Source organism: Ranitomeya imitator, chromosome 6, assembly GCF_032444005.1.
Source record: "Ranitomeya imitator isolate aRanImi1 chromosome 6, aRanImi1.pri, whole genome shotgun sequence".
Taxonomy (NCBI): domain Eukaryota; kingdom Metazoa; phylum Chordata; class Amphibia; order Anura; family Dendrobatidae; genus Ranitomeya; species Ranitomeya imitator.
This window is the reverse complement of record NC_091287.1, coordinates 222,356,970-222,501,148: the sequence shown is the minus strand read 5'-3', so window position 1 is coordinate 222,501,148 and position 144,179 is coordinate 222,356,970. Positions and strand designations below refer to the sequence as shown.

At 44.0% G+C, this 144,179-nt stretch overlaps 1 pseudogene; it reads right to left on the bottom strand.

Annotated features, from left to right (window-relative positions):
* Positions 1-31,947: 31,947 nt before the first annotated feature.
* On the bottom strand, positions 31,948-107,742 carry LOC138643345 (piwi-like protein 1 pseudogene; annotated as a pseudogene).
* Between the last annotated feature and the right edge of the window lie 36,437 nt (positions 107,743-144,179).

Here is a 144,179-nt window from a genome sequence, read left to right as displayed (position 1 = left end):
TAAAGAATAAAAATAAAAAATATTGATATACTCACCCTCGGACGCGCCCTGGTTGTAACCGCTGCAACCGCCATGCTTCCCTTCCTAAGAATAAGCGCGTGAAGGACCTTCGATGACATCGCAGCTTGTGATTGGTCATGTGGCCGCTCATGTGACCGCTCACGCGACCAATCACAAGCCGCGACGTCATCGCAGGTCCTTCACGCGCTCATTCTTAGGAAGAGAAGCATGGCGGTTGCAGCGGTCACAACCAGGGAGCGTCTGAGGGTGAGTATATCAATATTTTTTATTTTTATTCTTTATTTTACACATGATTCTTCTTCCCGATACCGATTCCCGATATCGCAAAAATATCGGAACTCGGTATCGGAATTCCGATACCACAAATATTGGCCGATACCCGATACTTGCGGTATCGGAATGCTCAACACTAATTACCAGCAAATGCTTTGCAGACAGCTGCGGGATGATATTAATACCTTTACAGTATATTGTCAGGTGACATAAAGCCCCGAGGTTGGTAATAAAGAGGCTACAAGAAGACACCCCCATTACTAACCCCATTGTCACATTGTATGAAAATGCAGACACCCAGAATAAAGTCCTTTATTGAAAGGATGGCACAGACTCCTTTAATAAGTTTTAATTAAACCATGCTTAACAACCTCACCCATTCCACTGGCACCCTTGTCATCTGCAAAAGAGTTAAAAATAAAAAACAACTACATGGCAGGCTGCATGGTTGCATGATGCGACCATACAACCTGTCATCTAGTAGAGACACTGAGCACAGTGTGCTCAGTGTCTCCCTGTGAACTCTTATTTCCTGTTTGAGGGTGCCACGAGCGTGAGGAAGTTCTCCTCGCCGTGCCGTCAGACAGGTCTTGTGAGTTCACAGCCAATGAACTCACTTCACCTTTTGTGACGTCAGCGCTAGCACAGTGGGACATTTTCAGTGTCCCTGCTGAATGACAGGCTGTTATTAATAGCATGGGAAGCTCCATGGGTACTACCCCCTTCCCAGGCTATAAATATCGGGCCCCAGCCACCGGCTTTCCCTATGCTGGCTACGAAAATTATGTAGAAGCCCATTTTTTTTAAAAAAACTTATCATTTATGAATTAAATACATGTAGATGAATTAAATAAATATACATATATTTTTACTGCATGTACTTTACCTTATACAAAGTGTTTTATCCAGGGCTGTATGAAAATGTTGTGGTGGAATCAGAGAGCTGTGCAGGCATAGGCATGAGACATCAGGCATTATGTGAATCATAGAGCGACGTCATCCTCTGACATGCAGTTAGAAGAGGTGGCATTTGAAGAAGAATGAGGGAGTGGGGAGGGACAATGAGGGTGTAGGGGAGAACTATGAGAGATGTGGGGGACAATTATAGATGTCGGGGTGAGGACAATGAAGGGGGTGAGGAGAGGACAATGAGGGATGTGAGGAGCAGAACAATGAGTGGACTGTACGATAATGTGGCATGGAGGTTAAATGACAATTATGGATGAAGGGTAGGACAATGGGGGGTGTGGGGGAGAGTACAAGGAGGGATATGGGGGGACAATGAGGGATATGGGGAAAATGAGTGATGTGGAGGAGAGGACAATGAGGGATGTGGGGGAGATGACAATGAGGGAAGCGGGGGAGAAGACAATGAGGAATGTCAGGGGAAACAATGAGGGGTGTGTGGGAGAACAATGAGATATGTGGGGGAGAACAAGGAGTGTGGGTAGGGGATAACAATAAGGGATGTGGGGAAGAGAACAATGAAGAATGTGAGGGAAACATTGAGGGATGTGAGAGCAGTAAAATGAGTGACGTTGGGGAGAGGACAATTAGGGATGTGGGGAGAGAATAAGAGGGATATAGGGGGAGAACAATGAGTGATATAGGGAAGAGGACAATGAGGGATGTGGGATAGAGGATAAAAAGAGAAGTGGGGCACAGGAAATTGAGGGATGAGGGTGAGAGGACAGTGATGGATGGGGAGACAGGACAATGATAGATGTGGGGGAGAGGACAATTATGGATGGCGAGGAGAGGAGAATGATGGATGTGGGGGAGAAGACAATGATTGATGTGGGGGAGATGACAAGGGATGTGGGGGAGAGGTAAATGAGAAGTGTGAGGGAGAGGACAATGATGTGCGTGAGGATTGGGATGGGAGTAAGGAGGATTTATAATGGATTTATGAACAGGAGGACAGGAAGGAGGATATTAGATATGGATGTAAAATGAATTGGGTGGTGGAAGATGGTGCTAAGTCCCTGATAGTATCCTTCCCTATCACACAAGTCATTATGACAATATCAGGAACTTAAAATTTATTAGGAAGTGAGAGAGGATGGGGTAAGGTAGATAGGACACTTTGCAAGGAATTGAAAGGTGGGAGAAGACGTTATCAGGAACTTGTAATGCCTTATCCGTCCAAAAAAGGGAGATGTTAGTGGTAAGTACCTGGATTTAAATATTCTTCTGTATCTATAATGTAGGACATGAAGTGATAATGTTGTGTGTAATATCTATTAAAGGGAACCTGTCACCCCCAAAATCGATGGTGAGGTAAGCTCACCGTCATCAGGGTCTTATCTACAGCATTCTGTAATGCTGTAGATAAGCCCCCGATGTAACCTGAAAGAGGAGAAAAAGAGGTTAGATTATACTCACCCAGGGGCGGTCCCGCTGCGGTCCGGTCAAATGGGTGTCTCAGGTCCGCTCCGGCGCCTCCTATCTTCATTCCATTATGTCCTCTTCTGGTCTTCACGCCGCGGCTCTGGCGCAGGCGTACTTTGTCTGCCCTGTTGAGGGTAGAGCAAAGTACTGCAGTGCGCAGGCGCCGGACCTCTCTGACCTTTCCGGCTCCTGCGCACTGCATTACTTTGCTCTGCCCTCAACATGGCAGACAAAGTACGCCTGCACCGGAGCCGCGGCGTGAAGTCCAGAAGAGGACGTCATGGAATGAAGATGGGAGGCGCTGTTCCGGACCTGAGACACCCATCGGAGCAGGACCACCCCTGGGTGAGTATAATCTAACGTCTTTTTCTCCTCTTTCAGGTAAGATCGGCAGCTTATCTACAGCATTACAGAATGCTGCAGATAAGCCCCTGATGACGGTGAGCTTACCTCATCATCGATTTTGGGGGTGACAGGTTCCCTTTAAGCTACATTCTCACATTGACATGTTTGTGTGCTAACAGATTTTTTTTTGTTTGACAGCACACAGACTCGTAGAGTTCTATAGACCCATTAACATATCCATGAAAATCAAGTATCAGAGAATGAGATCCGTGATGATCAGAAAATGTCCTGTTTTGATGTGATTTTGAGGATCAGAATAAGACATGCTCAATGCATCTGTAAAAACAGGAATTACACAGAAACTGCACACAGCTACAGGGATGCAGCATTATTTTGTATTGTACAGTCCCTTAGTATATAGTACACACCCTTATTATGTATAGAGCGGTTATTAGTTACATAGTTAATAATTAGTTTCCTCTTTTATTATATACTAGACGGAGGCCTGATGCTATCGCATTGGAAGGGTGGTAATGTCACGATGGGGGCAGCCTTTGCAGCGTTGAAAATCTAATTAAAAGATTAACAACTTTGATATAAATGGTTCATGGGACTGCAGCCATTTTCGTGAATTGTGTTTTCATCATGGGTTACAATTTTTGCTGTAGTTGAAGTTCATGTCTTTGTTTTTGCATATGACTTATTTGTCGACGGATGTTAATTTGTCATAGCTGTTACAGTCACACTTCTCTCTGGATTTGTGTTTCAGCTTGTTGCTGTACAGTAGATGGTGCGATTCTGCATCTTGTGACAGTATTCTTGTTGTGGCCAATGGACATTGTTCCTGAAGTAGCTTGCGTTGGGAAAATACCTTCTTAGTTATCTGCAGCGCCCCAGGGTCCTGATCATTGCAGAAATATCATTCTCCTCTAGGTGGGAGTGATGCTACGTTTGGAGGCAATGAAGGAGATCTCTTTACCAGGTATCACAAACATACAACACATTTCATACTCCAGTCCACCAGGGGGAGCTTTGCTCCTATTTATTAGGGCACTCTTCACACTTAGGTAAAACTGGTGGCCTGGAGAGTAAGTTAGGCAGTTGCTGTCTGAGATTTGCTCAGGTAGTTGGTCCCTGACAGGGGTGGGAGTCTGTCAGAGATCTAGACAGAAGGACACGGAGCTGTGCCTGCCCTAAGTGCGGCAGTTCCTAAGAACGGACACCAAAGCGAACTGTATTGTAGAGGGGGTGAGAAGAAGTCATAGCAAAGGAGTGAATATCAGAAGGAGTTTTGCCCTACACAGGCTGCCTCCTTCTGAGGTGCAGGATCCCGGTAGCCAGAACACCAAGGGAGCCACAGTCCTTTATGCCTTGCTCCAGAGACTGGCAAGACAGCTAATTTCACGTTACTTATCCTCCCTATACCCAAGAGGCAAGGTGGCACCCACAAGAGGCTGGGGCATGATAGAGTCCCAGTAAAATGCCTCAAGCCACCGGTCATACGGGTTTGTCCAATCCATCTGGGGGACAGAGAGATAGACATAACCTCTATAACATCTACAACATCTGTGAGGACCTTATGGGACGCTTAGCAATAAGGTGCTACAACACACGGTGCTAGAGGAAGGCTACTGATTTCCACCTGGATAAGGGGACTCTGGACTTGCCTCCAAACCGGCCGGACTCTGCCTACCCTGTCGTCTGGTGCTCTGGACTGTGGATGCTGAAGTCTACAGTAAAAGGTAAAGAGACTGCAACCTAGTGTCCTCGCTCTTCAATGCGCCTCTCACCATTCACCAGCTACACACTGGGAAGCCCTGGGGATACACTTCACCTGTGGGAAGGAATACCATCTAGCTGCCATTACATCACCCCAGAGGACCCCTTAAAGCAGCGTCGTTCACCCTGACTGAATACCACAGGTGGCGTCAGAAACATTCCCCTTTAAAGACCTTTCCCTTTTATATGGACGTCCCTAGGGTCACGGACCGGGTCAGCCACCGTGACATCCCCCTGCAAACCGAAGGACCCAATGCCGAGTACCCCTAGCCTTTGGAGGCGCTCCATATCCTCATACAATTTGAAGTTGGTTGTAGACTCGGCAGTGTGGTGTGCTGGTTCCAATGGATCATCTTGTGAGCATGGTATTGCTGTTAAGACTGCAGATTTCTGTTTGTGGCGCTGTTTTTGCATAATGGCATCCTGTGATAATCTAATGACTATTGCATCAGGGGACTCATGCTTGACGCCTACGCTTATATGCATTGTTTTTGTCCCATCGATGCTGTTACTCTTCAAGAGTCTCATTTGCCCGTTGTAGTCTTCGACGTTGTGCCTTTGCTGCATTCCTTTCATTGTCATTGGCGTACTTTTTAGGAGCAACCATGTTGGCATTGATATTTGCTTTTTAAAGGGGCTTTCCCATGAATGAAAGTTCATTTTAAAAATTGTCTGTGTCTGACCGTGTACAGAACATACCACAGCTCCTGAGCAGGGGATGAAGCAAAAGACAATACTGACATTACAGCAGGAGATGGCAGAGGATACATTTTGTGAGGTAAAATGTTGTTTAAAAACAGTCAGTGAAATATTTTACCTGATAAAATGAATCCTCTGTGATACCCTGCTGTACTGTCAGTATTGTCTTTTGCTTCCTCCCCTGCCAAGGAGATTTGGTATGCTCTGTACACAGTCAGACACAGTCAATTTTTAAAATGAACTTTCATTCGTGGGAAATCCCCTTTAATGTGACCGGCTTCCTCTGCCTGTAGACATGTCGCGCATCTGCCGCCGGGATCAGCCAAATGATTCACTACACCTGCGTGGAATTCGTGAAGGTGCAGTAAATCAGATCATCGCCATCTTTGTGCAGACCGATAGCCGCGGTCACATTAAAACTGCGCATGCGCTTCTCCTGTACAAAGATGAAGGTGGTCAGTGAATCATTCATCTGGTCCCAGCGGAGGTATGTTCACGATGGTGTTCCAATGGTGGTACCATGCAAGAGGCTGCATACGTCGTATGCAGTGTGTGTGTGTGTGCGTGTGTGGTGCGAATGGCATACACAGTGTGTTTTTATGTGTATGGTGTATACAGTGTGTATGTGTGTGGTGCGATCGTGTTCTGCTGGTGGTACCGCGCAAGAGGCTGGTACCACCAGCAGTTTCCATATTGAGACACGCATCACTTGGGTGTCCCAGTATGGTGAACGTCCGCCGCTTGGAATTCTGGGATCCAGACACATCTGGACAGAACAGGATGTGAAGACATTACAAGGTAAGTATATATTATGATACCATGTTCCCTTATTATGTACCATCCTCTCTAGTTATGTATGGGATGATTTCTTACTATATAGCTTACTCTTCTCTTATGTACAATGCTGTTCCTTACATAGTGTACTCTTGTTTTTTATGTTGTTCACAGCGCCCTCTTTTTATTACATAGATGTCTCTTGTTAGGTAGAGTTGAGCGACTTTTACTTTTTTAGGATTGAGTCGGGTTTCGTGAAACCCGTGAAATCGGCCGATTATTTCGAAAAGTCGGTGGCCGACCGAAACACGAAACCCAATGCAAGTCAATGGGGAATCAAAGTCGGCAGTGAGTGGAGGACAGGAAAACACCTAAAGTGCCCATTTTAATGCCAAAAACATAAATTCTTATTTCTTAAGCTTGTCAATCTTAATTTACTTTATAATAATAGTTAGTCATTGAAAACAGGGGGTCATTTGGCTAAAGTTGTGGGGGGGGTAGGGCTGACTCAAGATTTTCAGAGTACTATGACTCCTTCATCAGGAAACCACAAAAGAATATCATCTGAATATCCATTTGGACTTCTGTCTTTCAAGCAGCGTGGAGTTAATCCACCTTTTTATCCCATTTTTTTTTTTTTACTCTGGCTGGTCACGAAGAGACCGGTGGACCTGCAACAGCTAACATTTCTATGAGCCTGTGTTTGGGCTCTATCTGGTGAGTAAAATCTGATTAGAGGTATCTCTTAATACTCAGATAAGACCCTACTGTGCTTTTGCTTTCCTTCCAGATTTTTATTGAAATATGCAAGGAGGGGACACGAGCTCCCGCCGAGCAACCCCGGAAATACTCGGCGAACTCCAAGCATCTCGAGCAGTAAGATGCTCGGGTGAGTACAGAGTAGTGGCGAACATGCTCGCTCATCACTAATGTTTACGATAGAAGAATGTAATGAAAAGCATAATAAAGGAGGTTAACAAATAATTACATGATTTACAATACCCTTGTACCTAAAGAGCTTTTGCCTTTCACCTCACTTCAGCAAATTTTGTTCCAGTTTTGGTTCCATCACTCAAAATATGAAAATATTGCAGTTTGCTCTTTTCATGGTTGGCTTCAGCTATTCTATTTTTTAGGATGCTGGAGTTGGGAAAATAGCTGCACTAGAGAACTTCAAAGAAGAACTCTGTGTAAATATTTTTTCTTGCAGCTATGGAAATCATAAGGTACTCTTTCATGGAGCTGCACAAAAGTGAATGGATCCCTCACCTTCCCTGACCTAATATGACATATGATTTTCTAATGGTCTTGTGATAATCCTATGAAATAACATGAAACTTGTTTGATTAGCATATTACTGTGTAACTGTAAAGTTTATATTTAGTTTTGTTTTATGAGACTAGTTTGTATTAATCTCTGTCCAAACTTATCTTTTTCTGAAAATGAACTTCACGCTCCCATATTAGGGCAGAGTTGTTATTTTTGTGCTCTTTTGGATTAAATTAATGTTTTATAACTTTTTTTCAGTTATTTTGGTTTTGGATCCAGTCAAGTGAATTTTTAGGCACTGCTGTGTCAATTTTTCTTTCTTTCACCGTTATTAAAAAGTATTTACATATCTTGTTTCTCTTTTACTCTTACCTTCTAGTTACAAATACTTTTACGCAATATAGAACTTACAGAAAGCATTTCAGATTACTTTATTGAGCTTTTTAAATTTACTGACGTTCAGCAGAAGCCAATACCTTGATCCACACCAGAAAAAGGAAGAAATTATTTTTTTTTATTTCATATACTGAACCTTCTATTCAGCTGTGAAAAAGATCATTTCCAAACGCTTGTTCATCGAGTGATTGGCAGCCTGTTTACACAGCAAGATAATCATGAAAAAAAGCATTTTTACCGGGAACCTGTCAACACTGTGAGCAGAGCATAAAACATCACTGTGCAAGCGCAGGCAGAGTATGATACATACAGCGCAGGAACAAATAAAATGGTATTTTTGGGGTTATAAATGTGGAGCTAGTGGATGATAGATGTTTGTTGAATGCAGTGTATGAGCAGATAAAGGTGGTGGCATTTGTGCTTAGATTCAAAAACTGGTGACAGGTTCCTTTAACATCACTCACTCGCTATTATCTTGCAATGTAAATGCAACTTAAGAAACTAAAAATTTATAATCACATTCAATTCACATGTGCAGTCTGTGGCAAATCATGACACGACACCACAAGACAATGTCTGACCCTTTATCAAGTCTTTCAAAGTGATCAGAGTGTGACAGTTGTATTGGTGCTTGCCTTTTCTGTCTCTGCTTCTGTCTCTGGGCAGCACTGTGCTCTCATTTCTGGCGAAAGGGAGGCAACAACTCTGCTACGTGTTCTCTGGGAATAGGAGTCCCATCTGGGCTGGGAGATTGGAAATTAACTTCAGTCAATGTTTCTCTCTGCTGTGTGGCATGGGTCCACTGCCATGTATAATCTGACCAGCTTCAGTGAACATCTGTGAGCCCTTCTAATACCACAAACGCAAGCTCTTACTTCCTCCACCTCAAAAACAATTCTCTAATCTGCTCTTTCCTCGCCTTTGAATCAACAAAAATATGAATGCTTGTCCTTATTATCTCCGGCCTGCAATATCGTTTTATGTAGTCTTTCATCTTGCATTTTTGTTCCCTTCCAATCTGGCCCACTCCAGTGAATGAGAAGAGAACGGCATCTTGGCTCAGGTGATGGTTTAAGGTGATTCTCAAAGACATTTTCCCCACCCTGGGAGCACAGCCGAACTACAAGCCGATTTAGTGGTTTAGTTCGACAGTGTGCCGCGTCAGCTTGCATTACTTTTAACAGTATCCTCTCATTGCATCACCACTTACACCAGCAGGATGTTGGTCCACTGCGAAACAACCTGGAATAGAAGACAAAGCTGGATGAGGAGCCTTTATTAGATGAATATACTTTTTTGTTTGAATTTTTTTCCATTATGTGACCCGGGAGTAAGGAGTGGACTGTGGTGGTATCATGTACAATGGGGAAAATAAGTTTTTGATACCCTGCAGATTTTGCAAGTTTTCCCACCTACAAAAATGGAGAGATCTGTAATTGTTATCATAGGTATACTTCAACTGTGAGACAGAATCTAAAAATAAAATGCATTTGCATTTTTCCCATGAGGGATGGGAGCAGTGTTCTGGATCACTGCGTTGAGAAACACGTGATGGTGTCTCCGCAGTGTTGGATGTTTTGATCTCCCCGAGGTCATTCATCCTTATGTTTATAGTCCTTTTACTAGGCACTGCTCCTAATGGCCAGTTTCCTACTCCACACTGATGAGGGGCAAATACCCCGAAACAGCTGTCTGTGGATGGATACCATGTTTTGGCATAGGTGGTTTTCCTTTTTGGATGCTGCCCTTCCCGTGGTTGTTCCTTCCCGGTGAAAGACCTGGCTATTTATTACTTGCATTGAGAAACACGTGATGGTGTCTCCGCGGCTTTTCTACATGCATTTGCATATTTCCCATAAGGGATGGGGGCAGTGTTCTGGATCACTGCATTGAGAAACACGTGATGGTGTCTCCGCGGTGTTGGATGTTTTGATCTCCCCGAGGTCATTCATCCTTATGTTTATAGTCCTTTTACTAGGCACTGCTCCTAATAGCCAGTTTCCCACTCCACACTGATGAGGGGCAAATACCCCGAAACAGCTGTCTGTGGATGGATACCATGTTTTGGCATAGGTGGTTTTCCTTTTTGGATGCTGCCCTTCCCGTGTCATCATGAGTGCATTACCTGTATTAATTGCAGCTGTTTGAACTTGTTACTTGTATAAAAGACACCTGTCCACAAACTCATTCACACTCCAACCTCTTTAACATGGCTAAGACCAAAACATTGTCTAAGGACACCAGGGACAAAATTGTAGACCTGAACAAGTCTGTATTGTCTGGAGACTACAGTTCATAAAAGTGGTCAGTGTGATGTGTATAGATCGTATGGTGTGATGGTCTCTTACAGTCCATAAGGGCAAATAGTCTGTAGGTTATAGTTCATAAAAGGCGATGATTTCTTATGGTTCATAAGGGCGAATGGTGTAGAGGCAGTATTTTATAGGAGAGAACAGTGTGGAGGTTTTGTATCATAAGATGGCCAGTGTGGGAGTCATATTTTATGCAGGAAGCACAGCCAAGGACAATTGCTATTCAAGGACATAGTATCGGCAGATATTTTTATTCTGTAGCCTTAAAATGGCACTATTATTTTTAAAGCTACCATGTTGAAGTGTTCTGTAGAAGAACAGAGAAGAGGAACATTTACAGAGATGAGTTGTGGATGGCCAAAGTATTCATGGTGTCTGGGCCAGATAGATACAAATGGTATAAAAATTAATTTAATCAGAGATGATGTCACATACAAGGTACTGGAGTATCAATATTTATTTGTTATACTGTTTGCGTGTAATCATAGCTGTGGTTCATGTATGGCCCATAGTCTGATGATGACTATCAACAATAACTGCCAGTATATTCTTTCCATTTTTTAAGGCATACTGGTAGTTGTAGATTCATGTGATACCAGTGTAAATTGTGTGGGGTTTACATGACATTGCAATTGATTGCTGTACTAGGCTTGTGCTGTAGACATATAATTATGTGGGTGCTGGTTATGTATTTATGTACTAATGGTGCTTCTGGTCCTCTATTTCTGTACTGATTGTGGTTCTGGTGGTGTGTTCAAGTACAGAAGTACAGATGATAGTTTTGGTGCTGCATTTATGTATTGATTGTTCTGGTGATGTGATGTTTTCATGTATTAATTTTTGTTACGTATTTATGTATCATTGGCAGTTTTGGTGCTGTATGGAAGTGCTGATATGATTCCAGTGCTGTACTCCTGTGCTGATGTTGGTTCAGATGCAGTATTCTTTCATAAGAGACTGTGAATTGTTCTATATACTGCAATACTGTGGCATTTTAATACAGTGCTTTGCGAAAGTATTCGGCCCCCTGGAACTTTTCAACCTTTTCCCACATATCATTCTTCAAACATAAAGATACCAAATCTAAATTTTCAGTGAAGAATCAGCAACAAGTGGAACACAATTGTGAAGTTGAACGAAATTTATTGCTTATTTTAAATTTTTGTAGAGATTCAAAAACTGAAAAGTGGGGCGTGCAATATTATTCGGCCCCTTTACTTTCAGTGCAGCAAACTCACTCCAGAAGATTATTGTGGATCTCTGAGTGATCCAATATTGTCCTAAATGCCTAGTGATAATAAATATAATCCACCTGTGTGTTATCAAGTCTCCATATAAATGCACCTGCTCTGTGATAGTCTCAGAGTTCTGTTTGAAGCACAGAGAGCATCATGAAGACCAAGGAACACAACAGACAGGTCCGTGATACTGTTGTGGAGAAGTTTAAAGCTGGATTTGGATGCAAAATGATTTCCAAAAAACTTTAAACATCCCAAGGAGCATTGTGCAAGTGATCATATTGAAATGGAAGGAGCATCATACCACTGCAAATCTACCAAGACCTGGCCGTCCCTCTAAACTTTCATCTCAAATAAGGAGAAGACTGATCAGAGATGCAGCCAAGAGACCCATGATCATTCTGGATGAACTGCAGAGATCTACAGCTGAGGTGGGACAGTCTGTCTATAGGACAACAATCAGTCGTACACTACACTGATCTGGCCTTTATGGAAGGGTGGCAAGAAGAAAGCCATTTCTCAAAGATCTCCATAAAAGGTGTTGTTTAAAGTTTGCAACAAGCCACCTGGGAGACAAACCAAACATGTGGAAGAAGGTGCTCTGGTCAAATGAAACCAAAATCAAACTTTTTGACAACAATGCCAAACGATATGTTTGGCATAAAGGCAACACAGCTCATCACCCTGAACACACCATCCCCACTGTCAAACATGGTGGCAGCATCATGGTTTGGGGCCTACTTTTCTTCAGCAGGGACAGGGAAGATGGTTAAAATTGATGGGAAAATGGATAGAGCCAAATACAGGACCATTCTTGAAGAAAACCAGTTGGAGTATGCAAAAGACCTGAGACTGGGACGGAGATTTGTCTACAACAAGACAATGATCCCAAGCATAAAGCAAAATCTACAATGGAATGGTTCACAAATAAACATATCCAGGTGTTAGAATGGCCAAGTCCAAGTCCAGACCTTAATCCAATCGAGAATCGGTGGAAAGAGCTGAAAACTGCTGTTCACAAACGATCTCCATCAAATCTCACTGAGCTCGAACTGTTTGCCAAGGAAGAATGGGCAAGAATTTCAGTCTCTTGATGTACAAAACTGATAGAGACATACCCCAAGCGACTTGCAGCTGTAATCGCAGCAAAAGCTGGCACAACAAAGTATTAAGTTAAAGGGGCCGAATATTATTGCACGCCCCACTTTTCAGTTTTTGAATTTCCACAAAAATTTAAAATAACCAATAAATTTCATTCAACTTTACAATTGTGTTCTACTTATTGTTGATTTTTCACCAAAAAATTACGTTTGGTATCTTTATGTTTGAAGCATGATATGTGGGAAAAGGTTGAAAAGTTCCAGGGGGCCGAATACTTTCCCAAGGCAATGTATATAGTATAAGCAATTAGATGATCACAGGTTCAAGTCCTCTAAGGGGACTAAATAATAATGAATGAATACCGTAAAAGCAAAACTCCAAAACAGTGATGTAATTGTGTTTCTTCACTGCAGGTTTAAATTGCACTGTAGGGAGGGGGCCATTTTAATTTTTTCCTCAGGCATCAGAAAACTTAGATTAAACCCTGCGTCCAATCCATGCTTAACTTAGCTATTATTTAATTTTAAAAGCAATCTTACTTTGCAGCCTTTTTTCCACACCTGCAGAAAACATTTACATAGTGCTGTATTCTCAGTATATCTATCTAAACAATATCTTATCGTACTGGATCATAATTCATGCCTAATATAAAATATTAATGCTTATACCATTGAGATATAGAAAACATACAGGTAATTGTTTGTCCATCTGTAATTAAACTGGATTGTATAACTATAATTCTGGAAATAAGATACAATTTCTATACACCACATCGCCATGAGTGTGCTTGTACAGCATATACAGCATTTGGCAATAAAGAACCAATACATTTACAGTAAGTAAATTATGAAAGGCACAGCAAAACTAAGTGCTGAAGAGTGATTCTGTTACTTGCTGTAAATCTCATAGACGAGTATGGATAATGCTTATACTTCAAAATTCATTTTATTTCTTAAGAGGAAAATGTGAATCTACCTACAGGGAATTCTGTTCACTGCAAATGCACATGATGTAAGCCTTGCAAATATCAAAAGATTCCTTTCAGACAATCTACATTTACTATTCGGCGCCTTCAGCAATGAGCTAACTCCCTCTATTCTGCTGCTATTTAAAGGTGTAATTACTTTTCAAAGCAACAATAATCATTTCAAAGTGTCCTAGCAATCGCACTATTTCTACTGGGACAGCTCAAAATGGATTCAATTAAACGTCCTGATCCTCCATTCTGTTGGCAGTAGGAAATTTTCAGCACCATATCTTAGAGTCTAACTTCAACAAATTGTGGAAATGCCGAATTTATATAAGCTTTAGAAGCTTTACTTAAGGTACTGTCACACTAGACGATATCGCTAGTGATCCGTGACGTTGCAGCGTCCTCGCTAGCGATATCGTCCAGTGTGACAGGCAGCAGCGATCAGGCCCCTGCTGTGCTGTCGCTGGTCGGGGAAGAAAGTCCAGAACTTTATTTCGTCGCTGGACTCCCCGCAGACATCGCTGAATCGGTGTGTGTGACACCGATTCAGCGATGTCTTCACTGGTAACCAGGGTAAACATCGGGTAACTAAGCGCAGGGCCGCGCTTAGTAACCCGATGTTTACCCTGGTTACCATCGTAAAAAACAAACAGTACATACTTACATTCAGCTGTCTGTCCCTTGCCGTCTATTTCCTGCACTGACTGCTGGCCGCAAAGTGAAAGTGAAAGCACAGCACAGCGGTGAGTCACACAGCGGTGACTCACCGCTGTGGCTGTGCTCTGCTTTCACTTTGCGGCCAGCAGTCAGTGCAGCAAACAGACGGCAAGGGACAGACAGCTGAATGTAAGTATGTACTGTTTGTTTTTTACGATGGTAACCAGGGTAAACATCGGGTTACTAAGCGCGGCCCTGCGCTTAGTTACCCGATGTTTACCCTGGTTACCGGGGACCTCGGGATCGTTGGTCGCTGGAGAGCGGTCTGTGTGACAGCTCTCCAGCGACCAAACAGCGACGCTGCAGCGATCCGGATCGTTGTCGGTATCGCTGCAGCGTCGCTAAGTGTGACGGTACCTTTAGTAACGTGACTGAATTGTAAAATGAGTTACAGATAAAAGGATTATGAAGACAATGTAAATTATTAGGCTAAGCCTGAATTCATCCCTCAGCAAAAGGTGCGAGACAGCACGTTGACACTTTAACTGCATATAAGGATAGCATTTGTCTGAAGTTAAAATCTCTATTTTGGAGATTGATGTCATAATTGTGATATTTTAATTCAGGTAACATTTTTACTTGGATTTACTTTACTTATTTTTCTTGAATGTCATTATTTTTTACTTTTTCAATATTTTCTCAGCTTTTACTTTTCTATAATATGCATTTTATCATTAGTTAATAGTGAATGGATAAAACATTAACCCCTGAATGACAGCCGATACGCTTTTTAACGGCAGTAGTTAAGGGTACTTAAACCACAGCACCGTTAACCCCTTCATGACCCAGCCTATTTTGACCTTAAAGACCTTGCCGTTTTTTGCAATTCTGACCAGTGTCCCTTTATGAGGTAATAACTCAGGAACGCTTCAACGGATCCTAGCGGTTCTGAGATTGTTTTTTCGTGACATATTGGGCTTCATGATAGTCGTAAATTTAGGTCAATAAATTCTGCGTTTATTTGTGATAAAAATGGAAATTTGGCAAAAATTTTGAAAATTTCGCAATTTTCACATTTTGAATTGTTATTCTGTTAAACCAGAGAGATATGTGACACAAAATAGTTAATAAATAACATTTCCCACATGTTTACTTTACATCAGCACAATTTTGGAAACAAAATTTTTTTTTGTTAGGAAGTTATAAGGGTTAAAATTTGACCAGCGATTTGTCATTTTTACAACGAAATTTACAAAACCATTTTTTTTAGGGACCACCTCACATTTGAAGTCAGTTTGAGGGGTCTATATGGCTGAAAATACCCAAAAGTGACACCATTCTAAAAACTGCACCCCTCAAGGTACTCAAAACCACATTCAAGAAGTTTATTAACCCTTCAGGTGCTTCACAGCAGCAGAAGCAACAAGGAAGGAAAAAATGAACATTTAACTTTTTAGTCACAAAAATTATCTTTTAGCAACAATTTTTTTATTTTCCCAATGGTAAAACGAGAAACTGAACCACGAAAGTTGTTGTCCAATTTGTCCTGAGTACGCTGATACCTCATATGTGGGGGTAAACCACTGTTTGGGCGCACGGCAGGGCTTGGAAGGGAAGGAGCGCCATTTGACTTTTTGAATCAAAAATTGGCTCCACTCTTTAGCGGACACCATGTCACGTTTGGAGAGCACCCGTGTGCCTAAAAATTGGAGCTCCCCCACAAGTGACCCCATTTTGGAAACTAGACGCCCCAAGGAACTTATCTAGATGCATAGTGAGCACTTTGAACCCCCAGGTGCTTCACAAATTGATCCGTAAAAATGAAAAAGTACTTTTTTTTCACAAACAAATTCTTTTAGCCTCAATTTTTTCATTTTCACATGGGCAACAGGATAAAATGGATCCTAAAATGTGTTGGGCAATTTCTCCTGAGTACACCAATACCTCACATGTGGGGGTAAACCACTGTTTGGGCACATGGTAAGGCTCGGAAGGGAAGGAGCGCCATTTGACTTTTTGAATGAAAAATTATTTCCATCGTTAGCGGACACCATGTCGCGTTTGGATAGCTCCTGTGTGCCTAAACATTGGCGCTCCCCCACAAGTGACCCCATTTTGGAAACTAGACCCCCCAAGGAACTTATTTAGATGCCTAGTGAGCACTTTAAACCCTCAGATGCTTCACAAATTGATCTGTAAAAATGAAAAAGTACTTTTTTTTCACAAAAAAATTCTTTTCACCTCAATTTTTTCATTTTCACATGGGCAGTAGGATAAAATGGATCATAAACTTTGTTGGGCAATTTCTCCCGAGTACGCCGATACCTCATATGTGGGGGTAAACCACTGTTTGGGCACACGGCAGGGCTCGGAAGGGAAGGCGCGCCATTTGACCTTTTGAATGGAAAATTAGCTCCAATTGTTAGCGGACACCATGTCGCGTTTGGAGAGCCCCTGTGTGCCTAAACATTGGAGCTCCCCCACAAGTGACCCCATTTTGGAAACTAGACCCCCCAAGGAACTTATCTAGATGCACATTGAGCACTTTAAACCCCCAGGTGCTTCACAGAAGTTTATAACGCAGAGCCATGAAAATAAAAAATAATTTTTCTTTCCTCAAAAATGATTTTTTAGCCTGGAATTTCCTATTTTGCCAAGGATAATAGGAGAAATTGGACCCCAAATATTGTTGTCCAGTTTGTCCTGAGTACGCTGATACCCCATATGTGGGGGTAAACCACTGTTTGGGCGCACGGCAGGGCTCGGAAGGGATGGCATGCCATTTGGCTTTTTAAATGGAAAATTAGCTCCAATCATTAGCGGACACTATGTCACGTTTGGAGAGCCCCTGTGTGCCTAAACATTGGAGATCCCCCAGAAATGACCCAATTTTGGAAACTAGACCCCCAAAGGAACTAATCTAGATGTGTGGTGAGGACTTTGAACCTCCAAGTGCTTCACAGAAGTTTATAACGCAGAGCCATGAAAAAAAAAAAAAAATTATTTTCTCAAAAATGATCTTTTAGCCTGCAATTTTTTATTTTCCCAAGGGTAACAGGAGAAATTTGACCCCAAAAGTTGTTGTCCAGTTTCTTCTGAGTATGCTGATACCCCATATGTGGGGGTAAATCACTGTTTGGGCACATGCCGGGGCTCGGAAGTGAAGTAGTGACGTTTTGAAATGCAGACTTTGATGGAATGCTCTGTGGGCGTCACGTTGCGTTTGCAGAGCCCCTGATGTGGCTTAACAGTAGAAACCCCCCACAAGTGACCCCATTTTGGAAACTAGACCCCCAAAGGAACTTATCTAGATGTGTGGTGAGCACTTTGAACCCCCAAGTGCTTCATAGAAGTTTATAATGCAGAGCCGTGAAAATAATAAATACGTTTTCTTTCCTCAAAAATAATTATTTAGCCCAGAATTTTTTATTTTCCCAAGGGTAACAGGAGAAATTGGACCCAATAGTTGTTGTCCAGTTTCTCCTGAGTACGCTGATACCCCATGTGTGGGGGTAAACCACTGTTTGGGCACACGTCGGGGCTCAGAAGGGAAGTAGTGACTTTTGAAATGCAGACTTTGATGGAATGGTCTGCGGGCGTCACATTGCGTTTGCAGAGCCCCTGGTGTGCCTAAACAGTAGAAACCCCCCACAAGTGACCCCATTTTAGAAACTAGACCCCCCAAGGAACTTATCTAGAAATGTGGTGAGCACTTTGAACCCCCAAGTGCTTCACAGACGTTTACAACGCAGAGCCGTGAAAATAAAAAATCAGTTTTCTTTCCTCAAAAATGATGTTTTAGCAAGCATTTTTTTAGATTCACAAGGGTAACAGGAGAAATTGGACCCCAGTAATTGTTGCGCAGTTTATCCTGAGTACACTGATACCCCATATGTGGGGGTAAACCACTGTTTGGGCACACTTCAGGGCTCGGAAGTGAGGGAGCACCATTTGACTTTTTGAATACGAGATTGGCTGGAATCAATGGTGGCGCCATGTTGCGTTTGGAGACCCCCTGATGTGCCTAAACAGTGGTAACCCCTCAATTCTACCTCCAACACTAACCCCCCCACACCCCTAACCCTAATCCCAACTGTAGCCATAACCCTAATCACAACCCTAACCACAACCCAAATTCCAACCCTAACCCTAAGGCTATGTGCCCACATTGCGGATTCGTGTGAGATATTTCCGGACCATTTTTGAAAAATCCGCGGGTAAAAGGCACTGCGTTTTACCTGCGGATTTTCCGCGGATTTCCAGTGGTTTTTGTGCGGATTTCACCTGCGGATTCCTATTGAGGAACAGGTGTAAAAAGCGGCGGAATCCACACAAAGAATTGACATGCTGCGGAAAATACATCGCAGCGTTTCCGCGCGGTATTTTCTGCACCATGGGCACAGCGGATTTGGTTTTTCATATGTTTACATGGTACTGTAAACCTGATGGAACACTGCTGCGAATCCGCAGCGGCCAATCCGCAGCCAAATCCGCACCGTGTGAACATAGCCTAATTCTAAAGGTATGTGCACACGCTGCGGAAAACGCTGCAGATCCGCAGCAGTTTCCCATGAGTTTACAGTTCAATGTAAACCTACGGGAAACAAAAATCGCTGTACACATGCTGCGGAAAAACTGCACGGAAACGCAGCGGTTTACATTCCGCAGCATGTCACTTCTTTGTGCGGATTCCGCAGCGGTTTTACAACTGCTCAAATAGAAAATCGCAATTGTAAAACCGCAGTGAAATGCGCAGAAAAAAACGCGGTAAATCCGCCATAAATCCGCAGCGGTTTAGCACTGCGGATTTATCAAATCCACAGCGGAAAAATCCGCAGAGGACCAGAATACGTGTGCACATACCGAAACCCTAACCCTAGCCCTAACCCTACCCCTAACCCTAGCCCTACCCCTAACCCTAGCCCTAACCCTAGCCCTAACCCTAACCCTAACCCTAGCCCTAACCCTAGCCTTACCCCTAACCCTACCCCTAGCCCTAACCCTAGTCCTAACCCTAGCCCTAACCCTAACCCTACCCCTAACCCTAGCCCTAACCCTATTCTAACATTAGTGGAAAAAAAACATTTTCTTTATTTTTTTATTGTCCCTACCTATGGGGGTGACAAAGGGGGGGTCATGTATTATTTTTTTTATTTTGATCACTGAGATATAATCTATCTCAGTGATCAAAATGCACTTTGGAACGAATCTGCCGGCCGGCAGATTCGGCGGGCGCACTGCGCATGCGCCCGCCATTTTGGAAGATGGCGGCGCCCAGGGAGAAGACGGACGGGACCCCGGCTGGATCGGTAAGTTTGATGGGGTGGGGGGGTCTACGGGGGGGGGATCGGAGCACGGGGGGGATCGGAGCACGGGGGGGGAATCGGAGCGCGGCAGGCGTGGAACGGAGCACGGGGGGCGTGGAACGGAGCACGGGGGCGTGGAACGGAGCACGGGGGGGCTGGAACGGAGCATGGGGGGGTGGAACGGAGCACGGGGGGGTGGATCTGAATGCAGGGGGGGTGATTGGAGCACGGGGGGGTGATTGGAGCACGGGGGGAGCGGACAAGAGCACGGGGGGAGCGGAGCACTGGATGGAGGGGAGCCGGAGCAGTGTACCGGCCAGATCGGGGGGCTGGGGGGGCGATCGGTGGGGTGGGGTGGGGGCACACTAGTATTTCCAGCCATGGCCGATGGTATTGCAGCATCGGCCATGGCTGGATTGTAATATTTCACCCGTTATAATGGGTGAAATATTACAAATCGCTCTGATTGGCAGTTTCACTTTCAACAGCCAATCAGAGCGATCGTAGCCACGGGGGGGGTGAAGCCACCCCCCCTGGGCTAAACTACCACTCCCCCTGTCCCTGCAGATCGGGTGAAATGGGAGTTAACCCTTTCACCCGATCTGCAGGGACGCGATCTTTCTGTGACACAGCATATGCGTCACAGGTCGGATTGGCACCGACTTTCATGACGCATACGCTGTGTCACAGGTCGGGAAGGGGTTAATTAAAAGCGCTGTGAAAAAAGTGTATAGCGCCCCCCTGGAGTCAGATTTTCTCCAGGGTCTCGGCTGCTGGGGGTAGCCGAGACCCCAGTGAAAACAATTTGGGTCTTTACCGACCCCAGGGTTGCGATCACCACTACTAACCGTATAACAGCGACCGCAAAATTAAGCATGATTTGCCATTTAATTTCTCTGTCCTCTGATGTGATCGCACATCAGAGGACAGAGAAAGAGGGTCCCCAATCCCCCCTGATATTTACCAGTGACTCCAGGTATCCCTGTGTCCTCCTGCTTCCATCTACAGCCACTGTCATCTTCTTCCGGTAAGAAAATGGCAGGTGCATACGCAGTGCGCCTGCCAAAATCTGCCGTCCAGTACCCGGCAACAATAGGAAGATTTTTCCTATTGTTTCATTTTGGTCACTGTGATAGACCCTATCACAGTGATCAAAATACAAAATAGTAAATAAACCCCCCTTTATCACCCCCTTAGCTATGGAAAAATAATAAAATAAAGAAAATGTATTTGTTTCCATTTTCCCATTAGTGTTAGAGTTGGGCTAAAGTGAGTTGAGCTAAAGTTAGGGTTAGTGTTGGGGCTAAAATTAGGGTTAGGACTGGGGCTAAAGTTAGGGTTAGAGTTGGTATTAGGGTTAGGGTTGGGATTAGGGTTAGGGGTGTGTTGGGATTAGGGTTGTGATTGGAGTTATGGTTAGGGTTGGGATTAGGGTTAGGGGTGTGTTGGGGTTAGGGTTGGAGTTAGAATTGGGGGGTTTCCACTGTTTAGGTACATCAGGGGGTCTGCAAACGCGACATGGCACCACCATTGATTCCAGCTAATTTTTTGTTCAAAAAGACAAATGGTGCTCCCTCCCTTCTGAGCTCTGCCGTGTGCCCAAACAGTTTTTTACCCCCACACATGGGGCATCAGAGTACTCCGGACAAATTGGACAACTTTTGAGGTCCAATTACTCTTGTTACCCTTGGGAAAATAAGGAATTTGGGGCTATAAAATAATTTTATCTTTTCACGGCTCTGCGTTATAAACTTTAGTGAAAGACTTAGGCATTCAAAGTGCTCACCACTAGTGATGAGCGAAAGTGCTCACCACTACTCGGTACTCTCTGTGCTCGGTGTGCTCAGCAAGCACCGAAAATTTCCGGGATTATTCGGCGGGAGCTCGGGTCCCCGCCCTGAAATTCTGGCACTCATGGCTTGTCTGCCATGCACTGTAATGCCGCAGCCATCTTTTTTGAGGTATTACAGTGATTTGCTGGCCTGCAGCGCTAGGTAGGCAGGGGAGTCTATGTGCACATATCCATATCAGTGCAAGGCCTGCAGCCACTCTATGTGAGTACATAGCTCTCACTGCATACCTCCAAAAGCTCCTTACTGTCTGTTGCTGCTTATTTGCTTATCTGTGGCATTTTTTTTTCTTCACCTTATGCCTGCTCCTTTTATTCTAAAGCAATCCATAGCCCCCTTATTTCTACATTTATTTGCTTGGTCACGCTGCAGACTACAGCCGGGTCATTCTAATCGAAAAGCATGCAAATCTAATAATTTTTTTTGTCCCAAGCATCATATGTGAGTGGCCCCAATTTTTTTTTTCTGTCATAGCCAACTTATTAACACAATTTAGCTGTGCCCAAAAAAACCAAGGCCACATTTAGCTGAGTCTGTTATGTCAGGCTGAAGCCTAGTGTATCTGTGGAGGAAAAATCGTAGCTTTGCAGGCATATGTACCATAGTTCTGTGTGCTAGCCTTTTTCTACTTTTTTTTTTCAAAAATTCACCAAAAGCCCCAAAAAAATATTTAAGACAGTCTATTATGTGATGCTGAATCGTAGTCTCGCCGGCATATGTAGCATAGTTCTTTGTGCTAGCTTTGTTCTACACTTTTTATTCATTTTTTTTAAATTTCACATACAACAGAATAAATAATTATACAGTGTTATCTGTGGCTGCGACCTGTAATTTCTGGAGTGGAAAAATCATAGCTTTAAGTCATACTGATCAGATATTATTTTGCTCCAAATAAATACATTTGTGTTGAGCTTATGAAATAGATCAGTAGTCCATTTAAAATGGGCAAGGCAGGGGCAAGGGACGGGCAAGTGGACGTGATGCTGATGGTGCATGCAGAGGATGAGGCCATGGCCAAGCTGAAAGTGGTCCACAACAAAGACCCACATCTTTTTGCTCGACCTTCCTGTCCCAGTTTCTAGGGGCTCGCAGCAAACCACTATTTAAGCCAGAGCAGTGTGAAACGGTTGTTGGTTAGATAGTGGATAATGCTTCCAGTCACTTAGCCACCACCACCACCACCACCACATCTTCCACACGGTCAAGTCTGAGTAGCCGTGAGTGTGGACCGGATATTCCTCACCCTGATCCTCCTTCCTCCCACCATGCCGAATGCCATGAGACAACTGATCCCACACTTGGATGCTCCAAAGATTTGTTCAGTTTTCTCTTTCAAGATCCCGGACTCTCGGCTGGTCAACTTGAAGTGGTGCCAGATGAGATTGCATGTAGTGATGCCCAATGCTCTGACCAGCCACGGTCACATCAAGGCGATAGTAGGAATGTGTCACAAGAGGTGGACAATGATGAGACACAATTGCCAGAAAGTCAGGAGGCGGAGCAGGGTGCGGATGTGGAAGACGAGGTGGTGGATGACACAACCTGGCAGGAGTACATGCAGAGCAAGGACAGCAGCACACATGGGGATGGAGGCATAGCACCCCAACAGGCAGGAAGAATCAGTGTGGTGGCCACAGGCAGAAGGCATGCATCCATTCTCCGTAACACCAACATGAGGGAAGTTGCCATTCCAACTGTTAAATCTTCCGGCGTCTGGTTATTTTTTAAAGATTCTGCCGATAACCCCAAACAGGCCATTTACAGCACCTGCTATGCCGTGCAATGCCATGCATAGCAAGACTACCAGCCTGACCACCACCAGCATGATCAGGCACATGGCAGCAAAGCACCCGACTTTGTGGGCCGAACCCCAGGCTCCAGGAACACTGTCTGCAGGTGACACCACTGCTTCTTATACTGTTTGGAGTAGAAGCCAATCCCCAGTCCACTGTGAATGCGAAGATGTCTCTACCCCTGCACCTGTTGTTGCCCACAGTCAAGCAGCACCATCATCAAGCTCGTCCACGTCCTTGTTCCAGCACAGCCTTCAGTTTTCTATAGCCCAGTCATTGGAATGCAAGCGGAAATACCCAGCCAATGCCCCACGGGCCACAGTACTAAATTCTAACATTTCTCTTCTGCTTGCACTCAAAATGTTGCCTTTTAGGCACGTTGAGATGGAACCTTTCCGCAACCTGATGGCAGCAGCCTCCCAAGGTACTTGGTCCCCAGTCACCACTATTTCTCCCGGTGTGCTGTCCCGGTATTACACCAGCATGTGTCCCACAACATTACCCATGCCCTCAACAATGCTGTTACTGGGAAAGTCCACCTAACCACGGACATGTGCAGTTGGACAGGGATGGTAAATCTCACTGACGGCAGACTGGGTTAACATAGTGGAAGCAGGGACCCAGTGGGACCTTGGGATGGAACTCATCCTCCCCACACCGAGGATTGCGGGCACTACGTCAATCAAAGATGACCCCATGGTCTACAGCTCCTGCACCTCCTCCTCTTCTTCAGCCTCCATCTCTGAAATCAACACATCAATCAGAAGCTGAAAGCACTGCAGCACTGCCTGAGCCAAGTGGCAACAGGCTGTGCTGAAGCTAATCTTCCTAGGTGACAAACCGCACAATGCAGAAGAGTTGTGGACAGTGCTGAAAGAGCAGTCAAACATTTGGATGACACCGCTGAACCTACAGCCAGGCATGGTCGTGTGTGACAATGGCTGGAGCCTGGTGGCGACACTGAGGCAAGGTGAGCTCACAAACGTACCTTGCCTGGCCCATGTGCTTAACCTCGTGGTTCAATGTTTTCTGAAAAGCTACCCGGAGCTGCCGGATCTGCTAGTGAAAGTACGCCATCTGTCGGCCCATTTTAGAAAGTCAGCTACAGCTTCAGCTGCCCTTGCCGTGCTTCAGCAGCATTTACAGCTTCTGGCTCACTGACTGGTGTGTGATGTCCCCATGCATTGGAACTCTACACTGCATATGTTGGAAAGGATTTGTGAGCAGAAGAGGGCAGTTGTTGACTACCAACATCAACAAGGCCATTGATATTCAGTTCAGACACCACACATAAGACCTCAGGAGTGGACATGGCTGTCAGACATATGTACCATACTCCAAAACTTTAAGGACTGCACCAAGATGGTAAGCGGCAATGACGCTATAATTAGCGTCACCATCCCGCTTCTCTGCATTCTGAAAACCTCTCTGCTCACAAAGAGAACGCATTGCAGACAGAGCACGAGGACGTGGAACAAGGAATCAAACAGGGGGATTACACTCAGCCCAGCCTCATGTTTTCCCAACATGGATTGGTAGGCAATGAGGAGGAGGAGGAAGAACAGGAGCTACTTTCATGTGCGGTACTACAAGCACAGCTGTCATACCGTCTGTTCAGCGGGGATGGCCTGAGGACAGGGGGGAGGAGGAGGATGAAGAGGAGGAGTATAGCATGGTCAGTAATCCTGTTGGTGAGGAAGTCTTGCCTGTTAGCGGTTTGGCACGCATGGCTGACTTTATGTTGCACTGCTTTTCATGTGACCCTCGCATTATAAAATTTTTTGGTGGCACTCATTATTGGTTTGTGACATTTCTAGACCCACGCTACAAGGAGAACTTTCAGTCTCTTCTGCCAGAGGCAGAGAGGTGTACTAAAATGTTTCAGTACCAGAGGGCCTTTGCAGCAGAATTACTTAGAAAATTCCCATGTGAGATCGCTGGCAGCAGACGTCAGAGTTTGTTGTACATCCAAGGAGTCCAAACAAGAGAGACAGAAGTACAATCCAACTCAGGCAGGTGAACAATGGAAAAGTTCTAGGACAGTTTTCTCAGACCCTACAATCGTGCCGACATAGTGGCAAGGGGTGCTGTCACTAGAAGTGCAATGTTTGGGAAGATGCTGAGGGAGTACCTTGCCGATCGTACAAACATCCTCCGTGATTCCTCTGTGTCTTTTAATTATTGGGTATCCAAGCTGGACACATGGAATGAACTGGCTCTCTATGCCTTGGAGGTCCTGGCCTGCCCTGCTGCTAGTGTTCTGCCATTGCAGGTTTTTAGTGCTGCTGGTGGAATTATAGCAGATAAGCACATCCACCTGTGAACTGAAAATGCTGACAGGCTGACTCTTATAAAAATGAACAAGGGTTGGATTGAGCAAGATTTCTGTACACCACCAAGTGAAAACAGTGAAACATAACCTGTAATACATTGTCTTTTTTGTGGAGGTGTATTGCCATGCACCTCTCCCCAACCACACATGGCTATCCGCTTCCTGATATTGTCTGTTCGGTATTATCCTCCTCCTAAGGCCAGGATCACACATACGTGAGATACGGTCGAGTCTCGCAAGTGAAATCCCTCCTCTGGTGCCGGCACTCCAGAGCGGAGCATGCAGCCGCACAGCAACACATGGAGCTGCACGCTCCGCTCCCAAGTGCCGGCGCCAGAGGAGGGATTTCACCTGCGAGACTCGGCCTTATCTCGCGTATGTGTGATCCCGGCCTTATCCTCATCTTCATCATCCACAACCAGCACAACACCAGGGTGAATGTATTCTGTGATGGAAAACTCACTCAATTTTTGTGCAAGGGTGTTTTTCAGATGCCCGTTACTAATTAGAAACCAAATTAAACTCCCCCGGGGGAACTGTCATCAAAATGAGATGTACGTATATATTTTTCCCATTTATTCATATATATTCCAGTTTTAATATCTCTGCACCGTCCGTTTATGACCCAGTGTATACGTCTACAATATGAAAATATCGAAATACTATTATATATATTTTTTTTATATCCCTGTTTCTGAGCTGTTGCTAAGGACAAACATATCTCGTTGGACACAATCTGGCATCATATATATGAACCTGTGTTCGCCCCTTCTTTTTGTTATTTACTTTCATCTGTGGATTCACATCCTTTTTTTTTATTTTCAGTATGATTTATCTTTACGTCTCCTCATTCTCAACTACTAGATCATCATGCTTAACGTCTTCTGTGCTGCTACAGGCAGTCCAATTTTTGGAAAGGTTGTCTATGATGCCCATAGTATATTTCATGGGCGGACATACCGCCTGTTCAACCTGTGCAACCGCACAGGGGCCCAGAGCGGGAGGGGGCCCCCAACGGGCATACAAAGCAGTGAATGTGAATGACAGCCGGCGGTAGTATTACTGCTAACAGGAGAAGCAGGGGGGCCTGCTCTGCTGCACGCATGTGATATGACAGTTAAACGGGCCCCCCTCCTTACCTGCTAGCATATATTATGCTGCTGTCCAGCCGGCTGTCACTGCTGTGGTCTGCGGTGAGGTGACGGGTAGCAGACGCTGGACCAGAAAGAGAGGAGTCACTGAAGCTTGCTCAGGACCTGTGATGAGGTATAGCCGTGTGTTTGTGTGTACGAGGTGTACAGAGTGGAGCCGTGTGTGTATCAGGTGTACAGAGCGGAGCCATGTGTGTGCATGAGGTGTACGGAGCGGAGCCGTGTGTGTGTGTGAGGTATACGGAGCGTAGCCATGTGTGTATGAGGTGTACGGAGTGGAGCCGTGTGTTTATGAGGTGTACGGAGCAGAGCCGTGTGTGTATATGAGGTGTACGGTGCAGAGCCGTGTGTGTATATGAGGTGTACGGAGTGGAGCCACGTGTGTGTATGAGGTGTGTGGAGCGGAACCGTGTGTGTATGAGGTGTACAGAGCGGAGCTGTGTATGCAAGGTGTACAGAGCAGAGCCGCATGTGTAGGAGTAAATATGTGTGCTGGCAATTATACAGTATGTAGCATCATGTGTGGCCATCATACAGTATGTAGCATCATGTGTGGCCATTATACAGTATGGAGCATCATGTGTGGCCATTATACAGTATGGAGCATCATGTGTGGCCATTATACAGTATGGAGCATCATGTGTGGCCATTATACAGTATGTAGCATCATGTGTGGTCATTAAACAGTATGCAGCATCATGTGTGGCCACTATACAGTGTGGAGCACTGTGTGGCCATTATACAGTATGGAGCATCATGTGTGGCCATTATACAGTATGGAGCATGATGTGTGGCCATTATACAGTACGGAGCATCATGTAGGTCCATTATACAGTATGGAGCATCATGTAGGGCCATTATACAATATGGAGCATCATATGTGGTCATTATACAGTATGGAGCATCATGTGTGGCCATTATACAGTTTGGAGCATCATGTGAGTGTGGCCATTATGCAGTATGGAGCACTGTGTGGCCATTATACAGTATGGAGCATCATGTGTGGCCATTATACAGTATGGAGCATCATGTGTGGCCATTATACAATATGGAGCACTGTGTGGCCATATTTTTTGTTTATAATTACTGTTTATGAAACAGTGTGATCAGCAATGCTAAATGGCTGTGGTTCGGATGTGGATATGGGTGTGACTAGTTGTGAAATGGGTGTGGTCAGAGGCGTGGCTTTAAATTTGCCGATGCACGCGCCGCAAACTTTATCCCTCTTTCCCCTCTTCAAAAGTTGGGAGGTATGGTTTAACTGCGCCCCTACTTGTATATGTTTGAGGAAAAGGTGTGTGTAAATGGGTGTGGCTTACAAAATGGGTGTGGTTTTCCTACACACAAACACAGAACCTGTTGTTAAAAATTTAAAGTCCACCCCTGCCTATATGTTTACATAACTTTGTTGCGCTACGGGGGGAAGGGGCCCGGGAAGATTTCTTGCACAGGGGCCCTCAACAGTCTGTGTCCGCCCCTGGTATATTTTTAGAAAATGTATCTCCCTTGGGGAAATATTTGTCAGCACATGCACTGCGTGTATGGGCATTACAAGTCTAGGAGACACACTCCTTTACATTGGGCCTAGTTTGTAATGAGGCCTTCAGAAATGTCTCCTCATTATCCAAAGCTAGATAACCAGGCTTAACGTATTCTGTGTCGCCACAGGCAGCCAAATTTGGGAAAGGGTGTCTATGATGCCCATAGTATATTTTTAAAAAATGTATCCCCCTTGGGGAAATTTTTGTCAGCCCATGCACTGCGTGTATGGGCATTACAAGTCTAGGAGACACACTCCTTTACATTGTCTATTTATCATGAGGCCCTCAGCAATGTCTCCTCATTCTCCACCAATAGATCTCCATGCTTAACGTATTCTGTGATGCTAAAGGCAGTCCAATTTTTGACTTGCCTGTCTATGAGGTCCATAAAAGATTTTGTAAAAAGGTACCACCCATGGTGAAATGTTTCTCACCCCATGCACTTTGTGTATGTTCGTTACAAGCCTAGTAGACCAGCTCCTTATCATTGGGCCTAGTTTTTAATTGTGCTAGTTGGCCAGGGGAGTCTATGTGTACATATCCACATACAGTTAAGTCCATATATATTTGGACAGAGACAACATTTTTGTAATTTTGGTTATAGACATTACCACAATGAATTTTAAACAAAACAATTCGGATGCAGCTGAAGATCAGACTTTCAGCTTTCATTTGAGGGTATCCACATTAAAATTGGACGAAGGGTTTAGGAATTTCAGCTCCTTAACATGTGCTACCCTGTTTTTAAAGAGACCAAAAGCAATTGGACAGATTAAATAATTTTAAATAAAATGTTCATTTCTAGTACTTGGTTGAAAACCCTTTGTTGGCAATGACTGCCTGAAGTCTTGAACGCATGGACATCATCAGACGCTGTGTTTCCTCCTTTTTGATGCTCTGCCAGGCCTTCACTGCGGTGGTTTTCAATTGCTGTTTGTGTGTGGCCTTTCTGTCTGAAGTTTAGTCTTTAACAAGTGAAATGCATGCTCAATTGGGTTGAGATCAGGTGACTGACTTGGCCATTCAAGAATATTCCACTTCTTTACTTTAATAAACTTCTGGGTTGCTTTGGCTTTATGTTTTAGGCCATTGTCCATCTGTATTATGAAACGACGAACAGTTTGGCTGCATTTGGCTGGATCTGAGCACACAGTATTTCTCTGAATTAGGGTTGAGCGACCTTTACTTTTATAGGATCGGGTCGGGTTTCACAAAACCCGACTTTTTCAAAAGTCGGGTCGAGTGAAATCGGCCTTTCCTATAAAAAAGTCGGGGTCGGGGTCGGCCGAAACTCGAAACCCAATGCAGTGCATTGGGTTTCCATGGTTCCCAGGGTCTGAAGGAGCGGAAACTCTCCTTCAGGCCCTGCGATCCATATTTTAGTGTAAAATAAAGAATTAAAATAAAAAATATCGCAATACTTACCCTCTGACGCGCCCTGCTTCTTTCCGGCAGCCTTCCTTCCTAAGAATCAGCCCTTCCAGGACCTTCGGTGACGTCGCGGTGACGTCGCGGCTTGTGATTGGTCGCGCGAGCGGTAACATGGGCGGCCGCGCAGCCAATCACAAGCCGCGACGTCACCGCGACGTCACCGCAAGGTCCTGGAAGGCTGATTCTAAGGAAGGAAGGTTCCCGGTTAGTACCAGGGCGCGTCAGAGGGTAAGTATTGCGATATTTTTTATTTTAATTCTTTATTTTACACTTAAATCTGAATTCCGATACCAATTCCCGATATCTTAAACATATCGGGAATCGGTATCGGAATTCCGATTCTAGATTCAAAAGATCGCCGACTTCATGGCCGACCCCACACAGGGGTCGGGTTTCATGAAACCCGACCTTACCAAAAGTCGGCGACTTTTGAATATTTTCGACCCGTTTCGCTCAACCCTACTCTGAATACCTCAGAATTCATTTGGCTGCTTCTGTCCTGTGTCACATCATAAATAAACATTAATGACCCAGTGCCACTGGCAGCCATGCATGCCTAAGCTATCACACTGCCTCCGCCGTGTTTTACACATGATGTGGTATGCTTTGGATCATGAGCTGTACCACGCCTTCGCCATACTTTTCTCTTTCCATCATTCCGGTAGAGGTTGATCTTGGTTTCATCTTTCCAAAGAATGTTCTTCCAGAACTGTGCTGGCTTTGTTAGGTGTTTTTTAGCAAAGTCCAGTCTAGCCTTTTTATTCTTGATGCTTATGAGTGGCTTGCACTGTGCAGTGAACCCTCTGTATTTACTTTCATGCAGTTTTCTCTTTATGGTAGATTTGGATATTGATACGCCTACCTCCTGGAGAGTGTTGGTCACTTGGTTGGCTGTTGTGAAGGGGTTTCTCTTCACCATGGAGATTATTCTGCGATCATCCACAACTGTTGTCACCAGTGCTTTCTTTCTTTCCCAGGATGTACCAAACTGTAGATTTTGCCACTCTTAATATTGTAGCAATTTCTCGAATGTTTTTTTCTTTTTTCGCAGCTTAAGGATGGCTTGTTTCACCTGCATCGAAAGCTCCTTTGACCGCATGTTTACTTCACAGAAAAACCCTCCAAATGCAAGCACCACACCTCAAATCAACTCCAGGCCTTTTATCTGCTTAATTGAGAATGACATAACGAAGGGATTGCCAACACCTGTCCATGAAATAGCCTTGGAATCAAATGTCCAATTACTTTTGGTTCCTTTACAAATAGGGTGGCACATGTTAAGGAGCTGAAACTCCTAAACCCTTCATCCAATTTTGATGTGTATATCCTCAAATGAAAGCTGAAAGTCTGAACTTTAACTGCAACTGAATTGTTTTGTTTAAAATTTATTGTGGTAATGTCTATTACCAAAATTAGAAAAATGTTGTCTCTGTCCAAATATATATAGACTTAACTGTAACTGCAAGGCTTGCAGGCACTGTATGTGAGTGTATAGATCTCCCTGCATACATCAAAAGGCTCCATTACTGTCACCTGCTGCATATTTTATATATACCTAGCTGCAGTTATCCATGGCAATTTTTTTTTTAAATTATACCTGCTCATTTTATTATAAAGCAATCCATAGCCCCCTTTTTGAAATGTATTTGCTTGGTCACACTGCAGACTACAGCCAGGTCATTGCAATACAAGAACGTGAAAATATGTCCTTTTTCTGGGAGTACTATCTAATATTTTGTAGTGTCATAACATTTTTGGACACCATTTTGTTGCCACCAAAAACTTTAGCTGGCCCCCCAAAAATTAGCTACAGTTGTTATATTTATCACTGTGTGTTGTACGCCACACGCATAGCATATCATTGCCCTAAATATCTTAAAATTTTAGTACTCCACTTTTATTTTTGGATGTCATAGCCAACTTTTTGACAAAATTTTGATGTGCAAAAAAAACAAACACTTTTTGATCAGTCTGTTATCTCTGGCTGATGCCTGGTGTATCAATGGTGTCACAATCCGTGCTTTGCAGGCATACGTTGTATTCTTCTGTCTCCGTCTCCGTCTGGTGTATCTGTGGTATAAAAATCTTCTGTTTGCAGGCATACATTGCATTGTTCTGTCTGCTAGCCTTGATGTAGTCAGTATTTATTGTTTTGCAAACATAAATAAATAAATAAATAAAAATAAAGAAAATTTATACAGCCTGTTATGTCAGGCTGAGGCCTGGTGTATCTGTGGTGGAAAAATCATAGCTTCACAGGCATAAGTTGCATAGTTCTGTCTGCTAGCCTTGTTCCACTCTTTTTTTTCTTTTTTTCAAAAATACACCAAACCCCCCCCAAAATACTCGACTTCAACCAACACTGCCCGGATCATCTTGATGTGCATTTGCTGTGTGGCCTTCGAAATGTTCTGCAGAAGAGCATTGGCCGCGTCCTAATTTCTCTCGATGTAAAAGAGCAGCCAATTATTCATATCTCGGGGGCTGATCAGGAGGAGACCCCTCTGTTCGCGCAACCAATCAGCAAACTGTGGATTATATTCAGCAGATTTGTCTTTTTGCATGATTTACTTCTGGAGGTGCGATTCTCCCTTCGAACTGTAGCAGTTTAGTATCGAAATTCAGCCCCCAGTCACGTAGCTCTTTCTGAACGCTCTCATCCTTGTGTATGTAGTTCATGAACTTCCCAACTTGCCGCTCCCTCTGTTCTGGTGGTAAGCGGGTGAGAACGGCCAGGTCTTTCATGACGTTGAAGTTGTTTCTCATTCTGTCAGTCCGTCTGTCTGTGTCTTCCGGCTTGGGCCTCCGGGAAATGTTCACGATTAGTGGCTGGATCATGTCTTTCACTTGTTCATTGCATTGGTTCTTATAGTAGTCCACAAAGCTGATCTCGCTTCCGTGTGCCTTCTTGAAGGTGGACGCTGTAGTCATGCTCCAGGCGATCTCGTCTATACAGTAGGTTTTAGTGTTGGACTTGGTGAGGACAAACTGTCCAATCAGCTCCTTGCAGCAGGCATCCTGGAAGCTCTGTGGGCCCCACGAGGAGTAGAGGTTGCTCATGATTTTGTGCACAGTCTCGTTCCTGAGGACTTTATGGCTGACAATGCTCAACATGACGCTGGACTTGTACTGGAGGATGGAGGTGGAAAACCCCTGGCAGATGGCGAGTCGGTGAGCTCTGACTTCGGTGGCATCGCTCGTGTTGTAATAATTACGTCCTATATGCTTGATATCCATTATCTTCAGGAGTCTTCAGGAAATTATGATATAGAAATGGAAGCAGATGGGCGAGGTTGGTGGAAGCTCATTGGTCAGGGTGATTGTTATCCACACGTTCTCTCCATTTCGAGTTTGGCTGAACACCTCGGTGACCTTATTCAGTCTTTTTGGTAAAAACAACACGGTTCCATCAAATGCTCGCGCCTTCCTGATGGTTCCTTCATGCTGGTACAGGAGGCCATACTGCAATCGCTTGGACTCCATGGTGGGGTTGAAGTCAAGGTGATACTGGTACAGGGCCCGCTGTGGTCGGGACACCAGCTTCATGTGGTTGGTCACAAGAGCAATCCTGGTTCCAGAGGTGCCAGCTTTCGATTTTTGGACCTGTTCGATAGTCTGCAGGGTGTTCATCCCGACATCATGGAAGTCACGCCTACTGCCACCCCATTCCCCGATAGACAATACTGAAAGTCCGGCTGACACCTGCAGAACCTCGGGCGATGGTCTCTCTGCGGCACACCTCCCTGGCACACTCTTCTGGCACACTCTTCTGACTAGCAAAGGCTCAGGCTCTTGCTGCTGAGATCTGACTGCTGACCGGGGTCCTTGGGTCTGCTATACCTGTCCAGGTGATCTTTGCGGGGCCTGCTCCTGCACACGAGCTCGGCCGTGGGCCCAGGATCTGCTCATCAACTCATATTTACTTCATACACAAACCACGCACTAGGGTTTACTGTGCCTAGTTTTTAATGAGACCTTCATCAATGTTTCCATTCTCCACCACTAGATCACCATGGTGAACATGTTGTATAATGCTACAGCCATTCAATTTTTGGGCAAGGGTATCTATGATACTACCCATAAATAATTTTTTTAAGCTGTAACCCCCAAGCATAGGAGACCGGCTCCTTTAAATTGGGCCTAGTTTTTAATGAGGCCTTCCTCCACCTGTCATCATTTTCCTCCACTAGATCACCAGGGTTCACGTGTTCCATGCTGCTACAGACAGTCAATTTTTTGGCAAGGGTGTCTGTGATCCCAATTAAATATTTTTTAAAAATGTATTCCCCACGGGGAAAGGTTTGTCAGCCCATATACTTAGTGTAGGGGCATTACAAGTATAGGAGACCCACTCCTTTAAATTGGGCCTAGTTTTTAATGAGGCCTTCCTCCACCTATCATCATTTTTCACCACTAGATCACCAGGGTTCAAGCGTTCCGTGCAGCTACAGACAGTCAATTTTTTGGCAAGGGTGTCTGTGATCCCAATTAAATATTTTTTAAAACTGTATTCCCCATGGGGAAATGTTTGTCAGCCCATACACTTAGTGTATGGGCATTACGAGTCTAGGAGACCAGCTCCTTTGTAATGCGACAGTTTTTTACGAGGCCCTGCTCCTTGTTTCTTCCAAGGGGGATTGGGGTGCGTGCAAATTTGGGTCAAGGCGGCCCTTCAATGCATAAGGAAATGGTATGGCAGGACCAACTGATGAATGTGAAGTGGGTTTTCCTGTGGCCACCCATTACCTGGATTCAAAGGCTTATTGGGGTGCATATGACTTGGTAGCAGGGCAGGCCTTGCAGTTAATACATAAGAATACAGTATGGCAGGACCAACTGAAGAATGTGAAGTAGGTGTTCCTGTGGCCATCCAGTATCTGGGTTCAAAGGATTCTTGGGGTGCATATGACTTGATAGCAGGGCAGGCCTTGCATTCAATGCAACATTTTTTCAGGAAGTCCTCCTATACCTCTCGTGAAAGGGTCACGGCATTGGCAATAACAGCATAGGAGACCCACTGTTTAATAATAGCCCTTTAAGAATATTAATGCCGAATGATGCCCCTCTAAAAATAGGCTTTGTGAATTTAAGAGTCCCTCCTTCATAAATGAAACAACATGTGCCTCCTAATGTGTCACACACCACATGACCAGCTAGTGTTGTTAAATGTTACAATGACATTTCCCAGTGAATGCATTTGTATTGTTGAAAGCAATGTTAAAGTTGAAAAACGCATCAAAAATGCTGCGTGTGAACATAGCCCAAGTGGTGGAGGAACATTTTGGTCTGGGGTTAATTATTTTGCCTTATATACAAGTCATTAACCAGGAAAGGATGTACAGTTAGGGCCAGAAATATTTGGACAGTGACACAAGTTTTGTTATTTTAGCTGTTTACAAAAACATGTTCAGAAATACAATTATATATATAATATGGGCTGAAAGTGCACACTCCCAGCTGCAATATGATAGTTTCCACATCCAAATCGGAGAAAGGGTTTAGGAATCATAGCTCTGTAATGCATAGCGTCCTCTTTTTCAAGGGACCAAAAGTAATTGGACAATGGACTCTAAGGGCTGCAATTAACTCTGAAGGCGTCTCCCTCGTTAACCTGTAATCAGTGAAGTAGTTAAAAGGTCAGGGGTGGATTCCAGGTGTGTGGTTTTGCATTTGGAAGCTGTTGCTGTGAGCAGACAACATGCGGTCAAAGGAACTCTCAATTGAGGTGAAGCAGAACATCCTGAGGCTGAAAAAAAAGAAAAAATCCATCAGAGAGATAGCAGACATGCTTGGAGTAGCAAAATCAACAGTTGGGTACATTCTGAGAAAAAAGGAATTGACTGGTGAGCTTGGGAACTCAAAAAGGCCTGGGCGTCCACGGATGACAACAGTGGTGGATGATCGCCGCATACTTAATTTGGTGAAGAAGAAACCGTTCACAACATCAACTGAAGTCCAGAACACTCTCAGTGAAGTAGGTGTATCTGTCTCTAAGTCAACAGTAAAGAGAAGACTCCATGACAGTAAATACAAAGGGTTCACATCTAGATGCAAACCATTCATCAATACCAAAAATAGACAGGCCAGAGTTAAATTTGCAGAAAAACACCTCAAGAAGCCAGCTCAGTTCTGGAAAAGTATTCTATGGACAGATGAGACAAAGATCAACCTGTACCAGAATGATGGGAAGAAAAAAGTTTGGAGAAGAAAGGGAACGGCACATGATCCAAGGCACACCACATCCTCTGTAAAACATGGTGGAGGCAACGTGATGGCATGGGCATGCATGGCTTTCAATGGCACTGGGTCACTTGTGTTTATTGATGACATAAGAGCAGACAAGAGTAGCCGGATGAATTCTGAAGTGTACCGGGATATACTTTCAGCCCAGATTCAGCCAAATGCTGCAAAGTTGATTGGACGGCGCTTCATAGTACAGATGGACAATGACCCCAAGCATACAGCCAAAGCTACCCAGGAGTTCATGAGTGCCAAAAAGTGGAACATTCTGCAATGGCCAAGTCAATCTCCAGATCTAAACCCAATTGAGCATGCATTTCACTTGCTGAAATCCAGACTTAAGACGGAAAGACCCACAAACAAGCAAGACCTGAAGGCTGCGGCTGTAAAGGCCTGGCAAAGCATTAAGAAGGAGGAAACCCAGCGTTTGGTGATGTCCATGGGTTCCAGACTTAAGGCAGTGATTGCCTCCAAAGGATTTGCAACAAAATATTGAAATTAAAAATATTTTGTTTGGGTTATGTTTATTTGTCCAATTACTTTTGACCTCCTAAAATGTGGAGTGTTTGTAAAGAAATGTGTACAATTCCTACATTTTCTATCAGATATTTTTGTTCAACCCTTCAAATTAAACGTTACAATCTGCACTTGAATTCTGTTGTAGAGGTTTCATTTCAAATCCAATGTGGTGGCATGCAGAGCCCAACTCGCGAAAATTGTGTCACTGTCCAAATATTTCTGGCCCTAACTGTACCTTAACATATTTTCCAGCAAAATCCAGTCTGGTTTAATTTTTGTATGTTTTTTTGTGCACCTGTAAAAATGGCGTGAAACTCTGACAACAGCTCTGACAGCTGTGACATTGGAGCCAGAAATGCTTCCAGGGGCGATCCCCATGATATTGCCATGTCATTTGAGCAGTGTTTCCATCATTTTCCAATGTTTTTAGAACTTAAAAGAACCCCGGGGGCAGATCGCGGTAAAAATACTTTGGTTTCCCATAGACTTACATTTGGGCTCGCTGCTCGGGTCGAGTACCCGAGTATTCCACTTTGCTTGACCCGAGCAACGAGCACCCGACCATTTTAGTGCTCACTCATCATTACTCACCACACATCTAGATAAGTTCCTCCGGAGGGGGGGTCTAGTTTCCTAAATAGGGTTACTTGTGGAGGATTTCTACTGTTTAGGCACATCAAGGGCTCTGCAAATGCAACATGATGCCCGCAGACCATTCCATCAAAGTCTGCATTCCAAAACATCACTACTTCCCTTCCGAGCCCCGACGTGTGCCCAAAAAGTAGTTTTCTCCCACATATGGGGTTTCAGCGTACTCATGACAAATTGGAAATCAACATTTGCTGTCCAATTTCTCCTGTTACCCTTGGAAAAATAAAAAATTGCGGGCTTAAAAAAATCATTTTTTTGGAAAAAAAAATATTTTCTATTTTCACGGCTCTGCGTTATAAACTTTAGTGAAACACTTGGGGGTTAAAAGTTCACACAACATATCTGGTAAGCTCCTTGGGGGGTCTAGTTTCCAAAATGGGGTCACTTGTGGGGGGTTTCTACTGTTTAGGCACATCAGGTGCTCTATAAATACAACATGACGCCTGCAGACCATTCTATCAAAGTCTGCATTCCAAAACGGCGTTCCTTACCTTCCGAGCTTTGCCATACACCAAAACAGTGGTCCCCTTTCACATATGGGGTATCATAGTACTCAGGACAAATTGCACAACTTTTAAGGTCCAATTTCTCCTGTTACCATTGGGAAAATAAAAATTTGGGGGTGAAAAGGTCATTTTTGTGGAAAAAATATGTTTTATTTTCAACGGCTCTAGGTTATTAACTTCTGTGAAGCACTTGTGGGTTCATAATGCTCACCACACATCTAGATAAACTCCTTGGGAGGGTCTAGTTTCCAAAATGGGGTTACTTGTAGGGGGTTTCTACTGTTTAGGTACATCAGTGGCTCTGCAAACACAACATGATGCCCGCAGGACATTCCATCAAAGTCTGCATTTTAAAACATCACTACTTCCCTTCCGAGCACCGATGTGTGCACAAACGTTGGTTCCCCCCTCCACATATTGGGTATTGGTGTACTCAGGACAAACTGGACAACAACTTTTGGAGTCCAATTTCTCCTGTTACCCTTGTGAAAATAAAAAATTGCAGGCTGAAAAAATCATTTTTGAGGAAAAAAAGATTTTTTATTTTCAAGGCTCTGCGTTATAAACTCCTGTGAAGTACTTGGGGGTTAAAAATACTCACCACACATCTACATAAGTTCCTTAATGGGTCTAGTTTCCAAACCGGTGTCACTTGTGGGGGGGGTTTCCACTGTTTAGGCACATCAGGGGCTCTCCAAAGGCGACATGGCGTCCAATCTCAATTCCAGCCAATTCAGCTTTGAAAAGTCAAATGGCACTCCTTGCCTTCTGAGCTCTGCCGTGTGCCCAAACAGTGGTTTACCCTGTTATGGACCTGGTGGTTAGGAGCACCCGGCACGACCTGATAGTTAAACTCACACAGGACAAGCTCTGGGATGTGGGAGCTCTGCTGCCGCAACCCCTAATCCTATCACACAACTAGAAATAGCCGTGGAGCGTTCCTGACTCTCCCTAGACGCCTCTTCACAGCCTAAGAGCTAGCTAGCCCTAGAGATAGAAAATAAAGCCTACCTTGCCTCAGAGAAATTCCCCAAAGGAAAAGGCAGCCCCCCACATATATTGACTGTGAGTAAAGATGAAAGTCACAAACGCAGAAATGAAACAGGTTTCAGCAAAGGGAGGCCAGACTTACTAAACAGACAGAGGATAGGAAAGGTAACTTTGCGGTCAGCACAAAAAACTACAAAAGACCACGCAGAGTGTGCAAAAAGACCTCCGCACCGACTAAAGGTGTGGAGATGCCACTCTGCATCCCAGAGATTCCAGCTAGCAAGACAAACTCATGATAACCAGCTGGACATGGAAACAATTAACAAATAATATCAGGAACTTAGCTTCTGCTGGAGAAGACAGGTCACCAGAAAGATCCAAGAGCGAACTGAACCAATGCGGGAACATTGACAGCTGGCATGGAGTAACGATCTGAGTGGAGTTAAATAGAGCAGCCAACCAAAGGATAAACCACGTCACCTGTGTAAGGAACCTCAGAAGCAGCAGCTCCACTCACAGCCACCAGAGGGAGTCCATGGACAGAACTCGCCGAAGTACCATTCACAACCACAGGAGGGAGTTCGACAACAGAATTCACAACAGTACCCCCCACCCTGAGGAGGGGTCACCGAACCCTCACCAGAGCCCCCAGGCCGATCAGGATGGGCCAAATGAAAGGCACGAACTAGATCGGCAGCATGAACATCAGAGGCAAAAACCCAGGAATTATCTTCCTGACCATAACCCTTCCACTTGACCAGGTACTGGAGTTTCCGTCTTGAAACACGAGAATCCAAAATCTTCTCCACCACATACTCCAACTCCCCCTCGACCAACACCGGGGCAGGAGGATCAACGGAGGGAACCATTGGCGCCACGTATCTCCGCAACAACGACCTATGGAACACATTATGGATGGCAAAAGAAGCTGGAAGGTCCAAACGAAATGACACAGGATTAAGAACTTCAGAAATCTTATATGGCCCAATGAAACGAGGCTTAAACTTAGGAGAGGAAACCTTCATAGGAACATGACGAGATGACAACCAAACCAAATCCCCAACACGAAGTCGGGGACCAACACAGCGCCGGCGGTTAGTGAAACATTGAGACTTCTCCTGGGACAATGTCAAATTGTCCACCACATGAGTCCAAATCTGCTGCAACCTGTCCACCACCGTATCCACACCAGGACAGTCCGAAGGCTCAACCTGCCCTGAAGAGAAACGAGGATGGAAACCAGAATTACAGAAAAAAGGAGAAACTAAAGTAGCCGAGCTGGCCCGATTATTAAGGGCGAACTCAGCCAAAGTCAAGAAGGACACCCAATCATCCTGATCAGCAGAAACAAAGCATCTCAGATATGTTTCCAAAGTCTGATTAGTTCGTTCGGTTTGGCTATTAGTCTGAGGATGGAAAACCGAAGAAAAAGACAAATCAATGCCCATCTTAGCACAAAAGGACCACCAAAACCTCGAAACAAACTGGGAACCTCTGTCCGAGACGATGTTCTCCGGAATGCCATGCAAACGAACCACATGCTGGAAAAACAATGGCACCAAATCAGAGGAGGAAGGCAATTTAGACAAGGGTACCAAATGGACCATCTTAGAGAAACGATCACAAACCACCCAAATGACCGACATCCTTTGAGAAACAGGGAGATCAGAAATAAAATCCATGGAAATATGCGTCCAGGGCCTCTTCGGGACCGGCAAGGGCAAAAGCAACCCACTGGCACGAGAACAGCAGGGCTTAGCCCGAGCACAAGTCCCACAGGACTGCACAAAAGAACGCAAATCCCGTGACAAAGAAGGCCACCAAAAGGATCTAGCCACCAAATCTCTGGTACCAAAGATTCCAGGATGACCAGCCAACACCGAACAATGAACCTCAGAGATAACTCTACTAGTCCATCTATCAGGGACAAACAGTTTCTCCGATGGACAACGGTCAGGTCTATCAGCCTGAAACTTCTGCAGCACGCGCCACAAATCAGGGGAGATGGCAGACAAAATTACCCCCTCTTTAAGAATACCCGCCGGCTCCGGAACACCCGGAGAGTCAGGCACAAAACTCCTTGACAGGGCATCAGCCTTCACATTCTTAGATCCCGGAAGGTATGAAACCACAAAATCAAAACGGGAGAAAAATAGCGACCATCGAGTCTGTCTAGGATTCAACCGTTTGGCAGACTCGATATAAGTCAAATTCTTGTTATCCGTCAAGACCACCACGCGATGTTTAGCTCCTTCAAGCCAATGTCGCCATTCCTCGAATGCCCACTTCATGGCCAACAACTCTCGATTGCCAACATCATAATTGCGCTCAGCAGGCGAGAATTTTCTAGAAAAGAAGGCACATGGTTTCATCACCGAGCCATCAGAACTTCTTTGCGACAAAACAACCCCTGCTCCAATCTCAAAAGCATCAACCTCGACCTAAAACGGGAGCGAAACATCTGGCTGGCACAACACAGGGGCATAAGCAAAACGACGCTTCAACTCCTGAAATGCCTCTACAGCCGCAGAGGACCAATTGACCACATCAGCACCTTTCTTGGTCAAATCAGTCAACGGTTTAGCAATACTAGAAAAATTAGCGATGAAGCGACGGTAAAAATTAGCAAAGCCCAGGAACTTCTGCAGGCTCTTCACAGATGTCGGCTGAGTCCAATCACAAATGGCCTGAACTTTAACAGGGTCCATCTCGATAGTAGAAGGGGAAAAAATGAAACCCAAAAATGAAACCTTCTGAACTCCAAAGAGACACTTTGACCCCTTCACAAACAAGGAATTCGCACGAAGGACCTGGAACACCATTCTGACCTGCTTCACATGAGCCTCCAAATCATCCGAAAAGACCAAAATGTTATCCAAATATACAATCATGAATCTATCCAGGTACTCTCGGAAGATGTCATGCATAAAGGACTGAAACACAGATGGAGCATTAGAAAGCCCGAATGGCATAACCAGGTACTCAAAATGACCCTCGGGCGTATTAAATGCTGTTTTCCATTCATCGCCCTATTTAATTCGCACAAGATTATACGCCCCTCGAAGATCTATCTTGGTGAACCAACTAGCCCCCTTAATCCGAGCAAACAAATCAGACAGCAGCAGCAAAGGATACTGAAATTTGACTGTGATCTTATTAAGAAAGCGGTAATCAATACAAGGTCTCAAAGAGCCATCCTTTTTGGCCACAAAAAAGAACCCTGCTCCCAATGGTGACGACGACGGGCGAATATGACCCTTCTCCAAGGATTCCTTTATATAACTCCGCATAGCGGCGTGCTCTGGTACAGATAAATTAAACAGTCGGCCTTTAGGAAACTTACTACCAGGAATCAAATTAATAGCACAATCGCAATCCCTATGAGGAGGTAGGGCACCTGATTTGGGCTCTTCAAATACATCCCGGTAATCTGACAAAAACTCAGGGACCTCAGAAGGAGTGGAAGGTGAAATTGACAACAATGGAACATCACCATGTACCCCCTGACAACCCCAGCCGGACACACATAGATTTCCAATCCAACGCTGGATTATGGACCTGTAGCCATGGCAACCCCAAAACGGCCACATCATGCAGATTATGCAACACCAAAAAGCGAATATCCTCCTGATGTGCAGGAGCCATGCACATGGTCAATTGAGTCCAGTACTGAGGCTTATTCTTGGCCAAATGCATAGCATCAATTCCTCTCAATGGAATAGGATACTGCAAGGGCTCCAAGAAAAAACCACAGCGCCTGGCAAACTCCAAGTCCATCAAATTCAGGGCAGCGCCTGAATCCACAAATGCCATAACAGAATAGGACGACAGAGAGCAAATCAGAGTAACGGACAAAAGAAATTTAGACTGTACCGTACCAATGGTGGCAGACCTAGCGAACCGCTTAGTGCGCTTAGGACAATCGGAGATAGCATGAGTGGATTCACCACAGTAAAAACACAGCCCATTCCAACGTCTGTGTTCTTGCCGTTCAGCTCTGGTCAAAGTCCTATCACATTGCATAAGCTCAGGCCTATGCTCAGGGAATACCGCCAAATGGTGCACAGCTTTGCGCTCACGCAAGCGCCGATCGATCTGAATGGCCAAGGACATAGACTCATTCAGACCAGCAGGCGTGGGAAATACCACCATGACATCCTTAAGGGCTTCAGAAAGACCCTTTCTGAAAATTGCCGCCAGGGCACACTCATTCCACTGAGTAAGCACAGACCACTTTCTAAATTTCTGACAGTACACCTCCGCTTCATCCTGACTCTGACACAAAGCCAGCAAGCAATCCAAGCGCCAGAAAAAACGCATCAACATCACGCAATGCAGGATCTCCTGGCGCAAGGGAAAATGCCCAGTCTTGAGGGTCACCACTCAACAAAGAAATAATGATTTTTACTTGTTGAACGGGGTCACCAGAGGAGCGGGGTTTCAAAGCTAGAAACAGTTTACAATTATTTTTGAAATTCAAGAACTAAGATCGATCCCCAGAAAATAAATCAGGAATAGGAATTCTAGGCTCTAACATCGGATTCTGAACCACAAAATCTTGAATGTTTTGTACCCTTGCAGTGAGACGATCCACACAAGAGGACAGACCTTGAATGTCCATATCTACACCTGTGTCCTGAACCACCCAAAGGTTTAGGGGAGAAGAAAGACAAAACACAGTGTTAGGAGTCGAGTTTCCTCTGCTGCACAGGGGGAATCTCGATCCGTGTCTGCTACGGTCTCCCATTCGGTATCGGCCGCAGTGGGCTCTGCTCAGCGGAGACGTCGCTCCCAGTATCTCGCTGGGGCTGATTCGGTGCATAGGGTCACTACTGCCTTTTCTGGCTTTCCTATGGTACCCTGCACTGATCTGCGGCAAGCGAGCCTCTCTGGGACTAAGTCCTTGTTTACTCACACTGAGCATGCCCAGGGCAGGGTCTCCCATTGGAGGTCGAGGGCCACATGTTTGGTCACATGCTCAGGTGCTGCAGTACATTCCATTGGTCCTTCTGGAAGGTCCTGAAAGGGCAAAACATGCTCAGGTACTGCAGCACTTTCCATTGGTCCTTCTGGAAGGTCCTGAAAGGGCAAAAACTTCAGTAGCAGCTTCCTGTGCTGCAACTATATAAACTGCGCACGACCGCACGGCCATGCGCTAGTATCGTCTTATGCTATATGCTTTGCGCCAATGTGGTCATGTGTTTGAATGTGTTCAGGGACCCGGCTGAAATAAGCCCCTAGAATGCTGGCACCTCCGGCGAGGAGATTGTGTTTAAGTGTGTTCAGGGACCCGGCTGAAATAAGCCCTTAGAATGCTGGCATCTCCGGCGAGGAGTTTTGTATGCATGCATGACCACTCACTGCTCACATCTGGGCAGTTGGCCTGTGCCTCTGTGAAAGTCTAACAGGGCACAGAGCTTTCCTCTCGCGGTTACTCTGTGAAGCTAACAGAGTTGGTATATACCGCCATATAGAACCGCCATTATTTAGCAGCAGGTGCTTTCCTGCACGGTGGATCCCGGGTTGCGAACGCACCAATTCCATTTAATAAATTATATATTTGGTGCGTTCCGCCAACCCTAACACACAGTGCAAAGAAAAAAAAATGGTCTCAGAACTTCTCTTATCCCTCTATTGAGATGCATTAATACTTTGGGCCAGCTGTACTGTTATGGACCTGGTGGTTAGGAGCACCCGGCATGACCTGATAGTTAAACTCACACAGGACAAGCTCTGGGATGTGGGAGCTCTACTGACCGCAACCCCTAATCCTATCACACAACTAGAAATAGCCGTGGAGCGTTCCTGACTCTCCCTAGACGCCTCTTCACAGCCTAAGAGCTAGCTAGCCCTAGAGATAGAAAATAAAGCCTACCTTGCCTCAGAGAAATTCCCCAAAGGAAAAGGCAGCCCCCCACATATATTGACTGTGAGTAAAGATGAAAGTCACAAACGCAGAAATGAAACAGGTTTCAGCAAAGGGAGGCCAGACTTACTAAACAGACAGAGGATAGGAAAGGTAACTTTGCGGTCAGCACAAAAAACTACAAAAGACCACGCAGAGTGTGCAAAAAGACCTCCGCACCGACTAACGGTGCGGAGATGCCACTCTGCATCCCAGAGCTTCCAGCTAGCAAGACAAAATCATGATAACCATCTGGACAAAGAAACAATGAACAAATAATAACTATCAGGAACTTAGCTTCTGCTGGAGAAGACAGGTCACCAGAAAGATCCAAGCGCGAACTGAACCAATGCAGGAACATTGACAGCTGGCATGGAGTAACAATCTGAGTGGAGTTAAATAGAGCAGCCAACCAAAGGATAAACCACGTCACCTGTGTAAGGAACCTCAGAAGCAGCAGCTCCACTCACAGCCACCAGAGGGAGTCCATGGACAGAACTCGCCGAAGTACCATTCACAACCACAGGAGGGAGTTCGACAACAGAATTCACAACACTACCCCCACATATGGGGTATCAGGGTACTCAGGACAAATTGCACAACAATATTGGTGGTCTAATTTCTCCTGTTATCCTTGTGAAAATAAAAATTTGGGGGCAAAAAAAATCATTTTGTGGAAAAATTATGATTTTTTATTTTCACGGCTCTACGTTATAAACGTCTGTGAAGCACTTGGGGGTTTATAGTGTTCACCAAACATCTGTTAAGCCCTTCGGGGGTCTAGTTTCCAAAATGGGGTCACTTGTGGGGGGTTTCTACAAATCAGGGGCTCTCCAAATGCGACATGGCATCCGATCTCAATTCCAGCCAATTCTGCATTGGAAAAGTCAAGCGGTGCTCATTCCCTTCCGAGCTCTGCCGTGCACCCAAACAGTAATTTACTGCCACATACCAGGTATCAGCGTATTCAGGAGAAATTGCACAACAAACATTGTGGTTCACTTTCCCTTTTTACACTTGTGAAAATAAAAAAAATGCTTCTGAAATAAAATGTTTGTAAAAAAAAAGTTACATGTTAATTTTTTCCTTCCACATTGCTTCAGTTCCTGTGAAGCACGTAAAGGGTTAATAAACTTCTTGAATAATGTTTTGAGCACCTTGAGGGGTGCAGTTTTTACACTGGTTTCACTTTTGGGTATTTTCTGTCATGTACACCCCTCAAAGTGACTTTAAATGTGAGATGGTCCCCAAAAAAATGGTTTTGTAAATTTTGTTGTAAAAATGAGAAATCACTGGTCAAATTTTAACCCTTATAGATTCCTAACAAATGAAAATTGTTTCCAAAATTGTGCTGATGTAAAGTACACATGTTGGAAATGTTATTTATTAACTATATTGTGTGACATATCTCTATGATTTAAGGGCATACAAATTCAAAGTTTGAAAATTGCAAAATTTTTAAAATTTACGCCATATTTCCGTTTCTTTCATAAATTTAACACAAGTAATATCGAATAAATTTTACCACTGACATAAAGTACATTATGTCATAAAAAAACATTCTCAGAATCAGTGGGATCCGTTAAAGCGTTCCAGAGTTATAACCTCATAAATGGACAGTCGTCAGAATTGTAAAAATTGGCCTGGTCATTAGGCTGCAAATTGGCTCCTTGATTAAGGGGTTAATAGACAAAGTAAAGCATTCCAAAGCAGGGGTGCTCAAGTAGGTTCCAACCCTAGTACTGTAGAAAACAGACTTGGCATTCTCTTTGTTGCAGTGAAACTGTGGAATGTCTAATCCAAGTAATTACACATTATGTTTTTGTCCTGTAATTGATGTGTCGCAGATAAACACTGTGTGCAGAATTATTAAGCAAGTTGTATTTTGATCACATGATACTTTTATACATATTGTCCTACTCCAAGCTGTTCAGAATTGAGAACCAACTACCAATTAAGTAAATCAGGCAATGTGCATCTCTGTAATGAGGAGGGGTGTTGTCTAATGACATCAAAACCCTATATAAAGTGTGCTCAATTATTAGGCAACTTCCTTTCCTTTGGCAAAATGCGTCAGAAGAGAGATTTGACGGGCTCTGAAAAGTCCAAAATTGTGAGATGTCTTGCAGAGAGATGCAGCAGTCTTGAAATTGCCAAACTTTTGAAGCGTGATCCCCGAACAATCAAGCGTTTCATGACAAATAGCCAACAGGGTCACAAGAAGCGTGTTGGGCAAAAAAGGCACAAAATAACTGCCCTTGAATTGAGGAAAATCAAGCGTGAAGCTGCCAAGATGCCATTTGCCACCACTTTTGCCATATTTCAGGGCTGCAATGTTACTGTAGTAACAAAAAGCACAAGGTATGCAATATTCAGGGACATGACCAAGGTAAGGAAGGCTGAAAAACGACCACCACCTTTGAACAAGAAACACAAGATAAAACATCAAGACTGGGCCAAGAAATATCTTAAGACTGACTTTTCAAAGGTTTTATAGACTGATAAAATGAGAGTGACTCTTGATCGGCCAGATGGATGGGCCAGAGGCTGGATCAGTAAAGGGCAGAGACCTCCACTCGTATGGGCTGGTTTCATCAAAGACGAACTTGTGGGACCATTTCGGGTTGAGGATGGAGTGAAGCTCAACTCCCAGACCTACTGCCAGTTGCAGGAAGACAACTTTTTCAAGCAGTGGTACAGGAAGAAGTCGGTATCGTTCAAGAAAAACATGATTTTCATGCAGGACAATGCTCCATCACATGTCTCCAACTACTCCACAGCGTGGCTGGCCAGTAAAGGTCTCAAAGAAGAAAAAATAATGACATGGCCCCTTGTTCTCCTGATCTGAACCCGTTAGAGAACCTGTGGTACCTCATAAAATGTGAAATCTACAGGGAGGGAAAATAGTACACATCTCGGAACAGTGTCTGGGAGGCTGTGGTGGCTGCTGCATGCAATGTTGATTGTAAACAGATCAAGCAACTGACAGAATCTATGGATGGAAGGCTGTTGAGTATCATCATAAAGAAAGGTGGCTATATTGGTCACTAATTTTGGGGGGGTTGTTTTTGCATGTCAGAAATGTTTATTTCTAAATTTTGTGCAGTTATATTGGTTTACCTGGTGAAAATAAACAAGTGATATGGGAATATATTTGGTTTTTATTAAGTTGCCTAATAATTTTGCACAGTAATAGTTACCTGCACAGACATATATCCTCCTAAGATAGCCAAATCTAAAAAAAAAACACTCTAACTTCCAAAAATATTAAACTTTGATATGAGTCTTTTGGGTTGATAGAGAACATAGTTGCTGATCAATAATAAAAATAATCCTCTAAAATACAACTTGCCTAATAATTCTGCACACAGTGACAGAGAAAAAATATATAGACAGATGAATAACAAATGTCTGTATTTCATTTATATATTGTCTATCGGATGGTGTAACAGACTAGAAAAGAATTTATGATTTATGACCACTTAGTACAGATGACAATCAATACATTATAAAATTCCTTAAAACAAAAAAATAAATGAAAGAAATGGTTGGATCATTAGATAATCTGATATTCAAAGATTGTAATAAGTAGAAATTGACATCCATGCACTAAAGTAATAACCATATAGCCTTATCGGTAAGGTACATTAAGACTGCAGCCTCAAGAATAAAAAATTGTGGAACTATGAAAATTGCATGATCAATAAACATGTTAATTAGAATTGAGTGAATTTATTTGAGTGGAATTGAACTGTACTTGAATTTTAGAAAAATAGGGTAAGTATTCTCCAGAATGTGGAGTAAGCTCGGACTTCTCTCCACAGCCATGTCTGGGGTGACCCTGTTCATGCTTAGTCATCCTGGACCTACCGTAGTGGCAGCTGGAAGTCTCAACCTAAACTTCTCATCTTAAGATCACAGTGCACTTCATGATGTAACCATGTTGCAACAACCTTATCAGACACAAGCGCAGTGATGTACCTGACATAGCAGAACTTTTTAGGCCTGGAATTCTTGTGTCAGCTGTTGGGCAGCACGGTGGCTCAGCGGAGCAGCCAGTGGAGGTGGCTCAGTGCTGCAGCCTTGCAGCATTAGAGTCCTGGGTTCTAATCCCACCTTGGACAACATCTGCAAGGAGTTTGTATGTTCTCCACGTGTTTGTGTGAGATTCCTCCGGGCACTCTGGTTTCTTCCCACACTCCAAGAACATACTGATAGGGAATTTAGATTGTGAGCCCCATCCGGGACAGTGATGATAATGTGTGCAAACTGTAAAGCGCTGTGGAATATGTTAGCGCTATATAAAAATAAAGATTATTATAAGAAGATGCGCCAAGAATCTTACAGAGGAGAGACAGCAGCAGAGGTGATCAGTGGGGTGAAGGTTTTCATTTATATACAGTGGGTACGGAAAGTATTCAGACCCTTTTGAATTTTTAACTCTTTGCTTCATTGCAGCCATTTGGTAAATTCAAAAAAGTTCATTTTTTCACACTAATGTACACTCTGCACACCCCATCTAGAATGAAAGAAAACAGAAATGTAGTAATTTTTGCTAGTTTAATAAAAAAGAAAAACATCACATCACCATATTTTTTCTCTGGCATATTCTATGTGTGTAAAATCGCAGCATGCGATTGTCACCGAGACACGCCAATGCAAGCCTATGGGTGCGAGAAAAAAAATCGGACAGCACTCGGACCATGCGAGTGCTGCCCAATATTTACGCACAGGTGTCCTTTGAAAAGACAGCAATTCATGTGCATAAAGTAAAATCACACTGACAGGTTAGAATAGGATAGAATAAATATATATACACATAGAATACATGTATACAGTGGCTACAGAATGTATTCAGACCCCTTTAAATTTTTCACTCTTGGTTTCATTGCAAACATTAGGTAAATTCAAAAACGGTCATTTTTTTTCTCATTAATGTACACTCTGCACCCCATCTTGACTGAAAAAAAACAAATGTAGAAATTTTTGCAAATTCAATAAAAAAGAAAATCTGAAATATCACATGGTCATAAGTATTCAGACCCTTTGCTCAGACACTCATATTAAAGTCACATGCTGTCCATTTCCTTGTGGTCCTCCTTGAGATGGTTCTACTCCTTCATTGGAGTCCATTGGACTTGATTTGGAACGGCACGCACCTGTCTATATAAGACCTCAAAGCTCACAGTGCATGTCAGACCAAATGATAATCATGAGGCTAAAGGAACTGGCCAAGGAGCTCAGAAACAGAATTGTGTCAAGGAACAGATCTGACCAAGGTTACAACAGAATTTCTGCAGTACTCAAGGTTCCTAAGAGCACAATGGTCTCCATAATCATTAAATAGAAGAAGTTTGGGACCACCAAAAGTCTTCCTAGACCTGGCCGTCCAGCCAAACTGAGCAATCGTGGGAGAAGAGCCTTGGTGAGAGAAGTAAAGAAGAATCTCAAGATCACTGTGGTTGAGTTCCAGAGTTTCAGTAGGGAGATGAGAGAAAGCTTCACAAAGTCAACTATCACTGCAGCCCTCCATCAGTCCGACGGAAGCCTCTCCTTAGTGCAAGACATATGAAAGCCAGCATAGAGTTTGCTAAAAAACACATGAAGGACTCAGAGACTATGAGAAATAAGATTCTCTGTTCTGAGAAGATAGACCTTTATGGTGATAATTCTAAGCGGTATGTGTGGAGAATACCAGGCACTGCTCATCACCTGCCCAATACAATCCCAACAGTGAAACATGGTGGTGGCAGCATCATGCTATAGGGGTGTTTTTCAGCTGCAGGGACAGGACAACTAGAGGTCATTGAAGGAAACAGGAATGCGCCCAAGTATAGAGATATCTTGGATGAAAAACTCTTCCAGAGTGCTCTGGACCTCAGACTTGGCCGAAGGTTCACCTTCCAACAAGACACTGACCCTAAGCACACAACTAAAATAACCAAAGAGTGGCTTCAGAACAACTTTGTGACCATTCTTTACTGGCCCAGCAAGAGCCCTGACCGAAAGCCAATTGAGCATCTCTGGAGAGGTCTGAAATTGGCTGTCCACCAACGTTCACCATCCAACCTGACGGCACTGGAGAGGATCTGCAAGGAAGAATGGCACAGGATCCCCAAATCCAGATGTAAAAAACTTGTTGCATCATTTCCAAGATGAATCATGGCTGTAATAGCTCAAAAGGGTGCTTCTACTCAATACAGCGCAAAAGAGTCTGAATACTTATGACTAGGGTTGAGCGAAACGGATCGGACAATTTCAGAAATCGCCGACTTTTGGCAAAGTCGGGTTTCGTGAAATCTGACCCGATCCCACTGTGGGATCGGCCATGAGGTCGTCAATCTGCGCGACAAAGTCATGTTTCATATGACGCTTTAAGCGCCATTTCTCAGCTAATGAAGGTGCACGCAGAGTGTGGGCAGCGTGATGACATAGGTCTCGGTCCCCACCTTCTTAGAGAAGGGCATTACAGTGATTGGCTTGCTTTCTGCGGTGTCACAGGGGCTATAAAGGGGCGTGCACGCTGACCGCCATCTTACCTCTGCCGATCTGAGCATAGGGAGAGGTTGCTGCAGCGTCGTCAGAAGTAGGGATATAGTTAGGGAGGGAAGATTAACCCCCAAACTTGTGCTGTAGCGATTTCCACTGTCCAACACCACCTTTTCTTTGCAGGGACAGTGGTTTTTTTTTTTGGTGCATCAGATCTGTAGCTTTTTAGGCTGCATTCTAAGGCTCCCTGATAGCTGCATTGCTGTGTGTACGTCGCTGTGCAAACCAACTGCTTTTTTCAAAGCAAAAATCCTGTTGCTTCTTTCTGCACAGTTCTCTTGTTTCTTTGCACACACTTTTGTGAGCAGCAGTCCTTTTTATTGCTGCCATACTTGTCCTTTGATCATTGTAGGGAGATTGAAATTCTACTACAGCCCTTGGATTTTTTGATATATCTGCCAGCCACGTTCTGCCTTGTCCATTGTGTGGTGTAATACACTGGGCCTGTTTTTTCCTGCAGTCTCCCCCCCAAAAAAGGGAGCTTTAAATTGCCACTAAGTGGATCTACGTGAGTTCTGTTTGGCGTATATCTGCCAGCCACGTTCTGCCTTGTCCATTGTGTGGTGTAATACACAGGGCCTGTTTTTTCCTGCAGTCTCCCCCCCAAAAAAATAAGGGAGCTTTAAATTGCCACTTAGTGGATCTATGTAAGTTCTGTTTGGCGTATATCTGCCAGCCACGTTCTGCCTTGTCCATTGTGTGGTGTAATACACAGTGCCTGTTTTGTCCTGTAGTCTTCCCCCTAAAAAAAAGGGAGCTTTAAATTGCCACTAAGTGGATCTACATGAGCTCTGTTTGGCATATACAGTTATATGAAAAAGTTTGGGCACCCCTATTAATCTTAAGCTTAATGTTTTCTAAAAAACTTTTTTTTGCAACAGCTATTTCAGTTTCATATATCTAATAACTGTTGGACACAGTAATGTTTCTGCCTTGAAATTAGGTTTATTGTACTAACAGAAAATGCGCAATCTGCATTCAAACAAAATTTGACAGGTGCATAAGTATGGGCACCCCACCAGAAAAGTGACATTAATATTTAGTAGATCCTCCTTTTGCAAAAATAACAGCCTCTAGTCGCTTCCTGTAGCTTTTAATGAGTTCCTGGATCCTGGATGAAGGTATTTTTAACCATTCCTCTTTATAAAACAATTCCAGTTCAGTTAAGTTTGATGGTTGCCGAGCATGGACAGCCCTCTTCAAATGATCCCACAGATGTTCAATGATATTCAGGTCTGGGGACTGGGATGGCCATTCCAGAACAGTGTAATTGTTCCTCTGCATAAATGCCTGAGTAGATTTGGAGCGGTGTTTTGGATCATTGTCTTGCTGAAAGATCCATCCCCTGCGTAACTTCAACTTTGTCACTGATTCATGAACATTATTTTCAAGAATCTGCTGATACTGAGAGGAATCCATGCGTCCCTCAACTTTAACAAGATTGCCGGTGCCGGCATTGGTCACACAGCCCCAAAGCATGATGGAACCTCCACCAAATTTTACTGTGGGTAGCAAGTGTTTTTCTTGGAATGCTGTGTTTTTTGGCCGCCATGCTTAACGCCTTTTTGTATGACCAAACAACTCAATCTTGGTTTCATTAGTCCACAGGACCTTCTTCCAAAAAGAAATTGGCTTCTCCACATGTGCTTTTGCATACCTCAGCCGACTCTGTTTGTGGCGTACTTGCAGAAACGGCTTCTTTCGCATCACTCTCCCATACAGCTTCTCCTTGTGCAAAGTGCGTTGTATAGTTGACCGATGCACAGTGACACCATCTGCAGCAAGTTGATGCTGCAGCTCTCTGGAGGTGGTCTGAGGATTGTCCTTGACTGATCTCACCATTCTTCTTCTCTGCCTTTCTGATGTTTTTCTTGGCCTGCCACTTCTGGCCTTAACAAGAACTGTACCTGTGTTCTTCCATTTCCTTACTATGTTCCTCACAGTGGAAATTGACAGGTTAAATCTCTGAGATAGCTTTTTGTATCCTTCCCCTGAACAACTATGTTGAATAATCTTTGTTTTCAGATCATTTGACAGTTGTTTTGAGGAGCCCATGATGCCACTCTTCAGAGGAGATTCAAACAGGAGAACAACTTGCAAGTGGCCACTTTAAGTAGCTTTTCTCATGATTGCATACACCTGGCTATGAAGTTCAAAGCTCAATGAGGTTAGAAAACCAAAAAAAGTGCTTTAGTAAGTCAGTAAAAAGTAGGTAGGAGTATTTAAAACAAGAAAATGATAAGGGTGCCCATACTTATGCACCTGTCAAATTTTGTATGAATGCAGATTGCACATTTTCTGTTAGTACAATAAACCTCATTTCAAGGCAGAAACATTACTGTGTCCAACAGTTATTAGATATATGAAACTGAAATAGCTGTTGCACAAAAAACAATTTTTTAGAAAACATTAAGCTTAAGATTAATAGGGGTGCCCAAACTTTTTCATGTAACTGTATCTACCAGCCACATTCTGCCTTGTGCATTGTGTGGTGTAATACACAGGGCTTTTTTTTTCCTGCAGTCTCCCCCCCCCAAAAAAAAGGGAGCTTTAAATTGCCACTTAGTGGTTCTACGTGAGTTCTGCTTAGCGTATATCTGCCAGCCACGTTCTGCCTTGTCCATTGCGTGGTGTAATTGGTGTAATACACAGGGCCTGTTTTGTCCTGCAGTCTCCCTTCCCCACAAGAAAAAGGGAGCTTTAAATTGCCACTAAGTGGATCTACGTTAGTTCTGTTTGGTGTATATCTGCCAGCCACGTTCTGCCTTGTCCATTGTGTGGTGTAATACACAGGGCCTGTTTTGTCCTGCAGTCCCCCCCCCCCCCCCAAAAAAAGGGATCTTTAAATTGCCACTAAGTGGATCTACGTTAGTTCTGTTTGGTGTATATCTGCCAGCCACGTTCTGCCTTGTCCATTGTGTGGTGTAATACACAGGGCCTGTTTTTTCCTGCAGTCTCCCCCCCCCCCCCCAAAAAAAAAAGGGAGCTTTAACCCCTTTCTGACCTTGGACGGGATAGTACGTCCGAGGTCAGATCCCCTGCTTTGATGCAGGGCTCCGCGGTGAGCCCGCATCAAAGCCGGGACATGTCAGCTATTTTGAACAGCTGACATGTGCCCGTAATAGGCGCGGGCAGAATCGGACAGCGGCATTTAACTACCACTTCCGGCCGGGCGGCCGGAAATGATCGCATCGCCGACCCCCATCACATGATCGGAGGTCGGCGATGCTTCAGAATAGTAACCACAGAGGTCCTTGAGACCTCTATGGTTACTGATCCCCGGCAACTGTGAGCGCCACCCTGTGGTCGGCGCTCACAGCACACCTGCAATTCTGCTACATAGCAGCGATCTGATGATCGCTGCTATGTAGCAGAGCCGATCGTGCTGTGCCTGCTTCTAGCCTCCCATGGAGGCTATTGAAGCATGGCAAAAGTAAAAAAAAAGTTAAAAAAAATGTGAAAAAAATAAAAAAATATAAAAGTTTAAATCACCCCCCTTTCGCCCCAATCAAAATAAATGAATTAAAAAAAATCAAATCTACACATATTTGGTATGGCCGCGCTCAGAATCGCCCGATCTATCAATTAAAAAAAAGCATTAACCTGATCACTAAACGGCGTAGTGAGAAAAAAATGCGAAACGCCAGAATTACGTTTTTTTGGTCGCTGCGACATTGCATTAAGATGCAATAATGGGCGATCAAAAAAACGTATCTGCACCAAAATGCTATCATTAAAAATGACATCTCGGCACGCAAAAAATAAGCCCTCAACCGACCCCAGATCATGAAAAATAGAGACGCTACGAGTATCAGAAAATGGCGCAATTTTTTTTTTTTTTTTAGCAAAGTTTGGAATTTTTTTTCACCACTTAGGTAAACAATAACCTAGTCATGTTAGGTGTCTATGAACTCGTACTGACCAGGAGAATCATAATGTCAGTCAGTTTTAGCATTTAGTGAACCTAGCAAAAAAGCCAAACAGAAAACAAGTGTGGGATTGCACTTTTTTTACAATTTCACCGCACTTGGAATTTTTATTCCCATTTTCTAGTACACGACATGCTAAAACCAATGATGTCGTTCAAAAGTACAACTCGTCCCACAAAAAATAAGCCCTCACATGGCCAAAAAAATCCCAAGGTCAAGAAGGGGTTAAAGTGACACTAAGTGGATCGACGTGAGTTCTGTTTGGTGTATATCTGCCAGCCATGTTCTGCCTTGTCCATTGTGTGGTGTAATACACAGGGCCTGTTTTTTCCTGCAGTCTCCCTCCCCCAAAAAAGGAGCTTTAAATTGCCACTAAGGGGATCTACGTGAGTTCTGTTTGGCATATATCTGCCAGCCACGTTCTGCCTTGTCCATTGTGTGGTGTAATGCACAGGGCCTGTTTTTTCCTGCAGTCTCCCCCCCAAAAAAAGGGATCTTTAAATTGCAACTAAGTGGATCTACATGAGTTCTGTTTGGCGTATATCTGCCAGCCACGTTCTGCCTTGTCCATTGTGTGGTGTAATACACAGGGCCTGTTTTGTCCTGCAGTCTCCCCACCCAAAAAAAAGGGAGCTTTAAATTGCCACTAAGTGGATCTACGTGAGTTCTGTTTGGCGTGTATATCTGCCAGCCATGTTCTGCCTTGTACATTGTGTTGTTTAATACATAGGGCCTGTTTTTTCCTGCAGTCTTCCCGCCAAAAAAAGGAGATATCAATTCTCCAATAGTTAATATACACCTTCTACCTTGTTTAACAGTAGCATATAACGGTTGTAATTTTGGTAACATTTCCGCAAAAATGAGGAAGTCTGGTGGAAGAGGCCGTGGGCAGTCGTTGCCAGCTGGTACTGATGGTGGTGGTGGTAGTGGAGCATCTGGTGGTACTGGGAAAAGCAAGATAGCACCAAAGGCTCGAGGTGTTGAGGCAGTGTCATCGTCTGGCTACACAAGGCCTCGAAGGCTCCCTTATCTGGGAGTAGGAAAACAGCTTTTAAAGCCGGAGGAGCAGGAACAAGTTTTGGCTTTCCTTGCTGACTCAGCCTCTAGCTCTTTCACCTCCTCTTCAGAAGCTTCGAAATCTAAAACCAGCGAGTCGTCAGTGGCTGCTCCAGGTCCGGAAAAAGTTGCTTCCTTGTGTCCTTCACCCAAAACAAAAGTGAAGGATGCGGCAGGCAACACTACACTATACTCCATGGAGCTCCTTACACATATCGTGCCTTGGTTAGAGAGGGAAATTGTTAAAAGCCCATTACAGGATGAATCGGACCTGGAGTGCACAGATGCACAGCCACAGCTTGATTATTATGCTGTTCCATTGACTCAGATCACTACTTTGCCCTCGCAGTGTACTGAGCCCGAATCTGACCCTGATGAGACTATGGTGCCCAGTCCCAAACCTTACACGGTGACACAGAGGACGGTGCACATGACATTGAAGAGGAGGTGATAGATGACCCAGTTGTTGACCCAGATTGGCAGCCATTGGGGGAAGAGGGTGCCGCTGCCTGTAGCTCAGAAGCAGAGGAGGATGATCTGCAGCAGCCATCTACATCACAAACGCTGTCATCTGGCAGGCCAGCATCAGGCCCAAAACATGTGTCAAAAACCACAACAGGTGTAGGACAGCATTGCAATCCGGTGACAGTAGCACGGCGTGCAAAGCCTGAAAAGGTATTCCATAGTAGGACGAGTGCAGTGTGGCAATTTTTTAACCAAGATCCGAATGATCAGTCCAAAGTTATATGTAAGAAATGCTCCAAGACCTTTAACAGAGGGAAGAATGTTCAAAATTTAAATACAACATGCATGCGTAGACATCTAACCAGCAGGCACTTGGAAGCATGGACTAACTACCAAACGTCCCGTACCGTTGGTGCACCTGCTCATATTGAAGCTAGTCAGCAACGCAACATTGCTTCCCTCACTGGAAGCCCACCGGTTATGACACCACCAGTACCAAATGTGGAGGTATTGTCGCAAGGCCAAAGCAGTCAGGGAATCGCAAGGTTCTTGGTTGAAAACACTGTAGGTAGGCCCCTCTTCAAGAATACCATCACCAAGCCTCTCTCAATCTGCCATGTCCACCACCACCCCCGCTAGTTCCACTATATGCAGCTCTCCAGTCCAGCTCTGCCTAAAAGAGACTCTCGATAGGAAAAGAAAGTGCTCTTCCTCTCATCCGCGTACACAGGGTTTGAACGGCTACATTGCTCGACTAATCTCGTTAGAGATGATGCTCTACCGTTTGGTTGAAAGAGAAGCTTTCAAAGCCCTGATGGCCTACGCAGTACCACGCTATGACCTACCCAGTCAACACTTCTTTGCGAGAAAAGCCATCCCAGCACTCCACCAACATGTCAAAGAACGCATTGTCCATGCACTCAGGCAATCGGTCAGTAGAAAGGGACACCTCACAACACATGCATGGACCAGTAGGCATGGCCAGGGACGTTACGTGTCCATTACGGCACACTGGGTTAATGTGGTGGATTTAGGGTCCATAGGGGACAGCCATAGTGGCACAGTTCTGCCTAGCCCACGGTCTAGGAAACAGTTGGCTGTAGGCGTTTGCCCCTCCTCCTCCTCCTCCAGAAGCGAAAGCTCGTCCACAGAGCGCAGTCACACGACCACTCCATCCGCAGCTGCCAGTGTTGCACCCGTGGTGTCCCATTATGGAACAGCTAGTGGGAAGCGTCAGCAGGCTGTGCTGCAAATGAAGTGTTTGGGTGACAACAGACACACCGCGGAAGTACTGGCCGAGTACTTGCAGCAAGAAACTCAGTCATGGCAGGGCAGTGTACATCTTGAGGCAGGCAAGGTAGTCAGTGATAACGGAAGGAATTTTATGGCTGCCATAGCCCTTTCAGAACTGAAGCACATACCTTGCCTTGCTCACACCTTGAACCTGGTGGTGCAGTGCTTCCTCAAAAATTATCCGGAGTTACCAGCCCTGCTCCTGAAGGTGCGCAGACTTTGCTCGTACATCCGCCAGTCGCCCGTACACTCCAGCCGTATGCTGAAACATCAGCGATTGCTGAATCTTCCCCAGCACCGCCTAATAATCGACGTTACAACAAGGTGGAACTCTACACTGCACATGCTTCAGAGGCTGTGCGAACAGAGGCGTGCTGTCATGTATTTGTGGAGGATACCAATACACGGGCAGGAAGTTGGATGGCAGACATGGAGTTGTCTGTTGTGCAGTGGTCGAAGCTCCAAGACCTCTGTCAAGTCCTTCAGTGTTTTGAGGAATGCACACGGCTGGTCAGTGCAGACGACGCCATCATAAGCATGAGCATCCCACTAATGCATCTGCTGATGCAAAGTTTGATGCACATCAAGGAGCAGGCGTCTGTGGCCGAGGAGGAGGGAAGCCTTGATGACAGTCAGCCATTGTCTGCTCAGGGAACTTTCCTGGACGAGGTGACGGACGAAGAGGAGGAGGAGGAGGAGGATGATGGGGCTGAATATTTATGGGAGACGGATGCTTCTCAGGGGGCAATAGAAACTGGTGGCATTGCAAGGTCAGGTACAGGTTTTTTGCGGGCCACAAGTGATGTAGATTTTCAAGAAAGTGCTCCTCAACCCAGCACAAGCAGTGAATTGACACCTGGAACTTTGGCCCACTCGGCAGAGTATGCCTTGCGTATCCTAAAACGGGACCCCCGCATTATAAAAATGATGACCGATGACATTACTGGTTGGCCTGCCTCCTGGATCCACGATAAAAAGGCAAATTACAAAGTATCATGCCACACGAGAACCGAAGGGATTTATGACCAGGTTGTGGAGTGATTTCGCAATGACCGCAGACACGACAGGTACTGCTGCAGCGATTCAAAGTGACAGGAGACAGCATTTGTCCAGTATGGTTACCAACTATTTTTCCGTGATTATTGATGTTCTCCCTCACAGGTCATTCCCCTTTGATTACTGGGCATCTAAACTAGACACCTGGCACGAATTGGCAGAATATGCATTACAGGAGCTCGCTTGCCCAGCTGCTAGTGTGCTCTCAGAAAGAGTCTTCAGTGCTGCTGGTTCAATACTGACCGAAAAAAGGACACGTCTGGCTCCCCGAAGTGTTGATGATCTAACCTTCATTAAAATGAACCAATCATGGATTTCGAATTAATTTGCCCCACCTTCCTCTGCTGACACGTAGCTTGCCAGAAAAATTTCTTGCATTTGGCCTCCTCTTACTGACTGCTCCAATTCCGCCATTTGCTGGTGCCGAATGTCCACCATATGCCATTTGCATACCTCCCTAAATGGGCTGACTCCCCCCACAGGGCCATGGTCACAACTTGGCGCAAGCACCCGTGCGAGTGCCGTTTGCCTGGACAGGTGTGTGTGCCCACTCTTGGGCGACGGCACTGGCACAGGGTCCCACATAGTACAATGAAGTGTCTCTGATGGTGGTGGTGCACAACCAACGTCAGACACACCGTCGTAATATGAGGGGCCCTGTGCCAGTACCGCCGCCCACGAGAGAGTGTTCCCCCCAGCTCGAACAGTGCTCTACCACTTGCAATACTTACCTCTCCCTGCTCCACCACTGTGTAGTCTGTGCTGTTAAATCCTTAAATGGCACTGCCATTACAAATTTGTTGCACTGATAGATGATAGTAAAAATATACAGGGGCCCTGGCCTCCATTTAGACCTCTTAATACTTTGCAGTTTGCGCTAAATACCACTGTCTGCAACTCTGCAGAGGAGCCCACCCCTGTACCTCACTATGCCACCAGTTTATTTATGAACAATTCCTTGGCAGACATTTAGCCCAATTTAGTTTTTTGGCCTACTAACTGTGTCAGCCATTTTTAACAGCTGTCCTCCGCTGAACAAAGCTATGCCACCTGAGTAATCCTGTTACCAATTGTGAACTACATGTAGCCTGCTTACTTATTTGTGCCTAGTAACTGTGTCAGCCTCTCATAACAGTTGTCCTCCCACGCAGAACCAAGCTAGGCCGCCTGGTTAGTCCTGGTAGCAGTTTCGAACTGCATGAAGCCACCTTTTTTAGTTTAGGCCTCTGTCTGTCTGTATGTCTGACTGTCTGTGCCACTTATTACAGTTGTCCTCCGCTGAACCAAGCTATGCCGCCTGTGTACTCCTGTTACCAATTTGGAACTGCATTCAGCCAACTGTTTTATTTTAGGACTACTCAGTCTGTCTGAGCCACTTATTACAGTTGTCCTCCTCTGCTGAACCAAGCTATGCCATCTGTGTATTCCTCTTACCAATTTGGAACAGCATTTAACCTACTTACTTATTTGGGTCTAGTAACTGTGTCAGACTCTCACAACAGTTGTCCTCCACCGCTGAACCCAGCAATGCCGCCTCTGTAGTCCTCTTACCAATTGTGAACTGAATATAGCCTTCTTTTTTTTTAGGCCTACTCAGTGTGTCAGAGCCACTAATTACACTTGTCCTCCTCCGCTTAACCATGTTATGCCACCTGTGTACTCCTCTTACCAACTTTGAACTGCAATTAGCCACCTTTTTTAATTGTCGGCCTACTATGTCTGTCTGAGCCACTTATTACAGTTGTCCTCCGCTGAACAAAGCTATGCCGCCTGTGTACTCCACTTACCAATTTTGAACTGCATTTTGCCTGCTTACTTATTAAGGCCTACTAACTGTGCCTGCCTCCCATTACAGTTGTCCTCCACTGAACAAAGCTGAGCCTCAATTTTCATCCGGTGTCAGATATGCAAACTGCATTTGGCCTACTTCTTTGGTTGGGCCTACAAATGGTGTGTGCCGCAGCTTGGCGTTCTCCACTGAATAAAGCTGAGCTTAAATTTAGAGGCTTTCAGCCTATATCAAATATTAAACTGCATTTGGCCTACTTGTTTGGTTGGACCTACTAACGGTGTCTGCCGCTGTTTGATGTCCTGCACTGAAGAAATCTGAGCTTTAATCTTCAGGCTTTCGGGCTATATCAGATATTAAACTGCATTAGAACTACTTGTTTGGTTGGGCCTAATAACGGTGTCTGCTGCTGCTTGGTGTTCTCCACTGAAGAAATCTGAGCTTCAATCTTCAGGCTTTCGGCCTATATCAGATATTAAACTGCATTAGAAGTACTTGTTTGGTTGGGCCTAATAAGGGTGTCTGCCGCTGCTTGGTGTTCTCCACTGAACAAATCTGAGCTTCAATCTTCAGGTTTTCGGCCTATATCAGATATTAAACTGCATTAGAACTACTTGTTTGGTTGGGCCTAATAAGGGTGTCTGCCACTGCTTGGTGTTCTCCACTGAACAAATATGAGCTTCAATCTTCAGGCTTTCGGCCTATATCAGATATTACACTGCATTTGGGCTACTGGTTTGGTTGGGCGTACTAACGGTGTCTGCCGCTGCTTGGTATTCTCCTTCAACTGTACAAAGCTGGGCTTCAATCTTCAGGCTTTCGGCCTATATCAGATATAACCCCGAAACAGCTGTCTGTGGATGGATACCATGCTTGGCATAGGTGGTTTTCCTTTATTGGATGTTTTCCGTTATTGGATGCTGCCCTTCCCTTGGTTGTTCCTTCCCGGGGAAAGGCCTGGCTTTTCACTGCCTGCATTGAGAAACACGTGATGGTGTCTCCACAGCTCCTCTACATGCATTTGCATATTTGGGGGCAGTGTTCTGGATCACTGCGTTGAGAAACACGTGATGGTGTCTCCGCGGTGTTGGATGTTTTGGTCTCCACGAGGTCAATTATCCGTGCCTTTATAGACTTTCTACTAGGCACTGTTCCTGATAGCCAGTTTCCAACTCCACACTGATGAGGGGCAAAAACCCTGAAACAGCTGTCTGTGGATGGATACCATGCTTGGCATAGGTGGTTTTCCTTTATTGGATGTTGCCTGTTATGAACTGGTGATTTAGAACTACAATGGACCTGGTGGTTAAGAGCACTGAAAATGACCTGATAGTTACTAATAACATAGGACGAGCTCTGAGACGTGGGAACTCTGCTGACCGCAATCCCTACTCCTATCACACCACACTAGAGGTAGTCGTGGAGCGCTCCTGACCAGACCTAGGCCCTCGGGCACAGCCTGAGAAACTAGCTAGCCCTGAAGATAGAAAAATAAGCCTACCTTGCCTCAGAGAAATTCCCCAAAGGAAAAGGCAGCCCCCCACATATAATGACTGTGAGTAAAGATGAAAATACAAACACAGAGATGAAATAGATTTTAGCAAAGTGAGGCCCGACTTACTGAATAGACCGAGGATAGGAAAGATAGCTTTGCGGTCAGCACAAAACCCTACAAACAACCACGCAGAGGGCGCAAAAAGACCCTCCACACCGACTAACGGTACAGAGGTGCTCCCTCTGCGTCCCAGAGCTTCCAGCAAGCAAAACAAGCCAATATAGCAAGCTGGACAGAAAAAATAGCAAACAAAAGTAACACAAGCAGAACTTAGCTTATGCAGGGCAGACAGGCCACAAGAACGATCCAGGAGAGAGCAAGACCAATACTGGAACATTGACTGGAGGCCAGGAACAAAGAACTAGGTGGAGTTAAATAGAGCAGCACCTAACGACTTAACCTCGTCACCTGAGGAAGGAAACTCAGAAGCTGCAGCCCCACTCACAACCACCAAAGGAACAGAACCAGCCGAAGTACCGCTCATGACCACAGGAGGGAGCCTGACCACAGAATTCACAACAGCTGCCCTTCTTTTGGTTGTTCCTTCCCGGGGAAAGGCCTGGCTATTCACTGCCTGCGTTGAGAATCACGTGATAGTGTCTCCGCAGCTCCTCTACATGCATTTGCATATTTGGGGGTAGTGTTCTGGATTACTGCGTTGAGAAACACGTGATGGTGTCTCCCCGGTGTTGGATGTTTTGGTCTCCATGAGGTCAATCATCCGTGCCTTTATATCAGATATTAAACTGCATTTCGGCTACTGGTTTGGTTGGGCGTACTAACGGTGTCTGCCGCTGCTTGGTGTTCTCCTCCACTGTACAAAGCTGAGCTTCAATCTTCAGGCTTTTGGCCTATATCAGATATTACACTGCATTTGGGCTACTGGTTTGGTTGGGCCTAATAGCGGTGTCTGCCGCTGCTTGGTGTTCTCCACTGAACAAATCTGAGCTTCAATCTTCAGGCTTTCGGCCTATATCAGATATTAAACTGCATTAGAACTACTTGTTTGGTTGAGCCTAATAGCGGTGTCTGCCACTGCTTGGTGTTCTCCACTGAACAAATCTGAGCTTCAATCTTCAGGCTTTCGGGCTATATCAGATATTAAACTGCATTAGAACTACTTGTGTGGTTGGGCCTAATAGCGGTGTCTGTTGCTGCTTGGTGTTCTCCACTGAACAAATCTGAGCTTCAATCTTCAGGCTTTCGGCCTAAATCAGATATTCCACTGCATTTGGGCTACTGATTTGGTTGGGTGTACTAACGGTGTCTGCCGCTGCTTGGTGTTCTCCTTCAACTGTACAAAGCTGAGCTTCAATCTTCAGGCTTTTGGCCTATATCAGATATTAAACTGCATTAGAACTACTTGTTTGGTTGGGACTAATAGCGGTGTCTGCCGCTGCTTGGTGCTCTCCACTGAAAAAGTCTGAGCTTCAATCTTCAGGCTTTCGGCCTATATCAGATATTACACTGCATTTGGGCTACTGGTTTGGTTGGGCGTACTAACGGTGTCTTCCGCTGCTTGGTGTTCTCCTCCAATGTACAAAGCTGAGCTTCCATCTTCAGGCTTTCGGCCTATATCAGATATTAAACTGCATTTAGCCTACTGGTTTGGTTAGGCGTACTAACGGTGTCTGCGGCTGCTTGCTTTTCTCAACTGTACAAAGCTGAGCTTCAATCTTCAGGCTTTCGGCCTATATCAGATATTACACTGCATTAGGGCTACTGGTTTGGTTGGGCATACTAACGGTGTCTGCAGCTGCTTGGTGTTCTCCTCCACTTTACAAAGCTGAGCTTCAATCTTCAGGCTTTCGGCCTATGTCAGATATTACACTGCATTTGGGCTACTGGTTTGGTTGGGCGTACTAATGGTGTCTGCGGCTGCTCGCTTTTCTCCACTTTACAAAGCTGAGCTTCAATCTTCAGGCTTTCTGCCTATATCAGATATTAAACTGCATTTGGGCTACTGGTTTGGTTGGGCGTACTAACGGTGTCTGCGGCTGCTTGGTGTTCTCCTCTTTACAAAGCTGACCTCCAATCTTCAGGCTTTCGGCCTATATCAGATATTACACTGCATTTGGGCTACTGGTTTGGTTGGGCGTACTAATGGTGTTTGCGGCTGCTTGCTTTTCTCCACTTTACAAAGCTGAGTTTCAATCTTCAGGCTTTCGGCCTATATAAGATATTAAACTGCGTTTGGGCTACTGGTTTGGTTGGGCGTACTAACGGTGTCTGCCGCTGCTTGGTGTTCTCCTCCACTGTACAAAGCTGAGCTCCAATCTTCAGGCTTTCGGCCTATATCAGATATTACACTGCATTTGGGCTACTGGTTTGGTTGGGCGTACTAATGGCGTCTGCGGCTGCTTGCTTTTCTCCACTTTACAAAGCTGAGCTTCAATCTTCAGGCTTTCGGCCTATATCAGATATTAAACTGAATTTGACCTACTGGTTTGGTTGGGTGTACTAACGGTGTCTTCGGCTGCTTGCTTTTCTCAACTGTGCAAAGCTGAGCTTCAATCTTCAGGCTTTCGGCCTATATCAGATATAAAACTGCATTTGGCCTACTAGTTTGGTTGAGCGTACTAATGGCGTCTGCGGCTGCTTGCTTTTCTCAACTCTACAAAGCTGAGCTTCAATCTTCAGGCTTTCGGGCTATATCAGATATTAAACTGCATTAGAACTACTTGTTTGGTTGGGCCTGATAGAGGTGTCTGCCGCTGCTTGGTGTTCTCCACTGAACAAATCTGAGCTTCAATCTTCAGGCTTTTGGCCTATATCAGATATTACACTGCATTTGGGCTACTGGTTTAGTTGGGCGTACTAATGGTGTCTGCGGCTGCTTGCTTTTCTCCACTTTACAAAGCTGAGCTTCAATCTTCAGGCTTTCGGGCTATATCAGATATTAAACTGCATTAGAACTACTTGTTTGGTTGGACCTAATAGCGGTGTCTGCCGCTGCTTGGTGATCTCCACTGAACAAATCTGAGCTTCAATCTTCAGGCTTTCGGCCTATATCAGATATTACACTGCATTTGGGCTACTGGTTTGGTTGGGCATACTAATGGTGTCTGCGGCTGCTTGCTTTTCTCCACTTTACAAAGCTGAGCTTCAATCTTCATGCTTTCGGCCTATATCAGATATTAAACTGCATTAGAACTACTTGTTTGGTTGGGCCTAATAACGGTGTCTGCTGCTGCTTGGTGTTCTCCACTGAACAAATCTGAGCTTCAATCTTCAGGTTTTCGGCCTATATAAGATATTAAACTGCATTAGAACTACTTGTTTGGTTGGGCCTAATAAGGGTGTCTGCCGCTGCTTGGTGTTCTCCACTGAACAAATCTGAGCTTCAATCTTCAGGCTTTCGGCCTATATCAGATATTACACTGCATTTGGGCTACTGGTTTGGTTGGGCGTACTAACGGTGTCTGCCGCTGCTTGGTGTTCTCCTCCACTTTACAAAGCTGAGTTTCAATCTTCAGCCTTTCGGCCTATATCAGATATTACACTGCATTTGGGCTACTGGTTTGGTTAGGCGTACTAATGGTGTCTGTCGCTGCTTGTTGTTCTCCTCCACTGAACAAAGCAGTGTCGTCTGTTTATTCCTGTTACCAATTTTGAACTTCATTTGGCCCACTTTATTACTTGGGCCTACTAACTGTGTCTGCCACTCATTACAGTTTTTCGCCACTGAACAAAGCTATGCCGCTTGTTTAGTCCTGTTACCAATTTTGAACTGCATTTAGCCTACTTTATTCTTTGGGACTATATCTGTGTTTCCTCCTCATCCTGCCCATTGGCCAGCCACTGCTACATGAGTCTGCTGGTACATTGACCCAGACCACTACATTACCCTTGCACTCTACACAGCCAGAATCTGACCCTGCTGAAAGTCAGGTTACCCTTCCCGCATACTATACCACCTTACATGGGGACAAAGAGGAAGGTGCAGATGAAAGTGCAGGTTCCTTCATCAGGTGGGGGGGCATACTCGTTGGCGACATCACTGGCACAGGGCCCCTCATAGTACGCAAAAGTGTCTCTGCCGGTGGGAGGCACCCCCGCTGTCAAAAACACCGCCGCACTTTGAGGGGCCCTGTGCCAGTGCCAATGCGAACAAGTGGGCCCCCCCTACTTGCTCGGGATCACAGCACTTGCAAAGTTTTAATACTTACCTCTCCCTGCTCCACTGCCGTGACGTAGTCTGCGTTTTCTGGGCCCACGAAGAACTTGAACCAGCCCTACCCCCCCCCCCCCCACAACTTTAGCCAAATGACCCCCAATTTTCAATGCCTAACTATTATTATAAGGTAAATTAAGATTCACAAGCTTAACCCCTTAATGACAGCCAATACGTCTTTTAACTGACCTGAGATATAAGAGACTAGCCTCTCCATACAGGTGACAATCCTGCAGCTGAGCTGTCGGTTGTGCACTATAGCTGACAACTTGCTGTATCAGCCACGATCAGCGTTTGCACCATCCAAAACTGTTTAACCCCTTAGATGCTGCTGTCAATAGTGACTACATCATTATATATGGTTAACAGAGTGTGGGGGCTTCCTCTTTATCCAAACTGGTGCCCTCAGGCCATGATTTTGTGGTCCTGATGTTTGCCACAGCAATTCACGTCCAAATAGCGGCCTTACAGTCTGACAGCTCTAGTTATCTGTTCAGAAGTTAGAGGCATTTAGGTGGCAAAAATACACATTTTCATTTCTGTCATACCACTTTGCATTAATTCCTGTAAAGCACCTGAAGGGTTAAACTACCTGACAGCAGTTTCCAATATGTCTAGGGGTGCTGTTTTTAAAATGGTATCATGTTTGTGGGTTTCCCAATATTTGGGACCCCTAAAGTCACTTCAAACATGGATAAGTCCCTAAAAAAATAAATTTTGTAAATTTCCTTGAAAAAATGGAAAATTGCTGCTACATTTTTAAACCTCCTAAAATGCTAACAAAATAAAAGAACATTTTACAAATGGTGCTGATGTAAAGCAGACATGAGGGAAATGTTATTTATTAATGGTTTACTGTGGTATGACCATCTGGATTAAAGGGATAATCATTCAAATTTAGAAAATTGCTAATTTTTTAACATTTTTCTCAAATTTTTGATATTTTTTATAAATAAACAAAACATATTGACCTAAATTTACCATTATCATAAAGCATAATGTGTCACGAAAAAACAATCTCAAAATCACTGGGATTTGTTGAAGCATTGCAGAGTTATTACCACATAAAGTGACACTGGTCAGATTTCAAAAATTTGGCTCTGTCACTGAGGGGTTAAGTGACAAAAATTGATGTTTTTGATATTACAATGGGCACTGTAGGTGTTTTCCTGTCCTTCACTCACTGCCGACTTTGATTCCCCATTGACTTACATTGGGTTTCGTGTTTCGGTCGATCCACGCCTTTTCGCGACAATCGGCCGATTTCACCCGATCCGACTTTTGACAAAGTTGGGTTTCGCGAAACCCAACTCGATCCTAAAAAAGTAAAAGTCGCTCAACCCTACTCCTCACATATAAAGTGCCATGGAATAAATGGCGCTTTAATAATAAATAATAATAATGATATATCCTATCCACTTTGCTGGATCTGTAAGACGCTGACTTTTTTGATGCAGTGAAAATATGCAGCATAAAAAAATCATCAAAACCTTATCATGGACACACAGCCTTATACTTACCTTAACCCCTTCCCGACCTTTGACGCCACGTAGGCGTCATGAAAGTCAGTGCCAATCCGACCTGTGACGCCTATGTGGCGTCATGGAAAGATCGCGTCCCTGCAGATCGGGTGAAAGGGTTAACTCCCATTTCACCCGATCTGCAGGGACAGGGGGAGTGGTAGTTTAGCCCAGGGGGGGTGGCTTCACCCCCCCGTGGCTACGATCGCTCTGATTGGCTGCTGAAAGTGAAACTGCCAATCAGAGCGATTTGTAATATTTCACCTATTATAACTGGTGAAATATTACAATCCAGCCAAGGCCGATGCTGCAATATCATCGGCCATGGCTGGAAACACTAATGTGCCCCCACCCCACCGATCGCCCCCCCAGCCCTCCGATCTGTCCGGTACACTGCTCCGGCTCCCCTCTGTCCTGTGCTCCGCTCCCCCCGTGCTCTTGTCACCCCCCCCCCCCGTGCTCCAATCACCCCCCCTGCACTCCGATTATATCTCAGTGATCAAAATAAAAAAAATAATAAATGACCCCCCCCCCCTTTGTCACCCCCATAGGTAGGGACAATAAAAAAATAAAGATTTTTTTTTCCACTAATGTTAGAATAGGGTTAGGGGTAGGGTTAGGGTTAGGGGTAGGGGTAGGGTTAGGGTTAGGGGTAGGGTTAGGGTTAGGGTTAGGGGTAGGGTTAGGGGTAGGGGTAGGGTTAGGGTTAGGGTTAGGGCTAGGGGTAGGGTTAGGGGTAGGGTTAGGGCTAGGGTTAGGGTTAGGGTTTCGGTATGTGCACACGTATTCTGGTCCTCTGCGGATTTTTCCGCAGCGGATTTGATAAATCTTCAGTGCTAAACCGCTGCGGATTTATGGCGGATTTACCACGTTTTTTCTGCGCATTTCACTGCGGTTTTACAACTGCGATTTTCTATTTGAGCAGTTGTAAAACCGCTGCAGAATCCGCACAAAGAAGAGACATACTCGGAATGTAAACCGCTGCGTTTCCGTGCAGTTTTTCCGCAGCATGTGTACAGCGATTTTTGTTTCCCATAGGTTTACATTGAACTGTAAACTCATGGGAAACTGCTGCGGATCCGCAGCGTTTTCCGCAGTGTGTGCACATACCTTTAGAATTAGGCTATGTGCACACGGTGCGGATTTGGCTGCGGATCCGCAGCGGATTGGCCGCTGTGGATTCGCAGCAGTGTTCCATCAGGTTTACAGTACCATGTAAACCTATGGAAAACCAAATCCGCTGTGCCCATGGTGCGGAAAATACCGCGCGGAAACGCTGCGTTGTATTTTCCGCAGCATGTCAATTCTTTGTGCGGATTCCACAGCGTTTTAAACCTATTCCTCAATAGGAATCCGCAGGTGAAATCTGCACAAAAAACACTGGAAATCCGCGGAAAATCCGCAGGTAAAACGCAGTGCCTTTTACCCGCGGATTTTTCAAAAATGATGCTGAAAAATCTCACACGAATCCGCAACGTGGGCACATAGCCTTAGGGTTAGGGTTGGAATTAGGGTTGTGGTTAGGGTTGTGATTAGGGTTATGGCTACAGTTGGGATTAGGGTTAGGGGTGTGGGGGGGTTAGTGTTGGAGGTAGAATTGAGGGGTTTCCACTGTTTAGGCACATCAGGGGTCTCCAAACGCAACATGGCGCCACCATTGATTCCAGCCAATCTCGTATTCAAAAAGTCAAATGGTGCTCCCTCAATTCCGAGCCCCGACGTGTGCCCAAACAGTGGTTTACCCCCACATATGGGGTACCAGCATACTCAGGATAAACTGCACAACAATTATTGGGGTCCAATTTCTCCTGTTACCCTTGTGAAAATAAAAAAATGCTTGCTAAAACATCATTTTTGAGGAAAGAAAAATGATTTTTTATTTTCACGGCTCTGCGTTGTAAACGTCTGTGAAGCACTTGGAGGTTCAAAGTGCTCACCACATATCTAGATAAGTTCCTGGGGGGGTCTAGTTTCTAAAATGGGGTCACTTGTGGGGGGTTTCTACTGTTTAGGAACACCAGGGGCTCTGCAAACGCAATGTGACGCCCGCAGGGCATTCCATCAAAGTCTGCATTTCAAAAGTCACTACTTCCCTTCTGAGCCCCGACGTGTGCCCAAACAGTGGTTTACCTCCACACATGGGGTATCAGCGTACTCAGGAGAAACTGGACAACAACTTTTGGGGTCCAATTTCTCCTGTAACCCTTGGGAAAATAAAAAATTCTGGGCTAAATAATTATTTTTGAGGAAAGAAAACGTATTTATTGTTTTCACGGCTCTACATTATAAACTTCTATGAAGCACTTGGGGGTTCAAAGTGCTCACCACACATCTAGATAAGTTCCGTTCGGGGTCTAGTTTCCAAAATGGGGTCACTTGTGGGGGGTTTCTACTGTTTAGCCACATCAGGGGCTCTGCAAACGCAACGTGACGCCCACAGAGCATTCCATCAAAGTCTGCATTTCAAAACGTCACTACTTCAATTCCGAGCCCCGGCATGTGCCCAAACAGTAGTTTACCCCCACATATTGGGTATCACCGTACTCAGGAGAAACTGGACAACAAATATTGGGGTCAAATTTCTCCTGTTACCCTTGGGAAAATTAAAAAATTCTGGGCTAAATAATTATTTTTGAGGAAAGAAAACGTATTTATTATTTTCACGGCTCTGCATTATAAACTTCTGTGAAGCACTTGGGGGTTCAAAGTGCTCACCACACATCTAGATAAGTTCCTTTCGGGGTCTAGTTTCCAAAATGGGGTCACTTGTGGGGGGTTTCTACTGTTTAGCCACATCAGGGGCTCTGCAAACGCAACGTGATGCCCACAGAGCATTCCATCAAAGTCTGCATTTCAAAACGTCACTACTTCACTTCCGAGCCCCGGCATGTGCCCAAACAGTAGTTTACCCCCACATATGGGGTATCAGCGTACTCAGGAGAAACTGGACAACAACTTTTTGGGTCAAATTTCTCCTGTTACCCTTGGGAAAATAAAAAATTGCAGGCTAAAATATCATTTTTGAGAAAATAATTTTTTTTTTTTTTTTCATGGCTCTGCGTTATAAACTTCTGTGAAGCACTTGGGGGTTCAAAGTCCTCACCACACATCTAGATTAGTTCCTTTGGGGGTCTAGTTTCCAAAATGGGGTCATTTCTGGGGGATCTCCAATGTTTAGGCACACAGGGGCTCTCCAAACGTGACATGGTGTCCGCTAATGATTGGAGCTAATTTTCCATTTAAAAAGCCAAATGGCGTGCCTTCCTTTCCGAGTCCTGCCGTGCGCCCAAACAGTGGTTTACCCCCACATATGGGGTATCAGCGTACTCAGGATAAACTGGACAACAACAATTGGGGTCCAATTTCTCCTATTACTCTTGGCAAAATAGGAAATTCCAGGCTAAAAAATCATTTTTGAGGAAAGAAAAATTATTTTTTATTTTCATGGCTCTGCGTTATAAACTTCTGTGAAGCACCTGGGGGTTTAAAGTGCTCAATATGCATCTAGATAAGTTCCTTGGGGGGTCTAGTTTCCAAAATGGGGTCATTTGTGGGGGAGCGCCAATGTTTAGGCACACAGGGGCTCTCCAAACGCGACATGGTGTCCGCTAACGATGGAGATAATTTTTCATTCAAAAAGTCAAATGGCGCTCCTTCCCTTCCGAGCCTTACCATGTGCCCTAACAGTGGTTTACCCCCACATGTGAGGTATTGCTGTACTCAGGAGAAATTGTCCAACAAATTTTAGGATCCATTTTATCCTGTTGCCCATGTGAAAATGAAAAAATTGAGGCTAAAAGAATTTTTTTGTGAAAAAAAAGTACTTTTTAATTTTACGGATCAATTTGTGAAGCACCTGGGGGTTCAAAGTGCTCACTATGCATCTAGATAAGTTCCTTGGGGCGTCTAGTTTCCAAAATGGGGTCACTTGTGGGGGAGCTCCAATGTTTAGGCACACGGGGGCTCTCCAAACGTGACATGGTGTCCGCTAAAGAGTGGAGCCAATTTTTCATTCAAAAGGTCAAATGGCGCTCCTTCCCTTCCAAGCCCTGCCGTGCGCCCAAACAGTGGTTTACCCCCACATATGAGGTATCAGCGTACTCAGGACAAATTGGACAACAACTTTCGTGGTTCAGTTTCTCCTTTTACCATTGGGAAAATAAAAAAATTGTTGCTAAAAGATAATTTTTGTGACTAAAAACTTAAATGTTCATTTTTTCCTTCCATGTTGCTTCTGCTGCTGTGAAGCACCTGAAGGGTTAATAAACTTCTGGAATGTGGTTTTGAGTACCTTGAGGGGTGCAGTTTTTAGAATGGTGTCACTTTTGGGTATTTTCAGCCATATAGACCCCTTAAACTGACTTCAAACATGAGGTGGTCCCTAAAAAAAATGGTTTTGTAAATTTCGTTGTAAAAATGAGAAATCGTTGGTCAAATTTTAACCCTTATAACTTCCTAGCAAAAAAAAATTTTGTTTCCAAAATTGTGCTGATGTAAAGTATACATGTGGGAAATTTTATTTATTAACTATTTTGTGTCACATAACTCTCTGGTTTAACAGAATAAAAATTCAAAATGTGAAAATTGCGAAATATTCAAAATTTTCGCCAAATTTCCGTTTTTATCACAAATAAATGCAGAATTTATTGACCTAAATTTACCACTAACATGAAGCCCAATATGTCACGAAAAAACAATCTCAGAACCGCTAGGATCCGTTGAAGCGTTCCTGAGTTATTACCTCATAAAGGGACACTGGTCAGAATTGCAAAAAACGGCAAGGTCTTTAAGGTCAAAATAGGCTGGGTCATGAAGGGGTTAATGCTCACTTCTCCATGTGGACCTCGCCACATCTTCTGATCACCACCTCTCAGACTAGGCTTGTACTTCCTGCTCTGATGAGGGTTTGTGCATGTGAGCATAAGATCACAGTGCAGGTTGTGATGTCATGAGGTTGTGAGTGGTGATGATCAGAAGATGGGTATCGGTGAGGAAGAGAGTGAGGTAAGGTGAGTATAACAATTTTTATTTATTTTTTACATCTAACATATATTATGCTCTACTGAACCATAAAAAAGACCTGAAATTAATGGAGAACAACGCTGTGAATCAAACTAATCCGCGAGAACAGGTGAATTTGAGTTTTGTCTAATTGACTGATCTCTACACGTCACCGCTGTGCTCTGCTTTACGGCCTGCGCTCAATCAGTGCGGGAAGCTGAAGGAGAGGGACCTGACCAGACACCGGGAATGTAAGTTTGCAGTGTTTTTTTTTTACATTTACAATGGTAACCAGGGTAAACATCGGGTTACTAAGCGCGGCCCTGCGCTTAGTAACCCGATGCTTACCCTGGTTACCCGGGGACTTCGGGATCGTTGATCGCTGGAGAGCTGTCTGTGTGACAGCTCTCCAGCGACCAAACAGCGACGCTGCAGCGATCGACATCGTTGTCTATAGCGCTGCAGCGTCGCTTAATGTGACGGTACCTTAAGATGCAAAATATATGGGATTTTACTATCTCTTTATCTGTATCTATCCATCCCATATCTATAATCTATCTCCTATCTATCTATCTATCTATCTATCTATCTATCTATGTATCATCTATCTATCTCCTATCTATGTATCTCCTATCTATCTATTACCTATCCATCTATCTATTATCTGTATCTCCTATCTATCTCATATCTATTATCTATCTATCTATTATCTATCTATCTATCTTCTATCTATCATCTATCTATCCATCTTTCTCTCTATTATCTATCTATTATCTATCTATCATCTATCTACTAGCTATTACCTATCATCTGTCTATATCTATTATCTATCATCTGTCTATCTATATCTATCTGTCCATCTATCTCATGTCTATCTACCCCCAACAATGGCAGCTCCTGGTGTATTTGGGAACTTGGGCAATGGAGACTCAATGGACCAGCTATGCGATTAACACTAAAGGCCTCTGTGCACATTAAAGAGCTCAACACAATTTGATCATTCTTGCAGGTCCAAGAGAGCAATTAATGTATAATCGGACCCCCCGAATCTCCCCAAAGGTGGAGAAAAGATTCAGGCTCTTTGAACGTTAACTACTGATCCTCTTCCTCCTGTGAGATAATCCACCATCAGTGTCTGGTAATGGCTTACTCCCCACTCCTGTTGGAAGCACCTACATCTTGCCTTGCGCAGGCGTGTACTATGGAGGACAGAGAATGAACTTCAATCCAATATTGCAGCCAGCATGCAGCCAGCGGGTAAGGAAAGGGTGAATCAAACACCCGATAACCCTGCCTCTATGGCTGAAAATTGTTCCCTCCAAATTCAGGTGACAGAGTCCCTTTAACAGAATGTCCTTTCTACATATACTTCACCAGTTGTGGGGAAAAGGCAATGATGGTGGTGGTGGAAAGGACAATAATGGGGGTGGTGGAGGAGAAAGCAATGATGGAGGTGGTGAAGAGGGCAATGATGGGAGTGGTGGGGAAGGCAATGATGGAGCTGGTGAAAAGGGCAATGATTGGGGTGGGGGAGAGGACAATAATGGGATGCGGGGGGAAGAGGACAAGATGGGTGTGGGGGATTGGGATGGGAAGAAGGGGGATTTATAATGAATTTAGGAACAGGGAAGGTGGAGGAAGTATATAGCACAGTCCCTTAGTATATAGCGTACTCGCTTATTATTTTATGATGCCGTCCCATATTTTATAGCTTCCTCTGCTGTTATGTACAGTGCTGTCTCTTACATAGTGTATTCTTGTTATTTTTGTTATTCACAGCGCCCTCTTTTATTACATAGTCCCCTCTCTTGTTAGATGTAAAATGACTGCTGATGGAGGAGCCAGTGACCAGACGACCAGTCCATCAGCTCCTCCATTAGAAAAGAAGCATTCCCATGCTCCATCAGCCATAATTGCATTATACAGCTATCAAGACAGGACAGTATGTAATAAAAAATCAGGGCTCTATATAATCCAATATGTAAGGGACGGTACTGTACATGACAAGAGAGGGCACTGTATAATAAGGGACGGCAATATACATAACAAAGGAGACTATGTAATATATATACATGTATGTGTGTGTGGCTATATACTGTATATATATATATATATATATATATATATATAATATGTATCTTTGGAGAGGGGCCCACAGACACATTTCTTGCACAGGGGCCCCAAGCTGTCAGTGTCCGCCCCTGTCTCTACAGTTAACTAAATGTTATGCCAGATACAAATATATTTTACTGTGTTCTAGCTAAAAAATTAAGCTTTTAGTAATAAAATTAGGCAAAACTTACCCCAAAAGTAGTATCATCTATAGGGAAATACCCCTCAATTAAATTACCACATGAAAACCATTCTATTAGTCAAATTGTAGAAAAAAGGTCAGAGTATGAAAATATTATAAAAATTTTTATTACTCAAAAATAATTACAATTGAAACATTACAGAGTAACACAAAAAGCAAGGATATTAGGGGATAATAATATATCTACTCCAAAAAATAGACTAATATATGTACTATAAGTATAGAAAGTGTATAGTACGCACTATGAAAAATAGTAAATCAATATCATAGTTATATTTCAATATCCAGAGGTCCCATCAGGGATCCTAATAAAAATAGTAACAGTGCAGCAAGATTACTCCAGCAAATCATTAAATACTGTTTCCATATATAAGTCTCTCCAAAAGGAATCAGATATAGGGAGAATACAGTGGTGCGTGCAGCATAGCATAGCAGAGGTAAAGTGCAATAGTGCGTGCTGTGCAAATAGATTATATATGCATATGTATAAGTATAACTTACATGAAGTAAGATCTGTGGACCTCAACCTGCCGCCTCAGTTTCGCAAGTCTTCATCAGGAGACGTGGCTTACAATCGCGTGTGTACCGGTATATATAGTAGGTTAAACCAATCAAAAGGTGTATGCTGCTGATGACTGTCTTAGCGGCACATGCGCAGATGGTGCCGCACCTTACAAAGGCACTTCCGCCTGCACTCAGTGGAATGCAAACCATCCACCAGTGCTAAGCAGCGGGGATCACGTGCGTACCATCGGAGCACATCGAGAAGGCCAGGTGCAGGTAGTCTGGGGAACTAATGCCCCATCGACTATTCAAAGCCCTAAATATCATAGCAAACAGGGACATTAAAAATGCTTTTTTATACCTTGTTTTCACTCAATTACGTTATAGAGGGCTGGTAAGGCAGGGAATTTGCTCATACATAGATGAATGCTGCTGGGTTAGAGGGCATGGGTAACCTGACAGGTTCCCTTTAAAGGGAACCTGTCACCCCGTTTTTTGAGATTGAGCTATAAATACTGTTAAATAGGGCCTGCGCTGTGTGTTCCTATAGTGTATGTAGTGTACCCCGATTCCCCATGTATGCTGAGAAATAACTTACCAAAGTCGCCGTTTTCGCCTGTCAATCAGGCTGGTCAGGTCGGGAGGGCGTGGTGACATCGCTGGTTCTTCCTCAGCTTTACGTTGGTGGCGTAGTGGCGTAGTGGTGAAGACACAGCGCGCGATCTGCGCTGTAATCCCTTGCATCGGTGGGGGCGGCCATCTTCCTGGGGCCGCGCGTGCGCAGATCGAGTGCTCTGCTGCACGGGGCTTCAGGAAAATGGCCGCGGGATGCCGCGCGTGCGCATTAGAGATCGCGGCGGCCATTTTCCCAAAGCCGAGATGCAAACTCGGCTTTGGGAAAATGGCCGCCGCGATCTCTAATGCGCACGCGCGGCATCCCGCGGCCATTTTCCTGAAGCCCCGTGCAGCAGAGCACTCGATCTGCGCACGCGCGGCCCCAGGAAGATGGCCGCCCCCACCGATGCAAGGGATTACAGCGCAGATCGCGCGCTGTGTCTTCACCACTACGCCACTACGCCACCAACGTAAAGCTGAGGAAGAAACAGCGCTGTGAACACGCCCTCCCGACCTGACCAGCCTGATTGACAGGCGAAAACGGCGACTTTGGTAAGTTATTTCTCAGCATACATGGGGAATCGGGGTACACTACATACACTATAGGAACACACAGCGCAGGCCCTATTTAACAGTATTTATAGCTCAATCTCAAAAAACGGGGTGACAGGTTCCCTTTAATGAGATTAGCTGTATGCTTGGGGTTATTGTCTATGTTCAGAATACATTTAAAGTCAATCAAATACCTCCCTGATGTTATTGCATAATGGACAAATATATGCCTGTATTTTTCTGTATTAACCATTTAAGCCCCGAGGATGGTTTGCACATTAATGACCGGGCCAATTTTCACAATTCTGACCACTGTCCTTTAATGAGGTTATAACTCTGGATCCTTTCAACGGATCCCGGTGATTCTGCCACTGTTTTCTCGAGACATATAGTACTTCATGATAGTGGTAAAATTTCTTTGATATTACCTGTGTTTATTTGTGAAAAAAAATTGAAATTTGGCGAAAATTTTGAAAATTTCGCAATTTTCCAACTTTTAATTTTTATTGTTAGGGCTAGCGGAACGCGCCGAGTAAATAGAGATGTTTAATATAAATGGTGCGTTCGCAGCCCGGGGTCCACCGTGCAGGAGGTACCTGCTGCTAGCGAATGGCGGCACTGTTTGGCGTATAGACTGACTCTGTTACCTCACAGAGTAGCCGTGAAAGGACAGCACTGCGCTCTGTTAGCCTCACAGGAGCACAAGCTTACTGCCAAGCAGATAGCAGTCAGTGGTTATGCAACACGCAATCTACTCACCAGAGGTGCCGGTATTCTAGGGGCTTATTTCAGCCGGGTCCCTGAACACACTTTCACATAACCACACTGGCGCAAAGCACATAACTTAGATTTGACACTAGCGCATGGCCGTGCGGCCATGCGAGCCTTAAATAGTTGCAGCACGTACAGGAGCTTCCAAGAAGAACCAATGGAGGTTGCTGCAGTACCTGAGCATGTGACCCTAGATCTCAACTGAGAGATCTTGCCCTGGGCATGCTCAGTGTGTGCAAAGCAGGACTTAGTCCAACACCTTCAGGACCTTCCAAGAAGGACCAATGGAAGTTGCTGCAGTACGTGAGCATGTGACCCTAGATCTCCACTGAGAGATCTTGCCCTGGGCATGCTCAGTGTGTGCAAAGCAGGACTTAGTCCCAGAAGCGTCTGCTCGCCGCTGCCCAGCACTGACTTCAATGGCAGAAACAGGAAAAGCAGCAGCAACTCTTTGCACAGAGTCAGACCTAGCAAGATGCTGGGAGCGATGTCTCTGCCGAGCAGGCTCCACTGCGGCAGGAGAAGAATGGGGGACCGCAGCGGAGATGGTCCGAGATTCCCCCTGTGCAGAGGCGGGAACTCGACCCCTAACATTTATGCCCTTAAATCACAGAGATATATCACACAAAATAATAAGTAACATTCACTACATTACATCAGCCTAATTTTGTAACCAAAATTTTTTTTTGTTAGGGAGTTATAAGGTTTAAAAGTTGACCAGCAATTTCTCATTTTATCAACACCATTTTTTTTAGGGACCACATCACATTTGAAGTCATTTTGAGGGGTCTATATGATAGAAAATAACCAAGTGTGACACCATTATAAAAACTGCACCCCTCAAGGTGTTCAAAACCACATTCAAGAAGTTTATTAACCCTTCAGGTGTTTCACTGAAATTTTTGGAATGTTTAAAAAAAATGAACATTTAATTTTTCTTCATAAAAAATTTACTTCAGCTCCAATTTGTTTTATTTTACCAAGGGTAACAGGAGAAAATGGACTCTAAAAGTTGTTGAACAATTTGTCCTGAGTACCCCAATACCCTATATGTGGGGGTAAACCACTGTTTAAGCACAGGGCTGAGCTCGGAAGGGAAGGAGCGTCATTTGACTTTTCAATGCAAAATTGGCTGGAATTGCGTTTGGAGAGCCACTAATGTGCCTAAACATTAAAATCGCCCACAAGAGACACTATTTTGGAAAGTAGACCCCCTAAGGAACTTATCTAGATGTGTGGTGAGCACTTTGACATACTGTTAGGGTTGGCGAAACGCACCAAATATATTGTTTATTAAAAGGAATTGGTGCGTTACGCAACCCGGGATCCACCGTGCAGGAAAGTACCTGCTGCTAAATAATGGCAGCTCTATATGGCGGTATATACTAACTCTGTTAGCTTCACAGAGTAACCGCGAGAGGTGAGCTCTGTGCCCTGTTAGACTTTCACAGAGGCACAGGCCAACTACCCAGATGTGAGCAGTGTGTGGTCATGCATGCATACTCAATCTCCTCGCCGGAGGAGCCAGCATTCTAGGGGCTTATTTCAGCCGGGTCCCTGAATACACTTATACACAATCTCCTCGCCGGAGGTGCCAGCATTCTAGGGGCTTATTTCAGCCGGGTCCCTGAACACATACAAACACATGACCACATTGGCGCAAAGCATATAGCAAAAGACGATACTAGCGCATGGCCGTGCGGTCATGCGCAGTTTATATAGTTGCAGCACAGGAAGCTGCTACTGAAGTTTTTGCCCTTTCAGGACCTTCCAGAAGGACCAATGGAAAGTGCTGCAGTACCTGAGCATGTTTTGCCCTTTCAGGACCTTCCAGAAGGACCAATGAAATGTACTGCAGCACCTGAGCATGTGACCGAACATGTGGCCCTCGACCTCCAATGGGAGACCCTGCCCTGGGCATGCTCAGTGTGAGTAAACAAGGACTTAGTCCCAGAGAGGCTCGCTCGCCGCAGATCAGTGCAGGGTACCATAGGAAAGCCAGAAAAGGCAGTAGTGACCCTATGCACCGAATCAGCCCCAGCGAGACGCTGGGAGCGACGTCTCCGCTGAGCAGAGCCCACTGCGGCCGATACCGAATGGGAGACCGCAGCAGACACGGATCGAGATTCCCCCTGTGCAGCAGAGGAAACTCGACTCCTAACATTACCCCCCCCCCCAGGGCCCCCCCCTCCTTGAGCCTCACTACGCTCAAAAGCTGCGATAAGCAGCGGAGCCCGAATGTGCTCCACAGGCTCCCAGGTTCTATCCTCTGGGCCGTGACCCTTCCAGTCCACCAGATAAAATTTCTTGCACCCCACAATAGCATTCACCTCAAACTCATCCGTGGATGAACCCGATGTCCGAGCAGATGACTCGGAAAACCGGGACAAATGAACGGGCTTTAAGAGGGAAACGTGGAAAGTATCGGTGATACCAAGGCGTGGAGGAATAGCCAAACGGTAGACCACAGGGTTGACCTGTTCCAGAACCTTAAACGGGCCAATTTAGCAAGGAGCAAACTTAGTGGACTCAACTCGCAGCCTGATGTTACGGGCGGAGAGCCACACTAAGTCGCCAGGAGCAAAGACCGGAGCGGGGCGCCGGTGTGTATCAGCCGAAACCCTCATTCTCTCCTTGGAGGCCCGGATGGCATCCTGTGTGCGGTCCCAGATGTCACGTGCCTCCACCGCCCAGTCTGCCACCCTAGAATCGGTGGATGACACGGGCATGGGCACAGGGACACGCGGATGCTGGCCGTAATTAAGGAGAAAAGGAGTTTGACCAGTGGAATCGGCTACGGCGTTGTTCAGGGCAAATTCCGCCCAAGGTAGCAAAGATGCCCAGTCATCCTGCCTAGCAGAGACGAAATGTCGCAAATATGTCACCAGAGTCTGGTTGGTTCTCTCCACCAACCCATTCGTCTCGGGATGGTATGCAGAGGAGAGGTTTAACTCTATGCTGAGTAAACGGCAGAGCTCTCTCCAAAACCGAGATGCGAACTGGGGACCCCGATCGCTGACAATCTTATCAGGCATACCATGCAAACGGAAAACATGTTTAATGAACAACACCGCCAAGGCCCGTGCTGAGGGTAACCGAGGAAGCGGCACCAAATGCACCATCTTGGAGAAATGGTCGATGACAACCCAAATAATGGAGCAGCCACGCGACTTGGGTAGACCCACCACAAAGTCCATCCCGACCATCTCCCAGGGCCTGTCTGCCACCGGTAGAGGGTAAAGCAACCCAGCAGGCCGTTGCCGAGGAGACCGATTCTGGGCGCAAGAAACGCACGCCTGAATATAGTCCTTGACATCTCGGGCCATATGCGGCCACCAGTATGTTCTCGCCAGAAGCTCAGATGTCCTCTTGGTCCCAAAATGCCCACCCACTCTGGAGGAGTGAGCCCAAGAGAGAACCTCCGGTCGCAAGTTAGCTGGTACGAAAGTCTTGCCCGGGGGCACAGACTCTAGCGAAACCGGAGCTACAGTTCTCAGGCTCTCAGAAGGGACAATAAGCCGAGGCTCCTTCTCCTCCGATGACACCACGGAGCGGGAGAGAGCGTCAGCACGAACGTTCTTCTCCCCGGAGAGGAAATGGAGAGTAAAATGGAACCGGGAGAAGAACAGGGACCATCTAGCCTGGCGAGAATTCAGCCGCTGGGCCATTTGCAGATACACCAAGTTCTTGTGGTCAGTGAAGACTTGGAAGGGAAAGCGAGCTCCCTCCAAGAGATGTCTCCACTCTGAAAAAGCCAACTTCATGGCCAGCAACTCCCTGTCCCCGATGGAATAATTCCTCTCCGCTGGTGTGAAGGTCTTGGAGAAGAAGAAGCAAGGATGCTTCCGACCTTGAGCATCCTTTTGGAAAAGGACTGCTCCAGCACCAACGGATGAGGCATCCACCTCCAAGATAAATGGCTTATCAACATCGGGGCGATGTAGGATGGGAGCGCTAGCGAAGTGTGACTTGATCGAGAGAAAGGCTTTGGAGACCTCCTCTGACCACAACTTGGGATTTGCTCCCTTCTTGGTGAGGGCAACCAAGGGAGCTACCAAAGTTGAGAAGTGTGGAATGAACTGGCGATAGTAATTAATGAACCCCATAAAGCGCTGCACCGCTTTAAGAGAATGGGGTTCCTGCCAGTCCATTACAGCCTGTAGCTTGGCAGGATCCATAGCCAAACCCTGGGCAGAGATGATATAACCAAGGAAAGGCAAGGACTCCTGCTCAAACACACACTTCTCCAACTTGGCGTAGAGGGAGTTTGCCCGTAAGAGGTCGAAGACTTTGCGAACATCTCTCCGATGGGAGTCAATATCTGGAGAGAAGATGAGAATATCATCCAGATAGACTACGACCGAGGTGGTGAGCATATCCCGGAAGATGTCGTTCACAAAGTCTTGGAAAACGGCTGGGGCATTACAGAGCCCGAAGGGCATCACCAGATATTCATAGTGCCCATCCCTGGTGTTAAAAGCCGTCTTCCATTCATCCCCCTCACGGATGCGAATCAGGTTGTAAGCACCCCGCAGATCTAACTTTGTAAATACCCTCGCTCCCCGTAGCCTATCAAACAGCTCAGATATCAGGGGTAGTGGGTACTTGTTCTTAACGGTGATGGCGTTAAGACCCCTGTAGTCTATGCATGGACGTAAGTCTCCAGTCTTCTTCTGTACGAAGAAGAACCCTGCCCCTGCCGGTGACACTGACTTCCTAATGAATCCTCTTGCCAGATTCTCCTGGATGTACTGGGACATTGCCTCCGTCTCCGGGAGAGATAACGGATAGACGCGACCCCGGGGAGGCTCAGCACCAGGCAAGAGGTCAATAGGACAGTCATAGGGGCGGTGAGGCGGAAAGGTCTCCACAGCTCTTTTGGAGAACACGTTTGCATAGGGCCAATAGTGCTTGGGGAGAGACGAAAGATCTGCGGGTACCTGTGTAGTAGCAACCTGAACGCACTCCCTCAGACATCTACACTCGCAAGATTTACTCCAACCCAAAATTCTCCCAGAGGACCACTCAATATCAGGAGAATGGTAGCGAAGCCATGATATCCCCAACAGGACCTCATCAATTCCCTCAGGAATAACTAATAGGGAGATTATCTCCTGATGTGATGGAGACACAGATAGCGTGAAAGGAATGGTTTGGTGGGTAATCTGTGAAGGTAGTGTTGACCCATTTACCACTCGAACGGTTACCGGCTTGGCGAGCATCACCAAGGGTATTGCGTGACGCTGGGCAAAAGTGGAAGACATAAAGTTACCCTCTGCCCCAGAGTCCACGCATAGCTCGACCATAAGAGTGGATGGGCCTATGGTAATTGTCCCCTTGAAGGACAACTTTGAGGCAAACGTCGCCGTGTCTAGTGTACCTCCTCCAACTGCCACTAGACGCTGACGTTTCCCCGACCGCTGAGGACCCTTGGAGGCAAGGTGTCCTGACTGCTGGCAAACATGACGGACCTTATGTGCACGGGCAGACTGAGACTTGGATCCCGCTCGTGTCACCTCTAAGGCCTCATGTGACTCGGATGCCTGGACTGGAGATTCCAAAGGTCTGGCGAAGGTGGGAGCCAGCCGAAACCTCTGCCTACACTGGGCTCGCTCCAACCTCCGCTCGTTAAAACGGAGGTCAATACGAGTAGATACGGCTATGAGCTCCTCCAGTGTGGCGGGAATCTCCCTAGTGGCCAAAGCGTCCTTCACATGGTCAGCCAGCCCCCTCCAAAATACGGGAATGAGGGTTTTATCTGGCCATTCCAACTCAGACGCTAATGTCCGGAAGTGAACAGCAAAATGGCTGACCATGGTTGAACGCTGAGTCAAAGCCAGCAGTTGGAGCGCTGTATCATGGGTGACTTGAGGTCCTAAAAAGACCTGTTTCAGAGTGTCCAGAAACCTAGGAACACTCCGCACCACATGATCGTTGCGCTCCCACAGCGGCGTAGCCCACTCCAACGCTCTGTCCGACAGGAGAGAGATTATGAATCCCACCTTTGCCCGCTCAGTAGGGAAACGTGCAGCCAGAAGCTCGAGGTGTATACCACATTGGCTCACGAAACCCCTACAGGACTTACTGTCCCCAGAGTATCTCTCAGGCAAAGGAAGGTGAGATAGGGTCGGAACAGAGGTGGCAGTGGGTAAAGCTGCTGCAGCCACGCTAGCAGCCTGAACAGCTATTGCGGTAACATCCACCGCCGAGGTTGCACGCTCAAGAGACGCCAACCGGCCCTCCAGCAGCTGGATGTACCCCTGCAATCGCTGTTCATCCGCCATTACTTAGCCAGATCCTGGCGCTAGTATACTGTTAGGGTTGGCGGAACGCACCAAATATATTGTTTATTAAAAGGAATTGGTGCGTTCGCAACCCGGGATCCACCGTGCAGGAAAGTACCTGCCGCTAAATAATGGCGGCTCTATATGGCGGTATATACTAACTCTGTTAGCTTCACAGAGTAACCGCGAGAGGTGAGCTCTGTGCCCTGTTAGACTTTCACAGAGGCACAGGCCAACTACCCAGATGTGAGCAGTGAGTGGTCATGCATGCATACTCAATCTCCTCGCCGGAGGAGCCAGCATTCTAGGGGCTTATTTCAGCCGGGTCCCTGAACACACTTATACACAATCTCCTCGCCGGAGGTGCCAGCATTCTAGGGGCTTATTTCAGCCGGGTCCCTGAACACATACAAACACATGACCACATTGGCGCAAAGCATATAGCAAAAGACGATACTAGCGCATGGCCGTGCGGTCATGCGCAGTTTATATAGTTGCAGCACAGGAAGCTGCTACTGAAGTTTTTGCCCTTTCAGGACCTTCCAGAAGGACCAATGGAAAGTGCTGCAGTACCTGAGCATGTTTTGCCCTTTCAGGACCTTCCAGAAGGACCAATGGAATGTACTGCAGCACCTGAGCATGTGACCGAACATGTGGCCCTCGACCTCCAATGGGAGACCCTGCCCTGGGCATGCTCAGTGTGAGTAAACAAGGACTTAGTCCCAGAGAGGCTCGCTCGCCGCAGATCAGTGCAGGGTACCATAGGAAAGCCAGAAAAGGCAGTAGTGACCCTATGCACCGAATCAGCCCCAGCGAGACGCTGGGAGCGACGTCTCCGCTGAGCAGAGCCCACTGCGGCCGATACCGCATGGGAGACCGCAGCAGACACGGATCGAGATTCCCCCTGTGCAGCAGAGGAAACTCGACTCCTAACACATACCAAGTGCTTCACAGAAGTTTATAATGTAGAGCCGTAAAAATAAAAAAATAATATTTTTTCACAAAAATGAATTTTTCACCCCCAATTTTTTATTTTCCCAAGGGTACCAAAAGAAATTGTACCCCAAAAGTCGTTATGCAATTTGTCCTAAGTACGCTGATACCCCATATGTGGGGATAAACCACTGTTTGGGTGCATGGCAGAGCTCATAAGGGAAGGTGCGCCGTTTGACTTTTCAATGCAAAATTAGCTGGAATTGGGATGGACACCATGTTGCGTTTGGAGAGCCCCTGATGTGCCTAAACATTTAAACCCCCACAAGAGACACCATTTTGGAAAGCAGACCCCCAAAGGATCTTATCTAGGTGTGTTGTGAGAGCTTTAAACCCCCAAGTGTTTCACTACAGTTTATAACGCAGAGCCGTGAAAATAAAAATTATTTTTTTTTCCACAAAAATTATATTTTAGCCCCCAGTTTTGTATTTTCCCAAGGGTAACAGGAGAAATTGGACACCGAAAGTTGTTGTGCAATTTGTCCTGAGTACGCTGATACCTCATATGTGTGGGGGGAACCACCGTTTGGGCGAATGGCAGAGCTTGGAAGGGAAGGAGTGTCATTTGGAATGCAGAATGGTCTGCAGGCATCACATTGCGTTTGCAGAGCCCCTAATGTACCTAAACAGTAGAAACCCCCCACAAGTGACCCCATATTGGAAACAAGACCCTCCAAGGAACTTATCAAGATGTGTTGTGAGAACTTTGAACCCCCAAGTGTTTCACTACAGTTAATAATGCGGAGCATTGAAAATAAAAAATCATTTTTTTTCCACAAATATTATCTTTAACACCTAGTTTTGCTTTTTCCCAAGGGTAACAGGAGAAATTGGTTCCCAAAAGTTGTTGTCCAATTTGTCTTGAGTACACTGATACCCCATATGTGGGGGAAACCACCGTTTGGGCGCATGGCAGAGCTCGGAAGAGAATGAGCGCCATTTGGAATGCAGACTTAGATGGATTGGTCTGCAGGCGTCACGTTGCATTTGCAGAGCCCCTGATGTACCTAAACAGTAGAAACCCCCACATATTGGAACTTGGACCCCCCAAGGAACTTATTTAGATGTGTTGTGAGAACTTTGTACCCCCAAGTGTTTCACTACAGTTTATAACGCAGAGCATTGAAAATAAAAAAAAGAAATTGGAGCCCAGAAGTTGTTGTCCAATTTTTCCTGAGTACGCTGATACCCCATATGTTGGGGTAAACCCCTGTTTGGGCGCACGGGAGCACTGTTTTACTTTTTCAGCGCAGAATTGGCTGGAATTGAGATAGGATGCCATGTCGCGTTTGGAGAGCCTAAACAGTGGAAACACCCAATTCTAACTGAAACCCTAACCCAAACACACCCCTAATCCCAACCAAACCCCTAACCCCAACCACACCCCTAACTCCATCACACCCCTAACCCTAATCCCAACCATAACCCTAATCCCAACTGTAAATGTAATCCAAACCCTAACCCTAGCCCCAACCCAAACCCAAACCCTATCCCTAATTCTAGCCCCAACCCTAACCCTAGCCCCAACCCTAACCCTAGCCCTAACCCTAGCCCTATCCCTAGCTCTAACCCTGATGGGAAAATGGAAATAAATACATTTTTTCCCCCTAACTAATGGGGTGATGAAGGGGGGTTTGATTTACTTTTATAGTGGGTTTTTTAGCGGATTTTAATGATTGCCAGCTGTCACACACTAAAAGACGCTTTTCATTGCAAAAAATATTTTTTTGCATTACCACATTTTGAGAGCTATAATTTTTCCATATTTTGGTCCACAGAGTCATGTGAGGTCTTGTTTTTTGCGGGATGAGTTGACGTTTGTATTGGTAACATTTTCGGGCACGTGACATTTTTTGATCGTTTTTTATTCCGATTTTTGTGAGGCAGTATGACCAAAAACAAGATATTCAGGAATTTCTTTTGGGGGGGCGTTTATACCGTTCCGCGTTTGGTAAAATGGATAAAGCAGTTTTATTCCTCTGGTCAGTGTGATTACAGCAATACCTTATTTATATTTTTTTTATGTTTTGGCGCTTTTATACAATAAAAACTATTTCATAGAAAAAAGAATTATTTTTGCATCGCTTTATTCTGAGGACTATAACTTTTTAATTTTTTCGCTGATGAGCTGTATAGTGGCTCGTTTTTTTGCGGGACAAGATGACGTTTTCAGCGGTACCATGGTTATTTATATCTATCTTTTTGTTTGCGTGCTATTCCACTTTTTGTTCGGCGGTATGATAATAAAGCATTGTTTTTTGCCCCTTTTTTTGCGGTGTTCACTGAAGGGGTTAACTAGTGGGACAGCTTTATAGGTCGGGTTGTTACGGACGCGGCGATACTAAATATGTGTACTTATATTGTTTTTTTTATTTAGATAAATGTATGTATAATGTATTTATGGGACTATATTGTTTTTTTTCTTTATTTAGGAATTTTGTTTTATTTATTTTTTTACACATCTAAATATTTTTTTTTTTTACTTTATAACATTGCCCCAGGGGGGGGCATCATGTTATAAGGTCAGATCGCTGATCTGACACTTTGCAATGCACTATGTCAGATCAGCGATCTGACGTGCACTGCTCCTGGCTTACCAGAGCCTGCTCTGAGCAGTCGCTTGGTAAGCCACCTCCCTGTAGGACCCGGATGCAGCCCCGCGGCCATTTTGGATCCGGGGCCTGCAGGGAGGAGATGCTCGGTACAAGGTGAGCACATTGCCTTGTACCGAGGGTCTCAGGGAAGCATGCAGGGAGCCCCCTCCCTGCGCGATGCTTCCCTATGGTCCCAGAACGCTGCGATCATGTTTGATCGCAGTGTGCTGTGGGTTAATGTGCCGGGGGCGGTCCGTGACTGCTCCTGGCACATAGTGTTGGATGAGAGCTGCGATAGTCAGCTGACACCTAGCCACTATCGGCCGTGCTCCCCCCTTGAGCGCAGCCGATCGCTGTGATGTACTATCCCGTCCCTGGAAATTAAGTCCCAGTTCACCTTGATGGAATAGTACGTCATATGGGATTAAGGGGTTAAGGACAACATTAATCTTGACCAAATCTTGGACACTCATTATTGTACTGCTCTCCATCCATTCAGCAAATTGCTTTTTGCTATAGCCCAATATATCACATTTTGACTCATCAGTCCAGAATATCTGCTGCCATTTTTCTCCACCTATGTTTTGCGCATAATTCAGTCACTTGGCATTGCTTCCATGTCAAACATGTGGCTTTTTAGCCACAATTCTTCCCTGAAACATATTTATGGTCAGTCTTATTTGAACAGTATATGGGTATAGCTGGTTCCCACTGATTGCTGCCAGATCTGAGCTGATAAACATGCAAGAAATTTTCCAAATGCCAAATTAAGTAAGCAAGATGTGTCTTTAATTTGGTGCTCAAAGTTTCCTTGGCCAACCACTACATCTTCGGATCTCAGCGTTGGCAATTTGTTGGTGTCATCAATGCTGAGAAACACATGCAGATATTTGTCGATCATGTAATAACATCAGGGAGATGTCAAATTGGCTCTAAAATCATTTTGCAGCAGAACAATGACCACAAGCATACAGTCAATATCATTAGAGCTATTCTAAACATAAGTAAGAACAAGGAGTCCTAAAAATGACATGGCCCCCACACAGAGACCTGATCTTAATATTGAGTCTATGTGGGATAATATGATTTTATGGAAGCCTACATCCACAGAGGATCTGTGGTTAATGGAACCATGAATTCTGATGTTTACAAAAAATGCTGAAGTATGTCCAGACATATGTTTGTGACCTCAAGCGCATTTGGGTAATCCAGCAGGACAATGATCCAAAACACACCAGCAAGTCCACCTCTGAAGGCTTAAGAAAAAAAAATTAAGACTTTGAAGTGGCCTAGTCAAAGTCATGACCTTAATCTGATTGAGATGCTGTGACATGGCTGAATTACAACAATTCTGCAAAGATGAGTGGGCTAAAATTCCTCAGAGCATTGTAAAGGACCCATTGCTAGTAATCGTAAATGCTTGATAGCAGTTGTTGCTGCTAAGGTTGGTCAACCAGTTATTAGGTTTATGGAGAAATCTCTTTTTCACACAGGACCCTTTAGGTTTGGATTTATTTTTCCCTTAATAATAAAGACTTTCATTTAAAATTTCATTTTGTATTCAAAAGTTCAAGAGTTAACTATTAAAAGTAAAATGCATTTAGTCTGCTTCGAGGTAAAGTCTGGTGATATTCCAAGATCAGTAAAGTTTCTTAAAACAATACCATCAGTTTGCTATGATTTTATTCACTGAGAACTGCAAAGATCTATAAGATCACATGTACAGATGCCTTCTGCCTATGGATAATATAACTTGTAAGATAACTCACCCCAAAATATCTATGCATGTATAGATCTTCAGAAATTCTGTACTAAATAAGTACTGTGCCTCTTGAATTATACCCAATAGTCTAGAAATCCCTGAGCCTTGCAAATACTATGATTATTTTCATTTGACACAATGAATGTTCAGGTGCACATCTAAGTTTATTAAAAGGTTTTATCTTTTCAGGCTTCTACCATAGAAAATTGGCACTGTTCATTGCTTCTTGTGGATTCACAAAATCCATTTATTTGAGATAAATGATCCTTTGACGTCCTTGACTGTTTCCTTGAACTGCTGTGACAGGCAGAGCAAAATGAATTGTCATTGGGTGCAACAGATTCTGAGACATTTTTCATGTTTTACAGTTTCTAGCATGTCTAAATCCATTTAAAATTTGCATCTGGTATAAGATTTTTGAAAGAACATAAAAGTCAGAATTATATTCACTGACGTGGTGTCACACTGTGCCGTGGTTTGACATATTGCTGCAAAAAATGCGGATGCTGCCCTGCTGAGCTTAATAAACTGTGACCGGTCTTACCTCTTCACCATGTATTACTAGGAATTCCCACTGAGGTTTTAAGTGTACTCAGTGGGACAGATTTCAATCAATGTATTTACACCAGAATTGTGGAGTAAGGCCACATTCTCCAGTCTTTGGTCAGTATTTTATATCAGCATTTGGAAGCCAAAACCAGGATTGGGTGATAAATACGGAAGTGCTGATGTGTTTCTAACATACTTTTCCTCTGATTGTTCCACTCCTGGCTTTGGCTTTAAAATACTGATGTAAAATACTGACCAAATACTGTATGTGTGAACGTGGCTGAGCCTAAGCAACAATAACAAGAATTTGGTGCATTTTTGTTGTTGCAGGTATCGGCACCATTTCTGCCCCAATTCGCTAAATAATGTCACTTGTTTTTGCCATGATTTTCAGTGGATTTTTTAATTGTGTTTTTAGCATGGTTTTTTTTCAGCTGCATTTCCTGACTCCTTTTGGCATGTCATGTTTTAAATAAAAATACTTTGCTTTGGAAATTTTACTGTTACTTAGCTTTTCTAACATTTATTGCTAAAGTCATGCAGTTTAAATGCATTTTAATGCTTTTCCACTGCAGAAACACACTAAAATCGCATATGCGTTTTTTATCTACGAATTTTCCTCATCTAAAGTCAATGTGGAAAATCTGCAAACAAATTTCACAGTTACCGGAGGAGGAAATGATATGTTGTGGATTTCAAACTCGCAACACAGGTCAATGTATGCATTATTGAAACAAGAACGGTGGGTAGGAGATTTCTACATGTTCCAAATCCACGATAAAAAACACACTAAATAATCATTATCAGAACTCTGCCAAACTATGCTGAAAAATAATGGTTTTCATATTCATGAAACCTTTGCCTTGTCTTTACCATTTTGATTAAATGTATCAGAAGAAGTAAAGGGAGTTTTACATATTTTAAGATGAAATCACAGATATGTGTTGCAGAAATTGTTTTCCTTTTTATATAAGGCTACTTTCACACTAGCGTTGTTTGGCGTCAGTCGCAATGCGTAGTTTTGGAGAAAAAAACGCATCCTGCAAATGTGCCCGCAGGATGCGTTTTTTCTCCATAGACTTGCATTAGCGACGCATGGCCACACGACGCATCTGTCGTGCGACGTATGCGTCGTGTTTTGGCGGACCCTCGGCACAAAAAACTTTACATGTAACATTTTTTTGTGCGTCGGGTCCGCCATTTTCGACCGCACATGCGCTGCCAAAACTCCGCCCCTCCTCCCCGGACATTACAATGGGGCAGTGGATGCGTTGAAAAACTGCATCCGCTGCCCCCGTTGTTCATTTCTTTCACAACGTGCGTCGGTACATCGGGCCGACGCATGGCGACGGCCCCATACAGACGCTAGTGTGAAAGTAGCCTAATGGTGCTTACAGAAATCCTTCTAAATGAAGCCAAAACAATCCCATCTAATATTATTGGAACTTTGTTCTTACTAGAAAGCTAGTGGCAAACACCACTAGGTCTGACCTAGCGTTATTTCAGCCCACACCATTTACTTCAGCAAAGCATTTATCCCATTTGATACTATGAAGTGACAGGTTAATTGCTCTGACATTATTTAAGCACTGTATAACTGGGGGTGTTAGTTTTGAAGTCAGTAAAAAGGGTGAAAAAAAACTTTTGCAAAATATGAAACAATCTGAAAAAACACAACCGTTATAATCAGCACCCTTTTGCCTCATTGAAACAAAAAAAAATAAAAATACACATATTTGTATTCACTCCATTCACAAAATGTCCGATCTATCAAAATATAGAAACGATTAATCAGATCGGTAAACGGCATAAAGAGCAAAAAAAAATGTGCAAGATTGAAATAAAATGCAATAAGAGGTGATCCAAACATCATATCTACCCTAAAATGGTATCAATAAAAGCATCAGCTCAAGCTACAAAAATTAAGTCTTCACACAGCCCCACATCCTGAAAAATGAAAACACCACTGATCTCTGAAAATGGCGATATAAGATAATAAAATTCTTAAAAAAAATGTGAATTTTTTTCAACACTTAAATGGAAAAACCTATACATATTTGGTGCATGCTTACTTGAACTGCCCTGGATAATCATTTTGGCAAGTCAGTTTTACCACATACTGAACATTTTAAATGAAAAATCCAAAAAACAATTGTGGCATTCCACTTTTTTTTTACAATTTCACAGCACTTCAAATTTGGTTCCTGTTTTCCTGTACACTATATGGTAAAATCAATGGTGTCCTGCAAAAAAGGCGAGGAAATCGTTTACCAGTCGTGATTGAGTTAAAGTTCTCCCTAAACAGAACATATAATGGATGGACAGTTTTACCAATATAAAAAAAGCCACAAGGGCAGAAAACAATATACACTGGGAATACTTTAAGCATAGGTCCTATCCAGCATTGTGTTCGGGGTTTCTTTTCCTGTAAAACCAATTTTGTGGTGTATATTATTTTCTGCCCTTGTGGCTTTTTTTATATTGGTAAAACTATCCGTCCATTATCTGTTCGGTTTAGGGAGCACTCAATCATGACTGGTAAAGGAGTTCCTCGCCTTATCAAACATGTTAGGGTATACCATGGTAGCAATGCTGAAACTCTGAGGTTTGCAGGTGTTGAGAAGGTTAAATTTCCCAGCCAAGGAGGGAACCACCATAGAATGTTACTTGTAAAAGAAGCTAGATGTATCTTGTGTTCTAATGCTACAGGTCCCCTGGGCTTGAATGAAAAAATAGATGTAGATGCTCTTGTATATTTATTTGTTTGCTGAGTGTTTTTAATTGATGTTTTTATGAATAAATTGTTCACACTAACAGGTGGATGTACATTGCATTGTGGGTGTAGATGGGCGGCACCTTAGCCGCAGGTTGATACGTATTCCTATCATTGCAGGACCTGTTGAAGCGCTGAAGCGCAAAACAGCTGTAGTCTGTACCTTGCACATGTCTCCCGTGCCTGAGCGTCTAATAAAGCAAGTGAAAACCGCATTGGTGAGTGCCATCCATTATTTTCTTTGCTTATTGTAGATAATAATGTAATGCCATATATAGAACTCAGACAACTGCCAATAACAGTTGACACAGAAGGAGTTATCCAGTCCAAATCTATAAATCTGCAATCCCTCCTGCGTACTGTGGGGAATTAACCAGTTTCAGATGCAGGACCGAAGGGTATGTATGAGACATACATACTCCTCTCTTGTGGGCGCAGCCTCGCTCCATACACTTGTATGTAGCAAGGCTGTGCCCCATCTAGTGTGACAACTGGCCAGTGGGCGTGGCCAACTAGAGAGCATGCCTCTTTCCATGCAAGTGTATGGAAGCGAGGCAGCACCTGCTGACCGGGAGTAAGTACAATGCATGCATACCCTTTTGTCCCGTGTCTGAAATCGCTGAATCATAAGTGTGCAATCACAGTGTGACTGCAGACTTAGCAATTTTGACCAGACAACTTCTTTAATATAATATATTAATTCCTGATTATGGCATTGCATATGCAATACAATAATGCAAATCCACTACACTCTCTTTAGTGTTCACTATACCTCTATATTCTGTCACTTAATACTCAATGCTGCGGGAATAAAATACAGTATGGTGGAGCTGGTGATGAAAACTATTTTAACTGCATTTTGTTGAAATGTAAGAAAAAAAGGAGAACCGGGAGCATATATTAAAGATATAAATAGGACAATCTTTATTAATACAAAAGGATTTAAAAAATCATTGGACATCAGTAGAAATTACATTGTAAACCACGACATAACATGGAAGGGGGAGAAAAACACCCTACATCTCACCACCCCAGCATAATGTAACAGATGGTCGTAATGCAGCTGTAGACGGTAAGCACCATATAATAAAAAATAGGTATATGGGATAGAGGGGTCACAACAATAACAAGGCCTAGCAAGAGGTGAAAAGCAAGTGCATACTAACAGCTAGGATAGCCCCTGCAACAGCGGTAACACCTAACCCATGCATAACAAACCGTACACAAGACCTAACAAAAGGTATGAAACAAGTGCATTGTAACAGCCATCATGGCCCCTGTGACAACGGTAGAACCTTAACTGTGTACAGCGTACCATATGGTTGAAGTAATGGCATGGGAAAAGGAAATCACCGCTGTGACAATACCTGGCACAGAGTATGGAGCCAGTGTGCACTGATAGCTAGGGTAACCCCTGCACCAGCAATGAAAGCTGAATTGTATGCTTACCCATGCAGGTGGGGGAGGGAGGTGGAGGGGTCCCGCCAGTGGGTACACCCTGACGCGCGTTTCGCAGCGTAAACACACCGCTTCCTCAACATACCACAGCTCCTGGGCAGGGGACGAAGCAAAAGGCAATACTGACATTACAGCAGGAGATCGCAGAGGATACATTTTGTGAGGTAAACATTTTTAAAAAACAGTCAGTGAAATATTTTACCTCACAAAATGAATGCACTGTGATCCCCTGCTGTAATGTCAGTATTGTCTTTTGCTTCCTCCCCTGCCCAGGAGATGTGGTATGTTCTGTACACTGTCAGACACAGTAAATTTTTAAAATGAACTTTCATTCGTGGGAAAACCCCTTTAATGTGACCGGCTTCCTCTGCCTGTAGACACATCGCTCATCTGCCGCTGGGATCAGCGGAATAATTTACTGCGCGCAATTCCCCCTACTTTTGTCTAAAGAAGAATGGGCAGAATGGACACAACACCAAATGGAGCGGTCTGTGAATAGCACAGGGCACAACAGGCAGTTAGGCAGCAACTGCCTGCTTGTTAGTGCTTAGGCAAATTTTTTGATATCCCCTATAAGAAGTGGCCGTGCTGGCCTCCACAAACAGAAGATAATCACCAGGAATCATATGAATGTTTTTTGATGCAGTTTTTATGGTGCTCTAGCCGCAGAAATTCATCAGGAAGAAGATCCTTAGCTTGATCTTCTTTTGCAATCAACTCAAAAATTGCTATTTGTGAAATCACCTTATAGGGTAAATTCTTATCTTTAAACCTATTAAAAAACCTATAAGATCTAAGTAAACTAGAAATGGATTCAAAAAGAATTGCAAATTTAAAGGAATTATATTTTTTTCCTGCTGGATCCACTTTTCTCAAACTGCCACTAAATGTATGTGTTTTTCCAGTATAAAACAATAAAATCTTCTTTTCAACTCCATTATGAAATTAATTCATATAATTAGGCATAAAAAGCTATTCATTATACCCCACTTGGGCTTATTTGACTATTGTGTAACTGAACAATAACTTAATTAATTGAAAGAATAATTTCAAAGCATGAACCAACTGCATTTAAGAAGCTTCAAATATCATTACGATTCTACAGTACTTTTCTTTCCCATAAATTATGGAGACAGCAATTCATTCATTCCTTCTGATAAGGTTATCTCGAAAGTACTCATGGCAGTCTTTTTTCAACTCTACTTTTCAATTGTTAGGGTAATGACAATGTATCCTAAGAGTAGATTCCTGAAATAGCTGTTTCATATGGGGGAATTATTTCTCACAGGACTAATCATTTCTTCCAGAACAATGACCCAGAATACACAGCATCTGCTGCTTTCAAATGTTCAAATAGAATAATTCTAAAAAAAAATGTACTACAATGCAGGCAAGAAAAAAATAACACCAAAAACAAACTACTCTGCTATTCCTTATGTAATGGAGCAGAACATATTAGGTGTAATGAAATGTTCTCCAGGCTTTTCAACTGTTTCTTGTTTACCGCTCAAATAATCTTGGCTATTGGATATTAAATAATATTAACTACTTTATAATATACATTTATTTTTGAAGTATGGATTAGACCAGAACTCCAAAGGTAAAATTCATTAATGATTATCACAAAAAAAAAACTGTAGAGGTCCTTCTTGTTTTTCCCCTCTTTCCACACCACTCTATAACAGTACATAATGGCATCACTGTAAAATTTTATATCTAAAGTTAATATGTGATTCTGTTTCATTACAGGCTATAAGAAAACGGTTTAATAAGACTCACATTTCATACACCAATAAGAAAATTATTATTGGAATGAAATTTATTATGCACAATGTAATCACAAACTTGGTGCCATTTGGACAGTCTGAAAGACAGGAAATTAAAGATTTTCATTAACATTTGAGCCATTCTCAGTCTAAAACATTAAAGCCATTCCCACTCCCTGAAGCTCTTCCCCTCTTTTGTCACTAAGTTTTGATTTTGGTGCATGCTTTGTTACATCTAATATATGTGATGCATGTAAATATTACTTCAATCTTCTAACTTCTGCTGCATGGCATTACGTACTATAGGTCAGGTTGAAAGTTTTTGCATCTGTTCATTACACATCCTGTAACGTCTATCCCTTATTCAAAAATATGTCTAAAACTGAATATAATTGTACATACTGAATTAATCTGCGTAGTGGTGGCGTCACTGCAGCAGGGCAACACCTATTCAGCTCTCCAACTTCTGCTGTTTCCCGGGGTATGCGCATGCAAATCCCCAGGCACTGTGCTTATGGTGCATGTGCGCCCCCTCCTTCTAAATGGGGCTGCAAGTACACTCCTAAAGAGTCCCCAGTCAATGGCTGGAAGACACTTATTATTTTCTGTGTAGCATTGTTAGTCTGTTCCCAAACATGCTTGCTAGTTCTCAGGTCCCAGTCCACTAGATCTCGCTAGTGTCTTTCTGTCCCTAACCTACTTGCCAGTACTTACTTTGTCAGTCTGTATATCAGCTGGATCCACTAGCACCTGCTGTGACAATCTGTATATCATTTGGACCCACCTACACAAATCGTGCCAGTCTGTATTTCAGCCTGATCTCCCTGCTCCTGCTGTGCCAGTCTATATATCAGTTGGACCCACATTCACCTACCTTGCCAGTCTGTAAATCAACTGGACCCACTTGCAACAGCCGTGCCAGTCTGTATATCAGCTGGACCCGTCAGTACTTTCCTAGAAAACCTGTGTATCAGTCATACTAGTCCACTCTTGTCAGTGCCTGAGTGCATCAGATGTCCCCTCCCTCCAGGCAGCTCCAGCTACCACTCCCTTGTGGGTCAGCTGCCATGCGTCTGTGATCTATCCTGGAGCAGCATCTGGAGTTCATGGGGAGCCAAGCCTAATGTCCATGGGCTCTAGTGAAGTGTCAGGTGCTCACCTAATCACGCCTCTCCTTGAACCATGGCAAAGTGTTTCCACCATTTTCATTACAGTTTGCACAGACCATAGAATCCGCTGGCTCTGACTTACCTTTTCTCAAATCTGTACCAGGAGGTCTCCAACCAGAAGGAATAGCAGGATAAAATCCTCTTGTACTTGCGGACATTAACCACCCATCTAGATATGCTGGCTACTAAGGCCGCATTTGCACTTACCCAATCTCGACCACATCGACCGTGAACCTTCAGCCTGCCAGTGGTGTGCCAGATATCAGACTCCCTCTGTCTGCATCTCCCCATTATTGCAATGATTTTGTTGTACGTCGAGAGGTTTATTAATCAGTGCACACTGCACTTCGATCTCTTGACTCATCAGTTTGTCTCAGATTGGGCCAAGTGGCTTTCATCATGTTTCATCTATCTGGTGAAGCTCTGGCATGGCTCAATACCCTCTTGTGTCGAATCTCCAGTCCTTTCTTGAAGCCTTCCAGAAGGTCATCAATGATCCCTGCCTTGTTTCCATCTACTCTCATCAGACTGTGCCACAGAAAACTCACAGTGGGCAAGTACGCAGTTTGTTTCCAAGCATTCTAAGGAAGTGACCTGCGAGAGAACACATGAGCACCTGGCTCCTACCTTTCAAAAGCTAATCATATGGTAAGCCCCTGCTTTGGCATTTTCCCCAGAGTCCATGCAAACTAAACAGGTGAAGATAGCCAAGCATTGTCAGGAGGTCCATTGTGTTGAGACTATGTGCTTTTGTTGTGGCAAGTCCTGAGCATGTAATCTGCTCCTATCCTGAGATATCGGGAAACTCCAGTGCCTAGGGATGGTTGTAGAGGTCACCCTGGATGGCCTCACTCTGGGATTCTGGGAGGCTTCTTATAGCCTCATTGTGGAGCCATTCTCTGTCGCTTATACTCTGACCCTTGGCCGAGTGTGTGTGCTCCTTTGTGCCTGTGTCTGTGCTTTGTGCCTATGCTACTTTATGCTTGTCTGGTTCTGATCTGGTTCTGTCCCCGTTTTGAGTTCTGTCTGTCCCTTTTGTACTGCGCTGCTACCTCTGTGTATGACTACTTCCTTACGTTCTGACTATTCTCTGCTCGCCCCTCCTGGACCGCGCCAGCCTCTCTGTGTATGACCCCCGTTTGTACGACTTGAGTTTTCCTTTCCTCTATTTCAGCCTGCCTGTAGAATCCTGCACTTATCTCCAGTAGCAGGACGCTAAGCCCCGCCCCCTGTAGTCACATGATCGTAGGTCCTTCTGTTTTCTGCTACCTTCAGCACACTGCGCAGGTCCCGTCTGCCCGAGATTTCCCCGTGCCATCTGACCCCGGGATCTCCCGCAGTGTGGGTGAATCACCCTGCTCAGCCGTGGCAGCGCGCTGGTGCTGACAGGATCCTGATATTATAAGCGACTCTACTTTTTTAGGTAGGGGAAAGTTGTGTGATTTTCTGTGCAAATTAGCAGTATGGATCCCATGCAAGCTTTGGCTGATCAGGTCAAGAACCTGACTCAAATGTTCGAGACACTCAGTGTGGGACAGCGTGCGATGGCTCATACCCAGCAACAGCATCTGGTGATGTCCATGAGTTCAAGATTTCAGGCAGTCATTGCCAACAAAGGGTTTTCAACCAAGTACTAAAAATGAACATTTTATTGAAAATTATTGAATCTGTCCAATTACTTTTGGTCCCTTTAAAAACAGAGTGGCACATGTTAAGGAGCTGAAACTCCTCAACCCTTCATCCAATTTTAATGTGGATACCCTTAAATGAAAACAGAAAGTCTGAACTTCAACTGCATCGGAATTGTTTTGTTTAAAATTCATTGCGGTAATGTCTATAACCAAAATTAGAAAAATGTTGTCTCTGTCCAAATATATATGGACCTAACTGTATGTGATGCATCAGCATTAAATAGTTTAATAGTGAGAAATAGAAAAAATGCGGCAGGGTGGAAGCGCTGCTGTTGGCGCGAAACGGCCGTCGTCGATCCCTGCTCACCTCCTCCCTTTTCACACTCCCCCGTGCCGTGAAGAAAATGGTCACGTATCACATGTCTCAATAAAGGACTTAGACCACACCTGGTGAGTGCTGACGCATTTTTTCTATTTCTCACTTGCTGCATTGTTGTTTTCCATGCGAGCACCTCTACCTGGATGTCAGGCTCTCCGGTCACACCACTCATGGATTGTGTTAGCACTTATTGACAGGGCTGTGCGGTTCAGCTTTTTTCTTTATTTATGCTTATTAAATAGTTTAAGTTGGTGCAGTGAAGAGAGAAAAATAGACATAACTTAAATTAATGGGACCAAATAACTAAAAATTTGCATATGTATTTATGCCTTTTGCGATGAAGATCCTAAAAATTTTTTTTTTTTGCAAGCAGTTAACTTTATAAGTCACATGCTTTGAGAAAGGAAGTCTACCTGTGTACAATCTAAGTGTCAGATGGACTGTCAGTATATACACACCTTTTCTGAAAGGCCACAAAGGCTGCAACACCTTTATGCAAGAAGTACCACTAATCAAACACCAAACTGGAGTACATGCCATATGACAACAAAAAGTCCTACACTCCATAGAGTTGGACTTTATGGAAGAGTAGGCAGAAAAAAGCCTTTACACACAAAAATTGTCAGGCTCATTTTGAGTTTGCAAAAAGACATGTGGGAGACTCACTAAATGTTTGGAGGAAGGTGCAGTGGTCAGATGAGACCAAAATTAAACTTTTTAGCCACCAGGGTAAATGCTATGTCTGGTAATAAAGCACCACAGCTCATCACTCACAAAGAGAAACATTTTGTAGGGAAGTTTTTCTACAGCAGGGACATGGGGAAATGGTCTGAGTTGAGGGAAAGATGGATGGTGCAGAATGCATGGATAGTCTTGAGCAAAACCTGTTTCAGCCTGCAAGTGATTTTTAGAATGGGGCGGAGATTCACCTTCCAACAAGACAATGACCCATGCAAACTACTAGAGTAACACTCGAGTGGTTTAATGGGAAACATGTAAAGGTACCTTCACACATAACGATTTCGTTAACGATATCGTTGCTTTTTGTGACGTAGCAACGATATCGTTAACAAAATCGCTATGCGTGACAGCGACCCACGATCAGGCCCCTGCTGGGAGATCGTTGGTCACTGGGAATGATCAGGACCTTTTTTTGGCCGGCTGTAAAGCAGAGCACAGCGGTGATGTCACCGCTCTGCTTTACGGCCGGCGCTTACACAGTGCAGGGAAGCTGACGCCAGGGGACGTGACAGACATCGGAATGTAAGTATGTAGTGTTTTTTTTTTACTTTTACAATGGCAACCAGGGTAAATATCGGGTTACTAAGCGTGGCCCTGCACTTAGTAACCCGATGTTTACCCTGGTTACCCGGGGACTTCGGCATCGTTGAAGACAGTTTCAACAATGCCGAAGTTGTTCCCTGGATCATTGGTCGCTGGAGAGAGCTGTCTGTGTGACAGCTCCCCAGCGACCAAACAACGATTTACCAAAGATCACGGCCAGGTCATATCACTGGTCGTGATTGTTGGTAAATTGTTTAGTGTAACGGTACCTTAAATGTTTTGGAGTGGCCTAGTCAAAGCCCAGACCTTAATCCAATTGAAAATCTGTGGTCAGACTTGAAGATTGCTATACACTAGATGAAACCATCTTACTTGAAGGACCTGGAGCAGTTTTGCCTTGAGGAATGGGCACAAATCCTAGTAGCAAGATGTGGAAAGCTCATATAGACTTAACCAAAACAACTTGCAGCTGGAATTGATGGAAAATGATGTCTAGAAGTACTCAATTTAGGGGGGTGAATAGTTATGCACACTAAAGTTTTCAGTTATTTTGTCTTATTTGTTGTTTGCTTCATAATAAAAACAATGCCAAATGTTCATAGTTGAAGACATGTTCTCTTACATGAAATGATACAAACCCTCAAAAAAAAGTGAAATTCCAGGTTGTGAGGTAGCAAAACAAAAAATGCCAAGATGGTTGTAACGTATGGAAGTGGAGGCACAGGTGATGAAGTTCACATTCGTGTTTTATTTTTTTGAGTGGAACCTCGGGACCTGAGTCTGGGGTGCTTCGAAGGGGGTGGAACTAGTGAGCCCCAGGTATCCATAGTAAGGTCCTTCGAACAGGACCAGAATGGAATACGAGAGGGGGACACAGGTGCTACCTCCAGTTAGACCCCGAACATGTGGAAGCTGTCTCAGCGGGACAAACTGATAAACAGATATAACAGATATGGTTGAGCTGACCGGCAAACACCGGGTATGAGATATGAAGCTGGCTCTGGCAAGGGAAGTCAGATTCCAGGTAGATGGGAGGAAGCTGGCTCCAGCACCTTCAGCGTTGTCCAGGTGTTCTGATGGCGAGTGGAGGAATGGGATGGCACTTGAGTATAAAGGTACAGGTGTCGTCTTAGGATAGCCGAACCACTGGTCACTGATATTCTGCAGAAACAAACAGTATAAGCAGAGTGCTAAACGGAATGCTATAACAGCACAGATAGAACAGGAACAGAACAGGAAATAGCAAGAGTAGATACTCATTACTCCGGCGCCCTCCCTATGACGGAGGGGCCAGAGGTAGTAATCAGTGCTCTGCCATTGGTTAATTGAAATTTTCAAAAAATGTGTGCTGTCCCTTTAAGAGACTGGAGGTAAGTGCTCTCATGTCCTAAGCATTCTCCCTGAAAGCCTGCTGGCAGTGTGTCAGGAAGTGGGGGAGATAGAAGCAACAGCAGGATGTTGAGGGACAGACAGAGCGTGAGGATCCAGACAGGCACCTCATAGAGGTACAGGGGCAGCTTCGGTAGCAGGAGCAGGTGAGGAACCAGAACTGGGGACAGCACCAGAACCATGTACAGTGCCAGTACCGAGTGTAACAATGGCCGATACTTTCTTGCAGATGTTAATCTATGTTAACTTAGCCATATACATTGGAATATGATGATTTGAAGTTCAAGCGTATACTAGAGATCAGCGAAAATTTCAATGTTTGATTCGGATTACATTCAATGAATTTGCAATATTCACCGATTAATTAGTCTATTATTCGTCGAACATTACCAAACACTATTTACGTCAAAGGGAGGCAAAAACAAATGCATGCACAACACCTTAGGCTGGTTTCACATTTGCATTTGGGTCCGCAGCATTTCTACCGCATATATCCGCAAGCGTTGTGTATTTCTATATTTAACATTAGGCTGTTTCGTCGTTTGCGGCTTGGCGAGGAAATGCAACATGTAGTAATTTTTAGAGGCGTCAATTTGCCGCCTGGAAACGTATGCGGTCGATTGCGCAAGGTTTGCGCCAAAAAAACGCATTGCTGTCAATATAAATGCATGCGTTCAGAAGCACATGCGTTTGGTTGCGTTCGTGAACGCATGCATTTCAATTGAAAAAAACATGTCTAGACACTGATAAGCCACCCCCCCCCCCATAGTAGGTGATAAAGGGAGGTAGTGGACATTTGCAGGTCACTACTCAGCAGACACTGAAGCAGAGCAGACAGACACAAGCACCTTGGAGGAAACCAGACTCTGAACAATGTGAGTATATCCTAGCCAATGCCTTTATTTTCAATTTTCTCTCTACATGTCCTAATTTCTGCCATTTCTATCTTTCTACATGCATCAGAATGTCTTCTTCTTCGGCTTCTTCTCATGAGGAGTTTCTTCCTGGGCCGTCGGAAGTCGAGCATGTCTGTGAGGTGAGTACTTGCCTCGTCCGATTGGTAAGTATTCACTGTCATATCCACACATGGGACAATTTTTATTTTTCATTTTTTTTAGAGCTCTTCTTCATCTGCGGCAGAGACTGGGCAGGAGCAGCGGAGTCAAGGTTGGGTGGAAAGACAGCAGCGGGTACGTATACAAGGCTGACTGTTATGTATCCTCAGTGTAATATTCTTGAATCTTCCTTTCTTTCCATTCGTATTTCTTTACTTTTTTCTTCTGGAATGCTTTTGTATGTTGACTTTCCTATTCATGCCATTTCTCTGCATCTTTTTTCTTTCTTTTCCTTATGTTAATTGACCAAACTTTAATGACTTTATTTAATTTTTAGGTTCCACAACGGGAGGATGATCTGATTGAGAATGAACTCCTCATCTCCCTGGTCCAGGAGTGAGTCCCGTTGTGGGACACCCGGGATCCACTGCACTCAAACAACGTCACGCTGCGGCGCCTATGGAATGAGGTGGCCAAAGAGCTGTGGGATGGCTGGGACAACGCCCCGACTCGGGTCCGAACTGCATTTGGTAAGTATTGCACTGCAGTGAGAAGCAGCAGAGACCTTGGCCGTGCTCACTCGACTGTGTGTGATGAAAGAAACTCTCTGGAGTTTTTGTCATCACACACAGTTGTGTGAGCATGGCCAAAAGTCCTTTTTGTGACCATTTTTATTTTTTTTAACAGTGGCCAAAGTCAAAACACGTTGGCGTTCGATTAAAGGGAACCTGTCACCTGAATTTGGCGGGACTGGTTTTGGGTCATATGGGCGGAGTTTTCTGGTGTTTGATTCACCCTTTCCTTACCCGCTGGCTGCATGCTGGCTGCAATATTGGATTGAAGTTCATTCTCTGTCCTCCATAGTACACGCCTGCGCAAAGCAATCTTGCCTTGTGCAGGCGTGTACTATAGAGGACAGAGAATGAACTTCAATCCAATATTGCAGCCAGCATGCAGCCAGCGGGTAAGGAAAGGGTGAATCAAACACCAGAAAACTCCGCCCATATGACCCAAAACCAGTCCCGCCAAATTCAGGTGACAGGTTCCCTTTAAGGACCGCTTCAACAAGAACCTGCGTCAAGAGAGCCGTGTTCCCAGTGGTTCAGGAGCAAGGATTCGAACGTACAAATACCATCGCGTTCTGGCATTTTTAAGACTGGTCCTTGCCCAGAGAGCGTAAGTATTTATCACATGCATTAGGTTGTATTGCATTGCCATACTATGTATATTTCTTTTCCACAGGATTTGGCGTCTGGTTCATTTTTGGTATTAATTTTCTTTTTCCTTTTTTCACAGCACATGAAGCACTACTATTGGCCCAGGTTCTGGAGCGGTCCTTCATCTGACAGCCGTGGACCCATCCCAGCCATCCAGCAGCACAGCAGCAATTGGGCCTTCCACACTAACTGGAGACCAGGGAGCTGGTCCATCAGGTCTTCCCCTTTCGCAGTCCTCTTCCACTGCCGCTATTTTTTTGGGCTTCTCCCGGCAGCGGCAGAGAGCTTTGGACAGGTCACTCATGCCTGAGTTTTTGAACTTGAGCTCGGTTTTACACGAAGCAATCAAGGCTTTGGGTGACCGAATGGATGTTTCACATAGCCTTTTGAATACACGTATCCAGGAGGTCACCAAAAGCCTTGATCAAGTGAAAGCCAACCTCCAGAGGCCAGCACATCATTTTTTTAACCAAATTGAACAGGGCATGTCAGAACACCTTACTCCTGATCTCCAGCTCAGTGTCATGCAGGCCTGCAATGCTGCTTACATGCAGGCTATACAGCAGAGTCGGTATTTCCAGCAGACAGTGTCGGCATATCCAACTGTGCATACCATTGCACGGCCACCTCAATTCCTTCCACAGCCGGACGCCACTACAGCGCCAGCACCATGCCGAGTGCAGTTGGACATCCCACCGCCACCACCATGACAACCGCTGCTCCTGCTTGGACCTCCTCCACTGAAACCACGATGCAGCAGGACCCTGGCATGGCCTTCCGTACTGCCACGATGCAGCAGGACCCTGGCATGGCCTTCCGTACCGCCACCATCATGATGCAGCAGGACCCTGGCATGTCTTTCCGTACCGCCACCACCACGATGCAGCAGGACCCTGGCAAGCCCTTCTGTACCGCCACCACCACGATGCAGCAGGACCCTGGCATGGCTTTCCGTACCACCACCACAATGCAGCAGGACCCTGGCATGGCTTTCCGTACCACCACCACCACAATGCAGCAGGACCCTGGCATGGCCTTCCGCTCTACGAGTGCTATGGACTCTGGCATGGCTGCACACTCTACGAGCACTATGGACTCTGGCATGGCTGCACGCTCTACGAGCACTATGGACTCTGGCATGGCTGCACGCTCTACGAGCACTATGGACTCTGGCATGGCTGCACGCTCTACGAGCACTATGGACTCTGGCATGGCTGCATGCTCTATGAGCACTATGGACTCTGGCATGGCTGCACGCTCTATGAGCACTATGGACTCGCATGGCTGCACACTCTACGAGCACTATGGACTCTGGCATGGCTGCATGCTCTACGAACACTATGGACTCTGTCATGGCTGCATGCTCTACGAGCATTATGGACTCTGACACAGTGCAGTCGGACCCTGACAGGTCACCCACCACCACGCCACGCCATATGAGCCCACCAATACCTCCCAGAACCCGTCAAACTAAAAAAAAACACAAAAAAACAGAGAACTCTTAGCATTCCTCCCCCTTCACCTCCCAATATGTCTGTAATGTTAGCTTTGTCTCACCCTTCCAGTGCGTCTCAAGCCTCTCGTGTCAAGCCCCATCCCCGAACTACCAGACCCCACTAGTTTCATTGCCCCTTCTCCTGTCACCTCTGCGTCGTCCACGGTTAGCCAGGCCTCAGTGCTTCACACCCCCCCATTTGCATCTCTCTACCCCAAGCCGGCGCAGTTAAATAAATTTTTTTGGTTGTTAAAAAAATAAATACAATTTGATTTGCCACAATTATGTTTGGTTTATTGTGTCTATCGCCGCCGGCAACACACACCGTGCGCCAAATAAGAAACTTCGCCACACACTTAACTTTTGAGCCACATCATATCTCCAGTAGCTATAAAAAAAGACTGCAGCTTTGTGTGTCTTTAATATAAAGATATGAGATGGGCCAAAAAATAATAGATGTATTATCTCCATAATCTCTTCTTTCTGCTGTTACAAGTGTTGCAGTCTGAAGAGAAAATGGCGGAAATACAGTGCAGAACTCTACTGAACAGGTCAGGTGTCAAAAAAACTAATTAGTTAGGAAACCTGACCTGGTGAGTAGAGAACTGCCTTGTATAACCTCCATTTTCTCTTCTGTGTACATAATCTATTAAACACAAAATGAAGTGACAATGGTGGTCACACACGGCATATCTAGGCTCACCAGCACAGGTGACAGAAATAGTGAATTCATGAGGCTGTTATATGTGCATCATAAATTCATTATTTCTGACACCTGACTTGATGAGTATATATCTCTTTAATGGGACAGTCATTGTCTCTTCAGTCTGTGTCCAATGGATACTGCAGAACAGAATCAGGACGCAATGATGTCACCAAGCTTAAAGCAACATGGCTGCCATAACACAAGCAGTATGTGGTCAGTGTTTTATATCAGTATTTGTAAGCCAAAACAAGGAGTGGAACAATTAGAGGTAAATTATTATATCAACATAATAACTAGCACCTCTGCCTTTAACACCCACTCCTGGTTTTGGATTACAAATACTGATATTAAATACAAACCAAATACTGCTAGTTTTAGGACAGACTTGGTTTGTAGAGTAAAAACATAGGAGACACTGTCAACACAACCAAAGCTAAAGTTTATTAATGAGAAATATTGTTATCATTTCAGATAATTACTGTTACAGATCTAATTACAACAGGACATTTACACAACATTGTCCTGCCATGACACACGCCCAATATCTGAATAAAAAAATGCTGCAAATTGGTCCCGCATGTGAACAACTGCTGCTGTTGACCGCAGCGGGTGATGCTGGAAATCGGGCAGTGGGTGTGCAACTGGTTCATCCAGTTCAATGTTGGGTTGCTCCTTAGCCATTATATAATTGTGCAGAACCACACAGGCTTTGACCACCTCGTCGACTGTTTCCACTTTTAGATTTATGGCTGAGGCAAGAATGCACCATTTAGAGACCAGAATGCCAAAGGTACACTCTACTGTTCTTCGGGTCCTGGTCAGTCTGTAGTTAAAGATCCTTCTAGTGTGGTTCAAGTCCCGACTGGAATATGGCTTCAGTAGGTTTTCACACATCTGGAAGGCCTCATCCCAAACCATAACAAATGGCATCGGTGGACCTTGAGTGTTGGGGAGAGGTTGTGGCGGGGGAAATTTAAATTTTTTCCATACACACGCCGGCCCATATCCGAGTTCTTGAAAGTCTGGGAATCGTTGCCACGGCCAAAAGCTCCAATGTCCACGGCGATGAAGCGACAGTTCGCATCAGCTATTGCCATGAGCACAACAGAAAAATATTTTTTATAGTTGAAAAACTCCGATCCTGTTCTGGCAGGTTTGATAATGCGGATGTGCTTTCCATCCACCGCTCCTAAACAGTTTGGGAAATCATACACACTCCAGAATTTTTCAGCTATTTCAAGCCACATGTCCGCGGTGGGTAGGGGTATAGACTCATCCCGGAGTACATTCCACAAAGCCCGACAGGTGTCCACAACTATTCCGGACAGGGTGGATATTCCAAGCCGGTATTGGAAGTGGAGGGATGATAAACTCTCTCCGGTTGCCAGAAATCTGTAAGAAAAACAAAACCAAAAAAAATTACAATCCACTTTATTTATGGTGTGTTTATGCTAAAGAAAGATAGGAAAATACCCACAACATACATGTCTGAAAACACAAAATTTGGACTGTCATTGGTTTAGATTTGTAACGTACCTTAATGTAACCAGCAGACGTTCCTCCAGTGGAATCGCTCTAGGCAGCTGGGTGTCCTGTCTCCGTATGGTTCCTTGGACACGAGCAAGCAAATCCCGGGACGAGTCTTGCGACATCCTTTTATATTCATGGAATTTCTCCAGGTTGGCATTAAGCTCGCCATACAGCGTGTGATAGGCTCCACAGCTCTCACGTAGTTCGATAATGGGGTGTCTCCAAAAACGCCGACGTTGTCTCCTTCTCCATCTTTTGCGATTTCTGCCTTGCTCCCAAGCAAAAGCGCAGCCAAGAAACAGCTTGATGCTTAAATCCAGGTTGAAATAAAAGCTCTCCATGCGAAGATCCATCATGACACAGGATACAGGAGCAAAATCTGAATATTACAGCTGTTCAGGGGTCTATATAAAGAAATCCCATAATACACGCCCTCTGTAGTCACATTGGCGGTGTCTGGTTATCTAGATTTTTCTCTTGTGAAATTTCTCATCATGTGCACAAAAAACGCAAACGCAGGAAAAACGCATATAAACGCGTAGAAACTCTGCGTTTTTTTTACCGCATGCGTCTAAAAAAATGCCGCATTTGTACGCGTTTATATGCGTTTTTTCCACCCCTTGCGGATGCGTATTACACGCTGCGGATTTAAACGCAAATGTGAAACTAGCCTTAGAAAGGCCCCAAATGCTGCCAAAACACATCAAATGAGGGACAGACTCCAGGAAAGTGGCCTCAATTCACCCACAGTACAAATTGCAGCTTGGAACTGAAGCAATCAGCTAGGCATGAGGTATCGGGGTCTGGGACAGCATTTAAAGCTTTCCAATGAACGTCACAGTAAGATGAGGTGGGTGAGGGATTGGTGTAGGGCCCCTTTGCTGGGAGCCCTGACACCACATGCAACATCTCTACCTGCTTTCATGCTGACCCACTCTCAGGTTGCACAAATATCAGTTTTCTAGACTACCATTGTCAGAAAAATTTAAGGATAGTAACACGGGTAGTTGAGTGCAAGGAAGTGGAGGCCTGACGGTCTCAGAGGCCTACTGCTACAAGCAACACTCATGAAAATGATGTAACCAGGAGAGTTCACATTTCGCAAAATTATGGACAAATACCACCAAGTGTCATCAATTTCACCACAGTAGAAATAGTAGAATAGGGACCAACAGGTCTTTCACTACACCCAATACAGCAGATGAACACCCTACAAGGAGTCTTCACATTTAACTCCTTAAGCCCCAAGGGTGGTTTGCTCGTTAATGACCGTGACAATGTTTACAATTCTGACCACTGTCCCTTTATGAGGTTATAACTCTGGAATGCTTCAACGATTCCTGATGATTCTGACAATGTTTTCTCGTGACATACTGTACTTCATGACAGTGGTAAAATTTCTTCGATAAGACTTGCGTTTATTTGTGAAAAAAATGGAAATTTGGCAAAAATTATGAAAATTTCACAATTTTCCAACTTTGAATTGTTATGCCCTTAAATCAGAGATATGTCACATAAAATACTTAATAAGTAACATTTCCCACATATCTACTTTACATCAGCACAATTTTGGAACCATAATTTTTTTTTTGTTAGGGAGTTATAAGGGTTAAAATTTGACCAGCAATTTCTCATTTTTACAACAACATTTTTTTCTAGGGACCACATCTCATTTGAAGTCATTTTGAGGGGTCTATATGATAGAAAATACCCAAGTGTGACACCATTCTAAAAACTGCACCCCTCAAGGTGCTCAAAACCACATTCAGGAATTTTATTAACCCACAGGAATTTTTGGAATGTTTAAATAAAAATTGAACATTTAACTTTTTTTTGCACAAAATTTACTTCAGCTCCAATTTGTTTTATTTTACCAAGGGTAACAGGAGGAAATGGACCCCAAAAGTTGTTGCACAGTTTGTCCTGAGTACACCGATACCCCATATGTGGGGGTAAACCACTGTTTGGGCGCATGGCAGAGCTCAGAAGGGAAGGAGCGCTATTTGAGTTTTCAATGCAAAATTGACTGGAATTGAGATGGGACGCCATGTTGCGTTTGGAGAGCCCCTGATGTACCTAAACATTGAAACCTCCCACAAGTGACACCATTTTGGAAAGTAGACCCCTTAAAGAACTTATCTAGAGGTGTGGTGAGCACTTTGACCCACCAAGTGCTTCACAGAAGTTTATAATGCAGAGCCGTAAAAATAAAAAATCACATTTTTTCACAAAAATGATGTTTTCGGCCCCAATTTTTTATTTTCCCAAGGGTAAGAGTAGAAGTTGGACCTGAAAAGTTATTGTGCAATTTGTCCTGAGTACGCTGATACCCCATATGTGGTGGTAAACCACTGTTTGGGCGCATGGCAGAGCTCGGAAGGGAAGGAGCGCCGTTTGCCTTTTCAATGCAAAATTGACAGGAATTGAGATGGGACGCCATGTTGCGTTTGGAGAGCCCCTGATGTACCTAAACATTGAAACCCCCCAAAAGTGACACAATTTTGGAAAGTAGACCCCCCAAGGAACTTATCTAGATGTGTTGTGAAAACTTTGAACCCCCAAGTGTTTCACTATAGTTTATAACGCAGAGCCTTGAAAATAAAAAATCATTTTTTCCCACAAAAATAATTTTTTAGCCCCCCCCAAATTTTTATTTTCCCAAGGGTAACAGGAGAAATTGGACCCCAAAAGTTGTTGTGCAATTTGTCCAGAGTACGCTGATACCCCATATGTGGGGGGAACCACCGTTTGGGGGCATGGCAGAGCTCGGAACGGAAGGAGTGCCATTTGGAATGCAAACTTAGATGGACTGGTCTGCAGGCATCACGTTGCATTTGCAGAGCCCCTGATGTAACTAAACAGTAGAAACCCTCCACAAATGACCCAATATTGGAAACTAGATTCCCCAAGGAACTTATCTAAATGTGTTGTGAGAACTTTGAACCCCCAAGTGTTTCACTACAGTTTATAACGCAGAGCCGTGAAAATAAAAAATCATTTTTTTCCCACAAAAATGTTTTTTTAGCCCCCCAAACCTTTATTTTCCCAAGAGTAACCAGAGAAATTGGACCCCAAACGTTGTTGTCCAATTTGTCCTGAGTACGCTGATACCCCATATGTTGGGGTAAACCCCTGTTTGGGCGCACGGGAGAGATCGGAAGGGAAGGAGCACTGTTTTACTTTTTCAATGCAGAATTGGCTGGAATTGAGATCGTACGCCATGTCGCATTTGGAGAGCCCCTGATGAGCCTAAACAGTGGAAACCCCCAATTCTAACTGAAACCCTAACCCTAGTCCTAACCCTAATGGGAAAATGGAAATAAATACTTTTTGTTAATTTTATTATTTTTCCCTAACTAAGGGGGTGATGAAGGGGGTTTTGATTTACTATTTATATCATTTTTTTAGTGGATTTTTATGATTGGCAGCCGTCACACACTAAAAGACACTTTTTATTGCAAAAAATAGTATTTGCGTCTCCACATTTTGAGAGATATAATTTTTCCATATTTTGGTCCACAGAGTCATGTGAGGTCTTGTTTTTTGCGGGACGAGTTGATGTTTTTATCGGTACCATTTTCGGGCATGTGACGTCTTTTGATTGCTTTTTATTCCGATTTTTGTGAGGCAGAATGACCAAAAACCAGCTATTTATGAATTTCCCTCACTCCTCTCATTCCCCCCTAACACTTGTCATTTCGACCTCACATCTGTCATTTTCCGATCACTCCACTATTTTCCCTCACTCCTCTCATTTTGCACTCACACCTTTTCATTTTCACCTCACACCTCTCATTTTCACCTCAGTATATACATGTTTGTCATCTCCCTTATATATAGTATACACCTGTATGTCATCTCCTGTATATAGTATATACCTGTATGTCATCTCACCTGTATATAGTATATACCTGCTGTGTGTCATTTCCCCTGTATATAGTATATACCTGTATGTCATCATCTCCTATATATAGTATATACCTGTATGTCATCTCCTTCTATATATATAGTATATAACTGTGTGTCATCTCCCCTGTATATAGTATATATCTGTGTGTAATCTCCTCCTGTATATAGTATATACTTGTATGTCATCCTCTATATATAACATATACCTGTATGTCATCTCCTCCTGTATATAGTATATACCTGTGTGTCATCTCTCCTGTATATAGTATATATCTGTGTGTCAACTCCCCTGTATATAGTATATACCTGTGTGTCATCTCCTCCTGTATTAGACCTCATTCACACGTTATTTGCTCAGTATTTTTACCTCAGTATTTGTAAGCTAAATTGGCAGCCTAATAAATCTCCAGCCAACAGGAAGCCCTCCCCCTGGCTGTATATATTAGCTCACAGATACACATAATAGACAGGTCATGTGACTGACAGCTGCCGTATTTCCTATATGGTACATTTGTTGCTCTTGTAGTTTGTCTGCTTATTAATCAGATTTTTATTTTTGAAGGATACTACCAGACTTGTGTGTGTTTTAGGGCGAGTTTCGTTTGTCAAGTTGTGTGTGTTGAGTTGCGTGTGGCGACATGCGTGTAGGAACTTTTGTGAGATGAGTTTTGTGTGGGGACATGCGTGTAGCAACTTTTTTGTGTGTCGAGTTGCATGTGACAGGTTAGTGTAGCAAGTTGTGTGCAGCAAGTTTTGCGCATGGCGAGTTTTGCGCGTGGCGAGATTTATGTGTGGTGCCTTTTGAGTATGTGCAAGTTTTGTGTGAGGCAACTTTTGCATGTGTTGCAACTTTTGTGCATGGGGCAATTTTTCCGCGTGTGCAAGTTTTGCATGTGGCGAGTTTTCCATGAGGTGAGTTTTGCACTTGTGGCGAGTTTTGCGTGAGCCTAGTTTCTGCATGTGGCGAGTTTTGCGCGTGGCGAGTTTTGAGCGGCGATTTTTGTGTTTCGACTTTTATGTGGCGAGGTTGGTGTATGTGTGGTGAAATGTGTGCTGAGGGTAATATGTGTTCAAGCATGTGGTAGTGTGTGGTGCATTTTGTGTGTGTGTTCATATCCCCGTGTGTGGTGAGTATCCCATGTCGGGGCCCCACCTTAGCAACTGTACGGTATATACTCTTTGGCGCCATCGGTCTCATTCTTTAAGTCCCCCTTATTCACATCTGGCAGCTGTCAATTTGCCTCCATCACTTTTCCTTTCACTTTTCCCCATTATGTAGATAGGGGCAAAATTGTTTGGTGAATTGGAAAGCAAGGGGTTAAAATTTCACCTCACAACATAGCCTATGACGCTCTCGGGGTCCAGATGTGTGACTGTGCAACATTTTGTGGCTGTAGCTGCGACGCCTCCAACACTTTTCCTTTCACTTTTTTCTCCATTACGTAGATAGGGGCAAAATTGTTTGGTGAATTGGAAAGCACGGGGTTAAAATTTCACCTCACAACATAGCCTATGATGCTCTCAGGGTCCAGACATGTGACTGTGCAAAATTTTGTGGCTGTGGCTGCGACACCTCCAACACTTTTCCTTTCACTTTTTTCCCCATTATGTAGATAGGGGCAAAATTGTTTGGTGAATTGGAACGCGCAGGGTTAAAATTTCACCTCACAACATAGCCTATGACGCTCTCAGGGTCCAGATGTGCGACTGTGCAAAATTTTGTGGCTGTAGCTGCGACGGTGCAGATGCCAATCCCGGACATACACACATACACACACACACACACACATTCAGCTTTATATATTAGACTAGCTGAAGAGCCTGGCGTTGCCTGGGCATAGTAAATATCTGTGGTTAGTTATAGCACCTCACTTCTCTTATTTTCCCATCACGCCTCTCATTTTCCCCCTCACATCTCTCATTTTCTCCCTCACACCTCTCATTTTCTCCCTCACTCCTCTCATTCCCGCCTAACACTTGTCATTTCAACCTCACATCTGTCATTTTCTGATCACTCCACTATTTTTCCTCACTTCTCTCATTTTGCACTCACACCTTTTCATTTTCACCTCACACCTCTCATTTTCACCTCATCACCTCAGTATATACATGTTTGTCATCTCCCTTATATATAGTGTACATCTGTATGTCATCTCCTGTATATAGTATATACCTGTATGTCATCTCCCCTGTATATAGTATATACCTGCTGTGTGTCATCTCCCCTATATATAGTATATACCTGAATGTCATCTCCTTATATATATAGTATATACCTGTATGTCATCTCCTCCTGTATATAGTATATACCTGTGTGTCATCTCCCCTGTATACAGTATATATCTGAGTGTCATCTCCTCCTGCATATAGTATATACCTGCATGTCATCTTCTATATATAGCATATACCTGTATGTCATCTCCTCCTGTATATAGTATATACCTGTATGTCATCTCCTCCTGTATATATTTGTACCTATATGTCATCTCCTCCTCTATATAGTATATACCTGTGTGTCATCTCTCCTGTATATAGTATATATCTGTGTGTCATCTCCCCTGTATATAGTATATACCTGTGTGTCATCTCCTCCTGTATTAGACCTCGTTCACACGTTATTTGCTCAGTATTTTTACCTCAGTATTTGTAAGCTAAATTGGCAGCCTGATAAATCCCCAGCCAACAGGAAGCCCTCCCCCTGGCAGCATATATTAGCTCACACATACACATAATAGACAGGTCATGTGACTGACAGCTGCCGTATTTCCTATATGGTGCAATTGTTGTAGTTTGTCTGCTTATTAATCAGATTTTTATTTTTGAAGGATAATACCAGACTTGTGTGTGTTTTAGGGCGAGTTTCGTTTGTCAAGTTGTGTGTGTTGAGTTGCGTGTGGCGACATGCATGTAGCGACTTTTGTGAGATGAGTTTTGTGTAGCAACATGCGTGTAGCAACTTTTTGTGTGTCGAGTTACATGTGACAGGTTAGTGTAGCAAGTTGTGTGCAGCAAGTTTTGCGCAAGGCGAGTTTTGTGCGTTGCGAGTATTATGTGTGGTGCCTTTGGAGTATTTGCAAGTTTTGTGTGAGGCAACTTTTGCATGTCTTGCAACTTTTGTGCATGTGGCAATTTTTCCGCGTGTGCAAGTTTTGCGTGTGGCGAGTTTTTCATGAGGAGAATTTTGCACTTGTGGCGAGTTTTGCAAGAGCCTAGTTTTTGCATGTGGCGAGTTCTGCGCGTGGCGAGTTTTGAGTGGCGACTTTTGTGTTTTGACTTTTATGTGGCGAGGTTGGTGTATTTGTGGTGAAATGTGTGCTGAGGGTAATATGTGTTCAAGTACGTGGTAGTGTGTGGCGCATTTTGTGTGTGTTCATATCCCCGTGTGTGGTGAGTATCCCATGTCGAGGCCCCACCTTAGCAACTGTACGGTATATACTCTTTGGCGCCATCGCTCTCATTCTTTAAGTCCCCCTTGTTCACATCTGGCAGCTGTCAATTTGCCTCCTACACTTTTCCTTTCATTTTTTCCCATTATGTAGATAGGGGCAAAATTGTTTGGTGAATTGGAAAGCGCGGGGTTAAAATTTCACCTCAGAACATAGCCTATGACGCTCTCGAGGTCCAGACGTGTGACTGTGCAAAATTTTGTTGCTTTAGCTGCGACGCTTCCAACACTTTTCCTTTCACTTTTTCCCCATTATGTAGATAGGGGCAAAATTGTTTGGTGAATTGGAACGCGCGGGGTTAAAATTTCACCTCACAACGTAGCCTATGACGCTCTCAGGGTCCAGACGTGTGACTGTGCAAAATTTTGTTTCTGTAGCTGCGACGCCTCCAACACTTTTCCTTTCACTTTTTTCCCCATTATGTAGATAGGGGCAAAATTGTTTGGTGAATTGGAAAGCGCGGGGTTAATATTTCACCTCACAACGTAGCCTATGACGCTCTCGGGGTCCAGACGTGTGACTGTGCAAAATTTTGTGGCTGTAGCTGCGACGGTGCAGATGGCAATCCCGGACATACACACATACACACACACACACACATTCAGCTTTATATAGTAGACTAGCTGAAGAGCCCGGCGTTGCCTGGGCATAGTAAATATCTGTGGTTAGTTATAGCACGTCATTTCTCTTATTTTCCCATCACGCCTCTCATTTTCCCCCTCACATCTCTCATTTTCTCCCTCACACCTCTCATTTTCTCCCTCACTCCTCTCATTCCCCCCTAACACTTGTCATTTCGACCTCACATCTGTCATTTTCCGATCACTACACTATTTTCCCTCACTCCTCTCATTTTGCACTCACACCTTTTCATTTTCACCTCACACCTCTCATTTTCACCTCAGTATATACATGTTTGTCATCTCCCTTACATATAGTATACACCTGTATGTCATCTCCTCCTATATTTAGTATATACCTGTATGTCATCTCCTCCTATATATAGTATATACCTGTATGTCATCTCCTCCTATGTATAGTATATACCTGTATGTCATCTCCTTCTATATATAGTATATACCTGTATGTCATCTCCTCCTGTATATAGTATATACCTGTGTGTCATCTCCCCTGTATATAGTATATATCTGTGTGTCATCTCCTCCTGTATATAGTATATACCTGTATGTCATCTTCTATATATAGAATATAGCTGTATGTCATCTCCTCCTGTATATAGTATATACCTGTAGGTAATCTTCTCCTGTATATAGTATATACCTGTGTGTCATCTCCTCCTTTATTTAGTATATACCTGTATGTCATCTCCTCCTGTATATAGTATGTACCTGTATGTCATCTCCTCCTCTATATAGTATATACCTGTGTGTTATCTCTCCTGTATATAGTATATATCTGTGTGTCATCTCCCCTGTATATAGTATATACCTGTGTGATCTCCTGTATTAGACCTCGTTAACACGTTATTTGCTCAGTATTTTTAACTCAGTATTTGTAAGATAAATTGGCAGCCTGATAAATCCCCAGCCAACAGGAAGCCCTCCTCCTGGCAGTATATATTAGCTCACACATACACATAATAGACAGGTCATGTGACTGACAGCTGCTGTATTTCCTATATGGTACATTTGTTGCTCTTGTAGCTTGTCTGCTTATTAATCAGAATTTTATTTTTGAAGGCTAATACCAGACTTGTGTGTGTTTTAGGGTGAGTTTCGTTTGTCAAGTTGTGTGTGTTGAGTTGTGTGTGGCGACATGCATGTAGCGACTTTTGTGAGATGAGTTTTGTGTGGCAACATGCGTGTAGCAACTTTTTGTGTGTCGAGTTGCATGTAACAGGTTAGTGTAGCAAGTTGTGTGCAGCAAGTCTTGCGCATGGCGAGTTTTGCGCGTGGTGAGTTTTATGTCTAGTGCCTTTTTAGTATGTGCAAGTTTTGTGTGAGGCAACTTTTGCATGTGTTGCAAATTTTGTACATGTGGCAATTTTTCCGCGTGTGCAAGTTTTGCGTGTGGCGAGTTTTCCATGAGGTGAGTTTTGCACTTGTGGCGAGTTTTGCGTGAGCCTAGTTTTTGCATGTGGCGAGTTTTGCACGTGGCGAGTTTTGAGCGGCGACTTTTGTGTTTCGACTTTTATGTGGCGAGGTTGGTGTATGTGTGGTGAAATGTGTGCTGAGGGTGGTATATGTGTTCAAGCACGTGGTAGTGTGTGGCGCATTTTGTGTGTGTGTTCATATCCCCATGTGTGGTGAGTATCTCCTGTCGGGGCCCCACCTTAGCACCTGATCGGTATATACTCTTTTGCGCCATCGCTCTCATTCTTTAAGTCCCCCTTGTTCACATCTGGCAGCTGTCAATTTGCCTCCAACACTTTTCCTTTCACTTTTCCCCATTATGTAGATAGGGGAAAATAGTTTGGTGAATTGGAAAGCGTGGAGTTAAAATTTCACCTCACAACATAGCCTATGACGCTCTCGGGGTCCAGACGTGTGACTGTGCAAAATTTTGTTGCTGTAGCTGCGACGCCTCCAACACTTTTCATTTCACTTTTTCCCCATTATGTAGATAGGGGCAAAATTGTTTGGTGAATTGGAACGCGCGGGGTTAAAATTTCACCTCACAACGTAGCCTATGATGCTCTCAGGGTCCAGACATGTGACTGTGCAAAATTTTGTTTCTGTAGCTGCGACGCCTCCAACACTTCTCCTTTCACTTTTTTCCCCATTATGTAGATAGGGGCAAAATTGTTTGGTGAATTGGAAAGCGCGGGGTTAAAATTTCACCTCACAACATAGCCTATGACGCTCTCAGGGTCCAGACGTGTGACTGTGCAAAATTTTGTTGCTGTAGCTGCGACGCTTCCAACACTTTTCCTTTCACTTTTTTCCCCATTATGTAGATAGGGGCAAAATTGTTTGGTGAATTGGAACGCGCGGGGTTAAAATTTCGCCTCACAATATAGCCTATGACGCTCTCGGGGTCCAGATGTGTGAGTGTGCAAAATTTTGTGGCTGTAGCTGTGACAGTGCAGATGCCAATCCCGGACATACACACACACACACACACACACACATTCAGCTTTATATAGTAGATTTTATACAAAAAATAATTATTTTTGCATCGCTTTATTCTGAGGACTATAACTTTTTTATTTTTTCGCTGATGATGCTGTATGGCAGCTCATTTTTTGCGGGAAAAGATGACGTTTTCAGCGGTACCATGGTTATTTATATCCGTGTTTTTGATCACGTGTTTGTTTGTTCGGCGGTTTGTTCGGCAGTATGATAATAAAGCGTTGTTTTTTGCCTCATTTTTTTTTTACTGCGTTCACTGAAGGGGTTAACTAGCAGGTCAGTTTTATAGGTGGGGTAGTTACGGACGCAGCGATACTAAATATGTGTACTTTTATTTTTTATTATTTAGATAAAGAAATGTATTTATGGGAGCAATATTTTTTTTTTTTTTTTTTACACATGTGAATTTTTTTTTTACTTTATAACATTGCCCCAGGAGGGGGCATCATGTTATAGGGTCAGATCACTGATCTGACAATTTGCAGAACACTGTTTCAGATCAGCGATCTGACATGGAGGGCTGCAGGCTTACCAGCGCTTGCTCTGAGCAGGAGCTGGTAAGCCACCTCCCTGCAGGACCTGGATGTAACCCCGTGGCCATTTTGGATCCGGGGTCTGCAGGGAGGAGATGCTCAATACAAGGTGACCACATCGCCTTGTACCGAGGGTCTCAGGGAAGCCCGCAGGGAGCTCCTCCCTGCACGATGCTTCCTTGTACCGCCGGAACGCTGCGATCATGTTTGATTGCAGTGTACCGGGGGTTAATGTGCCGGAGGCGGTCCGTGACCCCTCCTGACACATAGTGCCGGATGTCAGCTGCAATAGCCACCTGACACCAGGCCGCGATCGGCCGCGCTCCCCCCGTGAGCGCGGCCGATCCACTATGACGTACTATCCCATTACTGGGAATTAAGACCCAGGCCACCTCGACAGGATAGTACGTCATATGGGATTAAGGGGTTAAAGAGATGAGGGTCTTATACCACAGAAGTGGTATCAATTTCACCACAGTAGAAATAGTAGAATGGGTGTAGTGAAAGACCTGTCAGTCCCTAGTCTAGCAGATGGACACTCAATCATGACTGTTCACATTTCCAATTATTGACAGACACCACCAAAGTGGAATCAATTTCACCACAGTAGAAATAGTAGAATAGGGACGACAGATCTTTCACTACACCCAATACACCAGATGGACACCCAACCAGGAGTGTTCATGTTTCCAAAAATTATTGGCAGACATCACAAATGTGGCATCAATTTCACCACAGTGGAAATAGTAGAATAGGGACCGACAGGTCTTTCACTGCACAGAATACAGCAGATGGACACCCTACAAGGAGTAATAATAATAATAGTAATAATAATCTTTATATAGCGCTAACATATTCCACAGCACTTTACAGTTTTGCACACATTATCATCACTGTCCCCATTGGGGCTCACAATCTAAATTCCCTATCAGTATGTCTTTGGAATGTGGGAGGAAACCGGAGTGCCCGGAGTAAACCCACGCAAACACGGAGAGAACATACAAACTCTTTGCTGATGTTGTCCTGGTGGGGTTTGAACCCAGGACTCCAGCTCTGCAAGGCTGCAGTGCTAACCACTGTGCCACCATGCTGCCCCAGGAGTGTTTACATTTAAAAAAAATTAGGGCCTTATACCACAGAAGTGGCATCAATTTCACCACAGTAGAAATAGTTTAATAGGGACTGACAGGTCTTTTAAAATACCCAATCCAGCAGATGGACACCCAACCAGGAGTGTTCACATTTTTAAAAAAAATGAGGTCCTGACACCACCGAAGTGGAATAACTTACCTGAGTATAGAAATAGTATAATTGGGAGCGACACAGCTTCCACTACTGTTAACACAGCAGATGTAGACCAACCATGACTGTTCACATTTCCATAAATTTGTGTTAACATCAGCAGCAGAAGTAGCCACAGAAGCAGCACTAAAGATATTACAGAGTGCAGGTACGTGACAGTAAGGCTGTGTGCACACGTGGTAGATTTTTCTAATTTTTTCGCGTTTTTTCGCTATAAGAATGCTATAAAAACGCAAACATTATGCATCCCATCATTTAGAATGTATTTCGCAATTTTTGTGCACATGATGCGTTTTTTTCGCAAAAAAATGCATAGCGGTAAAAAACGCAGCATGTTCATTAATTTTGCAGATTTTTTGCGGATTTTCCACTATATTATTGCATTGGGAACCACCGGAAAAATCCACAGAAAAATGCACAAAAAGCGCACCAAAAACGCGGTAAAATGCGGTAAAATCATGGTAAAAAACGCGATAAAAATGCATGCGGATTTCTTGCAGAAAATGTCCTGTTTTGCTCAGAAAATTTCTGCAAGAAATCCTGAACGTGTGCACATAGCCTAATGCATCACACTAAAAAATGCAATATCACCTAGTCTGTACAGTCTGCAATTGGGGTGCAAAAGTCCCTGGAGATTCATGACTTGTTTATCTTAATGAAAGTTAGGCGGTCAAAACTTTCATGGGACAGCCGTATGCGCTTATCCATCAAGACACCACCAGCAGCACTGAAAAAACGTTCTGAGAGAAAGCTGGCTGCCGGGCACGATAAAACCTCCAAAGCATGTGAGGCGAGCTCAGGCCACTCATCTGTTTTGGAAGACCAAAATCTGAAAGGGTCCAAACCCTCCCAGATGGTATTGATATTTAGTTCTAGATACTCCTGCACCATCCTATCCATTCGTTCCCCACGTGTAAGACTTGGACTCTGTTGTGCTGGTGCATGAGTTGGTCTAAAAAAAGGTGTCAAAGGACTCACAGAAATTGCTTCTCCACTTCCAACACTCCTGCCGCTGCTACTGCTAATGCTTTGGCGTTGATGAATTGACGGACCGGAGGTTGTAAGTCTACAGCTGTGATGCGAACTGTGTGCATTACTGCTGTCTTGGAGAAATGCTCTCTTAGAGATGTATAAAAGCGTGTTTCCAGCATATGCAGGTCCATTTCTAGGGCGGGAATCATCTGGCAAAATTTGGTTTTATAGCGTGGCTCTAATAAAGTGGCAACACAGTAGTCAGCATTATTCCTTTTCATTACTATGCGCGGATCATGTTGCAGATACTGCAGCAAGAAGGCACTTATATGTCGACCTCTACCATGAGGTCCAAGCCAATGCTGTGTTTCAAGTCAGGTCACTTACTGTATGACATTACTACATACATTACTACAACATAAGAATTGGTTTTTGGCCTATGTATCAGGCCTCTATAACACACTAGATGCTACAAAATATTTTTAAAGTTAGGTTTCTTACTGTAGGACGTTAATAACAGAAGAATTTGTTTGTGACCTCTGGATCAGGCCTCTACAGCTTAATTTCAACCCAAACAAATGACAAAGTGTGATACAGCAGGTTGTTTAACTTTTTGCAACTGAAAAATTATAATTTTTTTTTAATGTGCCTTAGGTCTGCAGACAGGTTTATATCACTGCCACAAAATGACTACGTGGGATACAGCAGGCTATTTCACATTTAGCAACAGAAAAAATTATAACTTTTTCTTAATGTGCCTTAGGTCTGCAGACAGATTTATTTCACCACAGCACTAAACTACATGGTGGGATACAGCAGGCTGTTTTATATTTTTTCAAAGCACTAGGTGGAGTTAAATAGATAGTAACAAAAAGAGAAATCCAGCTCACCATAGTGAAGATCCCAGGAGGCTCGGGGCACGGAAACGCTGTGTCAAGGCGTGAGAGAACCAGAAAATGAAAAGGAATTCCAGCTCAACGAGGCAGTGAAAAGTAAAAACTTGGTACTTTATTCACTTCATATAGGAAGCAGAGGATAAAACATCAGCACAATGAAGATAAAAAAACACACTATCTACGCGTTTTAGGTGACAAGGCACCCTTAGTCATGATATCATATCATGACTAAGGGTGCCTTGTCACCTGAAACGCGTAGATAGTGTGTTTTTTATCTTCATTGTGCTGATGTTTTATCCTCTGCTTCCTATATGAAGTGAATAAAGTACCAAGTTTTTACTTTTCACTGCCTCGTTGAGCTGGAATTCCTTTTCATTTTCTGGTTCTCTCACGCCTTGACACAGCGTTTCCGTGCCCCGAGCCTCCTGGGATCTTCACTATGGTGAGCTGGATTTCTCTTTTTGTTACTATCTATTTAACTCCACCTAGTGCTTTGATCCTGGCTTCCAGTCAATGTTCTAGTATTGGACTTGCTTCCTCCTGGATCGTTCCTGTGGCCTGCTGCTCTGCATAGCTAAGTTCCGCTTTTGTTATTTTTGTTTGCTGTTTTTTCTGTCCAGCTTGCTTATTTGGTTTTTTCTTGCTTGCTGGAAGCTCTGGGACGCAGAGGGTGTACCTCCGTGCCGTTAGTCGGTACGGAGGGTCTTTTTGCCCCCTTTGCGTGGTTGTTTGTAGGGTTTTGTGTTGACCGCAAAGTTACCTTTCCTATCCTCGCTCTGTTCAGAAAGTCGGGCCTCACTTTGCTAAATCTATTTCATCTCTACATTTGTCTTTTCATCTTACTCACAGTCATTATATGTGGGGGGCTGCCTTTTCCTTTGGGGTATTTCTCTGAGGCAAGGTAGGCTTATTTTCTATCTTCAGGCTAGCTAGTTTCTCAAGCTGTGCCGAGTTGCATAGGGAGCGTTAGGCGCAATCCACGGCTGCCTTTAGTGTGGTTGGAGAGGATTAGGGATTGCGGTCAGCAGAGTTCCCACGTCTCAGAGCTCGTTCTATGTTTTTGGGTTATTGTCAGGTCACTGTATGTGCTCTGACTTCTATGTCCATTGTGGTACTGAATTACCTAATCATAACAGCTATACTCATGCATCGATCACAATAGAATCAGTGCACAACACGTGCCCTGCTGGATTTGTTTGTTTAAATCTTACAGCCACACTGGACACTAACTACCTACAGTATCTGACTGATGTACAACCACCTCTCTAACTACTGTAGCTGCAATGTGGGATACAAAAGGCTTTTTCACATTTAGCAACTGAAATAATATTATTTTGAATGCTATACTTGTGCATGGAGCACTATAGAAGCAGTGCACAACACACTTGTAGGACATGTGCCCTGCCGGCTTTGTCTGACAACCTCAGTAAAGCCCCCCCTCCAAAAAAATAATAAGGTAAATTTTACAGCCACACTGGACACTATCTACCTACACTATCTGACTGATATACAACCTCCTAACTAAATAGCTGAAATCTTGTTAGTAAAAGAAGTAGCATCAGGAGCAGCCTCTCTAGTCTGTATCAGTGTCAAAGTGGCGTTAAAACAACATGTCCGCTATTTATATGCAAAGGGACATGTGATTTCAGCAGCCAATGACACAAGCCTTTGTGTCAGGACATGGTGGGTGTTTCCTGCGCCCTGATTGGCTAACCGCAAAGTGCACACATAAAGTTAGGGGAAAAAATGACTGCTGTGCTGTGCTTACAAGAACACCATGCCACTGAGCTCTGCAAACCCCCTCCCCTTAACAAACACGTGCCAAACACTCATGATACACCACCATTATCGTTGCTAAAGTGCTGAAAATATTTTTGTGGCAACGCAAAGATTTTCCCGCACTTTTACCGAATGTCACCGATTTTGTAAAATTTTGCTCGGGTTTCCAATCACGAATCCGAATGTGCCACATTCGTGCCGAATTTATGTTTGGCAATCATTTTCCAAACAAATTCGCTCATCTCTAGCATAGACAACCACTGGAATATCTAATATATAAAGCTGAATGTGTGTATGTGTGTGTGTATGTCCGGGATTGGCATCTGCACCGTCGCAGCTACAGCCACAAAATTTTGCACAGTCACACGTCTGGACCCCGAGAGCGTCATAGGCTATGTTGTGAGGTGAAATTTTAACCCCGCGCTTTCCAAATCACCAAACAATTTTGCCCCTATCTACATAATGGGGAAAAAGTGAAAGGAAAAGTGTTGGAGGCAAAGTGACAGCTGCCAGATGTGAACAAGGGGGACTTAAAGAATGAGAGCGATGGCGCCAAAGAGTATATACCGTACAGTTGCTAAGGTGGGGCCCCGACATGGGATACTCACCACACACGGGGATATGAACATGCATACAAAATGCGCCACACACTACCACGTGCTTGAACACATATACCACCCTCAGCACACATTTCACCACACATACACCAACCTTGCCACATAAAAGTCAAAACACAAAAGTCGCCGCTCAAAACTCGCCACGTGTAATACTCGCCACATGCAAAACTAGGCTCACGCAAAACTCGCCACACATGCAAAACTCACCTCATGGGAAAACTCACCACACGCAAAACTTGCACCCACGGAAAAATTGCCACATGCACAAAAGTTGCAACACATGCAAAAGTTGCCTAACACAAAAATTGCACATACTCAAAAGGCACCACACATAAAACTCGCCACGCGCAAAACTCACCATGCGCAAAACTTGCTGCACACAACTTGCTACACTAACCTGTCACATGCAATTCGACACACAAAAAGTTGCTACACGCATGTCGTCACACAAAACTCATCTCACAAAAGTCGCTACATGCATGTCGCCACATGCAACTCAACACACACAACTTGACACACGAAACTCGCCCTAAAACACACACAAGTCTGGTATTATCCTTCAAAAATAAAAATCTAATTAATAAGCAAACTACAAGAGCAACAAATGTACCATATAGGAAATACGCCAGCTGTCAGTCATATGACCTGTCTATTATGTGTATGTGTGAGCTAATCTATACTGCCAGGGGGAGGGCTTCCTGTTGGCTGGGGATTTATCAGGCTGTCAATTTAGCTTACAAATACTGAGGTAAAAATACTGAACAAATAATGTGTGAACGAGGTCTAATACAGGAGGAGATGACATACAGATATATACTATGTACAGGGGAGATAACACACAGGTATATACTATATACAGGAGAGATGACACACAGGTATATACTATATAGAAAAACCAAGAAACATGAAGTATAGCAACTCAAAGAATTTTTTACGTATTAAAATTTTATGTTTATTAGTACAAATAAGCAACACTAAAATTTGTTTAACCCCTTCATGACCGGGGGATGTTTCGTTTTTCCGTGTTCGTTTTTCGCTCCCCTCCTTCCCAGAGCCATAACTTTTTTATTTTTCCGTCAATTTGGCCATGTGAGGGCTTATTTTTTGCGGGACGAGTTGTACTTTTGAACGACATCATTGGTTTTAGCATGTCGTGTACTAGAAAACGGGAAAAAAATTCCAAGTGCGGTGAAATTGCAAAAAAAGTTCAATCCCACATTGGTTTTTTGTTTGGCTTTTTTGCTAGGTTCACTAAATGCTAAAAATGACCTGCCATTATGATTCTCCAGGTCATTACGAGTTCGTAGACACCAAACATGACCAGGTTATTTTTTATCTAAGTGGTGAAAAAAATTCCAAACTTTGCTAAAAAAAAAAAAAAAAATTGCGCCATTTTCCGATACTCGTAGCGTCTCCATTTTTCATCATCTGGGGTCGGCTGAGGGCTTATTTTTTGCGTGCCGAGATGACGTTTTTAATGATAGCATTTCGGTGCAGATACGTTCTTTTGATCGCCCGTTATTGCATTTTAATGCAATGTCGCGGCGACCAAAAAAACGTAATTCTGGCGTTTCGAGTTTTTTTCCCGCTACGCTGTTTAGCGATCAGGTTAATACTTTTTTTTATTTGATAGATCGGGCGATTCTGAGCGCGGCGATACCAAATATGCGTAGATTTGATATTTTTTTTATTGATTTATTTTGATTGGGGCGAAAGGGGGGTGATTTAAACTTTTATGTTTTTTTATTTTTTTCACATTTTTTTAAACTTTTTTTTTAAACTTTTGCCATGCTTCAATAGCCTCCATGAGAGGCTAGAAGCAGGCACAACCCAATCGGCTCTGCTACATAGCAGCGATCTGCTGATCGCTGCTATGTAGCAGAATTGCACGTGTGCTGTGAGCGCCGACCACAGGGTGGCGCTCACAGCGACGGGCAATCAGTAACCATAGAGGTCTCAAGGACCTCTATGGTTACCATTCACAAGCATCGCCGACCCCCGATCATGTGACGGGGGTTGGCGATGACGTCATTTCCGGCCGCCCGGCCGGAAGCGGTAGTTAAATGCCGCTGTCTGCGTTTGACAGCGGCATTTAACTAGTTAATAGGTGTGGGCAGATCACGATTCTGCCCGCGCCTATTACGGGCACATGTCAGCTGTTCAAAACAGCTGACATGTCCCGGCTTTGGTGCGGGCTCACCGCGGAGCCCTGCATCAAAGCAGGGGAGCCGGCATCGGACGGTATAGTACGTCCGATGCCGGTAAGGGGTTAAAGACAAAAATCCAGATATATAGTCAAAACATATACATGAAACAGAAACATTTGAATATTGAGAAATGGGTGCAATAAAAACAGTGTTGCACCATGGATATAGAAAAAAGGGAGTATAAGGACCTAGTAATGAGAGGTAATAATAATAGCTGCCACTAGGGTAAAGTAAAGTGCCCAAAGCTAAATAAATCCCTAAGCAGCTATATGGGGTGAGCTATATTGGGGCGCGTGTTGTGAACCATGGAAAAGGAAAAGGGTAAGATGAGGAGATGGGACTAGCTCTCGTATATTGTGACTACTCTGGGGTTGGTGAACGATAGGGTATTTACCCTTCACTTGATACTATGTTCTCACCCGATATAGCTGCTTGGGGATTTATTTAGCTTTGGGCACTTTACTTTACCCTAGTGGCAGCTATTATTATTACCTCTCATTACTAGGTCCTTATACTCCCTTTTTTCTATACCCATGGTGCAACACTGTTTTTATTGCACCCATTTCTCAATATTCAAATGTTTCTGTTTCATGTATATGTTTTGACTATATATCTGGATTTTTGTCTTTAAACAAATTTTAGTGTTGCTTATTTGCACTAATAAACATAAAATTTTAATACGTAAAAAATTCTTTGAGTTGCTATACTTCATGTTTCTAGGTTTTTCATATCTGAGGAAGTATCTCAGGGTATTTACCCCACTAGTCCTGTGTGATCCAGACGGGGCTGTCTTTCATGGCAATGGTATCTGTATCTGAGGTTTTGTTTCTGATATACTATATAGAGGAGGAGATGACATACAGGTACATACTATATACAGGAGGAGATGACATACAGGTATATACTATATACAGGAGGAGATGACACACAGGTATATACTATATACAGGAGCAGATGACCTACAGGTATATACTATATACAGGAGGAGATGACATACAGGTATATGCTATATATAGGAGGAGATGACATACAGGTATATACTATATACAGGAGGAGATGACACACAGATATATACTATATACAGGGGAGATGACACACATGTATATACTATATACAGGAGGAGATGACATACAGGTATATACTATATATAGGAGGAGATGACATACAGGTATATACTATATACAGGGGAGATGACACACAGCAGGTATATACTATATACAGGGGAGATGACATACAGGTATATACTATATACAGGAGATGACATACAGGTGTATACTATATATAAGGGAGATGACATACAGGTATATACTATATACAGGGGAGATGACATACAGGTATATACTATATATAGGAGGAGATGACATACAGGTATATACTATATATAGGAGGAGATGACATACAGGTATATACTATATATAGGAGGAGATGACATACAGGTATTTACTATATACAGGGGAGATGACACACAGCAGGTATATACTATATACAGGGGAGATGACATACAGGTATATACTATATACAGGAGATGACATACAGGTGTATACTATATATAAGGGAGATGACAAACATGTATATACTGAGGTGAAAATTAGAGGTGTGAGGTGAAAATGAAAAGGTGTGAGTGCAAAACGAGAGGAGTGAGGGAAAATAGTGGAGTGATCGGAAAATGACAGATGTGAGGTCGAAATGACAAGTGTTAGGAGGGAATGAGAGGAGGGAGGGAGAAAATAAGTGGAGTGAGGGGAAAATGAGAGGTGTGAGAGGGAAAATGAAAGATGTGATGGGGAAAATGAGAGACGTGATGGGAAAATAAGAGAAGTGAGGTGCTAATTAACCACAGATATTTACTATGCCCAGGCAACGCCGGGCTCTTCAGCTAGTATTGTAAAAATATGAACCTAGCATTATACAAAGTATATTTTTTTTATTATTTTCTCACCTATGTATATGTTTCTGTTGACCCTGCTGTTATTTTAATGTGTGCTACTACTGCACAAAGCATAATTTGTTTTATAATATAATTGCCTTGGAGTTGGATCTGCTTTTAGTAAGATTCCCATTTTTTTTGAAACCAGCATGAAGCAGCTATCCATCTGTTGTATTTATACAAATGAAGAGAATAGCTAATAGCTACAAGTATATTAACAGAATGTATTGTTAGTTTTTCCTCTATCTTTGTAGCAGCTCATATATTTACAGCATTTGGCTGTTGTTTGGCAACTGTTCATAGAAAACTGACAAAATTTACATTAAGAACAGACGACAGCACTTTGGGTTTTCCCTGCCACATGAGTAATATTGCAAAGCAGTTGTCTCAGCAGCTGTTGCAGAAAATGAAGCCTTTTATTTCATACCCTTGGTAATCACCATAGTAGTTTTTCTTCCTATTAAGGCAGTAGAAAATAAGAAAAAAATACTTTTAAGATTTATAATGACCAGCTTAGGAAACCGTCCATCTGCGAAAAAAAAATTCCGCTCATCTGGAAACAATATCCACGAGTCAAAATTGGCAAATCTCTATGCAAACGCTTGCTTAAATAGCTACATGATACAAAAAGTGAGGGTTTTTTGCATCTGTTCAGCGTATTGTTTGATAGCTTAGTTGTTATTCTATGAGGACAAGTAAATATGATGTCCTCGTTGTGCATAGTAATTAGGATAAACTAGAATAATCTTTTCATTTGGTGCTTTGGGTAGCTGGGATGTGAGCTAAAAGATACATTTATGAAAATAGCTAACGTGGGGTGTAATCTGCTCTACTTGATTAGAAAAATGAAACTGAATTTTTAAGTAATCTGCTATTTTTTTATAAAATGTGTGCATACACATGGCAGACTTCCATGGGTGTTACAATCACCTGAGAGGAATTTACAGAATTTCATGCAGATACTTTAGAAAGAAACTGATTTAGAGTGTGGACACATATGGTAGCTGTATGTGCGGCAGAAGCTCCTACCATCCATGGCAGGCCTATGGCCACACGATTATGACAGAGGATGACAGTTAGCCATCATGGTGGGCTGCCGCATGTGGTCTTTATGTGGTGCTCCAGGGTCCTGTCGTCACAGTAATGTTGCTTTCCCCATGGGGAGAGTGATGCTACGTTTGGAGGCAATGAGGGAGAACTCTTTGTCAGGTAACAATGCATGCAACATGTTCACACTCCAGACCTCTGGAGCTCTGAGCCTGTTTAAAGTGAACTCCCCTATAAGAACATCCTGATCTGAAAGGAAAGGGTTCAGTTCCTGTCAGAAAGACAGAGGGAAAGGAAGCTGAAGAACCCTGTTGCCTGAAGTGCTGCAGCTCCTAGGAAACAGATGATAGAAAGCAGAACATATTGCAGCAAGCGTGAAGGAAAGCAAAGCAAAGGAGAGGATATCAGAGGGAGATCAGCCAGGAGCAGGCTGCCTCCTTCTGAGGTGCAGAAATCTGGTGGCCGGAACACTGAGGGAGAAACGACCCTTTATGCCTTGCTCCAGAAACCGTCAGGACAGCTAATTTCATGTTACCTGCCTGCCCTATACCCGGAGGCAAGGTGGCACCCCTTAGAGGCTGGGGCATGATAGAGTCCCTGTAAAACGCCTCTAGCCACCTGTCATACGGGTTTGTCCTATCCATCTGGGGGACAGAGAGAGACATAACATCTGTGAGGACCTTATGAGAAGCTTAGCAGTAAGGGACTACAACACCACAGCCCTAGAGGAAGGCTACTGATTTCCACCTGGACAAGGGGACTCTGGACTTGCCTCCAAACCGGCTGGTCTCTGTCTGCCCTGTGATCCGGTGCTCTGGACTATTGATGCTGAAGTCTTCAGTAAAGGTAAAGAGACTGCAACCTTGTGTCCTTGTTCTTCACTGCGCCTCTCACCATCCACCATTTACACACTGGGAAGCTCTGGGGACACACTTAACCTGTGGGAAGGTATACCATCTAGCTGCCATAACATCACCCAAGCGGAGCCCTTAAAGCAGCGTCGGTCACCCTGACCGAATACCACAGATGGCATCACAAACATATCCCTTTAAAGACCTTTCCCTTTAATACGGACGTCCCAGGGCCACGGACCAGGTCAGCCACCGTGACATCCCCCTGTGAACCGAAGGACCCGATACCGAGTACCCCTCTGCCCTTGGGGGCACTCCATCTCCATCATAAATATTTTGAATATATTTTTCAGCCTCTGAAATGACTGCTTGTTTTTTGTTCTTATATGTTACACCAATGTATACTTGAATAATCATGTGCATACAAAAAATATTGCAGGGCCATGTGCAAAGAATTCTATGGCGACTTTGTAAGGCACCTTTATTTAAAGGGAACCTGTCACCCCGAAAAACGCAGGTGAGGTAAGCCCACCGGCATCAGGGGCTTATTTACAGCATTCTGTAATGCTGTAGATAAGCCCCCGATATTACCTGAAAGAGGAGAAAAAGACGTTATATTATACTCACCCAGGGGCGGTCCCGCTGCTGGTCCGGTCAGATGGACGTCTCTGGTCCGCTGCGGCGCCTCCTATCTTCATTACAAGACGTCCTCTTCTGATCTTCAGCCACGGCTCCGGCGCAGGCGTACTTTGCTTTAAAGGGAACCTGTCACCCCCAAATTCGAAGATGAGCTAAAGGTACCTTCACACTGAGCAACTTTCCAACGAGAACAACAATGATCCGTGACGTTGCAGCGTCCTGGATAGCGATCTTGTTGTGTTTGACACGCAGCAGTGATCAGGATCCCGCTGTGACATCGCTGGTCGTAGCTAGAAGTCCAGAACTTTATTTGGTCGTCAGGTCGGCGTGATTCGTCATGTTTGACAGCAAAAGCAATGATGCCAGCAACATTTTACATGGAGCTAACAACCAGCGAGAACGATAAGTACGTCACTGGATCGCTCCTGCATCGTTCTGGTGTTGCCGTGTTTGACGTCTCCTAGCGACCTAAACAGCGACGCTGCAGCGATCGGCATCGTTGTCTATATCGCTGCAGCGTCGCTCAATGTGATGGTACCTTAAGCCCACCGGCATCAGGGGCTTATCTACAGCATTCTGTAATGCTGTAGATAAGACCCCGGGCCCGATGTAACCTGAAAGATGAGAAAAAGGGGTGATGGATTTTCCAGCTCCAATCAGTGCCACCCTCAGGATTGAATGAGGAGCTTCTTTACAGGCTTCTTGGGTTAGCTGGGAAGTGGAGTATATGTGACGTTACGTTATTATACACTAATATTAATAAATAATTTCTTTCTTTAGCCAAATAGCCATCAGGCACTGTTGGGCTATGCATTGGACATCCTTGAAGAAAAGCAGGACGGTGGTTGCTGCCAATTATTTCGTATATGACCTGGAAACACTTTGGAACGTGAGGGATCGAGGAGCCAATTAAAGGGGATGGACGGATATCATGGACCTGAACAATGGAGGATACTGGTGGCTATTGGGGAGACACCCTTTAATATATTGGAGGACTACAATTTCTGGACTCTTACCATGGATAATATACTTTCTCTCGGACGACTAAAGAAGAACTTTTGATATTAGTCTTCGGAGCCATATCATATTTCTCTGTTTATGTATATCCATCCATATGTTTTTCCCTGTCATACTGGTTCCTTCTATCCATTATTTTAATAATAATAACAATTATTAGATTACACACACTTCCGCCGGGTTACCTTTCCATGCGGCCGGCGCATCATCTGACACACGCCTCCCGTCCTTGCTGCAGCACAGCGGTATGTCTTTTACTTGATTGTAACTTGTATTTAAACCTGGTTTTTTCACCCCAAGCACACTTCCCCTGACGAAGCTGCTGCGGCAGCGATATGCGTGGGGCTCTTCTCCCACACTCCATTCTGGCTTCTTCCTGGTGATTTATGGTGCTGATGCCGGCCTTGTTATTCTGATTCAGAAGCCTCTATCTTACCTTCCCTCCTTCCTTGAGCCTGCTTTACAACAGGTTCCGTGCATTCTCAAGACGGTACTATATAACTCCAGGACTATCCACCAGGTTGTATATGGGCTCATTTTATGGGACCAATTCTTTGTGGTCCTTAACCATATATTTAGAAACAACTCTCTCAGTATAGGTTGGTCACACTTGTATGAGGGAAGGAGATGCCGTTGCCATATTATGTATAATATACATGTATAATATAATCATTGCTTTATGTCTTTTTCTGTGGCATATTTACAAGGTGACTTGGCATATGTATTATCTAGGAATGGGTGTGTGGTCTGTACACATTACATGCTTTTAATTGTTTTTATATGCTTTTTGTGGTGTTAATAAAGGTTTGTGATTTTCTACCTTATGTGGTTGTGCAGGCCCTTTTTAGTCCAATCTTTTCTCTCTTTTTTCTGGTTACGTACGAATATGGACTAGGCATTGCACCCCTCACATTATATGTGGTTTCAAATTAACCAGAGTGCACCCTTGCTTGTATTATATAAAAAGAGGTTAGATTATACACACCTGGGGGGGCGGTCTGATCCGATGGCGCTGGATCTCTCTGACCTTTCCCGGCGTCTGCGCACTGCAGTACTTTGCTCTGCCCCCAACAGGGCAGACAAAGTACGCCTGCGCCGGAGCGTGAATACAAGAAGATGACATCATCGTACGAAGATGGGTGGCCCCGGAACGGACCATGACGCCCATCGGACCGGACCGCAGCGGGGCTGCCCTTAGGTGAGTATAATCTAACCTCTTTTTCTCATCTTTCAGGATTCATCAGGGGCTTATCTACAGCATTACAGAATGCTGTCGATAAGCCCCTGATGCCGGTGGGCTTAGCTCATCTTTGAATTTGGGGATGACAAGTTCGCTTTAAGGCTAAAAGCTTGCTGTATTTTGGCAAGCAATGCTGCACAGCACAAGCTTCTCTGTGATCTTTTCTTGGGTATGACATTGAAGACCCATATTATATGGATATCAAGTGCAACCATGTGCATTATATATAACACCTTAAAGGTTAACTAAACTTTCACCATGTTTATTTTCATTTATTTAATTGTCTGAAGATGGTGATTGTTTGCCAGCTGAGACCCCACCGATGGCTATACAGACCTACCAGAAGTTTGCAGCTCAGTATACAGGCAAGCATAGCTCCTATCCGATCACACACACAGAGCAAGGTACTGATTCAATGGAAAAAAAACACATCTACACATGCCAATTTTGGACCATTAATTGGCTCATTCACACTGGCCAACAAAAATGGTATGGGGAACGGACATCAGCATTAGGAACATTCTGTTCCAATTCCATATCATGTTTTTGCTAGAAGGCATAAATGATCCTGATCATCTAACCAGAAAGCGGTTTGCTTGCCCATCATATTATTGGCATCATGTGTACACCTGCCAATAACTCTGGCTGGCTAATCAAGGTATGTGACCACGATCTGTAGTTGCTGCGAGCTTGACACTGTGTACTTATGCAGCGTCAAACTCGAAGCGGCCAGATGTTCCAGCATAGGGGATGGGATTTCAGGAAATCCCATATCCACAGATGCCCACTGATCACCTCCGGAAACTGATATGCGGTGCATCTTTCCAGACCGCAGCATGTCAATTTCTCTTTTGGAAAGGCTCATCAATAGTATGTATTGGACGTGATGAATCCGCATTGTTCAATGAACACATGCAGATTTACCTGCGTTTAATAGAAGGTGCTGCTAGTTCCAGATCGTGGGCACCCGGCATTATAGTCTCTTCTAAATCAGTCTAAAGCATGACCTTATGGGTCTAAACAAGGTTTCAACAGACATGCATTCATGTGCGATCATGCAGGGCTCAGGTGGCCAAGACTACAGTGGGTGCCGCAGTGAGTCATGACTTTTGGATATGGGATGGACCCCACTCCATCTTAAAACCACCATAACTACTGTAAACCCAGGTACTAAAATAAATACACAAAACACATTATTTTGGTTGTCAAAATGGCCACAGCTTTTATTGAAATCACAGGATTAAATAATCACAGTAGGAGTCAAGTGAAGTGCTAGTACATTAGGATTCACAAGTACTGCGATATCCCCAGCTGTCTGACATACAGCACCAGGACAGACAGCCATAAAGGGGCGGCACGCACTGGCTTGCCATTCAAGCAGAGCCAGTAAACTTTCAGGGCACCAATGACCCTATTATCCTCACTCCTGTGCTTAACCACTGTGCCCGCCCCTGATTGATGTTACCATTACAACGTCCTTGAGGCTGGCCACCAAAGCCGAGCCTGCTCACCAGCATGAGGTTTTACATCCTCTATTAGTTAAAATGAGTCCACCTTAACTTGTCTTACTCCTAAACCGCCACCAGCGAGGCCATTTGACACCTTGAATGGACTCGACCCCCATCACCCATGCCTAATAAAGTGATTTACCAGTTCTGCTTGCTATGGAAAGACTGTGCATATGAGTAACAAAATTCCAGGGCTACAACAGATTAATTTTAACAATGCAACACTACCAAATTATGATCGATAATACGGTAACTACAGCAAAATAACAGCCTCTAAACATCCTGCAATGAGGATCCTATAATGGGGAATGCGGAAACTAAACCATAACAAAGGCGTAGCCACAGTCTGACTACCTGTATAATAACATCATCTCTCATGCCACAAAAACTATTATACCACATTTATTGTAGCCAGCTCTAATAACTCACCAATTCACAGATTTTAGTTCTAGAAACCACCATTACATACAGTAGCTGGGATGCAGTAACCAATTCTTAAACCCACTTACTATTACTACCCAAAAAGTGATGAGTGTATATAAAGAGAAAGATACTATAAACAAGGAGTAATTAAAAGCCATACACAATATAATATCGACATTATAACCGATCATTAAATAATTTAAATAATTTCGGTAATATTTGGACATAGTAAATTTAATAAGCCTATAGCAGAAAAGTCTACAACGGCATTATTAATAACCTTGCCACGCCATTGTTAATTGCTTTACAGGCACTTGATAATATTTGGACATAGTAAATTAAATAAGCCTATAGCAGAAAAGTCTACAACAGCATTATTAATAACCTTGCCACGCCATTGTTAATTGCTTTACAGGCACTTGATAACATATACCATTAACCCTCTCCAACTGGGACAAAGGCATTGGGAATAGGCACATTGCCCTTCGTGTTAATGCACTTGATTACTTCACTCTTAGCGGCTCCCACTGGCTCAAGGGCATCGGGATGCACTTTATTACTTTTCCCTTAGTCACTCCCACTGACTCCAGGGCACTCATATTAGGTACATTGCTCTTCAGTTTAATGCCCCATATTACTGCATTGTCCAGACGACAACCTTGAAAGAAACAGGAGTTGGTCAATATAAACAGTCAAAATCTGTGCCTCAGCATTCTCAAGTCACATGAAAAAAGAGAGCGTCCTTGAAGCTACAGATTGTATTGAAATGCATGCCTACTTTTTTTTATTTTTATTTTTCCAGCTATTGTTCCCAGCTCATAGGACCCAATTTAATTTGTAGGCATGTAAAATATAATGGCCAAGACCACAGGGACTTTACCCCAACAGGGTCTTGTAAGATATAAATGCTTCTGGAAACCAGGGGGCCATACTGCGATGGTCACTCCTCCACACCATGGGGCCATACCAAAGATGTTTACCCCTCCATATCAGGGGGTCATACTATGATGTACACTCCTCCAAACAGGGGCCTTACCCGAAATGTTTACTCCACCACACAAGGGGTCATACTATGATGAATACCCCCCTAAACAGAGGGTCCATACCTGAGATGGTTACCCCTACTGACCAAATTATAATTAGCTTCAAGAACCCACTAAAAAAGAAACAAATAAGTGCTTTTTTTTTTTAATAATACACACCTTTATTAAAACAATCATGCAATATCCCAACAAAGCATAAATAACCTTAGCTCGCTGGGAGGAGTCCTTGAAGCTCATAAGATCTGGCGATTACCAAACATAAAGTGAACATAAGATGTACCAATTACTCCCAGCCGTTACCCCACTGGCTCGGGAGCACCATAACCACAGGGTTCCAATGTTCACTTGAACTTCCTGAGGATCCGACAAACCCTTGCCGAAACTCCCCTCCACATTGCACCAGATCCAGAACCATACTTAATACCAAAAGGAGGAATCCATATCCCAATGGATCCCCCAGACCAATTTGTAACCAACTTCAAGGACCCCCCCAACTGCCCGGCTCCAGGTAATCCACTCAGTCTGTGCTGACCACCACCTTAGGTAATATAAAATTAAGCACTCGGTGGGTATACACCATTCCTGCAAATATATGAAGGGGACAATATAAGAATTAAAAGAACATACAATAAAACATCAAAGCATAAAGAACATTAACATGCTGGGAGGAGTCCTTAAAGGGACACTGTCACCTGAATTTGGAGGGAACAATCTGCAGCCATGGAGGCGGGGTTTTGGGGTTTTTGATTCACCCTTTCCTTACCCGCTGGCTGCATGCTGGCTGCAATATTGGATTGAAGTTCATTCTCTGTCCTTCGTAGTACATGCCTGCAGAAGTCAATCTTGCCTTGCGAAGTCATGTACTACGGAGGACAGAGAATGAACTTCAATCCAAAATTGCAGCCAGCATGCAGCCAGCGGGTAAGGAAAGGGTGAATCAAAAACCCCAAAACCCCGCCTCCATGACTGAAGATTGTTCCCTCCAAATTCAGGTGACAGTGTCCCTTTAAAGCCCATAAGATCTGGTGATTGGGCGCCCCTTAGCAGGGTCACGGACCGGGTCTAGCCACCGTGACGACCCCAATACAGAGACTGAGGGGCCCGGTATTGAGAACCCGTGGCCCTGTGTCTGGGGGCGCTCCACATACATCGTAAGAAAATAAATATATAGGTCTAGTATAAGCTGCCTGCAGCCATAAGTGTATGTGCGGAAAATGGCAAGGTCTGTGTCCCCAGTCAGTCACACTACCTACATACAATAGACGAGAGACAGGGCTGAAAACTGGGCCATGATGTGTTCTCCAGAGCAAGGTGCAGCATCACACTAGGAGTGCCCACTCACTGCCCCCGCCATGTGCTGAGCTATTAGTGCCCACTCACTGCCCGCCATGACTGCGTTAGTAGTACCTACTCACTGCCTGCCATATGCTGCGTTATTAGTGCCCCACTCACCATACCGCCATGTGCTGAATTACTCCCCGAACAATTATTGACACCTGATAAAATATATACAGTGGGGCAAAAAAGTATTTAGTCAGTCAGCAATAGTGCAAGTTCCACCACTTAAAAAGATGAGAGGCGTCTGTAATTTACATCATAGGTAGACCTCAACTATGGGAGACAAACTGAGAAAAAAAATCCAGAAAATCACATTGTCTGTTTTTTTAACAATTTATTTGCATATTATGGTGGAAAATAAGTATTTGGTCAGAAACAAAATTTCATCTCAATACTTTGTAATATATCCTTTGTTGGCAATGACAGAGGTCAAACGTTTTCTGTAAGTCTTCACAAGGTTGCCACACACTGTTGTTGGTATGTTGGCCCATTCCTCCATGCAGATCTCCTCTAGATCAGTGATGTTTTTGGCTTTTCGTTTGGCAACACGGACTTTCAACTCCCTCCAAAGATTTTCTATAGGGTTGAGATCTGGAGACTGGCTAGGCCACTCCAGGACCTTGAAATGCTTCTTACGGAGCCACTCCTTCGTTGCCCTGGCGGTGTGCTTTGGATCATTGTCATGTTGAAAGACCCAGCCACGTTTCATCTTCAATGCCCTTGCTGATGGAAGGAGGTTTGCACTCAAAATCTCACGATACATGGCCCCATTCATTCTTTCATGTACCCGGATCAGATGTCCTGGCCCCTTTGCAGAGAAACAGCCCCAAAGCATGATGTTTCCACCACCATGCTTTACAGTGGGTATGGTGTTTGATGGATGCAACTCAGTATTCTTTTTCCTCCAAACACAACAAGTTGTGTTTCTACCAAACAGTTCCAGTTTGGTTTCATCAGACCATAGGACATTCTCCCAAAACTCCTCTGGATCATCCAAATGCTCTCTAGCAAACTTCAGACGGGCCCGGACATGTACTGGCTTAAGCAGTGGGACACGTCTGGCACTGCAGGATCTGAGTCCATGGTGGCGTAGTGTGTTACTTATGGTAGGCCTTGTTACATTGGTCCCAGCTCTCTGCAGTTCATTCACTAGGTCCCCCCGTGTGGTTCTGGGATTTTTGCTCACCGTTCTTGTGATCATTCTGACCCCATGGGGTGGGATTTTGCGTGGAGCCCCATATCGATGGAGATTATCAGTGGTCTTGTATGTCTTCCATTTTCTAATTATTGCTCCCACTGTTGATTTCTTCACTCCAAGCTGGTTGGCTATTGCAGATTCAGTCTTCCCAGCCTGGTGCAGGGCTACAATTTTGTTTCTGGTGTCCTTTGACAGCTCTTTGGTCTTCACCATAGTGGAGTTTGGAGTCAGACTGTTTGAGGGTGTGCACAGGTGTCTTTTTATACTGATAACAAGTTTAAACAGGTGCCATTACTACAAGTAATGAGTGGAGGAAAGAGGAGACTCTTAAAGAAAAAGTTACAGGTCTGTGAGAGCCAGAAATCTTGATTGTTTGTTTCTGACCAAATACTTATTTTCCACCATAATATGCAAATAAATTGTTAAAAAAACAGACAATGTGATTTTCTGGATTTTTTTTTCTCAGTTTGTCTCCCATAGTTGAGGTCTACCTATGATGTAAATTACAGACGCCTCTCATCTTTTTAAGTGGTGGAACTTGCACTAATTGCTGACTGACTAAATACTTTTTTGCCCCACTGTATAGTAAGGATCCAGGTAATCCACTCTGGCTAGTGCTATCCACCATCTTAGGTAATATAAAAAAGCGCTCAGTGGGTATAACCCGATCCTGCAAACATATGAGGGGGACAATATACAGAAAAAGGGGTGGATATATCAGGAAGGACAGCATGCAACATAACAGGACTAAAGGCTGCCATATCTCCAGAAATAAAATATGGATTTGGAAGTCATGCATAGATTGTATGTGCAACAAGGAAAATAACCATGCACAGACATGAAGTGCAGCCTCTTACCATCATATATATATACGGTGTATATATACCATCCCGTTACTGCTCCCTCTTACCAGTCCCTGTAACTGCCCAGCTCCACGCTAGCAATAGCAGACACTGTATGTGTCAATGCTCTGACCTATCACACATATACCCAAAACTACCGGATTCAAGTTAGTCTGCAGTTAGCTATTAGATATTAGTTAGTTATTCGATTTTCATATATGGCAGTTAGCTATTAGTTATTAGTTAGCTATTCGATTTTCCATGCATGGTGAATTATACATAGAGTGGATATTGTTTGGGTAAAATTTTGATCAGGACTTTGAGACGCTTATTTTGACTACTTGTGGTCCTGGGTTATTCAAGTAAATCGCTTATGTCGCGCATAATCAAACGCACTCAATCGTACATAAATTCAATTTGAAAATAGGTACCCTGGACCACTAGTACTCAAAATGAACATATCAATGTCCTGAACAATATTTACCCCAAAAAATATCAACTCTATGTGTAGTGCAGAAGTTATTCACGTAAATCGCTTATGTCGCGCATAATCAAACGCACTCAATCGTACGTAAGTTCAATTTGAAAATAGGTACCCTTGACCACTACTACTCAAAATGAACATATCAATGTCCTGAATAATATTTACTAAAAAAAATATCAACTCTATGTGTAGTTCAGAAGTTATTCACGTAAATCGCTTATGTCACGAATAAACAAACGCACTTAATCGTACGTAAGTTCAATTTGAAAACAGGTACCCTTGACCACTAGTACTCAAAATGAACATATCAATGTCCTGAATAATATTTACCCAAAAAAATATTAACTCTATGTGTAGTTCAGAAGTTATTCACGTAAATCGCTTATGTCGCGCATAATCAAACGCACTCAATCGTACGTAAGTTCAATTTGAAAACAGGTACCCTTGACCACTACTACTCAAAATGAACATATCAATGTCCTGAACAATATTTACCAAAAAAAAATCAACTCTATGTGTAGTTCTGAAGTTATTCACGTAAATCGCTTATGTCGCGAATAAACAAACGCACTTAATCATACGTAAGTTCAATTAGAAAAGAGGTACCCTTGACCACTAGTACTCAAAATGACCAAATCAATGTCCTGAATAATATTTGTCAAAAAAAATATCAACTCTATGTGTAGTTCAGAAGTTATTCACGTAAATCGCTTATGTCGCGAATAAACAAACGCACTTAATCGTACGTAAATTCAATTTGAAAACAGGTACCCTTGACCACTACTACTCAAAATGAACATATCAATGTCCTGAACAATATTTACCACAAAAAATATCAACTCTATGTGTAGTTCTGAAGTTATTCACGTAAATCGCTTATGTCGCGAATAAACAAACGCACTTAATCGTATGTAAGTTCAATTTGAAAACAGGTACCCTTGACCACTACTACTCAAAATGAACATATCAATGTCCTGAATAATGTTTACCAAAAAAAATATCAACTCTATGTGTAGTTCAGAAGTTATTCACGTAAATCGCTTATGTCGCGCATAATCAAACGCACTCAATCGTACGTAAGTTCAATTTGAAAACAGGTACCCTGGACCACTACTACTCAAAATGAACATATCAATGTCCTGAACAATATTTACCCAAAAAAATATCAACTCTATGTGTAGTTCAGAAGTTATTCACGTAAATCGCTTATGTCGCGAATAAACAAACACTTAATCGTATGTAAGTTCAATTTGAAAACAGGTACCCTTGACCACTACTACTCAAAATGAACACATCAATGTCCTGAACAATATTTGTCAAAAAAAATATCAACTCTATGTGTAGTTCAGAAGTTATTCACGTAAATCGCTTATGTCGCGAATAAACAAACGCACTTAATCGTATGTAAGTTCAATTTGAAAACAGGTACCCTTGACCACTACTACTCAAAATGAACATATCAATGTCCTGAATAATGTTTACCCAAAAAATATCAACTCTATGTGTAGTTCTGAAGTTATTCACGTAAATTGCTTATGTCGCGAATAAACAAACGCACTTAATCGTATGTAAGTTCAATTTGAAAACAGGTACCCTTGACCACTACTACTCAAAATGACCAAATCAATGTCCTGAAAAATATTTACCCAAAAAAAATTAACTCTATGTGTAGTTCTGAAGTAATTCACGTAAATCGCTTATGTCGCGAATAAACAAACGCACTTAATCGTATGTAAGTTCAATTTGAAAACAGGTACCCTTGACCACTAGTACTCAAAACGAACATATCAATGTCCTGAACAATATTTACCAAAAAAAATATCAACTCTATGTGTAGTTCTGAAGTTATTCACGTAAATCGCTTATGTCGCGAATAAACAAACGCACTTAATCGTACGTAAGTTCAATTTGAAAACAGGTACCCTTGACCACTAGTACTCAAAATGACCAGATCAATGTCCTGAATAATATTTACCCAAAAAAATATCAACTCTATGTGTAGTTCAGAAGTTATTCACGTAAATCGCTTATGTCGCGAATAAACAAACGCACTTATTCGTACCTAAGTTCAATTTGAAAACAGGTACCCTTGACCACTACTACTCAAAATGAACATATCAATGTCCTGAACAATATTTACCAAAAAAAAATCAACTCTATGTGTAGTTCTGAAGTTATTCACGTAAATCGCTTATGTCGCACATAATCAATCGTACTCAATCTAACAAATTTTGTCCCAAAAATTCAGAACTCTATGTATTTTTGAAGAATTTTACAAAATATGCTAACTCCACATGTGAAACATTTTATAGGTACCTCACTGTTTGCTATCACAACTTACTTTAAGTTTCCATAAAGGTACCTTCACACATAACGATATTGTTAACGATATCGTTGCTATTTGTGACGTAGCAACGATATCGTTAATGAAATCATTATGTGTGACAGCGACCAACGATCAGGCCCCTGCTGGGAGATCGTTGGTCGCTGAATAAAGTCCAGAACTTTATTTCGTCGCTGGACTCCCTGGAGACATCGCTGGATCGGCGTGTGTGACACCGATCCAGCGATGTCTTCACTGGTAACCAGGGTAAACATCGGGTAACTAAGCGCAGGGCCGCGCTTAGTAACCCGATGTTTACCCTGGTTACCATGCTAAAAGTAAAAAAAAACAAACAGTACATACTTACCTACCGCTGTCTGTCCTCCAGCGCTGCGCTCTGCACTCCTCCTGTACTGGCTGTGAGCCGGAAAGCAGAGCGGTGACGTCACCGCTCTGCTTTCCGGCTCCCAGACAGTGCAGGAGGAGAGCAGAGAAGCAGAGCGCAGCGCTGGAGGACAGACGGCTGTAGGTAAGTATGTACTGTTTTTTTTTTTTTACTTTTAGCATGGTAACCAGGGTAAACATCGGGTTACTAAGCGCGGCCCTGCGCTTAGTTACCCGATGTTTACCCTGGTTACCGGCATCGTTGGTCGCTGGAGAGCGGGTCTGTGTGACAGCTCTCCAGCGACCAAACAGCGACGCTGCAGCGATTCGGATCGTTGTCGGTATCGCTGCAGCGTCGCTAAATGTGAAGGGGCCTTTAGGGCTTAACCCACTAATCTATGTTCAATTCAAGGGTTGTTGAACAGATGCTAAGTTTGTGTGTGAAATTACACTTAATAAAGTTTTATGTCATCAAATTATTTATATGTAATTGTATCGTCATTCTTAACCTTTTTTAACTTTACATAGTGGTTCTTGTGTAGACATGGGGGTCAGTGAGTGCTCTCGTCCGCTGGCCCGACCGCCTTTACAAAGACAGCATGGACCATGGCTCATCCCAACTGAACGCCCGACCTCCTCAACAGTGGGTGGAACACTACTCAGACAACAGAGGGTGAGGGAATCACAATATTAGGACTTTCTTGGATCTCCAAACAATTAATGGCATATATCACACAACCAGCAAAACACAAAATGTAACAGGCAACAGTTTCTCACCCTTCCACTGGCTCCCCAGGGATTATAATATCCGTTCATCAGAGCTTCCAGGGCTACTTACTCCAAGCCAGCAGCACCCCGCTTTCGGCGGGCACCCACCAAGAACGGAATAATGCCAGATTTAGGAAGCTGACTGAGTACCGCAAATTCTGTAGTCAGGTGACTGGATTGTCCCAAGCTGAATACCATCCTTATGTAGTCTTTGATATCTCAGCCGAATCCTTGCATTCGATGCTGAAGTCCATGTAGTCTTATAATCCATGTTCGGTTATGGCCTGCCAATCGGATCCGCAGATCAAAAATTGGTACCATGCAGCAAGAGAGACTTGGTCACTGGACAGTCCTTCTATACCCCTGAGCTCTCAATTCAGACTTGGGGCTTCATGATTAGTGGAATAAGAGTGTGCTAGATTGGCTAGATTCCAAGCTGCAAACATAATATCCTTAGTACTAATGGTGTCTAAAGGTACCGTCACACTTAGCGACGCTGCAGCGATACCGACAACGATCCGGATCGCTGCAGCGTCGCTGTTTGGTCGCTGGAGAGCTGTCACACAGACAGCTCTCCAGCGACCAACGATGCTGGTAACCAGGGTAAACATCGGGTAACTAAGCGCAGGGCCGCGCTTAGTAACCCGATGTTTACCCTGGTTACCATCCTAAAAGTAAAAAAAAAAAAAACACTACATACTTACCTACAGCCGTCTGTCCTCCAGCGCTGTGCTCTGCACTCCTCCTGCTCTGGCTGTGAGCACAGCGGCCGGA